The sequence below is a fragment of the Marmota monax genome, unplaced genomic scaffold, assembly GCF_021218885.2.
Source record: "Marmota monax isolate L192 unplaced genomic scaffold, Marmota_monax_Labrador192_F-V1.1 WCK01_AAM20220418_F8-fsc00025, whole genome shotgun sequence".
NCBI classification, from domain to species: Eukaryota; Metazoa; Chordata; class Mammalia; order Rodentia; family Sciuridae; genus Marmota; species Marmota monax.
The window spans coordinates 4,436,688-4,580,866 of record NW_026691950.1 but is presented as its reverse complement, the minus strand read 5'-3'; the positions used below and the strand labels follow the sequence as shown (position 1 = coordinate 4,580,866).

The following is a 144,179-nucleotide window of genomic DNA, read 5'->3' as shown; positions in this document are numbered from 1 at the left end:
AGAGCCTACAAAAATTGTGCAAATTTTTACCACATGCATAACTGATAGAGCACTAATCTCTAGGGTGTATAAAGAACTCAAAAAGCTAAATAACAAAAAAAAACAAATGACCCAATCAATAGATGGGCCAAGGAACTTAACAGACACTTCTCAGAAGATAATATACAATCAGTCAACAAATATATGAAAAATGTTCAAGATCTCTAGCAATTAGAGAAATGCAGATCAAAATTACTCTAAGATTTCATCTCACTCCAGTCAGAATGGAAGTTATTAAGAATATAAACAGCAATAAGTGTTAGCAAGGATATGGGGAAAAGGCACACTCAAACATTGCTGGTGGGACTGCAAATGAGTGCAACCAATCAGGAAAGCAGTATGGATATTCCCTGGAAAACTGGGAATAGAACCACCATTTAACCCAGTTATCCCACTCCTCAGTTTCTACTCAAAGGACTGAAAAACAGCATACTACAGTATTGCAGCCCACATCAGTGTTTATAGCTGCACAATTCACAATAGCTAAATTGTGGAACCAACCTAGATGCCCTTCAGTAAATGAATGGATAAGGAAATTGTGTTATATATACACAATGAAATATTACTCAGCATTAAAAAAGAATAAAGTCATGGCATTTGCAGGTAAATGAATGGAGTTGGAGAATATAATGCTAAGTGAAGTAAGCCAATCCCCCAAAACCAAAAGAAGAATGTTTTCTCTGATATGTGGATGCTTCCCCATAATGGGGGTGGTGGGTGGAAATTGAAAGGAATGTTGGAATTTTAAACAGGGAAAAGGGAAGGGAAGAGAAGGATGGGGGCCTGGGGGTAGGAAAGATGGAAGAATGAGATGGACATTATTAACCTAAGTACATGCATGAAGACATGAATAGTGTGACTCTTCTTTGTGTACAATCAGAGACATAATAGTACACAGTGTGCTCTGTATGTGTACTATAAATTGAAATGCATTCTGCTGTCATGTATAATAAATTGAATAAATAATTTTTTTAAAAAAAGTACCAGATAACTGCATCTGTATGGATTTGTCTCTGACTCTTCTATTCTATTGGTCTTCATGTCTGTTTTTATGCTGGTACCATACAGTTTTTGTTACTATAGCCCTCTATTATAATTTTTAAGTAGGGAATTATTATGCTTCCAGTGTTACTCTTATTGCTCAGAATTTCTTTGGCTATTTTGGGACACTTATTTTATAGTAAACAATTAAAAGCATGAAAAGAGAGACTACAGAAAGGAGGAGAATCTTTGCCACCTACTCTTATGACAGAGTATTAATATCCAGAATACATAAAGAACTCAGAAAACTTACTAAAAAGAAATCAAATAACCCAATCAACAAATAGGCAAATGTACTAAACAGACACTTCCTAAAGAAGAAATACAAATGGCCAGAAAATATGCAAAAAATGTTTAATGTATTTAGTAATCAGGGAAATGCAACAAAAACCTACATAGAGATTTTAATCTCACCCTAGTTAGAATTTTATTTTGTCATAACACAAAAAATAATAATAAATGCTGGTGAGAATTCAGGGGAGAAAGGAACACTTAAACACTTTTGGTACAACCACTATGGATATTAGCGTGAAGGAATAGACACACCATGTGCTAAGTTTTATTATCATGGGGCATAGTATAGTTCAAGCCTACCCTTGAGACTTTGGGAATCTTCACAGATGAGGAGAAAATTAGTGCTTTCAGGTAAGGAGCAACAAACCAGAAAGCAAAAACGCTTCTGCAATATCAGCTCCACACTGTCAAAGAGCTAAACAGACCATTCATAGGTGAAACAAAACAAGGTGAAACTGTTTTCTTACACATAGGGCAGTATGAAGGACATTTTACAGGGCAGAGGGATATTCTGTGACCAAAAGCAAACAAAATCTTAAAGAATGCTATATCAAACAAGGATGAACAATAAGGATTTAAATAAGAAGGCAGAAAATATCTTGCTATTTAAATATCTTTTAAATTTTTTCTATTTTATTGGGAGATAGTAACAAGTAGAAAAATGGATTTGTGTTTACCCCAAGAAGAAATTGTTCTGGTATAATCAGCAGTGGAAACATATGACTTAATGTTAAGCCATAGCTAGTAAAATTAAGTGTTGTTGTTGTTGTGTTTTTTAAGTAACAGGCAAACAGGTCTGTGTATACAGTTTATTAACTGTGCTAGTAAAAAACCAAATACCTAAAGTTTAGTCTCTCATGATATTTTTTCTGGCTTTGGGAAAATCCTTCAGACTTCTGGCTTCAGTTACTTCATCTCTCACGTTAGGGACCTTTCTCATCAAATAATTTTCAAGAGCATCATAATTAATTCACGTTTCATTCATTTGTGGAACAAATATTTATTGATCTCTTGGTAGGCAGAAAGCCTGAAGCTTAATTTTGGAAATTGAGAATTGAAAAGAGAGGGATCTACACTCAATGAGTTAAATCATTAGCAAACGATTACAAGTAAACAAACTATCACAATACAGTCCAGTGAGAACTTCCACATGGGGTAATTGCAGATTCAACTCAACAAATATTTATGAAGCAACTTCCATGAACCAAGCAATATGCTAGATACTGATGAGAATACAAAATAAACTAACACAATTTATGCTCTTTTAAACAGAATATAATCTAGTGGAAACATTCTGGCTTTGTTCATTCATAATTCAAAGTATGTCCTAAGGTACAGAAAGACACCTAGAGATTTAGTTCACAGGTAGTCAGAGGTACTGCCAGCTGCTCTTCAAACATTGCAACTAATGAAAGGTGATCTTCCTTTAGTGTGCACAGAATGAAGGATTTCTGCAATAATTACTACTAATGCCTTTTTAAGACTATTAGAAGACTTGGTATCATGATTGAACACAAATTAATTTAGTTTACTAACATCATCTTAATTACAAAGAAATGTTACTGTTAATAGCTTATGACTCTTAACCAACTTTGGAGACTGCATAAAGTTTGCTTGTTTGTTTTTAGAAAAGATCATCTACATCATGCTTCAGAGCACTAAATGGTAGATATAGTCTGGTCCCTACTAGCAGGCCTTATGAGAGAGGAAGGAAACTCTTTTTAATAGCTTATCCAAGGATTTCTTTATGTCACTTCTGTAGTTGATCATCTTCTTACTTCCTTTCAGTTACAAGGTAACATTAATTTCAGAATTTGAGGCTTAAACAATTTACCCTAACATAATCTTTCTATTTTTTTAAATAGAAAGTAATGATCATAGATCTTTAAACGTGATGATGTATAATGATTTTTATTATTAATGACATGTTGAAGGATTTACGTTTGATATTTTGGTAATTAATTCAAACAATATGATCAAGTGCTAAAGGATGCTGGTAGACATAATCTCTCCTACTGCTCTAAGATCATGATAAAAGTTTTGATAAAATCAATTAAACAGCCTAAGTATATGTAATTATATGTTCACTTCAATTAGAGTAACATTGATCTGCTATTTGTTTGACAAAAGAGTTCTCATGAGTAAGTGGTTGGAAAATCCTAGACTCTTATTAGTTTGCACATGCAAATAGGTAAAAGAAAAACAGGCAAAGATTTAGTCAGTCTATGTACTATGATCAGGTAAATTATAATGACCCACGGGTGACTTCATATTTCTCAAAATTCCACTGTATGTTTCAGATTCAAACATAAGTCTATGTATCATCCTCATATCTGGCAAAATTGGGGTAAAAGTTATTAAATCCATAGCAACAGGCTGACAATACTGACCTTAACATCTGGTATGAGGTAAATATATAAACAAATAATTTTATTTAGTCTTCCTTGGTTTATTCCCAATATAATTATTTTTTGTTAATTAATACATTAAAGAAAAACAAATTTTACACTTAAATATTTGCTAACTTTTGTGTTTTCGATTAGCCACAAATCCCCCAATCTGAGACTATTCAGGAGTTCACAGGATACAACCTGCTCCAGGAGAATTTGTTAAATATTTGCTTATGAGAAGATGTGTATATAGACCTTATTATCTTGGACATCAAAACTCCTGAATCTACTAAACATACAAAAGAAAAGAAATTTGAAGTGTTAAGTTTAGTTAAGGAATTTGCCATTTTCATAAACATATTGAAAAAATGAGAAAATATGACTTGGCTTCTTTTTTGCTTATTAAATGTCATTCTTTGCTTCTGAGAGGGAAGAGCAGAAAAGGTAGCAAGAATCTACAGATCCCAAAAGGAATAAATGAGCCAAAAGCAAAACATGAGAATGGAGAGAGCCAAAGGTGATCACAATCTGCAGCTGAGATACTGACAGAGGTGGCAGGCTTTTGAAAGGTGATGGAAAGGTTATGACCCCTAGACACCATGTTCCAGCTATGATGTGACCATCATGCATTTAGAACCATCAAAATTATACTGTGTAAGGCATAATGGCATTTGGGTTATAAGTCAGAGAAATATTCAGTAGAATCAGAAGCTCTGTTTGACAGTTCTCTATGAAGAGCTGCAGTAAAAAAATAAAATAAAAATAATTGTTGTTTTTGCCCCCTCACATCCCTCTGTCTTCCTATAAGCTGTGCTGTTAATTTCTCATGGAAAGCTACTTTACACTTACTGCATCACCATGCCATAGGAATTCTGGATGTGGCTTTGGCAGACATCTTACAGTAATTAGTGGAGGGAGGAACACATGACTTACTGAGAGCCAATGAAACACAATGGAACATTTGCTAGGAATCCTAGGGGGCGAGATCTCCATCTCTTTCCCTTGGTTTTAAATGTGGTTGAATAGACTGTAGCTCCTACCATTAGTCAGTCCCTCATGAACCGTGAGAATGAATACAATAGTTTCAGAGCAGAGGTGAGCTATGAAATGGGAAAAAATAACATGGAAAAAGGCCATACTTTGAGTTTGGGGCTTGATCAGGCTGCATCTGTATTCTTCAATTATATGAACCAAGAATTACCCCATTTAATTAAGCCAATTTCATACTATTAACTGTTGTGAGGGCCTACATAAAATATGAAGGGGCTCTCTGACATGGTAGAAGAGATTTAGAATCCAATATATCTGGACTGAATCCTTCTGTGAGAAGTGAGTTAACTTCTCTGTGGTCAGTTGTATTATAACATACAAACAGAAAATGATCAATGCTCAATGACAAATCAATGATAATATATCTTCTAAAATATAATATGCCCCACAATAGGCACTCAAAAATTAGCAGTTATGTCTACAGAAAGAATAATGAACCATTCTGAAAGGTTCCCATGGGTATCCACAAAAAAATAAATACAAACTGTAAAAAAAAATAAATTAAATGTCTGAGGATAATTTTTCTGGGTTTGTTAACCAAACCCATATATTCTAATGCCTACCTATTGTGTTACTTTGGAATAGCCATCCACCTCTTATTAATTTAGTTTTTAAATGACTTATTTAGGTGATGAATGTCAATCAATATATTCTAGTTCTAAACCTCTAATTCTATAATTCATGTAACCCAATAGTTGTAAGATTATACCAATTTTTATAGATATATAAACCAACACATTACTTATATATAAGAATGAAAAATTTATAGTTCATTTTTTCTACTGACTAGTTACCTTGAAATAGTAATTTAGAAAAAAGTAATTTAGAAAATTTTTTAAAAATTCTATTTGAGGTAATAAACTCATTAATTATAACTTATGCCACTAGCTTGTTCGCTTTCCTTCTTGAATAATTTATCTATTCGAAGCAGGTAAGCAAGATAGGTGTCAGCCAGGACTGGGTCCAGTGGATTGGCATAAAGTGTTAAAACTAGAATAAAAGAAAATCATGTCTGTGCACTCTTAGGTGGCACTGGAGATTATTAACTGAGCCTAGGCAGGGTGAGGAGAGCACTCCCATAATGGGCAAAGGGGTGGGGACAATCACAATGGGAGATTGGCACCTACCAGGAAAATGAATTCACTAAATGATACATTGAAGATGATGGGGCCTATGTTTCACCAGAGAAGAGAGTTACGAATGTAGAAAAACCAACATGTAGAAAGAACACTTTGTTGCTGAACCAGACTTGAAATAATCAAATGAGCTCAAATACATACAAATAAATAAATACACAAATATGAGATGATATTTTATATGTTCATATATCTCTACATGCACATATATATATATACACACACACACACACACACACACACATATACTTTGAAATTCTATCCATGGAAATGGGTTCTGGAGCAATGACACATCAATAGCAATAAACAAACCTAATACCCAAATATTAGTTTCACAATATCTGTACATAGTAAAAGGTACAGGAATCCTTGATTCCAGGCTGATTTGGGAGCTTATTATCAAAAGCAAAAAAGTGCTCAAAGAATGATGGACATGTTTAAAGAACAAAAAAAAAAAAAAAAAAAAAAAACTACCTTACAGGGACTGTGGCCATATTTTAAAACGATTTGGTTCCTGAATCCATAGTGATATAAATAAACAAATAAATAAGTACAAACAAGAGAAACCATTTTCTTTGGTATAACATCAAATAATAAATTTAGAATGAATGATAGAATCAATAAATTACAATTTGGCAAAGTAATATTAATTTAGCAAAGACATATCAGGGGATGCTAAAATGAGTAGATTAAAATTTTATGAGCAATGGGAATTTATATAGTACCAAAGTACCTCCCTACAAAACATTTATTAATCACAAAAGGGCACATGAGTAATTTTAAAGTGGAAAGGCATAGCAGATGTCACCTTAATCAAGTGCTCAAAGTTAGCATCACCAGTTATGGAACAAATTAAAACTCTGCATTACTTAATAGGATACAATGAAAAGAACACACACCACTTCTCTAATAAACTTGCTCAAAATGCATAATTCATGCCTGTTAAAAATAAAACTTTAGAAATATTAAATTCACCAAAGTTTGTGAAAGGAAGGATTGGCAAATCCAGCAATGCCCAGAAATCAGAATAGGTTCAGAGTGACTCTAGGTCTGCCACAGGGCTAGATAGCATTTATGGACAGAAAACAAAACTGAAATACAAAAACAGTGTGTTGGTTGAAGCTTGGCACTTGCCTTATTTGATACTGGTTTAAATAGTTGGCTGCTCTACTTGACTGAAATTGGGCTATTATGACAACTAAGACTTAACTACTTATAAAAAAAGAGAGAAAGAGAGAGTAGGTCTGTTCACACATTAAGTTAGGTCCCAGTTCACTAGGTAAAGAAAAACATTTAGGTCAAACTTAGAATAAGTAGGGTGGCCACTTTAAGACAAACTTAATTAAATATAACAAATATAATTGTAACAAAATATCAAGTAATCCCTACTGGAGAACATTCTATGAAATAACTTGGAAAAAAAAACTCTAAAGTCATGAAAGGGGAGAGAAGGCTAAGTAATTGTTTCTGATTAAAAGACACTAAAGATATTTCAATACGCAATCCTGGTTTGAACAATTGGAACATCTAATAGAATTCAAATTGGAGTTGTGGATTGGGTGGTGATAATATACCCATGTTCATTTTGATGCATGTATTCTGATTTATTAGAGAAATGTCCTTGCTTATAGGATTAACACTGAAGTATTTAGGCTGATGGCACACCATATCATCAACAAATTCTTAAATGATTAATGGAATACAAATAGATGTAATATTCTCATAACTTTTGTCTAAGTTCGACATTTCAGAATTAAAATTATTGTTAAGTTTTTAAAAAAGTGACAAAAATCAAAAGTTAAAAACAACTGAAATGTCCATAAAAAAGTGAATGGACAAGTTACAGTTTATTCACACAACATTCTACTTGATAAATAAATGGATCAAACTACCTACACATGCTAATATGGATGAATGTCACAGATATCATACTCTAATGAAATAAGGCAGACACACACAAGAAAAATTACTGTGTGATTTTGTGTACAAGAAATCTCAGAACAAGCAAAATTAACCTATAATAAAAGAAATCACATATGTAACTGACCGTGGAGATTAGAGAGGTCAGAGAAAACTGGCAGTAAGCAGACACAAAGGCAAGTTTTTCCTAGGGTGATGGAAATGCATTCTGTAATAAGACACCATTAAGCAGGTGCCCACTAGTGTGAACAGTCACCAAATTATACTTATAAAGCATATAAATTTTATTATATGAGAATCGGACCTTCTAAACTGATTTTAAAATAAAATACTGCTGGTAGTAAAAATATCAACAAAAGGAATAAGCCAGATAATAAAAATATCAATGAAAACACAATTTTTTAAAAGTACAACTATGCTCTATGGTGGTGTATTTAACAAACAGTCATGAACTGTAAATTAACCTGCTCATTTACTGGAACTTAATCAGTAAGCAAATACGATAGTCTAATAAGTATTTAATTTACTTACCTCTCAATTTTAATGTGACACATTTAATAAAATTCTATTATAAAAATAAATTTCTAAACCAAACTATTTCATTATGTGAATTTTTATTTAATGTGTTCCTTATCCTCCTGTCTTAAACTTATTTTAATGATGTTTTGTTAAACAGTGTTATACTCTTTATAGTCAAACAATTCCATTAGCCTAAATATGCAAACAAATGCCTTTCTTGATGTGGCCAAGGAAAGCAACCCTGTGACTTTAATATCCATATATTCTTTAAGGTATTTGAAACATTCAAAAACAAAAGATTTATCATAATCCTTGTTTACCCAAATAGTGTATTCTGTTTTCCTAAAGTTCACAGCAATTTTAATTGCTGAAGTACTATCTTTTAAGAGCAATATACAAACATTCAAAGGAATAGTGGTGCTTCTTTACAAAAGAAATATATGGTGTCGGAAAAAGGAAACTGATTTATGGACCTGAGCCTTGCTGGAAAAGCACACAAGGGTTTTACTCCAGCTTTGCCTTATATTTTAAGTGATTCCTCAAAACCTACCATTTTTGAACTTTTTTTTTTCAAATTCATTATGCTGGAGTAAAAAAGGAAAGTCCTCTAAGATTTAAATATAAAAAAAAAAGTTAGGCACCATCATTTCACCCCAGATTATTCAGTGTCCTTAAGTGCCACATCTAAATTATTTAAAGAAAACTCAGCAATCTAAATTTTTCTGCTGCCTGAATTATTTAGGTCATAAATGTTTCCTGTTGAATGCTTTTGTGGTTACATTTTGCATCTTAGCCTAAGTGAATAAAATTAGCTTTAATGCAATAATACAAAAGCAATGTCCAGAAATAATACAAGAAGTGACTGCCATTTTTTCCTTATGAAACTGATGAAGCAATGTTGGCCACAATGCACATTTTTGTTTTATTCTGTTAGCCTTGCACCAACAATAAATTATTCCACAGAGGTATGTGGCTTTTTTTTTACCATATATGAAAGTCAATTGCAATAAATGTTTAACTTACTCTCTAAATATGCTGTTGCTAGTTCAAGTTTCCATACCTATTCGAATATTTTATATTGGCAATAATATACTTACCAATGTGGCCAATTACCTTGGTGAAGAAGAGTTGGCAATTTGTGATTTTATGTGAAATCCAATGAGTTCTCTCTGGAGTATGCCTTAGATTATATTACTAAAAGATAGTACTGTGCTTCATTTTCCCCATTGGTTTAGAAACAGCCTATTTTGAAGACTTACTAGAACCTCGTTTCTGTCTTTAATTTTAATTACCTCTCATTTAGTGGTGCTTTTAGCAAGTCCAAACCACATGATTTGACTTTCAGATTTTATTTCTGTTCTCTTCTTCTGGCTTATTGGAGAAATAGGGGATTAGAAGAAGAAGACCAATGTTCCAAAATGGCAAGGCCATAAGAAAAATAAGATAATGGAAATGGATATGGGAAATAAGATAATGGAAATGACTAAATGAATCAGAGGAAAAATAAATAATAGTGAAATTATTTTGTTCAAAAGTTATTTTGTTCTATTGAATCAAATTGAGGTACCCTTTGAATTGAATAATATTTTATGTGTAAGGAGAATTATTTTTTAGAGGTTTATGCTTGCAAGTGATGGAAGCCAATTCAGGATAAAGAAAATTGAGGGGAAAAATAATTAGATTAGATGAGCTGTGGAGATGGAATTTTCTATATGGACACAGGGCTATTTTATAGAATCCAAGGGTAACAGTTATGGGTCTCTAGAAGAAACTATAAGAGGATCTCACTACACCTATTAAGCTTGGTTCCCTCTAGGCTTTCTCTTCATCTTGCTTGCTCAGTAGATTGGCTGTCCAGTTAATGCAGCCTACAGAACTTGGCTAACTCGGAATTACCAAGGATAGATCTGGTATCCTTGGGAATCCTGGTCAAGAAAAGCCCAGCCTCACCTTAAATTTCCTGGAGGAAGAATCTTATCATTGTAGCTGGGGCCAAATGCTTTTCCATGGTCCAATAAACTGTAAGCAAGAATTTCAGAAATATTATATGACTTAAGGGACTGCACTCGTCATAAGTTTCCATATCAAAGGAGAACAGATACTCATAACAGGCCCACCACAGAAACCTGTAGATATCCCATTTTGAAGTAAATGGTCCTTTTAGATCAGTTCCCTTAATAACTTGCATTTTTAATTTGCCAGACACCAAGGTGTTATCCTTCTAGAATTCTATGTTTTGTCTACACAGTGTAAAAACTAAACTTCCATCTTATAAAGTGTCATGTACTTTGCAAATTGGGTGTTTTATTTTCTCCCTTCAGTTTCTACTTTGCCAGCATTTTTCATATTTGTATATCTGAAGTAGATTTTCCTGCACTTCCCTGAAGTTGTCTTCAAAACTGAACTGGAGGGTTCATAGTACACCATAACTTCTATCCCCTAATTCAGCATTACAAGAAAGAACTGTAAAAGTAAGGACTAAAATTCCCAAAATTATTTTCCTTGTTCTAGGTAGAGTTTGATGATGATTGGCATTCACATTAAATTTGTAGGATAAAAGAGAAAAAGGAACCATCATTCTCCAGAGACACTTGAAGTCAGATCTGAGACTCAGTGATTCGTAGTGAGCTCACGAACTCCAGTCTCACCTTTGTAGCCTTAATATGTTGAAGGAAGCTTTTTCGAGATGCCTTAGTATTTCAGCAGCTTCCTGGGGACCCACTATTTGATATTTTATGCTGATATCTTTTGTGTCCATTTACTTGACCCCACCTCAACAATGGTATACTTCCTTAATTCATACCTTAAACTCTTATACAGAATACACATATGGCCTCCCATGTTCTTTTTTTTCTTTTTTTTAATATTTTTTTAAAAGAGAGAGAAGAGAGAGAGATTTTTTAATATTTATTTTTCAGTTTTCAGTGGACACAACATCTTTATTTTATCTTATGTGGTGCTGAGGATCGAACCCAGGGCCAGGCGAGCGCGTTACTGCTTGAGTCACATCCCCAGCCCCAACCTCCCATGTTCTTGATAGAAAAATGACTAAAAAAAACTAAACTTATTGAATCATATTTACTTGTTTTTCATGTACTATAAAATGTACCTGTTCTCCTGAATCTATGCTCTTATTTTAATCACTGTGAAATTAAATTGAAGGCATTCAGGTATTTCATTCCATTACAAACATTGCCTCTACTTGAATCATGTGGAGTTTGATCACTTCAACCAAAGTAACCAATCTTTTCAAAAGTATTCAAACAAAAATTCTCACAATTCATTTTTTACATTTCTTTTAGAATGGTTTAATCTCATTATATTTTAACATCTGATAGATGGCAGACAGACATGAGTGGTGGGAACATGAGGTTAAGGGGAAAAATCTATAGACAGGGTCTACTGCCCTGACTCCTACATGTATTTTGTGGAATGGAAACTTTCTGGAAGTCGCTGGCTTGATTCAGTGGAATATACTACATTCCTCAGCAAGCAACCTATTATCTGCAGAAGAAATGTGGACCCCAGGACTCCTCCTTGCCAAAAAGAAGAGAATGGCTACCCTAAAGGGGGACTTTTGGGACCTTTGTACAGAACAAATTCTAGGATTCATGGAGAAGGATAATTAGAATCAAGGCCACAACAATAAAATCTGTAAGAGCAAGTTCCAATGAGAACCAGTCAGTGCAGGCCAATGTGACTCAGAGTTGCTTCGAATTTTTAAAATGTCAGTATAATAGTAAAATCTCCCCTTCCTTGGGTAAATCCATGCACATTTGGGAATTGAAAATTTGATGCAGTTCTGCTGTCAGTCAAAAGTCAAGAAGTAGACCTGGGCAGGGCTCCGGAAACTTCCTCTGAGACTCCCAACAAAATTGGAGGACAGGAGGGGCATGCTGTTCCTGTCCTGAGAGGACCCATTCTCTCCTTTTCTCCCTTGAGAGTGTTCTCTCTATCCCTTTTCCTATCCCTTCTAATACTCATGCCTGCCCCTCTGAGCAATTTGTCTGAAATTCTTCTGGAGTGAAAATAAACACCTGGTGACTGAGGATCTCTGCAGTCACTGCAGCTCCATGGAGGGCCTTCTCTGCAACAATATCCATAATCCTTTGGGAATGAAACTTGACAACGGTTATAAATTTGCCTCCAAGAGGTTATGGGTTTCTCTCAGTTGCAGAGTGCTTGCCTAGGATGCTCACAGCCCTGGTTTTGATCCTCGGCCCTGAAAGAAAAAAATTTAGTCTTTAAGACTAATAGTCTAGTCATTATCAAACAGTTACCTTCAATACAGCTACCTTCCTTCATATTTTCTTCTTTGGATATGACCCAACACAAAAAGCTAACTGTGTCCTCTAAAAGTTTCAGAGGCCAAAACATCTGTACTTTTGGAAATCCTCTGAAACCCTCATTGCCCCCCGTTGATAGCATCATTATAGTATAAAACATGACTCCTCTTTCCATAGCTTCCTCCTATGTTTTACTTTCATTAAATCAAGCTTGGGCTGTTAGATTTTGCCTTGGATATTGAATTTGGATTAAGTTCACATCAGAGCACTGGGAGAAATATGGAAAGTATAAATAAATCAAATCAAATGAATAAAGCATTAGGTGGGCTGTGCAATGGGGCAGAAGCGTCTGCATGTTTGCAGGAATTCAATATGAGATGAATGGCTTTGGAACGCATGTGTACAGCCAGGCAAGGGCTCCCAATGAGCAGGCCAAAGTCCTTATTCACACTTCACTGGCCCATCCATGTTGAATTTGCATGGTCTTTGAAATCCAGCTGTTGAAGCCCCTTTTTTTTCACGTTGAAACCAAAGTCCTCTATTATGAATTTCACACATTAGAATAAGCAAGTGCATTGACACTTTATTATGTTCTTCGCTAGAATTTGTGAAAGTGTTAAAGTTTAAAGTTAATTAGAAGATATCAGTGAGTGTAGACTCATAATTATCGAAATCTTTCTCTCTGAAAATAGTTCTGCAGAACTTTACGCCCCACAACGTTTGTGCTATATTGTTTCAGCCCTTCTGGAGGTTTAAGTGAAAACTTAATTTTCAAGTGGAGTAATTTTATAAACTCATTTTCTTCTTATAGAACAATGTCTATTTTAAACAAAGCAAACTTCTAAGATGTGGCATCTCAAAGTTAAAATAATAGCACATATTTCATAAACTTTTACAACTCTCTTTGAGGCCACACACACACACAAAAAAATGTTCTTTCCCCCAGATCTGCTATGTTGGCAAGAGTTTGAAAAATTTCAGTAAAGTGGGGGGAAAGATTATTGTATTTTTTTTTAGTTACATTTAACTTTCAATGTGTTTAGACTCACTACTTTGAAAAAGAAAGCTATAAAATAAATTATATGTTTTAATTTTAATCTTTTTCCTAGTAACTATGTAGATATTTTAATACAAGTAATTCTAAGAAATTCTCATCAAAAAAATGCAGACATTTTTCAGAAACTATATATATTTTTCACACTACTAGGGAAATCCTTAGTACACTTTCTAAATATCAATAAACAGCACATTTTTAGTAACCACTCTAGTTCATTACTTGAATTCCTTATGACCACAGCTTGAGGATTGAGAGAAAATACTATGAAAAAATTATAAGATTTACGTTCCCAAGTTCTAAACCCAACTTAAAAAAAAAAAAACAAACAAGAACAAACAAATAAGAAACCCCAAGAACAATGGAGAATGATGGCAGGAGGTTATTATCTGATCAGAGAAAAAGTTAAATAAAACTGAGAGCTCTTTATAAAAGAGATTGTGTCATCCTCACAAGCTGTATGCAAACTTTGATCATAAGAAGCAGCAAAACTTTAAAAAGAAAGCCTTTGTCTACATTAGATCTCAGAGAAGGACATCCTACTAAAAACTATCATCCATTTCCTTGGAAAAAACATCTAAGCATGAATTTTGTTCTGAACTCAGATACCAAGTCTTCCAATCTATGTTTAAGTTTATAATCTATGTGACATTCCCCTATCTCCAACCCCACACACCCCTATAAATTCTAGAAGGCTTTGTGTTGTGACTTCCTATGCAAAGGATTGGTAGAATTATTAGGAGCTATATTACACAGTCAGGGAAACTATAATGGAGAATAAATAATATTTACACATGGATATTTCTTCTCCATATTTCTCCATTGGATCATTATGATTGTATAATGAAGCCCATAAAAAATCACTCAATAATTCAGTTTAAAACTTAAAGTTATCTAGTTTCCCAAGATCAGACATCACTACTAATACAATCTACCAAATAATATCTTTTTTTATTGGTTGTTCAAAACATTACAAAGCTCTTGACATATCATATTTCATACATTAGATTCAAGTGGGTTATGAACTCCCATTTTTACCCCAAATACAGATTGCAGAATCACAATTCAATGTTACTTTTCTTTAATAAGCACTAGTGCCGCAGTCTCGCTGGGCACAATTCAGGAGCCACTTGTCAAAAGAAACGAACTTTATTTTTAGAACACACACACCACACCACACAGCTCCTCAGGAAAACCCTCAGAGCCCAGCTGCCACCACAGGCTTCCCACAAGCCTCTCAACCTACCCCACTCCTCCTGCTCTTGAGGCCGATTGGCTGGGTGGTGTGGGCAGAGCCAAAAAAGTCCCCCAGTGAGCAGCTCTGTGGTCTGAAAGGGCGGGGAATCAGCCCAATGAGCATCACCGCAGAGGAGCCAATCAGTTGGCAGCTAGAAGTTTGCTGAGGCCACTGTGAGCCAATCATCAGCTGGCAGCTGGAAGTTGCTGGCAGCTGGAAGTTTGCTGGGGCCCCTTTGGCTGTGGCTCTCAACACACTAGATAATGTATGAAACACAAATAAAGGAATCCCAGTTCTTTTATTCAAGGCTTTCTTTTTTATTTAAATAATGATGAGAATCTTTCATATTATCAGTTCTATCTTTTTAGATATTAAATTTTAAATTCCTGGCATAAGACAAACATCAAAGTGTACTTTGATTGAAAAAACACTAACATCTGATACAGTAATAAACAACAATAATTATTCATATATTCTATTACCCAATTTTACATCTATTATGTTTATAGCACGCTAATTTGGAACACCAGAAGGGGAAAATGGAAGATTTGGGATATTTGTAAGGAGAAAAGTAGTCAAGGACATCATAAATTTCAAAACACATGGTTCCAATTCTACTTACAACATACATACAAACGTCTGGGAGGTAGCTAATTTTTTTTTTTGCTTGTTTGTTTGATTTGTAATCTACAGGTATCTAAGTCTCTTTTATTATTTTTCAATAATCTTCCAAGATGAATATCCCAATAAGCTTCATCCATATGCCTCCTTTTAGTATCTCAGTGGGGTTTAGGATACTCTCTCCATTTCCTTCTATATAAGGGAACAGTTGGCAAAGAGAATTCTCCTTGAGAAACTATAAAAGCTTGGTTATAGACTTATATCTATATATGGAAAATTCTAAGTCATGTCAAAAAACTCTAATATAAAATTTAATTTGGGTTTTTCTTAACTTATAAAAGTATGACATTTTTCAATCTGTGAAGGGAAATTTAAGAATGAATCACTCTCTAGCACTTCTACATATGCACTTTTTAATTCATGTTATTACTTCTGTACTCCGGTCTATAAAATATTTATGTTATCCTAAGGAGGGTAATATATACCAAACATTATTGGCAGGAATTTCAGCACTTCTGAAGTAAAAGGAACATGGAGGTTAGCCAAGTTTTTATCAGCACTAGAAGATTGTACATTTGACCCATGCTGTTTCTTATGGCAAATGCTTCCATGAGTATAGTTTGGGTAGTTAAAAGGTAATGCTTTACTTAACTTGGTAGTGGGTATACAAGAGCATTATCATGACTACAAACCCATCCTAGAAGAAATCTTTGAAAAAGATTCAAACTCAATGTATATTTAACAGTGTTCTTCCTGCCATTGCACTATGGAGGGGTAATAGAATGAGAAGATAGATAAACTCTGCTGACTCAATAAGTGTGGTTAAATTCTATTTTTTCTAAGTCATTAAGCACTGCTTAAAATGGAATTGGGGAAAATAAAAGGGGGGAGTAGGAGCCAGAAATCCCTCAACCTGATAACATATATAGTAATATGCAGAGCTGGGTCACATATCAAGTAACTAACGTCTCCATTTACTCTTTTTTTGCCACTTCCTTATAAGAGAATCTGAATGGCACCAAATGGTAAAAACTGTGAGTTTACAGATTTCAACCAGCTGTCTTCAGAATCAATCCCCTTGGGGCTTCCAGCTTGGTATTTTTCCATACTTAACGGGATTTGGAAGGCAAGAGATGTAAAGATGTGTGGGCATTCAGTCACTTAAAGAAGCTTGGAAATATTGCGTAACTCAAGCATTGTGATAATCATTGATGATGTAAGAATTAAAAGTTTATTATTACAACCAGCAAGAAGATTATATGCTATACAGAAAATTCCATGAGTTTACTAATAAAACAACATTTCCAGAACCCAATGAAATAAATACATATCTAGAAAATTTAATACTTTAGGTTGTTTATATTTTAAAAATTTTAGATAATTTAGGACCAGTAGAGTTCCAAAAAGTGGTCAAAGTAATTTTTTGAATCAACTTTTCAAAAGCAAATTACCTATAAATCACTAAGAAATATAGAAAGTATAATTATTCACCATAGAAACTTTAACTGAAAATAGATGTTGCATAAATGTAATTTTATCATAGTAACAATGACAAACAGACCGAATAATAATAATCTAGAAAAGTAAACTAGAACACAATAACCTTAACAAAACAGTTGAATTACCCACATGAACAAATAAATAAAATTCTACTGAATTATGTAAATAGGCATTTTAATAAACTTATATAGCAAATACTTGCTTAGTTTATACTTTATAATTGTCATGGTTCTGACATCTAGGAATAAGATAGTAAATAAACTCCCTGGGATAATAAACTACTACATATGCACTACAATTCCAGATGCCAACAACTGTTTTGAAGGAAAACAAGGTAAGTAATAATATGATAATAAAGGCTGATCATTTAAATAGGGTAGATAGGGAAGCTGTTTGGGGTTGAGGTGACATTTGAGCCATACTGAAAAAAGAGTTGAAGAAGAGATTCTCCTATTTCTTGATTTGAAGACTAAAAAGTAGTAAGAGAAATATATATATATGCAAATTAATACAGTTTACTTAAACAAACAAAAGTCTTGAAGGAAACAATGTCAAGAGGTACAGTTGTGCTGAGTTCTTTCTTCTTTATTTTACAAAAGAAATCTATAATTATCATGTATTAGTTTAATATTCAGAAATAATTGTCATCAAGAACACTCCTGCTATTCCGATACAGAAAAAAAATATTCTGGTATTAGCTTACTATAGCATTAATTTGATTTTTCCAGTCCTTGCTCAAATCTCTTTTCTTCTTATTAGCAGGTGGTAAATATCTCTCACTTGAAGGTTTCTTCAAGGACTTGCATGTTTCAAAGTCCCAGAGGGACTCTGCTTTCCAAGCCAGTGCCTGATAATGCCTCTGGTGGCATGACCCCCAAGCCACAAGAATTCTTGCTAAAGACATATTCTAATAGTTTGACAACTGATGCTTGGGTTTCTGCTGACTTGCACTTCCTACTGAGTTCTAGAATGCTGTCCAGGCCACAGTAAAGGAACCAAATCTATACTTTTTAGCCCCCCCACTCCCATTGCCAGATATTATTCTTTGAAGCACAACACTATGTCAGTCTAATGTTAAAAAGCATTTCACATCAACTTCATCCTGTGTTGAAGGATGTGCTCCCTCCAAAGCAAGAACCCACAAATTTTAGGATATTACTCCTAGATGACACAAAAATATTATAGATAAACTAGAAAAGGAATGAAGCTGATCCAGAGAGGAAGAGAGAGAAGACAATGGGAGACAACTTTGGGGCTTTGATATGAATTTGAATTCAAACATGGACTCAGTTATAAAGTTAATGATCAACTCCACACTCTCAAATAGTAGAAAAAAGTGGCAGAGGGAATTAAGGGTATGGATCCATACATATAGAGATATAATGGGGAATTACAACACAGGGATAATCACCCTCCTCTGTTTTTCTGCAAAAGATCATGATATCCAGTTTCTTTTTCTAAACTTCCTCACCTTCTTCCATGTTAAGTCTGCCCTCAGTCAACATCTCAGTGCACTGGGTTCCTCTCCTGGTAGGGTAATCCAAATCTTTCTCTCCAAGAGCTTTTACCTTTTGGGTGCCCTGCTTTTATTGCATGACTATAATCTTCCATTAGTCTTCAGCACTGGATGTGACTGAAAAACAGCCTGGGTTTCACACATCCTGTTCCCTGAAGCAACATTATTTTCTTGTTTTTTAAATTGATTTATCTATTCTAATTTGTTATACATGACAGTAGAATGCATTTCAATTCATGGTACACATATGGAGCACAATTTTTCATGTCTCTGGTTGTACACAAAGTAGAGCCATACCATTCATGTCTTCATACCTGTATTTAGAGTAATGTTGTCCATCTCATTCCACTATCTTTCCTACCTCCACACACCCTTCCTTCCCCTCCCTCCCCTTTGCCCTATCTAAATTTCCTCCATTCCTCCCATGCTCCCTCCCACCCCCATTATGGTTCAGCATCCACATACCAGAGAAAACATTCTGCCTTTGGTTTTTTGGGGGATTGGCTTACTACACTTAGCACGATATTCTCCAACTCCATCCATTTACTTGCATCCATATACCTGCCATGATTTTATTTTCTTTTAATGCTGAGTAATATTTCATTGTGTATAAATGCCATAGTTTCTTTATCCATTCATCTATTGAGGGTACCTAGGTTGATTCCACAAATTACATATTGTGAATTGTGCTGCTATAAACATTGATGTGGCTGCATCACTGAAGTATACTATTTTTCAGTTCTTTGGGTATAAACCAAGGAGTGGGATAGCTGGGTCAAATGGTGATTCCATTCCAAGTTTTCCAAGGATTCTCCGTACTGCTTTCTATATTGGTTGCACCAGTTTACAGTCCCACGCGCAATGTATGAGTGTGCCTTTTTCCCCCACATCCCGGCCAACTGTTGTTATTGTTTGTATTCTTAATAGCCACAATTCTGACTGGAGTGAGATGAAATCTTAGAGTATAAAACTCCACTCAAAGTGGATCAAGGACCTAGGAATTAGACCAGAGACCCTGCACCTAATAGAAGAAAAAGTATGCCAAAATCTTCATCATGTTGGTGTAGGCCCCAACTTCCTTGACAAGACACCTCTAGCACAATAAATAAAATCAAGAATCAATAAATGGGTAATGGTGTATTAAGAATTGTAATACAAAAATAAATAAATAAATAAACAAGAATCAATAAATGGGATGGATTTAAACTTCTTCTCAGCAAAAGAGACAATCAGTGAGGTGAGGAGGGAGCCTACATAATGGGAGCAAATTTTTTACGACATGCACGTCAGATAGAATACTAATCTCTAGGATATATAAAGAACTTAATAAACTTCACACACACACACACACACACACGCAAAAAAAATAACCAGTCAATAAATTGGCCAAGGAAATGAACTTCTCGGATGATATATAATTACTCAACAGGTATATGAAAAAAATGTTCAACATCTCTAGCAATTAGAGAAAAAAAGCAACATTATTTTTATTGACAAATATAATCAATAAGTCAACCAAAGAGTAACTTTTTCTCTGAGTTTGATGGTAGCAGAAACTGAGAATAACTTTGTGGGAGTTTCACCTTCTGGTTCAACAGAACCCTTGTTTTGGCCCCTAATGGAAGCTCTCCTCATCTATGTATCAATAGCTCAACATGAAGGATTTGGGAAACAAAAATATTTTGGGTCCCAATATTGATTGATATTTAGAAGGTCCATTCTCACTTCCACTTTTTGGTTCTCATAGTCTTGAAATTCAGTAATTTTTTTGCGTGTCTTCTAAATATCCAAAAATCAGTGCCATATTTTGTCACTGGTTAAAAGCTTATACCGCTCCCAAGATCTCAACTTGTTATTTACTAGCTCCCTTGCTTCTTTTAATGCATAATTATTTTCTTTTTCCAAATTAATGTTTCATAAAATAAATAACTTTACTGTCAATGCCTTCATTGCCTAAGGACAAAACAAACTCCTACAACTTCAAAGATTTTTCACCATTTATCTCAAACCCTACAGCAAGTATTGAAATAGCTACTTTATGCGTATTAACTTAATCATCTCAGCAATCCTATTTGTTAGGCATTAGTATTGTTCTCATATTACAAATAAGAAAATTGAGGCATAGAAGGTAGAGGTAACTTGCCTAAAATCACACAGCTGGTAAATGGTGGAAGTGGAATTCAAAACCAGATAGTTAGAATCCAAAGCTTACCCTCCTAATCACAGTGATCCACCAGCCGTCACTGGAATCACTTGAAGCAGTGATGAGTGTTTGAAAATGCCAGGTACTATGAATATGTTTGCATATTATAAGAATTCTGCTTTACCATCTACTTGATTTCATAGGTGGGCTGTGTTGTTACCCATGCCTTTGCTATAGAAATCCTGGCCATTAAGAAAGATGCTGCTTCAATCTAAGCCCACCAAGAGAGCTCTCATGTTCATGTATTCTGCTCCTTTGAGCATTCTGTATTATTCAGTGTTTCTATGAGACATCTAATAACAAATGATTTTCATGAAATAGTTTGTGTTCTAGTTATCTACAATGTCTTACCCCCTCAATCCTGATAGAGGCAAAACTGTCAAATTTATCTTTGTTCCCTTCAGAATTCTTGGTATATATCCTGTCTTTCATGTGGTTACTTTTGACTCCAGGAACTCAGTGAGATTTCTATAATTATCACTATAATGTTACTAGCAAATTTAAATATTTCATTCAGATCCAAGTACTTCTTCATAAATAGGCTTAAAAGTCTTTCCCGATTCCTACTTTTGCAGACATATAAAATGAGAAGAGGATATGTAAGGAAGAGGAATCCAAGTACTGGTAGCTGTTTTCATATTTATAACAGCACAAGGATTCATAGCAACTACCAAAAATGTACAAAGAACACTTGCACCTTAGGTGTTAGAGTCTGTAAACAAGTCAGGATGGCGCCTGGCAAATGTTAGAGTCTGTAAACAAGTCAGGATGGCGCCTGGCAAATGTTAGAGTCTGTAAACAAGTCAGGATGGCGCCTGGCAAATGTTAGAGTCTGTAAACAAGTCTGGATGGCACCTGGCATTTTGCCAGAGGGAGTGGTTTGTGAAGTAATGCCAGTGAGCCATTAAGTGTGGAGATTCCTTATTGGTTGACTGATGTATCTAGTTTATGCTAATTAAGATAAGCTGTGTGGAATGTATATATACCACTCCGGTCCTGCAATAAAAGGCTCCCACTCCTGCTGTATCAATGTACACAAGTTGCTCGTCATCCCCCGGTTATTTTGCTGCAGCCAGACTGCGGCAGATGGTGGCCCATTACAGGGAGCCCCCAGGACACTCGGGGGTAAGTGACGGAAAAAAAAAAAAGCTGCCCGTCCATAGATAGGACGGGAGCAAATCTGCTTGTCCCTAGGCGGATAGGATGAGAGGAAAAATGACCATTTTGAGAAAATGGAAAAGATTGATACAGTATGTTTGTGTCTTGTTTTGTCTCAGTGTACTGTATTGTCTTTGTGATGAAAATATGGAGGGTGCGTAAATCCGCATGGCTGATGCCACGTGCACGAGCTGGTCATGGCGCAGCAAGGATTTTCCAAGAGGCGGCTGCCACTGGCCCTTCCCCGCCTCCTGGCCAGGCAGCAGGACGCCACTGCCGCCAGCCCAAATCCAAACCTGTGCCCGGAAGCAGTTTGAGTCCGGACTCTCCCCAGGGCCATCTGGGGCTGCCCGGGGCTGCAGGCAGAAGATGGCCGAGTCCCTGAAGTTTGATCATTTCCAAGGCCAGTAACTACAATGGTTCTCCCACACCTGGAGGTTAATGAGTAATAGCACTATTAAGGCTTATTTCAAATGTAAAAAACCTTGAGATAATGTACTAAATCGTTCAGAAGGTTGTTTTCTTAGTGCCTGCTGGAATACTACAGGATTTTCTTTAGCCATCCAGAGTTCCTGCCTTCGTCCCAGTGCCAGTGAAGATGAAGGTGGAAGAATTTCCAGTGTTGCTGAGAACCAGACGAGAATTCAGATCAAGCTAGCTGATTGCAGAACTTACCTGGACTGTGATTTAAGCTAGCTGCCTGCAGAACTTACCTTGACTGTGATTTACCTGGACTGTGAGTTAATCTATTGAGACACTGCTTTACCTGGACTGAGACGACAAACTATAATCTACAACAAATTGTAACTCGGTATCTTTGCTAACCGTGTCATTGCTGGTATAATTTTTCCAAGGGCTTCTTGCATGGAGCCATCAAGTGGCTTGGTATTGTGACATTTTGTATCCTCCCCTTCTGCTTGTAGCAGGTTATTTATGGTGTTTGTGTAAAAACCACTATGGTCGTTATTTAAATTAAACAAAAGGGGGAAATGTTAGAGTCTGTAAACAAGTCTGGATGGCACCTGGCATTTTGCCAGAGGGAGTGGTTTGTGAAGTAATGCCAGTGAGCCATTGAGTGTGGTGATTCCTTATTGGTTGACTGCTGTATCTATTTTATGTTAATTAAGATAAGCTGTGAGGAATGTATATATACCACTCCAGTCCTGCAATAAAGGGCTCCCACTCCTGCTGTATCAATGTACACAAGTTGCTCGTCACCCCCCCCCCCGCCCCCCGGTTATTTTGCTGCAGCCAGACTGCGGCACTTAGGGAAAGAATGTTCTGAAAAAACAGTTATATTCCTCTTTTCTAAGACTAAATTATGCTGTAATATTTCCTAACCATAAAACAAAAATGTGACACAAAAATATATTGACAGCTCTGTCTCCAAGTAAAAATCTACAGCAACATGAAACTCAAAAAAAAAAAAAAAAGATCTGTAATGGAAGCAAATAGTGATCAAAAGCCATGTGGTCATTAAGAAAACAGCTCCTTTGATTTTGTACCACTGATCCTTCTAAGGTCTTAGAACTTCACAACACCTTCATTCATAAAATGCAAAGGCATTGTAGGAAACAAGGAACAAAACAGCAACTTAGAAAAAAATTAAAAGACCCTTCTTTTCTATGAGCCTTAGCATGTCTCATTCATTGCAATGAATTGACAGCAAATCACAGCACCATTGTCTATATGGTGCAAACATTTTGCTTTCTAACTGCTCTGTGTACCATATGTTGAGTATACAGAAGCCATTTATGTTGATATTCTTCTAAAGAAGTGGTGGGAGAGAAAGTAGGAAAATATAGAGGGAAAATGGAAAGAACTTAAGGACACAGAATGCTAATCAGGCATATGCAGTGCCAGGAATCAATATGAATTTTTCTAGATGTTGATTATTATTGAGAGGAGGCTCCAGTTTTACTAGACTTAAACAGTGTTTTTAAGACATCTTACATTCTTCTGTGAAACCTATATGCTTATTCAAAGTTACCTTGCCACCAAATCATGCATTTTGAATTTCTAGTCTGTTCTGTGCTAGGTTTAATGAAACAAGGTTAAAATATAAAGATTTTATCAGAATGGGTGTTCCTTCTTTCCCTAGAAGAGTTGCGCTTTCAGAAGAGGATATTTCCTTGTTGTTGAACATTTTTTCTTTGAATAGAATTTTTCATACATAGCTTGTCCAGGTTTCCTAGAGATACCAATATTCCTCTGCAGAAGAGTGCTTTTTTTTTATTTTGTCCTTTTATTTTTTAAAATTTTTTGGTTGTAAATGTACACAATATCTTTTTATTTTTTTTTTAAATTTTTTATTGTTGGCTGTTCAAAACATTACATAGTTCTTGATATATCATATTTCACACTTTGATTCAAGTGGGTTATGAGCTCCCATTTTTACCCCATGTACAGATTGCAGAATCACATCAGTTACACATCCATTGATTTACATATTGCCATACTAGTGTCTGTTGTGTTCTGCTGCCTTTCCTATCCTCTACTATCCCCCCTCCCCTCCCCTCCCCTCCCCTCCCCTCTTCTCTCTCTGCCCCCTCTACTGACATTCATTTGTCCCCCTTGTATCATTTTTCCCTTTCCCCTCACTTCCTCTTGTATGTACTTTTGTATAACTCTGAGGGTCTCCTTCCATTTCCATGCAGTTTCCCTTCTCTCTCACGGGAAGAGTGCTTTTTTTTGTTTTTGTTTTTGTTTTGGTAGGGGATAGGTAGTAGGGATTGAACTCAGGGGCACTGGACCACTGATCCACATCCCCAGCCCTATTTTGTATTTTATTTAGAGACAGGGTCTCACTGAGCTGCTTAGCACTTCGCTTTTGATGAGGCTGGCTTTGAACTCATAATCCTCCTGCTTCAGCCTCCTGAGCCATGAGATTACAGGCATGTGCCACTGAGCCCAACCAGAAGAGTGCTTCTTGATAGAAACTCATTGCAGTCACTTCTAACAAAGCAGAAGTCTCTGCCGCAGGGTGCATACTGAGACTGTCTCTAAGTGCGGAAGGTTGGAAGTGTTTCATACTTGCAAAGTGTACATGTTTCCCAAAGTAATTGACTCTCCAAACACTGTGTGCATGCTGGTATCTAAGCAATACCAGCAGATGAAGAATAGGAAGACTAGTACTAAAGGCAATGATGAATGACCTTGAGCATGTTATTAATGGGCCCCTCATTAATGTTATGAACACAAAAGTTAACTAATGTTTCTTTCTTAGCCAACTTCAATTTCACATGCTTTCAAGGTTGGCATATGCTCCCCAGTCTCTCTGTAATGCATTCCTTCCAACACCTCCTGCCTGCTGAATGCTTGCAACCAGCAGAAACACTCCTGCCATCCTGCTCACTTCTGCTTCCCTTGGGCAAATATGTATCCCAAGATTCAGGTTAGTTTCTTCCCAAATCTGGTGGCCTTATAATTGTTTACAGTTACATGTATAATTGATAACTATGTGACATAATAAATTATTTTATTTATTAAAATTAGTATAACTAAATATTGCAAAAACTGGTTAAATACAATTAACAGAAAGAATGCTGTTTTTTCTATGAAACCTAAGATTAATGCCTCAGGAATGACTTTATAAAGTCAAGTACTGAGAAAAACGTACTGTCAAAATTAATTGTGGATGAGGAAACTAGAAAAGTTCAGAAGAAATGATCACAAAAATCTAAAACAGTATTACATTCAGATTTCTTGATAAAGAGCCTTTTAATTTTCACTCCATTTTGAAGAAAGCCAGGTTGGCTTCTTTATTATGTGTGAGGTTTGTTTATGAAAGACCAGACAAAACTCTAATCAATAAGCCAATAATTTAGCTTTAAAATAAAAAAGAACTTGGAATGACAAAAATACTGAAAATAAAAATGTTGCTAAATATATCAGGTCATTTTTTAAAGATTCCTCCGTTAATCTTTTCTTTAAATTAATGGTCCAAGTCCAGCCCTGATCTCATTACTGTGTATCCTTTGCCAACAACCAGCATCACCTGACTTCTAAGATCAGGAAGAGGAATGCGTGAGGTTGTTTTTTTTATTTTCATTTATTTTTTTTTTTATTTTTTTGGTGGAGGGGTGTTACCAGGGATTGAACTGTGGGGCACTCAGCCACTGAGCCATATCCCCAGCCCTATTTTTGTATTTTATTTAGAGACAGGGTCTCACTGAGTTGTTTAGCACCTTACCTTTGCTGAGACTGGCTTTAAACTCTCAATCCGCTGAGATTGCAGGCGTGTGCCGCTGCGCCCAACAGGAATGTGTGAGGCTTTAAGAGTTGCTAAGAGGTATGATGGGGTTTAAGAGTCAGGGACACAGGACAGACTTTCTTTTCATTCCAACTCTTTTGCTTTTTAAGTGTTCTTCATTGAGCCAGTTTGTTGTTTGCTCCACTGATTTTCCACTTTGTACAAGAAATAAAGGCAGCTCACATGGACTCTGTAGAAACAGCAAATTAATATAGAAATTAGAAGGTGTTATGTGAATGTTCTTTCCCTTCTCTGGCCAATAAAAAGATACATTGCTAATGCATAATTTTTTTATTTATGAAATAATTCTATGCCTCTGCATTGTCTTTGTTTTAAGTACTTCTTTATATATTTTAATTAACCCTGCACACTGACAATAAAGGGCAGATATACCAGATATAATTTTCTCCTATTTATTTGTTGTAAAACTGAAACAGATGGATGTGAATTGTCTAAATCAAGTTCTCTCAGAATGGTACATAAATTTATGTTTAAACATCACCTACTTTAAGTTCATCCTGATCCTATTACTTTTTTAACTCTTGAAATTCTACCCCATGTCTTGACATTTTTTAGTTAGTCTTTCATAATATTCTCTTTAGAAGTCTATAATAATCAGCAGAAAACATCACATTTAACTATGCCAATACGTGCCAAAAAATAATAAGACGTAAAAAAGGAAATAAATTTCTTATGAGCACAACTGAGAGTCAGTTAGCTTTGTCCTCAGGGTCTGTAGTTCAAGACAGCACCTGAAAATTAGATGCCCTCATGCTAACCCACTTCTCCATCCTGATGACATCTCACACCAGAAGAACACTGAAACTCAGTTGAATTCTCAGACACAGAGTGAGATCCTGAAAAGTAAAAAAAAAAATTCTAGATAAGCCCTACTTAATACTTACTGGAGTCTCACCACATTATGTTGCAAGAGAGATGAAATCTGTTGATACAAAGCACTTCCCTTCTTTTATGATAGAAGAAATCAACTCTCAACTAGCCCCATCTTGTTCCACTTAGTTCTAATTACATTTAATTTCTTCCCCTCCTCCCAACTTGTGGACAATAATTCTACAGATTAATTTCACCTATTCTCTAACTTCACCTAAATTAGTGTAGTATGTGTAGTTCACACCCTTCATGTCTGGCTTAGTTTATTCAATGTAATGTTTTTGAGATTCATCCATGTTATTTCTAGGATCAGTACTTTGTTCCCTTTTATTACCAGGTCCCATGCCTCTGTGTTAACATACCACAAATTTCTTATCAATTGCCCCACTGATGAATTTCTGAGATACTCCTACTTTTTAGCTATTATCAATGTAAATTCTACAAAATTCTTATACACTGTGAAAATATGTTTTCCTTTTTCTAGGGTAAATAACTAGGGGCATTGTTGTTTGGCATCTAATTGGTGTATATTTATTAAAAACTGGTCAATGGTTTTCTACATGGTGTTTCCATTTGGCATTTCCTTTAGCAATGATGAGAATTCCAGGTGCTTTACATCCACACTAACACTTGGTATTTTGGGATGTTTTAACACTATCCATTGTAAATATAATGGTAGTCTTATGTCCTACAATTCCATTTTGACTTTACTTTTCATTCCCCTGATGAATAATAATGTCATATTTTTTAAGGATTTGACCATTCATGTCTTCTTCTGTTGTCTGTCCATTCTCTATTAGATTGTCTTTTTTAATTTTTCAGGATTATTTATATATTCTAGCTTTTAGTTTTGTACAGATATTTATAGTGTACATATTTTCTTTTAGCTCTGGTTTCCATTTACATTTTTACATGCCTTTTTATGAGAGTATTTGAATTCAAATTAACCATAGTTATTATCTTAATAGTTATTGAATTAATGAGCAGATTTGGGGCTCTCTTCTTTTTGATGCCCTTGTTGTTTGGAACTGTCCATTCAATTCCAAACATTGTGGCAGCTCCAGTCTCTAACCTTTAGATCTTTCTTCAACCCATTTACATGGTGCTGTCCTCATGAACTATATTCTATGCAAACTAGAGAGTGCTTTCAGAGGAAAAGCTGAATTAACATTCTTTTTGATTCCCTTTTTTCAGTGCTTGAATGCCCTTCTGTTCCTTTCTGCTCCTAATTGCTTTCCAGGCCTTCAATGGTTGGGTTTATTTTTCATTGTTGTTTGGAGTATACACGTGTTATTATCAGGAGACTCAGGCTGCTAGCATCTTCTTTACTATTAGGAACCTGTCACTCTTTGTATTGAATTTCTCATACAGTTCACACACTTTTTCTCTGAGCACAGGCTCCACGTATGCTATTTCTTCAACTGAAGCACTATTCCTTGCTCTCTGACTAATTAGTTTCCAATTACCCTTGTATCAATTGTTCAACAAGGTCTCTTCTAACCATTTTCTAAATCATATTTGTTGAATTACAAATATTTGTTGATTTACTCCTGTTCTACATTCCCAAAGCCTGATGTGCTGCTTTTGTGATATTTATAAGACTCATCTGCTTATATTTATTTGTTGAATACTTACTTTCTAATTAGAATAAAACTCCATTAAAACAGAAAACTTGGGTTGGGGCTCCAGCTCAGAGGTGGAGTGCTTGCCTAGCACGTGTGAAGCCCTTAGTTTGATCCTCAGCACCACATAAAAATAAATAAATAGAATAAAAGTAGGTGAAAAAAATCTTTAAAAAAAAACCAGAAACCTTGAGCTTGTCACAGAGGTGCTTTTTATTCATAAAAAATAAATCTTCTGTCAGCTTTCATAGCATCACCAACATTTGTGATGTACCTTTATGATCATCCACACCAATGATCTTTCCCCCTGAAGCTATGCATTAATTGTGGCTTTGATTTCACCATGACTTTATAATGTTTATTGTACAATATTTCTACTTCCCACATCTTTGTTCTGCATGATCATGGTGCCTTTCCTCCCACCAACTAAGGAAAAAAAATTGTCAATTAACAAGTGACATGTACAAGGAGTCTGTATGTTTTGTGTACTTCAGATTTGAATTGAAATGGCCAGGCACAGATTTAGTCATCATTTTGTTCATATATTGGCATAAAAATTGGTATTAAATGTTTCATGTAACTGCATCCAAGTTTTTCCACTAGAAACTGGGAACTTTCTGTGTAAAGACTTTCTGATTCTAGGTTTCATAACTCGGAGATTGGACCACTGCTTTCACATGATGTATGTAGTGTCTCATAACTGGAGTTTGCTTCATTTTGTAGTATCGGTACTTGTATGTTTTAAGTGCTATTCTGTCAACAGATGATATATTTGTCCTTTGAAAACACAATACCAGGGCTGGGGTTGTGACTCGGTGGCGGAGCGCCTTCCTAGGTTCGAGCCTCAGCACCACATAAAAACAGATCAACAAATAAATAAAGGTTAAATTATTTTTAAAAAAGAAAGAAAACATAATAAAATTTTTTAAAAACTGCACATCTAAAGAGATCTCTACTACAAGATCATTCTACTTTAAAAAGTCTATGCTTAAATATAATTATGAAAATATTCTCCACTCTCCAGGGCTCTCTTCTTTCCTGCTGCTGAAGCATGCCTACAAATGTGTTGTGCATCTAGGGAGTTACACTAACTCATCCCAGACAATAGGGTCACAATAGGCACCATTAGCTACATTGTGTCTTTTCTTTAGAAAATCAAACACATTTAGCAAACCACACTGGGTATCTTGGAATGGTATTGCATACTCTCTTAATGCCACTTAGAAACTAAGGTCTAGCACAGGGCTTAGCACAAACTAATTATTAAACAAATATTTATTTAACAAATCAACAAAATCAATCACAGAAAAAATTCAAAACAAAGGCAATTGTAATATACAAACTTTATTGATAAATCCAAAAACATGGCTTTCTTTAAAAAAAAAAAAGTATAAATCAAATGATGACTTTCAGTTACTAAAATGAGTCTTTTCCTGGGCAGAAGCTCACACTAAGCAGCACAGTTCTTACAACGCTGAAGACCATTCTCGTTGCAAGCTGTACACTTCAGGGCTTTGAAAGAGTCTGTAAAGCAATTTCGAAATACTGACATCTTGCTCCCATGGCACACGGAGCATGGAAGAAAACCGAAGCCTCCACAGGAGCGACACTCGTGTGGATGCTGCACTCTCTGTGTAGGGGACAAGGGGACAAGAGAGAATAGAAAGTGTGTTAGCATGAACAACGCAATTAGCCTTCCCATCTTTCAGTCCTTTGAGAGTTTGTAAAATGACATTGGCACAATATAACATGGCTGTGAATTTGAAATGACAAGCCATGGGGGGAAATTGGTGGAGTATTCCTTCATTACCCCATTGACAGCATGGCTTATAAAGGCTGGTAAGTTGTAGATTTAACATGTACACCTTCCAGAGTTTCATCCTAGGAATATATATTTTTTTTACACATGATGTAATTGAGGCGCTAGATATTTGCATTAAAAGAAACTACTTTTACTTTTCCAACAAAGAAAATACTTTAACTTTCCCTTTAGTATTTTTTAACAGCTTTATGTCTTTGTTTATAGAATAGTACCTCTAATAGTGAATTTGGAAAATCAGGAAACTATAAGCTAAAATGTGGAGGAGCCTCTAACAATGATATCCATCTTTATATTGCCAGTTTGAACAATGCTTTATTCTTTTCAAAGCACTTTCAAATGCATTATTATGTAGAATCTTCCCCCAATCCATCTTCCACATATATTGTCATCTTCTTCAATAAAAACATAATTCAAGCATCATTATCCTCATTTTATACTTAAGGGACCAGGTTTAGAAATCTTACGTGCATTTATAAAATGTCCCACAGTAGCAATCAGTGTTTCTATCTCAAGCAAACTTCAAGTATCCTAATAGTAGAATGAAAAACCATTAGGCATCACATTGATGATAATATTTTGAAAATCATTCACATACATTTCTCTTTGCTTTTCTGAGCACGTAACCTTTGTCAGAGTCCATTAATGGTCTCTGTCAGGTGGGGGACATTAGGAACCATAACAGGGTGAATAGCAAGAGAAAAGAATGAATGGATGGTCAGTTTCTGACTTGTATAATGGGAATCTGCATTAATATTTAAAAGCTTGGCTTTGTAAAGAAAATAATTACTAAAACAAGGTTGGCAAATGTAGGAATACATACAAAGACACACTCAGAGAAACATGCTAAACACACTTGCACATGCACACAGCTTTTCTTTAGAGGTTAAAAATCTCATATCTTAAAGTCTCCAAAAATCCATCTTAAAAGGAACCTGTCTACCTGTATTTAACCAAACATTTCTCTAACACATACAACTTTTTCCATGGAAATAAATATAACTCTCTCATAATAAGTAGCTTGGGAAACATACTTTGAAAACAAACATTAAGAACATGATTGACTTAAAATTTATATATTTCCAGACTATTTTTCAGATGTACATTTTCTGTATGTGGGAAGATTCAGTTACCATTACAGTTTGGTTTAGCTATCATATTAAGATGGCAAAACTCATGAAATAGCTCGTTTTTAACAGCACAGAATTACTTTCTTGGAAAGTAGTGGTTGCCAATCTGAATGACACAAACAAGGAACTTTGTCAAGATTGTAATGATTTAGAGGTCTTCCAACAAGTTGAATTGAGCGTATGTAGCAATTTGGTTATTTTTTTAATGGGTTTTTGTCATTGCTTGGTATAAGAATTGACACCAAGAAAGGTGCACTGAAGTTATAATTTTTATAATTCTAAAAAGTCTTTAGAAAAATACCTGGAGTAAAAGCAAATCTAGCAATAATAAAAAGAATGTATTTTAAAAGCAAATATAAGATAATCAATAAGTAATGTTGTTCTTGTCCAATTTTAGAGAGATTATGAGATATCCTTGATATAATTAAAGTTAGAAAGAGAGATTACATTAAAAATAGTTATGACTTCTACAACAAAGGCACCACCTACACAGAACAGATGTGGAGCCTACCTAGAACTGTAGCAAGGATGTTAAGGCCCCTGAGTCCAGGATCTCATTTATTACTGCTGAATCATAAATAGTGCCCTAGGAAAATAGGTGGTCCAAATTGCAAATAAAAATACAGAATGCTAAGTTAAATTTGAATTTCAGAAATAATATTTGTATAATTATATATTCTGTTGAACATAAACTATAAAATTATTGATCATTTACCTGAGATTTAAATATAAATAGGCATCCTGTATTTTACCTGGCAACCCTGTAGAAGAGAGGATGTCGGGCAAAGGAGAGTTGTTTGTGCAGCAGCTACTTATCAATCAATAAAAATTATTTCAGTATCTTCAAAACCACTCAAGGCATGCTTCAATTTTTTTTAATAACCAGTATAGCTGTGTGGATGTACACTAACTGAATGTCAACCCTGCTATTTCCCAAGACACATGCAAATGATCAAATTTTTGAATTGCATATGGTTTTCCCACAACTTATATGTGTGATGAAAAGCAAAGAATAGAAAAGCTGAAATAATATGCATTAGGTAGTTTCCTAGGCTCATTCTCTACATACATCATTCACTATAGACACCAGACTATTGGCAAACAGAATTCAAAATGGTAACTCAACAAAATTATTTTTTTTTTTACACCATGGGCCGTCAGTATGACTTACAATGCTTACTTTCAAAAACCACAAATATCAAATGTTAAATCCACTAATACCAAGAGTCTACTGTTTCTTAATGATGTATATTAAGTCATAACAATACCTTTCCTAAAATAAAATTAGCATATCAATACTGAAAGGTCATTTTCATTCTTAAAGGGAATCATAAATATATCAAAGCCATCTTAGAATAGTGTCCTCAAAATTGAAGCAATTCTATGATGCAGTCTGTCCTACTGAAAGGGTTGGTGAGAAGAGTCAGGATTAATTCACATACGATGAATAGAATATTGCCTGGCGCATAGTAGGCATTCAACAAGTTTACTCATTATTAGCAAGTGTTTCATTAATAAATCCTTATTTGAAGGGATATTGATTAACTACTAAATTGCTTATGTTCACAACATAACCACAAGCAATTTTCTTTCATTTAGAGTCATTTTATTAAACACATGTTCTATAATTAACCTTCTGATTTAAGGTCTTGCCACTATAATGAAGGGAGAGCAAATGCGCTTCACTCCAGTGCTAATTATGATGTTTAAGGCAGTGCTGGAAAGATCCAGAGACCATTTCCATTCTCCAGAAAACATGGCTGTTTCAACCATACATGTGGGAGAGAAAAGGGACAGCTTAGCCAGCTCAGGATGAAAGTATGAAAGGTACTTTCAGTATGAATGTACCTTAAACACGCATTGCCTACACGCATTCTCACACCAACCCCATATGATAGATACTGCCATATTACAAAGAAAAAAACAAAGCCTCTTAATGGGGGAAAAAAATTCAGGTCACCACTAGAAAATAAAAACTGGCGTGTTCTCTTCATGAGCAAAATCTGTGGGCTTTCTTCTGTAGTGTGCTAATTTTTATTTATTGATTTGCTTGTTCTGCAGTGCTTGGGATCCATTCCACAGGGCCTCATGCATGCTAGGCAAGGGCTACTACTACTGAGCTGAGCCATTGGCATAATTATTTTTGTTTGTTTGTTGGCTCAAATGATATATACATGAGATCCCCAAGTGTAAAATAATTAGAAGAATAAATATGGTGACTAACACAGAATGTGGAGCAAAAGGAGGGTCTTGAGGGTACCCACTATGACTCTTACTTGCTCTATCAGCCTTCAGGAATCCCATTATTGTTACATCATCCAACACAATCTAAAGCCGTGGTTCTTCTAACAAAAATAAGTAGGTCAGTCATTCCTAGCTACCTCCTTCAAAGAACACTTTTGTAAAACTAAAATTCTCATTCCAATTTAAAGTACTCTCTACAAAGAACTTGCTTAAAATAGATGCTCCTGACTCACCCGAAGTCCAAGACTTCAGATTTTTCTTTACAGAACAATGTTAAAAAAAAAAAAAAAAGCTAGGAAATTTCCAAAGAATGTGGACAATGTTTCAGGTTAAAAGATGGAGAAATGACTGAGGTTAACAATATAGTCATAACTATTAGTAACAAAGCAGACTTCCACTTTCAATGAAGAGGTTAACAACAAAAACTTTGACCTTCTAGCAATTCAGGAATCTAAGGCAGCTCTTCAGTGCCCTAGTTGCCAGCAAAATGAGAAACCATGCAGACCTGGTTGAGAACAGACATCGTTGGAGTTCTCAATCCACAAAATGTTCCTCCACTGAAGAGTGGTTTAGATTGAGGCATGTCTCTTTGTAATGAAATTTTAAGGAAAGGGGAGTAAGAAATAATCTTTCCCCTTTTCCTCTTTTTGTTCATGTATTTTTGGTGAAGGGCATTTTTAAAGAACTCACTAGGTGAGATCTTTTCACTTATTAATTTATTTCACAAATACTTACCTAGTGTCCACTAGCCAGGAACTGCACAGGCATTGGCGATTACAGCAGTGAACTAGAAACTTCCTTGTTCCCCTAAGAGGACCTCTCAGCTCTATCCTTAGATCTTTGAATAGATTCATTCCAGTCATTTAAATTGAAGCTTACAGAAATTTCAGATGTACAGCAAAAAACCCAGGGGACCAGGACTCAAGGGTGGAGTGCATGAATGATTGTCAACTTTGTGGTACAAACTCATATTTGGAGAATACAGAGAGTTGATCCCAGGTCCTCTAATATAGAAATAAGATACAAAAATCAAGAGCCTTTGTGTCATCTTCAAGATCAGGAAATATTAAATATTAATATTAATCAGGTTATAAATATTAAATATAAAATATTAATCAGGTTAAAAAAATATTTATTTTAAAAATATTTTTTTAACCTCAGATCATCCAATCCTATTCTAGTAGAGTATGAAAGTACCTTAAACACCTACCAAAGAGAAGGTTATTTATTTGTGTCCCTGTGACCACAAACCTCATCATCCAGATTGTCTATAAGTAGATCTATTCATGTAACAAATTATCGACAAGCACACACTTGAGATATAATCATCTCTCTCTGTACATAGATATGACAATTTAATTTAGCAAATGCTTTTTAATTGCCTATTAAAACACCTCACTGCTGGACCACGCTGTTAAAAAAAAATTAAACAGAATCTTTCCTAATCAACAGTGTTTCCAGCATTCTTAGTTTAAAGTTGGGGGGGAAAGCCACTGCACAAAATGCAGACACAGGAAATTTGTATATATAATCCTCAATGTTTATACCTGAATATAGGAGCCTAATTCTGTAGCCCAATGGGATGGACTGCTGTAAACCTGCTTAATAGGTTATCAGTTTTCAGTGAGAAGAAGATGATATCACCTGATTGCCTAAGTGAGAAAGTGGGGCTCTGCTGCCATAGCCTCTGAACTTGCTAAGTCTGCTCCCTAAGAGGGACCATCCTCTGCAGGGGAGCTCAGGACAGTCTTTGACAGCTCCAGTGCCTTGTCACACAGCCTCTGCCATTTCCGGCATCTCGCTGTATAGCTGAGAATCAGGTTATAAATATTAAATATAAAATATTTATATTCTATATAAATAATACTTTATATTTAATTAAATTTTATATTTTATATGTAATTAAAATTAAAAACTCTGTTTTTAATGAACAACAAATAACTGGTCACCAACCCCCTGGGGGGAATCAGACTAGGTAACCATTTTAAGCTTTTTTAGAAATTAAGGGCAGAAAATGGATACAATGTTGGCAAGCTCAGCAGAGATGACAATAAAGCTTTTGTTCATATTTTCAAAAATAAAGAAAGAAAGCCAGGCAAAAGCTTACTCAGAGCTGCTTTGCCATCTAAGATCTTGAATCGAGTGTCTGCCAGAATCAGTGGTATGCTAATACATCTCTGAGCTCCCTGGGTTCTCTCTGCATGTCTTGGTTGTCATTTGGACAAATCCTTAGATATCTTTGGCTTCTAACCTATAGCCTTTTTATTAATATAAACAAATTACATAAACATATAAATTAATAAATTCTACTAAAAATACTCTTTTCATCCAAGCATTTTCCTATATAAAATAATAATTTTGATTTTCATCTCTTAACTGCTTTACCTCATTCAAAATCCTTCAATGAAACTGGAATCATTAATTTATTCACTCAACAAATGTTTGAGTGCCCATTATATGCCAATCCCTGTTCTAGGCACCAGCAGGAAAGGAAAGAATAAGAAAGATAAGAGTCTGTATCCACTGGAGCTCATATTCTATTAGAAGGATGACTTGCAAACTGTCACCTCAGGAGCAGAACCCCATTGCTACAAACAGCTGTATGAAACTTGGTCTTCATATTTACGACCTTCTGTTCCACTTGCATCTGCGCCATTTGGCCAGTTCCTCACCTGGGAGGATGCTGCCAACCTGTATCAACAAGTCTTATCCACTCAGCTTCCCATAGAAACTTTCACTGTTTTCCAAAGTATTTTAAGCTGAGAGAGAGAGAGAGAGAATGGTTCTATTGATCTAGCATGGTGGTGTTAAATTGCAGAATTCAAGAATTATGGACTCAAAAGAAGAAAAATAAAGGATATCTAAGTCAGTTATCAAGACCCTAAAAAATCGCTATTAAACAATGGAAATAAAAACAGTATTATATTGGTGTAATAAGAAACAAACAAATCAATTGAATTGACTAGAAAGCTCAAAGACCCAAGTACATGAGGAGATTCATTATAATGTAAAGTGGGCACAACAAAGCAATAAAGAAATAATAGATTATTCAGTAAATGGTGTTAGGAAGCTAGTTCACCATAATTAAAAAAATAGAAGTAGAATATAAATTAAATAATTAAATATAAAAAATAGTACAAAGCTAATAAAAGAAAATAGAGGATGATATCTTTGGAATTCTCAGATGAAGAACTAAATTAAAGTTCAGAGGCACAAAACATAAGGAAAAATGGTAGATTTTATTATCTTATGAGAGAATTTCTTTTGGATAAAGTACACATGAAAGAAACTTTAAAAGGGGAAGGACGTTATGTCAATGACTAAAACAACTAGAAATTAATATCCAGATTAGAAAAGAATATTCTGAAAAATCAAATCCCCCAAAAAAGATAATTCTGTGATTTTAATGGGAAAAGTATAAAAATACAGAATTTACATAAGAAAAAATGTAAAAATCTGACAAACATAAAATGAGATACCCAAACTCAATAGTAATCAGCAATGCATAATTTAAAACAATAAGGTTATATAGTTCTATAACTTCTACTCTGGAAAATTTTTAGAAAATGGTAATATGAAATATTTCCAGGAATGTAGAAACACAAGAAATCTCTTTCTTTATAGGAGGGAGTATTTACTGATGCAACCATTCCAAAAAGCCATCTGGCACCATCTAGAATTAGGCACACACACAAGCAAGGCTTCAGCCATTTCTACTCCTGGGAAACCCATAAAGGAACACATTCACTGTTGTTCCTTGCAGTGCTGTTTGTTTGAAGGAGGGAATGAGAGGACACCTGTGTGTTTATCAGTGGAAAGGTGGGAAGATAGATAAAAATATGTGGGCACTGTGGAGCTACACTGTCTAAAACAAGAACAACTAGCTAGGTGTGAATTTAAATTTAGATTTAGATCAAATCAAATTAAATTAAAATCCAGTTCCTCTGTTATACTAGCCATACCTCAATAGCCACTATCAGCTAGAGACTACTATTTTGGACACTAAAAATGAGAGATATTCCCATCACCAAAGAAACTCTATTGGTTATGGCTGCTATGGAGAAGCATGCAGCAGTTAAAATGAGTAGATTAAAGGCTCACATAGCAATGTAGATGGTTGTTAAATGCATAGGTACCTAGTGAGAATACTTTAAAACCAAATTAGGTATATTATATAATACCATTTATATAAATTTAAAGTATGCAGAGATAATAATAATACAAAATAACCAAGTTAAATGATTGGATACACACTAACTTAATGGTGTCATAGGATTGGAGTTGCATATGAGGACAAATGGAATGGATTTATTTAATCCACATTAATGATTTATTTAATCCATATTAATAATCAGGAGGTACACACCCTCATCTAATAGGTAAAGGAATCAAGATTCTTCTAAATGAAAAAATATGCCCAAAGTCACATAGCTATCAGTGGAGCTGAGGTTAGTTAATATCCTCTGATTTGCAAGTCATACTACTTCACAAGTTATAAATTGTGCAAACCAAGGGAATTTAAACCACTCTTACACAAGGTCAGCTTTCTTTCTGAAAATACCCTATGGTTTTTTTAATTTACTAATCAGATCATGGTACATTGCCTTCCTATATCCAGGGACCTTCCCTCCCAGATATTTTCTCTCTAGCTATCATCTTTATTGAAGCATAGTATCTAAATGCAATGCTATTGTATTATGACATAAATTAATACAAAACTTTTCTAGGTCATTGCTCTATGCAACCAGTTCTTTAACAGGGCATCATTGTGTCCCTTAGCAATATGTCTATAAATAGTAGATACTCAGAATATTTGTTGAATGAATGAATACAGTGTGTTTTCCTTCTGGGAAGATCAAAATATAAATACTTGTTTTGACTGAAATGAAAGGTTTGGCAGAGCATGAGAAGTAAGGATAGAAAAGGATGTTAAGACCAAAAGAGGAGATAATGGCATGGAGATACTGGGTAATCATAGACCAGCCTAGCTCATCCAGGAAAGCAATGTTTCATGTTTGCTGTCCCAGAAAAGGGACATTCATTCTCAAAAGGTCCCAATCTGCATGATAACGAATGTAATCTTTTTACATATAGGAAGAAACAGGATAACACAATAATTTATCAGAGAAGTGAAAAGGGTTCCCTGGTTGAATATTAATCTGATGCATTATGTATTTGAATAGTATTTCTCTGATGTTTTCATTAGAAGTATGGGGGGAAAATTAAAATGCGGTTTGAGAGAAATAACTTTTTTCTTTCATCTTTAGAAATGATGAGCTAGTTCATGGGAAAAATAAAAGTTTTAGCAAAACTTTAAAGTGTGTTTTAACACAAATGCCAGACTTGAAATACCTCATCAATATCTCTGCTACAGAGAATTAGGCTCAAATAAAGCAGACCAAAATTTTCAAGTAATAGTATGAGATTATTCAACCCTAGTACCAAAGTCACTTTAGCTGGAGCAAACCTAATGGCATGTGATATTCAATTAAAATCATCACATGTATCCTGTTACATGTTTGTAACAACATAGGGGGAAATTCAATTAGGAAAACCAAATTACAATCGAATGTGCTTAACATTTTGATTACTAAAAATAAGTTGCTAAAAGCACAATTACCTCAATTTTGGTTAAGAGATCTTGCAGTTCTCCTGATTCATTCATTGACAAAATTTTCTCAGCACCCTATTAACAAGAGAGGGTGGGGGGAAAGAAAATCCATGGTGTTAGTATTTGAGAAAACAAAGTTCTAGCCAGGAAAGTTTAACTCACAAAACAATAAACATGATTCTTCTCTTCAGATCTGAGTAAACTTCAAACCAGAAGGCCAAAAAGAAGTTTTTCTTTATTCTCAAATTTTCGCCCCTCTAGTAAGGCTTACTATATGCAGAAAGAAAGTTGCCAGCAGGGGTTGATCTCAGGGCAGCTGCAAGTGTCACAAGTCCAGAAATGGCAGGATCCTGCACACCCTTTGGGGTGTTCGAGTAGAAGGAATCAACTATGCCATCTGGGAAAGAAAGCCTTCGAACAAACTCCCAACCCTGGGTTGTCTCTGCCCATGATGGTCCCTGGTCTTCAAGATACCCTGGTGTCTACTCCAAGCAGTCTTGGACATGGCCTTCCTTAGACTCATGCATGTAAAAATAACAGCTAATAATGAAAATAATGATAATAACCAATACTAATTATTATTGTGAGCCAGGCACCAAATATCACCTCATTTGATGTAGTAGACTCTATTATTAGTAGAATTTGAGTGTTGGTGAGATTAAATAATAATTCCAAGGTCACCAAAGGAAGACATTTACAGGGAACTTACACACAGCCAGGGACTTGCTCCAGAGCTGCTTTTAATTTCTAAAACTTTGCTATGAAAGTAAAAAAAAAGGGGGGGACAATGCATTCACTTTCCAACAAACTCCTCTGTTCCTTTGAACTACTCCAGTTTCTTTCTTTTCCAATGTCCCATATTCTCCCACTCCATTTCCCAGTATACAACCACAGAGCAGGAATTTCATATTGTGTCCGCATTGCTTAACAATGTAGGTGTCGAATCCATTCTTAATTAATGAACCAGGAAGGGAGGGATACCATCACACTATAAATATGTTCAGATTCCCATTTTTAATCAGCATGGTGGGAAACACAAAGATCCATTTTAAAATGTAAAAAGGATCTTAGATCTTAAGGAAATTATTATATATTTTTATGTAAACATACACAAAAGTAACCCACAATGTAGAATGGAAAATAAATGCCAAATAAAAGATGTAGAAATAAAAATGGCACCCGAGGGATAAGGGTTGGGGAGATCTGCTTGTTGAGGATAAAGAAGGCTTGGCTTGGGCCAGGAAGATTGTGTGAGATTTCTGAGAGTAGGGAATTCTGTAGTGCTACATAAAAGACTCTAGTCCTTGGTTTCATTTAGCTTCAGACTATTTTATATATCTCATGTCATCTTAGTCACCATAAGAAATATCAGGTCAATATATTAAACACACTATAAATGAATATACAGGGCTATAGAGAATATATATAGCTCTTCCAGGCAGATTATATTCTTTCATATGTTGGTAGTCTTAACAGTAATACAAACCTGACACAGCCAAAATAAGAGCAAAGGTAATGAAACACCATGACAAAGCATCAAGGTCTGAAACTTAGTAATAACTGGTAATATTTTAGTTTTGCTTCATTCTACTTCTTTTAAGAATTAGCTAAGCTAAAATGAGGGACTGGCTCTGTGGAATTTGGTACAGGAACTAAGGCAGTAAAAAGAATATATGCCTCATTTTTTGTAAATGAAAAAAAAAAAACACACAGGGATGAATTCAAACAAAATGAATGTGCCAGAACTTCCATGTGCCTGTTTCTACGCCCCCTTCTCCATCAAAACACTCTGCCTTTGTTACTATGTAGACTACAGTGACATGCCAAGAAAAGCATTTGCCCTTAAATATATGAAATTTGCTCTGTTTCAGCAAAATAATTTCAACAGCATTACTAATAAGGAAGTAGATTCCACCTCAAAGGAGAAATGTAAGCTTTGCTCATCTCAAGCAATGTATAAAAAGGCATGATGGTCCTTGGTCTTCAAGATACCCTGGTGTCTACGGGGCATGAAGTACATCAAGTGCTCAAGGCTGGGAAACATTTGCCCAGTAAGAGAAGAGGCAGCTGATAGGAGGAATGACCTATCACATGACCTCTACATCTCTACTGGCCATGTCCTCGGCTCTCTTCCTTGGAACCACTCCTCTGGTCTATGTGCCACATGTGAAGCAGTAACAGTAGGCAAAATCTCCTGTTCCCTACTGGGTCCCATGTCTCTTCCCCCGACTTGACTCCCTATCACTGATGATTCTACATGCAAGATTTCTGGGAATGGTACAAAGAAAATCAGAAGATCCCCTCTCTGATCCTAACAGCAACTCCAGTTAAATGAGGATCTTAGCCTAACTGCAAAAATTATAGATTGCTCCTTTTTCAGTGAACTTTTTTGCCATTGTGACAAAAAGACCTGACAAGAACAATTTCTTAGAGAATGAAAAGTTTACTTGAAATTCACTTTTTGAGAAGTTTCACTCTATAGATGGCAGACTCCACTGCTCTGGGGCTAAGATAAGGCAGAACATCATGATAGAAGGGTGTGGCAGAGGAAATCAGCTCAGGACATGGTATCAGGAAGCAGATAGAGAGAGCTCTACTTTCCAAGGGCAAAATATAAACTCCAAATATGTGTCCCCTGAAACCCACCTATAGCCATACTCTACCTGCTGCAATTACCATCCAGTTAGCCACTTTAATAATCTAACACAAGACAGATTTTTTTCTTAGAATAGTAGTCTAAATGATGCCTTACATACTATTTCAGATAGACTAGCTGATTTAACAGATAATATTCTTGCTTTTTCATTAACCCATAAAAATTTTGTCTCCAAATAAATGCTACAATAGTAATGGCTCTTAAATCCCACCAGTACAGGTTTACATCCCTCCTACTAGCTCTAACCAGATTCTTTTTCCTTCTCACTCCCTCCTGCCATTTATTTATCCCTGTGTTATGGCATACCCCACAGTGCCTGTTAGAGTATCTTCTACTGACTATGGTAAAAACCCAAAAATCTCATTTTGGCCCAAAAATGCCTTCACTATTGATTGCACCAATCTTTGCAACACTGCCTTTAACATCATCAGTGCCTGATACCCTCAATTTTTCTTCTCCTGACACTCCAAGTCACTCCATGAGATTTTATGCCTTTGTACATGCGCCATCCTTCTTTGCCTGAAATTTTGTCAATCCTTTTCCACAGTCTCTTGGAAAACTCCTATATGTCCTTCAATTTCAATTTAAAGGTCACCTTCTCAATAAAGAATCCTTTACTATCCCAGCAAAAATCAATCATATCTTCCTCTGTAAGTATTCTCACATCACATTTGCCTCACTGGACAGCAAACCCAGTGGTGATAATAGGAACTATGACTTTCATTCAGTACATAGTACCTTGTGCACCCTAGACAATCGGTAAGTATTTACTACATTAATGTCTTCAACATTTTTTGTAGCAAATATAGCATTAAATTCTAAGCAGTTACGTCTTCTAATGACTACTGATTCAAAAAAGAAAAACAAGCCAGCAAATATGTCAAAATGCACTTTTGTGATATGCAAGAGACCATGATAATGTGATTTCATAATGGAATGACAGATAACTAGAAGGATGAATACTATGTAAATGATGTCCTCTGCCTATCACTTCTCTCAGCTGGACACTTGATGGGAAACAAAGATCAAACCATTGGAGGTTGTACTCTGGTTGCACTCTCTGATGAGGACCAAGAGACTAGGACTATCTAGTACTAGCTGACAAAGAACCCTTCTGCTGTGTAATCAGGAGAGCAGATGGCAGTTTTGGCATTGAAAGAGCTCAACCAGAAACTAGCATGATGTCTGCCAAAGGATGTGCTCAATAAATGTTTGTTGCAATGTCATTCACACTGGAAATGGGAGATTACATCAGCTCTGCCTGGAAATGGGCCATCTGAGCCCTGCTGAAAAAAAAAAAAAAGAATTTACTTCAGGAATCAGCTCTGGATCTTCTCTAGTGCATGAACAAACTCCATGGAGTCTCTGGAGTTCTATACCAAACACTTAGACCTGGAAACTGTTCAAAGCAAGAGTAGTAATATCCCATCAGTGTCTTTAAAAACACAGTAAAGGCTCCTGTGGATAATCTCATTCTAAAGAGCATGGTTTTCCTATGTCCCTACAGGAAGAATTAACTGCAAAATTAACTAAACTCATGGACTTTTTTGATGCAATTATGTAACACAGGCCTTTGGGTGTCAGAAAATTTCTACCAAAGAGAGGAACTATAGTTTCACATAATTAGTGCTGAGCCACTGTTTAGTGTAGTTGTAAAGAATGATTTCCAATGGAGACCAATTCTGATTTTTATAATAAACTATATCATCAAAATAAATTGTCATGGGGATGCACTATTTGCTTCTTTGTTGGAAAAAAAAAGCCATCCTCTTTAAGTTATTATCAAATTATATGAAAGTGGTATCGAGACTGATTTTTTTAAAAAATGGTCATGTTGGGCATTGGGCTAAAAGAAATCAGAAGACTATTCTATGTAACAGATTTAATATTTTTTTTCACAGTGACCCTAAATCCTCTTTGCAAAAACGAATTTTAGAATGCAATGGTTAAATTCACGTTAAAAAAAAAAAAAGACCCAGGATTAAATTCAAACTCTTCAAATTACAAGTTAACATGGACAAGCAGTTGGAACACTTTAAGACTCAGTCTCCTCATTTGTAAAATGCTCACTATAATGCTTATAGGGTTGTTGTAATAATTACATGAGATGTTATATAAGGGTCTAAATCATCGTAAGATAGGAATAAATATTAGTCATTTATTTTTAATAATAGTAAATTACCTAAGAATCAATGTCTTACATAAATTGAGTCCACAAATATTTCTTATCTACAGACAATCAATAAAGAAAGAATAGTGGAGGCCAAAAAGAGTCTTCCAGGTTCTGGAGATGTTACCATAAATCAAAATAGAATGTAATAAAAAAAGGGGAATGAATGGAGTACTTGGGCTTAATATGTGCTTATTACTCATGCAAGATAGTGAGACGAAAGACAAATTTGTGATTTATTACAAAGAAAAGATGGCATGAAACCTGAATATTTTGCAGGCCATAAAAGTTGTCTGGTAAGTTATAAAATGACTAAGTTTTCTTTAATATGAGATATGTAGGTAGTGTTTATCCAGGGCTCTCTGAAAAGTCCAAAGAGTGAGAAAAGTTAGTGAACAATATTACTGAAGAAGACTGAGTTGATTGTTTTTCTGGGGCAGTGTAGATATTTGGAGGAAGATTCACATTGTGATAGTAATTGAGAAATATAATTAGATGATCAAAATGTCAATTAAAATTCCATTCATTGGAAGGAGTTCCAACTTGAATGGGCTCTTAGCCCAGATGGGATTTAGGGATGTTTGAACATAGATTGGTTACTAAAGATCCATCACTGTAGCTTATTCCATTCCATGACAATTTCTGTACTATTTTACTATTTTTGTAAAACACCAGTTGACTCCTACAAAGAATTGTCTGCAGTGTACTGAAGTTCATGGTCATGAAATGAAACAGGTATCTATTTCTAAAAGGTGATACAACACTAAAGAGTCTTGGATGGTAAAGAATGATTTCCAATGGAAGCCAATTCTGATTTTTATAATAAACTATATCATCAAAATAAATTGTCACGGGATGTATTGTTTGCTTCTTTATTGAAAAAAAAGCCATCCTCTTTAAGTTATTATCAAATTATATGAAAGTGTTATCCAGACTAAGATTTTTTTTAGTCAAACATTTTTTTTTTAACTTACAGTAATAACCCAAGTTAGCTTCAGGATCCTAGCAGGAAACAGGTGGCATTCCCAATTTTATTAAGAAACATTAAAAGAAAGTCCCACCTTCTTTAATGTGAACAAGGTTATGTAAACCTATAGACTTAATCCAAATACCCAGGAGCTGTCAGCAACCGGAAGCTCTTGCCACCCAAGGTCTAGGATTCATGGGAAGATATGATGTTGCAGAAACTTATAAGAGAGGTATCCACAGAAAAGAGGCTAAGAGGAACTCAGCAATGGCAGAGGAAATAAATACCCCAGTTCCCCTGCTTTGCCTGTTTCAGACTTCCTGCTACATTCACCCTCTAACTGGAAGCCAGTCAGAAGTCAAAGGGCAAAGGCACCTGTGTGCAGCAGTCTATAAAGTTTACCTTCCTGGGGTTCAGAGTAGGCCAGGGGAGGGGATTAAATGGATCTTGGAGGGAAAACAGAAAGTAACCAGCATAACCAGCAATAAATCACTTGCTTTTATTCTAATATGGTCATTCCCCATTTGAATTTATTTGTTACATGTTTTCAAAAGACAGAAAAATGATGGAGATGATGATGAGGATGATGATAAGCTTCCCATAATCCTGAGTTGAAGAAAAATAAGTCATTTGTGTAAAAAATGTATATTGGAAAGGCTGAAGCACTGAGATTAGAATTGTGGGCTCAGCCACATTGAAACAGGGCTCAGTCTCTCTTCTTTATTGGCTCATGAGCTTAGACAAGTTGCTTAATTCCTCAAAACTTCCATTTTGATTTAAAACACTGAAAGGAAATGTATCAGATAATGATACAAGTGATTGGAAGTAGCTCCCCACCGCTTACCTTGTTGCCAGATCCCTAGATGGGGCACCTCACAAAGCAGCATGGAAGAGAAAACTATTTCTAACATGTAGGGGTTTTAAAGTACAAATGAACTAGCAGACATTTTCAACACATAGAAATCTTAAGTAACAATAACAATATTGACTTATTCTTGTTGTTTTCAGAATGTTAGTGTTAAGTTATAAGCTTTCTATTGAGCCTCATTCTAAAAAAAAAAAAAAAAAAAAAAACTTTTGGAAAAATTCACTGTAACCATTTTTTTTCTTTTTTAAATAAACTACAGAAATCTTTTTTATTGGAACTTTCTTCCTTCTGTTAATAATGAAGAGCAATTATCCCCAGACCATGACCACCATCCCCTCTTCCTGTTAGAGTCTACTCTGCAATGTATTCGAACATTGCATTTGGAGAAGAACTGCACTGTCCAGACTTTGGTGGGGTTAGGTGTAACCATGAGAGTAAATTCTTGCCAGTGAGAAATGAGCAGATGTAATACATGCATCTTCTAGGCCATACCCTGAAAAGCAAGCTGTTCCTCCTATGCTTCCTTTTTCTAACTTTCAACAATCTGGAAAAAGTGTGATAGGGACAAATCATTTTTACTCATGAAAGTAGAGATTGCCTTAGAGGAAGTTGTGATAAAATAATACAATTACTCATAGAGCAGAGGAATCTCTACCCCTGTACCACTTCGAATTCAGGCTTATTTGGAAAATAAATAAATATATATTTTGTTTGAACCACTAGCCTATGATTCATAGTGTTGATAGGTAGCTATGTAGATGCACAGACTCATAGACAAATACACATCTGTGTGTATGTGTGTGTGCGTGTGTGTCTTTGTGTGTGTTGGGAGAGACAGAGAGATTCCTATAGCCTAAATGTTTGTATACTATCCTCAAAAAGGAAAAAAAAAAACACTTATTGAAATCCTAACCCTTAATGTGATGTTATTAACAGGAAGAGCCTTTGGGTGGTAATTCAGACTTGAAAGCAGAAGTCATCGTGAATGAGATTAGTGCTCTTAATAAAAGAGGCCCCAAAGAGCTGCTTTGCCCTCCCACCATGTGAGGACACAGGGGGAAGATGATTATCTGTGAATCAGGAAGTGGACCCTCACCAGACACCAAATCCCTTGGTGCCTTGATTGATCTTCTACTTCCCAGGCTCTGGTGTCCAGCCTCCAGCCTCCAGAACTATAAGAAATAAATTTCTGTTGTTTATAAGCTACTTGGTTTATGATATGTTATTACAACAGCCCTCATGGGCTCAGACATGCTAGTCTGTGTGTACATATATACATACATATTTAGATACAGGTAGAGATACAGAAAGAGACATGATAGGCAGAGAGAGAGACAGGATGAGTATGACATTAGAGAATTGAAGTCCCACACAAACTCTTGGGTGCAACCCAAAGTCAAACAATTTATTTTATCTACAATGCTTAGGGAAAGAAAGAAAACAACACAGCAATAATAAACTTTTCCAGAAGAAATACTGGTAGATATTTTAGAGCCTTTTCCTCCATTCCTTTAGGGACTGACTCTACCTACCAGAACTGTGTCCTGCTTGAAGAAGAAAATCAAGGAAGTAATTATTCTGGGAAGATGAATAAACCCGGGTCTTTAACTCTAGATTGAGAACAAAGCCTGGTACTCCGTTGTCATTGCCCTCTGTCATGGCCTCTATAGCCTCCAAGGCAAGCAAGTTTGGGATTTTCTCGAAGTTACAGGGCTTCTGTAGTTCATCTCTTGGGGACCTTCCATGTTCAGTGGGGAAGACAAGGCCAGAGGATTTCTTAAAGGTGGAGAAGAGGGAGTTTGAGCAATGGCATGGGAGCAGACCCTCAGGAGAAGTCTAATTGTTTAAGAAGATGTTTTATAAGCATCACTTATTATTCTTAACTGCATCCCCACAAGCTGTGTTTTAAAATCTTCAGTCTTAAAGACAGGAAAACTGAGACACAAAGAGATTATATAAGTTCAAGTGTTACAAAATTTCGTCTTCAAGATCCCATAGCTGACAGTTGGCAGATCAGAATGCAAATGTAGATCCATCTAGCTTCCCATTGCCCTTCTTCATTTAAGTTCACTTTCCTCACTTATAAATATATTTAAAATAATATCTTCCTCTAGCATGATATGAATACATGTTAAACTATAGTCCAATATAGAACATATTAAATGCTTAATAAATAGCATCTGTTACTATTGTTACCATTATTACTATTGCTTTTAGTATTATAATCACACCCTTGCTACTATGATATTGTGAATTTCACCAAATAAACAGTGATGGTAGATGATGCAGAACATGATCTTTAGGTCCTGTCATTTCTTATGCCTCACAGATTCTTTCAGCTTTTCATTTGTGTCACCAGTGAAGTCATAAACCAGTGAAATCTTATGTTGTACTGAATCATGTCTTCTATTTTACTTACCAAAAAACAAATGGATGGAAATACAGGCTATCGCTAAAGGACATAGGCAGGTCTGTGCCAGGGCCATCTGGAGAGTAAATATGCAGTCCCTTTGTTGAGATGGGGGCTAACAAGAATGGTATTGATATAGTGACCACTGGTATTGCCAGACATCTATTAAGGTAAAGCTTGATCATAGATAAAAGACAATATCCTAAATACTAAAAGATTTTCAAAAAATGAAAACAAACTTGAAGAAGTATAAGAAAATATTGAAGAACATATTCCAAGTTTAAAAATATATGTATATATATATAATCAATAAAAACTAAGTATAACTCAGCAAATAAAACCTGAAGAAGAGATATTAATAAAATAAGGTGTTATAACCAAAGCCACAGCAGAGTAAGAAAATCAAGATAAAGAGAGCTCCAGAAACACTTTAAAAATAAATTAAAATGTGCAAAATATTTGAAAATGTAAAATTAACCAGTTAAGATACTAGAAAGTGTCAGAGGAAAAGCCAAGAATTTTATTAGAATGTATAAAAGAGGCAGCCTCTGAGACCCAAAGCATAAATCCTCACATGAAAACAATGTGGAGCATTAAAGCTAAAGCATGTATTTAGTAAACTACAAAGGGAATTACCAAGTACCCACATTCTAGCTCTTGACATTGACTCCTCTCCTTCTTCACCCCGGACTCAATCCATCAGTAAGATCCCCTACAGTTTATTTTCAATGTGTTCTTTTCTCATCTCTGATGCTGACTCCCTATTGCAAGGGTCCACCATCACTCTGCTTTGATTCTTGCTCGCCTCCCATCTTCTCCCCCAGGCCTGAATGATCTTTCACAAACTCGTAAGTGATCACTTCCCTTTCACAAACTCGTAAGTGATCACTTCCCTTGGCATTCTCCCGATTATAAAAACATTGAATACCTTTGTTTTTTATTGATATCAGAAGCTGATCTCCTGACAGTAGTCTACAGGACCCTGTACAGCATGGCCCTGCTTATCTCTAGAGCCCCACCTCACAGCCTGGTATCTGTCTTATGTCCTTGAATTCCTCTCAGGGTTTTCTTTCACTTTCCTTTCAGCTCCTAGAATATGCCCAGCTCCTTCCTTCCTTAGAGCACCAGCTCACGCTTAAGTGTACAAAATCTCTACATAGGGAATGCCCAGCTCCCAGGATCTCTTTATGGTTGCCTCTTAGTATATGTTTCATGTCTCAAAACTTCAAACAAACCTCTGATCACTAAATTAATCCCTTTTCCTAATTGCTCTCAATCCCAGATCCTATTAATTAATCTTATTGCAACTTTCAATCTGGACTTGAGTATAAATTTAGTTACCTGTTCCTCCACTGCCTCCCACCCTGGGAGAAGATACACCCTGGGAAAGCAAAAACATCTATTTAAGTTAACACCGTAAGTAACTGGTGCCCAACATGGGACTAAACTCATCTTACTTTCTCATAAAAATTTGCAGAATGAAAGTCTAAGCTGTAGGCTCTTTACCAAAGCGTTGGCGGCCTTCTATTAACAAGAAGTTTCAAGATCAAGCATCAGGGAACAGCTGTCAGGTAATTGCCCCTTACCTCAACTGATGACCCACTCCCCCACATATCCTGCCTACCTTAGATGGTAATGTGAGAACTCGGTATTCAAACTAGAGAATTCTGTAGCCTGGCTTTTTGGCACCCATAGTCTGCAACCTGGTCACAGTCTCCCCTCCCGCAGTGGCACTTTGTCCTTAAGCAACGTAAGGGTTAACTACATGGCATTGTTCTCATTGTCAAAAATGATAGAGCTTCAGCAATTTGTTATAGTTAAACATAATAAAAATGCATCAGTCCTCAAAAAAGGAGCATAGAATTACAGTTAAAGTCTATGGTACAAAGAACAAAACACATCCCATTGACCTCTCAAAAGCTACCATGACCTGCAGGTGTGTTTTAAAATCAAAGATACTAGAAAACACCTCAGAAACTAAACCATGGCTCAACACAGACCATAAACTTCAGTATCTCCTCTCTCTATGAGACCAAAATAAATAATCATTTCTTTGCCTCAGGGATTTATAAACTGGATGAAAAGATGGGGAAGCACAGCATTATTACATCTAACCCAGTATTCAGGGGAAAAGCAAATGAAACATAAACAGGATGTCACAGACATGTACATATACAAGCAAGCCATTTGGAAACTTCCAGTGAGATAGGTATACTGCTAAGGACTTATATTTTTAAAAAAATGCTAACCAAAAACATTTCTCCTCTAGGAAAATGCCACATAATGCAAATAATTTTTCTCAGAATAATTGCCACTGACTTCTGAGTTCAGCATTTTAAACTGAGTATTTTCCAATAGTCAAAACTCAACTAAGAGAGCTTGGCCAGGTGCAGTGGCACACTCCTGTAATCCCAGTGGCTGGGGAGGTTGAGACAGGAGGATCGCCATGTTCAGAGCCAGCCTCAGCAAAAGCAAGGCGCTAAGCAACTCAGCAAGACCCTCTCTCTAAATAAAATACAAAATAGGGCTGGGGATGTGACTCAGAGGTCAAGTGCCTGAGTTCAACCCCCAGTAGGCACTGAGAGAGAGAGAGAGAGAGAGAGAGAGAGAGAGAGAGAGAAAGCATGTTTAATACATTGCAAAGTCTAGCAATAAGCCCAGTGCCAAGTTACCATTTCTTGAGGTTTGATTGGTTTTAGCTCCTCCTCAAGGTAATTCAATAAGAAGAATGAGACAACTAAGTTTAAGACAAGTAAAAGAAACAAAAGTAGAGGCTTGCTCAAAGTATATTTTAGTGAAAGAATAGCTACCTGACCACCAGGGAAGGAAATTTGGCTCTGGTACAAAGTCATCCAAACATCTCTGATAAAGAAAAGTTATATTGAAAAAACAGCCAAGTGCATACAGTCCAAGTATATGGCTGAAAAAATTATGCCTTGGTGATATAGTGCTCTCCACCTCTCCCCCTGTGATTTGATAATAATAATCAAAGTGGGCTCACGAATCACCAAAGATACAAAAGTCACATTAAGCAGAAGCTAAACTCCAGCAACCATCTGATCACAAACGATTTTAGGAATTTAATAGGATTGTTTTCTGTTTACTGATGCATACAGACAAATGAGCCAACAATATGCTTTGGGATTTTTTTTTAAATCTGTCTACTTTTTAGATCCAAATTGAAGCTATTTTCTTAATTCAGTGTATGACAAATTTTAACAATGACTTTTTAAAAATCCCTACTAGTTTTTCCTATCAAGTTATCTTAAACAGAGCAGGCTGCTTGGGAGGAGGACCCTGATCTTTGGGGTTTCTTGAGGGAAAGAGTGAATCTGACAGTGAGGGAGGCATAAGAACCCAAAGCACGAAGGAGAATTGCTCCACTGCTCTGTAGGAGACCAGGAAAGTCCCTGCTCTGGCTTCCAAAGAAGGGGGAGAGGACAGAAGATACTGGGTAGTGTGTATGGGGTGGGGAATGTGCAGTGATGACGTGGGACAAACCAAGGGCATATGAGAAACCCTGTAGCCAGAAGGACCATGGAGAAGCACACGTTTAACTAGAAGTTGTGGGGACTGAAACAAGTCCCTCCTCTACCTTTCTCACATATCCTCTGACTCTTGAGTAAATTCCACTCACAGGTACTTTGCAGGAATCACATATAGAGAAGAACTGCACAAAGAAACTGTGAAAGACATCATGCTTGAGTTAAAAGTGTCCATAAAAATGCAAGCCCTCTGGCCTCTCATCATTTCACTATCAAGAATTCAGAAACTCTTGGTGAGGATTTTGAATGTGCACCAAGAAGGCAATCTTGTGACTCAGTTTATTGGTACTCAGATCCTGCATGGTCAGGGGACCCATGTGTTATCTGAGTTGTGTGTCAATTAAGTCATTTGTTCCTAAATTCTGCTTATTTAAAATATGTTTTGACAGTTGAGAGGGACTTAATAATGTTGGTAACAAATAACAAATCACCAGCATGAGCTGTATTTCATGGCTGGGAAAGACAAGTCTACTAGTTTATTTTTTTAAGTCAGCTCTGAAAATTTATAAAATTCCAACTAATTGATTATCATCAAGAATGATCCAAAAGGTGAAAAACACTTTTTTTCTGTTTAAATTTACATTTTCCAAGGTGATTGTTTCTTGAAACAAGACTCTCTCTGCCTTATGGAGAAGTCAGGATATATGACATGTCCTGGACCAATGATGCTTTTAGGAGAAATGTCACAAGGGTGAAGTCTAAGCATGACCACTCAAATGCAAATTCCATTGGGTTTTCTTTTTTGTTTTTTATTAAGAGTCATGGAAGAACATTTTTGGCCTTATGAAGCCTGGCCATTTTGATGACTTTTAATACAATCATTGACATCTTTACAATCTGTCACTCAATTGCACTTTGGTGAAATTGTCTTTAGAAATTGTGATTTCCCTATTTTCCAGTTTTCAGGTGTGATGAATTACATGTTCTATTCAATTACATGCACATAGTGCAATTGTTACATAAATAAAGATGTGAAGCTCTTTAGGAATGGAGTAGATATTTCAGTGTGTTTTGTTTTCATATTCTTTTATATTAAAAAAAAAAGAATCTGCCAATAGTTGACAAGAATGAATGGAAACAAAGGGACAAGTTTTCTAGGTTTTGCAGAATTCAGCCTAGTGGTGGCATATTTGAGCTTGAGGGCTGGGTGCAGAAAGTCTTGTTCTAAACTTTTACTCCACCACTTCCTGGCTATCGAACTTTGGGTAGGTTCCTTACCCTCTTACAGTAAGAAAACGTTTAATTGCAAAATGAGGCTACAAAATATTTACCTCATAAAGCTGGTAGGACCTAGTAAGATCCCCTGTGAAAAGCATTTACCACCATGCCTATCACGAAGTACTCAATAAATGTAAGCTTTTAAAAAAAATGTTAATCTGTTCTACTTTAAAATGTAGGTTTAATGGTGATTCATGTGTGGTGATGGCAGCAGATCAGGAGACAGCTGGCCATGGAAAACACTGTTTGTGCTTACAGTTCTGAAGAGGAGGCAGCTCACCACTCCAGGCCAGGGACAAGGGGGTGGAAGTAGCATCAGGGCCTGCCTGGAGGCAGAGGGAGTGAGGGGGGAAAGCAGGTAGGAGCCTTAACTGGCAAGGAAGGGTCAGCTAGCCTAGAATTGGCTGGTTTGGATAATTTCAGTGGGGTTTGGGAAACAGACTGTCCCTATATATCTGATACCAACCCTGGAGTAAGTTAGGGCAGGGGCAGAATGTCCCTAAGTGTGAGAATCCCCTAGAGGAGGTGGTTGTGGGTGTGGGCTCTGATTGATTGGTTTGCATTTCAAAGGCTCCTTCCAAAGTCATTTGTTTGCCACCTCTAGGAATTAGCTCACCCTGGCAGGGGCACTCCACTGTCTGTAAGGGTCCATTTCAAAACATCAAAACACAAGAAAAAAAAATTCAGACATCTCAGCTTCATGATTATTCTCTTCTGCCATAGATTTTAATTAGTGTTTGAATATTAGCTAGACACTGCCTATGTAAATAGACACATTTCTGCTCATTAAAATCACAGTTTGCCAATCTATTTTGTGATCAATAATAACCTACACCAAATACTTGAGGCTTCTCACAGATGGCAAAAGTGGAGACAAGGGGTTACATAAAGTATTCCAAATCTATGACATCATCTACCCCAAATACACCATGCCTGCAGGCCATAACCTCCTATTTTTTATTTTTTAGTTTTAGGTGGACACAATATCTTTATTTTACATTTATGTGGTGCTGAGGATCGAACCCAGTGCCCGCTGCATGCTAGGTGAGCACTCTACCGCTGAGCCACAACTCCAGCCCCATAACCTCCTTTTAATAATCAAACATTTGTACATTCATATATCAATTAAAGTATCAATTACATATGAAAAAATTTACTCAAAAAGTCATCAAAATGGCCACTAACTAAAGATGTTAAGAAACTAAACTGACATAGTTTAAATTAAGGAAAAGAAACAGAAGTAAACAATATTCAGGAGGTAAAATGTAAAGTACTTAGTTACCAGGGTTTGTAACCACACCATTGTGAGGCAAGAGACAGAGAGGAGGATACATTCATCTTCTTGTCTATCTACATTTTATTAATATATTTGTTTTATTAATATACAAAAAAGTTATAGTGTCTATTAGAGTTTATGTTTTATGCAGTCAGTATGCTATTTTATCATCTTTCATAGTAACAATTTTGAGGTACATTACATATACATAATTAAGGATGACAGCTCTGTATAATAAATCTAAATGTTTTATTTCTGGTCTTCCTGTATAAATTCACAATGAAATGAATACTTGACTACAGTTTTTGAAGCAAAAATAAAACTCAATCACAGACAAATCTGTTATTTTACTAGGATTACATAGTGCATCTCAAAACTCATAGATTATTAGTCAAGATTTCTTCATTGTGCAAACCAACAGTCCCATGTATCAAAATATACAAGTTAGAAAAACTGCAGTGATTTATTCTCCAAGTAAGTTAAAGATGACTTATTAGAGTCATAAAATAGCACTGGATGTAGTAAATTTATGTCTTTGCTTTGTCCCCTGTCATTTTATAACCAAAGCTATTTCTACCCTGCCATAATGTATATTTTTAATCAGACAGTATTAGCCACAGCAGAGCAAACCACAAGTCACAAGGACAGATGACTGTAACTCTATTTATGTTAGAGATAGATTTCTACGGCACTATATCTAAAGCAGGATTTATTCACCAAATTAAAATTTCACTCCATTTCCACAGCAATTTTGCTTCTAAAGAAATCATTTTGACCCCTAAATTTTATTTTTAAAACATTCTTAAAAGTATATAATTTTTTCTGCATGCTTCTGGAGTATCATAGTTTAAACAAATAATATCCACTCTTAACTGATTAAATGACTCCTTAGATAAAGCAGCATCATGAAGAAATCAGAAAGCTTGAAGGTGTTTATGTGTGAGGTGTTTTCTGGTAGGACTCGTAGCAGTCAGTAAGGCCTTTGCTTGGCATCAGTCCTGAACACATAAACCATAGTTTTGCTTCAAACACCCTCTAAGCCCTTAGATTCAATAAGACCATATCCTGAGCTGCCTGTAAGGCTCCTGTACCTAGAATCCTGCACACAGTTCTTCCAATTCTTTAAAGATGATACTCTGATTTGTTATGGACAAAATAATCCCTACAAGTGACATGCTATTCCTTACCTCGGAAGGGAAAAACCATCAGAAATTTAAAATGTCATTGTCTTATTTACCCATTAATTTTATTGACCTAAAGACTGGCATACATACATCCCATGTTATCTTTAAGACAGCAGACACATGGGCATTTTAATAAGATTTGCACCACATGTGCCTTTGCTCAATGCCACCAACTCATATGTGTTCACAGGATTGCAGGTATAAACTCCATGCAGCAAGGATGTGGTAAGGTAGTGCCTCCTAGTGGTTGGTATACAAACGTGCAAATATCTATTTCCAGTAAAATAAAAATGGGGAAAACATAATACATGCTTCTTTGTCCTTTAAACAAAGGAGTTATTTTTTTCAAGAAACATTTTTAAATAAATCATTATTAAACCTGCAAAGAAAATACATGTAAGGATAAGCACATTTAAAGCTTTAATAAAATGCATATTGTAAATTGTCCAAAGCAGAATTGATGCCTATTGTTAAAATACAACTAAAACTCAATTATTCCATTTCTGGTATTCTGTCCTAGGAATATAATTCAACAGGTAGGTCTAGTGTTATATATAAAGCATAAAAATCCCTGCATTGGAAATGTTTAATAATTTTAAATGTGTCACATGATGATATAAAGTCAAATCATATTCAATTTTAATTACAAGTACTTGGCAAAAAAAAAAAAAGGTAAATTAGATTTAACCCGCATAGTAAACATGATCCACTTATTATGAATGCCTCATATCAAAGCAGACAATTAACTTGCACAATTTACTGTCCCCACATTGTAGGAGCTGGAGCAGAGCAAGGCAAAGATATGCCCCCTCATTTATTTTGGAAATTTTGATGTTCTTAGAATTGCCTAGCTCTTTATAGTAAAGTTAAACAGAAGTTCTCTTAGTTTCCTCCTGTTAATTCAGCTCTTCCTACACTGTCTTGAATAAGAAACAAGGATAGCTTTGCACTTGGACAGCCCTGTCCTCTGCCCTCCAGCTCATGACTTATGCCCTAACTCGTCCACACTTCTTGATATCCAAAGTGATCAACAGTTGTTGCTAATCTGTAAGAGCAATATTCCCTGTTTCAAGAAACATCTTTGACCACAAATTCCTTAAACTTAGTGAAATTCTGCTGACTTGCGCTGCTACAGCCCTATAAAACATTTTCTCTGCCTGGGGATATGGCTCACATATAGCATGTACAAAGTCCTGAGTTTGATCCCCAGCACTGGGGGGAAAAAAATCTCTTTTAGCAAGAAAAAGGCTCCTTCCAAGCTACCTGTTGACATTATAGAATGAGGACTTTTGCTCATGATGCCCCAATCAATTTTCTTTCACACTTCTATTTATGGAAGAGATGGAGATAGAATGGAAACAGTACCATATGTCTTTTCCACTCTCAGAACACAGCATCCATCCCAATCACTGATGCCTACTTGGATCCTAATAAGAATTTCTTAGTTGAAAATAACTGAACAGCAGATCTTAGGTTCAGAAGCTGATATGAGAGGTTAAAGCTAAAAGTCTAGTTCCTCACTGTACCCCCCCACCCTTTTTTTTTCAACTCAAGGAAGAAATGTTTCAAGGAATTAGTGCCCCTGGATCCAAGAAGAGAAAACAGGAGACAATGAGGAAGATGACAAGAGTGTTTCTGGGATGTTACCAAGGACATGACTCTTATACAGCCAGGAGCACATTTTTAGCTGTTCCTCGATGGAAGGAAGGAGAAAGGAATGAAGAAAAGAAGCAGAGGTATGGTAGGAAGAATCCCACCACGAATTTAAGCTAAAATGATTTGTGCTATGTTGGTGTTTACTAAAAAAAAGGAAATGGGGGGGGGGGGGAATTACCTTCAGGGAAAAAAAAACTTTTTATTAATTTTCTCTCCAAATTGGGAATGACTAAGAAATGTAAGAAATGGAAAAATACTGATTAATCAAAGGTAGCATAAACATTTGGCATCTTTATAAAAATATTGTAAATCATTTTAAGGAACCCATTTTACTTATATTTTGTATTTAAGTAATTATACTACAACCTGTGAATTTTACTGCCACCTACAACAGCCTCAACTTAATATTCTGCATGTACTGACAGCTAAGAACAATGCAAAGTCATTTTCTCAACATGTCATGCACCTGAATCAAGTAAGCATTATGAGCTCCTATATTCCACTGTGGAAACAAAGACACAGGCTCTGAGGTTACCCAAGCAATAGCATGGCCCACTATGAGTGTATTGAGCATAAATCTGATTTAAACTTTTTCCACCCTTGTATTACAGTTCTAAGCAAGGAAATTGTGACAGGAGGGGAAAAAAAGTTAAATTCTCTGGATCATAAAATGTTAGCGATGTTTAAAGGTAGAAAAAAATAGTTGGCATCATTATACATCCTATAGCGTATAAAGCATAAAATCACCTTATCGTCCCTGTTCTAATTATTAAGAAAAATGGCAGAGGAATTGGCATTCTAATAAAATGACTATCCCAAGCTTAACTTGTAGCATTTGCTGAGCTTCATTTCGATGTTATGCTCATGGCTGTATTCTAGAATCTTCTTAGGAAAAACAATATGGATTTCTACATACGGTGGTAACATAAATCCATGAGTCCAACTCCTTTATCCACCACTACCAGATTTTCCATGGGGGGTTGAGGAAGAATTTAAGAGTTGATTTAAAAGGTTACATCTGCATATCAGGTGCTTAAAGGAAATGCTACAAAAGGAAGGGCAGACAGCTTGGAATGTGCTGCAACTCTGCCATACAGAGGAGCCACATGTCTTAGAGGAAAAGGAAAATACCTTCAGAAAGTGTCACCAATAGTTCGTCATTTAGAAGTGAGGAGCAGTAATGAGACCTCTCTGTACTGCATGGATTTTTCAATGAGGACAATATTGTCTCCAAGAAAGTGAAAATTAATTCTGGGGTAAGAATTAACAAAAAAAATTATCTTTTTATATATAGTCACAGATATATAGATCTACATATAGAACATAAATAGGGCTGATAATGAAAAATCATGAGAAATAGGTTGTACAGCACCAACTACAGAGAAAGGCTTCTGACACAAGAAACAGCAATAACAGTGGCATGGACAGTTGGCAAATAGTGCCCCAAGCTACTCCTGACTGCCTCACTGCAGAGGCAGTTGATTATTGTAATTACCTCACCTGCTGTCTCCTTCTTTGTTCCCTTAAACTGCAAAAAAAGATAGTTATAGAAAACATATAAGTAATATTATATTGTTAATATTACATTAATAAATACAACATATATAATAATAAAACAGATATATTATTAAATATATATATATATATATATATATATATATAATGAAAATAAAATGTAGAAAATCTTTTAATAAAATATGGATGGGGCTTGTGGCTCAGTGGCAGAGCACTTGCCTAGCATGTGTGAGGCACTGGGTTCAATTCTCAGAACCACATACAAATAAATAAAATAAAGGTCCATCAACAACTAGAAAAAAATATTTTAAAATATATATATATATATGTATATAATTATATCTTTATTTACAAAAGCCACTTTTAAATTAAATTACCAGGAAGAATAAAGAATGAGTAAATAAATATAAGGCAAACTAAAACAAAATACATCAATAAAATACTGAGATGTAGAATAGGCCAAGGGAGTATAAATAAACCAGAAGGAAGAACTGAAGTCAAAAGCACTAATTGAATGAAGGTGATTATATTACATTAATAAAAGATTAAATCAAAATAAAGAGAGATTAGTCAAAAATATATCTCTGCACATTTAAACATACAAAGCCAAATTGACAAAAATTAAAATATAATAGAAGATTAATAAATCACTACAAGTGTTTGAGGAAACTAGTAGATTAAAATAAGATATTTGAATGATATAACTTTAAAATGTATGGTACTTCTGTACATATATATGTATACATATGCAAAAACAGAGACTACATATTCTTTGCAATAAGCTATGTAAATCTTACAAAGTTTTATCATATGTTAAATTGTAAAGAAAATATCAACAAACTCCAAATAATAAGCATCTCATGGAGCATATTGTCTGATCACAATGCAGTAAAATTATAAATAGTTAAAAATAAAACAAAAATATTCAGTTTCTTGGAAATTAATAAATTCTCCAAAAAACATTTAGGTCAAAGAAGGAAAAATTTAAATTACCACCTACTCTAACTATAATAAAAATTTAAATCAAACTTATACATACAATGTAAATCATTTTATGAGAAAAAATCATATCCATTCATTTTTATTCCCTCAGAAAAATAAATAAATGAACTAATAATTCAAGAAATTGAACAATATAAGTCAAAAGTATCTTAGAAAAGAAAAAAGAGGAAATAAAAAAGACCAAAATCTTATAATAAGTATATACTGTGCTTTCCTGGAAACTATTGAAATTTGCAAGAAATTACTTTCTCTAATTATTAAATCTTGCACAATCTTGAAAATATTCAGGAATCATTACTATAAACATGGAAAATGATACTATATTAATACCTCAGGATTTGTTTTACAAAGGACCCTATATTTAAAAGGAAAAATGACTTGTCAGGTGCTTGCAGATAGACCATACTGACTGAAGACACTGAGATATTTGTGGAACTCTTAGTTCTAAGAGAAAAGAGGAAGCACTTGCTTATTTCTGTAGGGAAAGTGGGAAAATGACAAAGGAAGGTGAATTTAAAGAAGTCATCTATTAAAAGAAAAAGAAAGATTCTATATGGGGCAAAATGTGATCCTTCTGGATCAAATAAAGCCCACACATGCTTGATTAAGTGGACTTATTGTGCAAGATAATGAAGTTCTACTTCCAGACTCCTGTAGGATAAAAGAGGAATAGTCCATAGGGGCCCAACAGCACAGAGGTAGAAGTGTAGGAAATCAAATGGAGTAATTTGCATTATTATAGGTTGTTATGGGCTAAACTGTGCCTCTGCCCCCTTCCAAAATTCTCTGAAGCCCTTACTTTCAATGTGACTCTGATATGAAATGATTTATCCCTGAGAGACTCATCTGCTGGAGGCTTGGTTTGCAGTGTGGTTATGTTGAGGTGATAGAACCTTTAAGAGCAGGACCTAGTGGAAGTATTTAGGTTGTGAGGCTATGACTGCATGGATGGATTAATGCTATGTTTTGGGAGCAAGTCAAGTCTGTCAAAGGCACATTAGTTCCCACAAGATCTGTATCTGCCCACTCTGGTTCCCTCCTGCCTATATTGCCCTGTGATCTTTTCCACATGCATTTCTATCATTGTGATCCCATCCACCATGAATCCTTCACCAAAGCTAAGACAATGCCAATGTCTTGTTCTTGAAGCTTCAGAATTGTGAACCAAATAGACCTCTTTTCTTTAGAAAGTAACCAGCTTCAAATATTTTATTATAGCAACACAAGATGGGCTAAAACTGTATTTCAAGATAGGGCTTTTAAAGAGATAAAGTTAAATAAGTTCATAAAGTTGGGGCCAATTAAGTGGTATATGATCAGAGGAGAAAAGGTGTATGTGAGCTGCCCTTATCAGGAAAAGGCTTCTTGAAGCAGCAGGATTCCACTCTTTCATAATCCATTTCTCCATAGATCTAACTCAGCTTTTCTGACTTGGTGATCTTGGGTGTGTTAGTTAAGTTCACTCTACTTTGGTTTTCCCATTTACAGAAGGGGACAATCAAAGGTTGGGCTCTGTTGCAGGAAGCTCACACTGACCTTTCCTCCTCTGATCTTTGTTTAGTTGACTAAAACAAAATAAAGAAAGGAAAAGAAAACCACAACAACCCTATCTTGCACAGGGGCACTATATTTACCACATCTTGTCAGTCTTAGAAGTTTCTAGTAAGAAAGATTGCACAGTTTTCAGGGCTCCTGAATGCTCAAAAAACCCAGGCAACATATGATAGATTCTTATCCATTTGTTAATTAGAACTTCACAAGTACTAAAATATTCACTGAAAGAAGTTCAGGAAAATGTACCCAGTTTTCCTCTACAAAAGAAAAATGGACCTACTACTGAACATTTAGCTAGATTTTTATTCCAGTTTTCTAATAATTTATCATAGTATATTTTGAAATATGATCTTTTGAATCTAGAGGAAAACATGAAAGACTATTTATTATCAATAATCTCTCTTTAACCTGAACTCTGTCTGCCCTACCCAAAAGAAAAACAATAGACCAAACTTGGCAGTCCTCTGGACAGGGCATATTTTATTTTTTATTGTACCTTTTGCCTGAGAAATGACTGAAATTCTGTGTCATTCTGCATCAGTGTTTTCAGTTAGTGACAGAAGGAATTGATTTATTTCTCATTTTGACTTGAAAAAAAATTTGGAAATGTAGGTCTTGTCCTATTTTCCCCAGCCACAGAACACAGTAGACAGAGCGGAGGATGGATTCTCAGCAAGCACCCAGCTGCAGAAAGCATTCCGTACCCCAGGTCTTCAGGTCACCTTCTTATACCCTCTCTAGAATCATTCAAGAAGAGACTAGAAGACTGAATCCCAGGATCAGTCATTTCAAGCTCCAGAGCACGCAGCACACTCTAGGAAATTTGTGACATCCGAGGAACCATTGAGAACACTAAGGGGCTCTCCTGCCAGTTGTAGGCTCTGACACCGTTTGTCATTTGGCAGCCACAGTGGAAGATAGGCAGCAAGGAAACTGGTTACCATCAGCCATGAGCTAAGCGGTCAGACAAGCCTAATAGAACCTTCTGTCTTTAGACACTGGCACTTTGTAGAAATCTAAATTGATCTGAAACTCCTTCAGGAAAACATTCTTGAGTCTCCAGAGATCTTTGATCTTGCATTTTATCACCTAGACCTTTCCTACAATTGAATTGAATCACAACTCTTCAGAAGGAACCAAAGATTTTTAAAGTCAGGTGTGGCCAAGATTTGTTCTTTTTCAAAGCCTCCTGTTGGTAAAACACTAGGCCTAAAATCAGAGGCACATTTTCACTCCTTTTTAAAACCTTATTCATTTGCAAAGCACAGTTCAAAAGCTACTTTCTTAGAATCAACCCCATTGCCCTAGTTAAAGTATATTTGTCTCTTTTTTTTCCTAAATAAACTTTTTTTTTCCACCATTAATTTAGCACATAGCACAACTAGCAAAGCCTGTGATGAGGTGGTGTGTGTCCATATGGTCCACCCCCACCTTCCCAAACCCTACACAGGCATTCCTTAAGTTTGGAGGCTAGGTAGCAGGAACTGTGTGCTTAAAATCTGTGACTCTCTAGAACACTGTGAAATGCTGTACAGATAGAATTCTTGCTGTTTGCTCCATGACTATATAGCCTGTTCCTTCTGGGATTTTTCAGGGTAAATAATTTCTAAAATACCCTGTAGGCTTTGCAAAAACATATCCACCTGCCTCACCTGATTAGCAATCACTGGTCCCCACCCAGATTAACAGAAGTACCCAAGTGCCAGAGATATACAAAAATAATAATAATATAACATAATTTAAATACTGCAGACATTCATTTTTGTTTTTCCCCAAGTTATTCAAAGGAAAATTTCAGTTTGTTTTATTTTTTAAAACCTTTCAAAGGAAATCATGTAAAATGAATAGAAGAATGTGTAGAGGATACAGTTGGCATTGGGAGAAGAGCCTGAAATCCTTCTCACTTACATTACCCATCAGGTTCGTCCAAAGGAAAGGCTGGGGGAAGCTCAGAGGCACCACCAAGAGCAACTAGAACAGCATAAATTCTGAACCAGCCCCCTTGATGCCTCAGATGGACACATGAATCCGGAAGAGATGCTGGGAGCCAAAACAAGTGGACGAGCACCTGGACGAGCACTAGCCCTTGTTGATATCTTGCAAGGTCACACCCAAAGAGGCAGCACACAGGAGCCCTGTCTCAGCATTGCAGGCTTGCCACTGGACAGATGGTTTGCTTCATTTTATTCATTATATTCATTCTTTGAGTCTAACCCGGAGAATAAACACCATCAGGATCAAACATATGGCCAGGTCTTTAGCTTAATTTTTGTTTATGGAGAGAGAAGTACCTTGGGCAGAGCTCAATCAAACCAGGAGTCCAAGGAGTGATTAAAAACAAAGCCAAACCACAGTGAGTGCATCCTGATCCTACCTGGGCATAAGCATGCCTGCGGCTTGGCTCAGAAGCTTTGCTCTCTCAAATCCCTGTGTGAGATGTTTGCTCAGCTGTAATTATATATAACATCATAGTAACAAACTCGATGTTTAGAGAAAAGGGGTCCTAAGGCCCAAAATCTCTCAGAAAAAAATCCATGTATTTTCCATTTACTATTTTCCAGTCAAAAGATCAATGAAAGTTTTAAATATCTGATTCAAGATTAGGCACAAAATAGTAAAATATTTATTGTATTTCTTTTAAACTTTTGAATTATCAATTTAAAATTGCTCCTCTTAATTCTTAATTTTCTTAAAGGAAATCTGGATTTGAAACTTTGCATGTAATCTACATGGTTAAGACATGTAATTTTAATTGGGCTCTACAAAAGATATATCACAAATGATTTCTTCTATTTCCATGTGTTTTCTTACACATTTAATGTATTTTCTTATATTGTGAGAGCCCTCTGGTGGCTGAGAAGACACTAAATCTCTAGGCTCATAAGAATATAAACAGAGTTCATTACCAACCAAAGCTTTTCTTTATGAAGATACTGATTTTAAATTCTATTAAAAATGGATGCTTTTTAAAATTTCTATTGCAGGGCCAAGTGGTGCAAACCTGTAATCCCAGCAATTCAGAAAGCTAAAGCAGAATGATTGCAAGTTCAAGGCCTGTCTCAGCAACTTAGCAATGCCCTAAGCAACTTAGTGAGACCTCTCTCAAAATAAAATGGCTGGGGATATAACTCAGTGGTAAAATACCCCTGAGTTCAATCCCTGGTACACACAAAAAAATCTATGAACTTCCATTTACTTTATTTTTATTCATTAATTTATTTTTTATTCATTTTCTAGGATTAAAAAAGGACATTTTCAAATATTTACAGAATATTTAAATCCAAATAAGAAAACATTAAGTATACACAAATACATTTTCTCCTCAATCAGATTGAGAATGATTAATGACTTAGTAAGTTGAGATACAGGTAAATTGTAGGTAATTAAATTTGTGGTCAAGTTGCAATAGACACAACTGCTTTATACTTTTCTTAGTGTTTAGGTCCAGAGGACCAACTATAAGACTTAAATTTTGACTTATTATACAAATTTTAAAATAATGAACCTACTAGACAATTTACAAGTATCTGGCAGGTGAAACTAAGAATGGCAAGTCTTGATCTAATATGATAAAAGATTTAAACCTTTGAAATGATATAGACATAATATAGACTCTTTTGCATTAGTTTGTAATACAAACTATGTGGAGGAAACTATTCCTTGGAATATTTAGTGTCTGCACGCCTCAAAAGTTCTCTCTCTTTAATTGACTCTGAGTTTCAGGAGTGAAAATTGAATTGTACATAAAGAAGTTACTGCTATTGACTTTTCATGTCATTGAATTAACAGCAGCTTCCAAAATATGAGATAAGGAAATTGTAGCCATAGTATTTCTGCATTTCTTCTATGAGCCTTAAGACTCGAGGGAAAAGATGACAAGTAAATCTGTGACACTGCAGGTAAAGATATGATCAATGGACCCAAGGTATCACAAAATACTGTTTTTTATGCTGGAAAATTACTAAAGGAACAAGATGATGGTGTGCTGTTAGTGGAAATTTGAAGGGGAAAACTGGGCTTTCAATGCCAAACTGTCCCACAAACATTTCATGGGCTGATGAGGTATTAAAGCATTTAACTGACTTTGGTCAATCAAAAATATACAATCCTCCAAAATGAAAAGGCTTCAGATCTGTGAGCTCCCATTTAACATAGGCAAAAACCAGGATTAGATAATATCAAAATCCTGCACTTTATTAGATCGTTACAGGAATTGTATGAGCACCCCTATGGCTTGATGTTAGTGTGCCTCTCATCAACACATGGGGTCTATTTCCATCTTGAATCTGGACTTCACTATGTGACCTGCTCTAATCAATGGGGAAAAGCAAATATGATACAAGCATCGTCTTGAAATGTGCTTGAGCATTGTGGTTTGCCTCTTTCAAACCCCTTAACCACCATTTAACATGTCCCAGACATTCTGCTCAAGAAGAGACTTAGAGAAAAACCTAAGGTGTCAATCTCAAGATATGTAACTGAAGTCATAATATGTCATTCAGCTCTGGCCAAGCCACCAGGAGACTACAGAGAGCAGCCAAATTCCACCAACATTGCAACCTATTGAAACAACTGTTTTCAGCCACTAAGATTTGAGTAGTTTGTTATATAACAAAAACTAACAAATACCGCTAAATCTTAAACCTTAACCATGGTTTGTTCAAGTCTATGCTACTTTTCTTTGGTGATGAAGTTTGAGACATTTGATTAGTCATTAGCTTCCTGATCTAAGAAATGATACCAGCACCAGAAAGAAACTTGATCCTTGAGGCCTTAATCACTGCACAGTAACAACACACACATGAGGGAAAAAAAACTTGGAAAAAGTGTAGTAAAATATATCCCAAAACCGTGAAGATATGGAATCTATCTTGAAAAACAATTCATGTGAAAGTTACATGAAAATTTTGACTTGTCCCAGATTCATTTGATCAAATGTATGGCATAGCTATTTAAAGTCAATCTGGGCTCCTTTATAGGAGGGATGGAAACCATTTTCAGGGAGATTGGCTCTGGATGCTATTAAAGACGATAGTAGAGAATAATTAAGATGTGGAGGTTCAAAACACCATGGAGTTAGAGTTTAGGGAACCACGTAGAAAACATGTCAATATTCTTGTAAAAAAAAAAAAAGTTAGTTATTAGAACAAAGAAACACTTTCTATTTATATTGCTCCAGGAAAAAGAATCGGGACCAATTCACAAGATTCACAACATGTGACATCCATTCAAAATGACCAAGAGGCTGTTGTGATTTGAGTGTAATCTGAATTCCCCTAAACATCCAAATGTAAATTTTGTTTCCTATGGTGATGGTACCAGGAGGTGCTGTGGATCTTTAAGAGGTGGAGCCTAGACCTTAGGTAATGTGGGTGTGCCTTCAAAGGGGATTATAGAACTGCAGTGTCTCCCAGACTCTCTCTGTCCAGGTTCAAGGTATGACTGCTCCACTTCCACATGCAGTCTTGCCATGATGTGCCTCCATCTGCCACAATCACCAGAATTAAGCTGATGCTGATGCCATATATTCAAGCCTTCAAAAGTATGAGCTAAATAAATCTTTCTTTTTAGAAGTTAGTGCCTCAGGCATTTCATCCTAGTTATGTGAAGCTAATTAATACAAGGAATAGAAGTAGAAGAATGTGACTTATAATGAGGAAAAGTATCAATCAATTAAATCATACTAGAATTAGCACAGATATTAGAATTACTAGACAAGGGAGTATGTTTCTGATCCCCAGCCCTTTCTCTTGCTCTCTCTCTCTCTCTCTCTGCTTCCTGGCTGCATGAGGTGAGCATCTCAATACCACAACATCCTCTCCACCATGATATTCTGTCTCACCACCAGCTGAAAGCAATGGAATGAGCCGACTGTGAACTGAAATCTCCGAAACTATGAGCCTAAATAAACTTTTCTTCCTTTGAGCTGTTATTCCCAGATATTTTGTCATAATGATGAAAATCAAGCCAACACAGTACTCCTTGGTATTTACCCAAAAGAGTTGAAAATTTATGTTTATAATAACCTTTACATTCATTTTCTATTTACTAGAGATTTATTCATTATTACCAAATTGTAGAAGCAACCAAGATGCCCTTCAGTTGGCAAATGCACAAATAAACTTTGGCACTTCTAGACAATAAAATATTTCTCAGCATTAAAAAGAAATGAGCTATCCAGCCATGAAAAGACATGGAGGAAACTAAAATGCACATTACTGAATTTCAAAAAGCTAATCTAGAATCTATGTACTGTTTATTTCAACTTATACACCATTCTGGAAAAGGCAAAACTATGGAGATAGTAAAAAGATCAGTAGTTTCTTATAGTGGAAGCATGATTTTTTAGATAGTACATGATTTTTTTAGTATAGTACCCTGAATGGTACTATAATGGTAGACATGTTATTATAAGTTTTTAATGGCATATGCAATTTTTTTTGCAGTGTTGGGGATCAAATCCAGGACCTTTTGCATGTTAGGTAGGTGTTCTACCCCCAAGCTGTGCTCACAATCCTTATCACTATAAGTTTATCCAAATTCTTAGAATGTACAATGTCAAAAGTAAACCATCAGGTAAATTATGGTCTTTGGGTAATAATGATGAGTCAATGTAGGTTCATCAGTTTAATGGATGTATCATTTGTTGGGGGGTGTGGATGATGGAGGAAGCTATACATGTGATCCAAGTTACATGAGAAATCTCTATAACTTCTGCTCAATTTTGCTATGAACTTAAAATTACTTCTTAAAAAATTGAGTCTATTTTTAAAAATCGAACTTATAAAGATAAAATTACCATGTCTGAGATAAAAAATAATATACTGCTGGGATTAACAGAATATTAGACGTTATAGAAGATAAGATCAGGGACTGAGGAGATATAATAATAGAAACTACACAGAATGAAATGAATTGTGCTATGGAACAAACTCCAGCAGCCTATCCTCACATAAATGGAGCCCTTGAGGAAGAAGAGAAAAAGGAGGAGATGAGATGTTTGAAAAAAATAATAGCTGAAAAGTTTCCAAATTTGACCAAAAAAAAAAAAGGAAAAAAACACAAAGATAATATTCAAGAATCCTGTGAAATTTAGGCACACCAAAACAAAATTATTTTAAAACATATGATAATCAAGTAGGTCTGTTTACACCAGCATCACCAAAATGAGGTAGGGAGTATGTTATACCACAATGTTATGAGATCACCATGTGATAGAACATTTTTAGCTTCCTTATAACCTTATAGGACCATCATGGTATATGTGGTCTGTCGTTAAACATCATTAAGTGGCACATGACTGTACATTCTGAATGAAGTAGTAGGTTCATGAGTATACACATTTGTCAAAACTTGTTGAATTATATACTTTTTGTTGTTGGAGACAGGGTCTCACTATATTTCCCAGGCTGGTCTCAAACTCCTCTGCTCAGGTGATCCTCCTGCCTTAGCTCCAGTGTGAGGACTATAGGTGTTGCCACTAGACAAGACTGGATTGTGTCCTTGAATGGGTACAAGTCTAAACCCAATAAAGTTGCTTTTAAAATAATAAATGAAAACAGCATATCTGGCAGATGCTGTGATTTGGCTCACTCAGTAATCAATCCAGTTTTGTTCCAGAAGTTCTTATTGTACTTCAGAGGCTAGAAAACCAAAAAGCATATTTTCCAGATTCTCTCATGTTAAGCGTGGGGCTTATTTAGTAAACTTACTTATATTTAGGAATAGAGTTGAGTATTGGGAAGGGCAGAGAACAAATAGCCCTTTCTGCTGGTGTGAGTCACAGCCAAGGCAGTGAGTCTCTGGAGCTGGTCGATGCTTCTTGATGCAGGCAGGAGCTGCCTTGGGGATCCATCTCAGCTGAAAAGTTTTGTGAGTAGTCCTTAGAAATGGGCTAGACTCTATTTCTAGTCCATAAATTAGTTATGCTCAATAATAATTACCTTCTTTCTTCAATGGAACAATACAGTACTTTAAATAGATGGGGAAATATCACAGTCACAATATCAGCTAGTATAAGACACTTATCAATGGTCCTTCTATGACTCACTGATACCAGACACTCCACTTAAGTACTTTCTGTTTATAGCTCCATCCAATGAAGTTTTCATGGATTTCCACTGTAGACTTCTGTGGTTGGTCCAGACACATCATCATTTCTGACCTATTTCCTAATACAATTTCTAAGAACTTTTGTCTAAACTATTGGATCTTTTTGTGGAAATATTTTCCGATGCCAAAACAACAGAACAGTGGATCTAAGCCCATTCCAACCTGAATTCCTCTCTCCCCACATTGCAGCATTGCAAGGCAGTGTTGATTTGTCTTCTAAAGCAATTCCTTTCCTTTGACTGTTCCCATCTTTAGTTTTAAGTTTGGTGGAGGACGGGAGTCAGGAAAACGAGCTTCGCTTCCTTGTCAGTTCTTCTGTTCTTTCTCATTAAACTCCTTGTCTTCACTTGGAGGAAGATAACTGGCTTCCTCCAGCGCCAGACTCCTGGGGTGAGTAGCAAGAACAGTAGGAGGTGCAAAATGTTCTCCTGCTGTCCCAATCCCCTCCAGGTGTCCCTTGCCTCTGCTTCCAGGTGCCGCTCATTCTGTTTCTATCTATTCACTTCATTTTCTAAAGAAAACTATTGTCTAGATGATTCACACATCTCGAATTTTCTCACCCATCTAAATGTAAACTCAATCAAATAGCTTCATGTGACTGTTGAAAACATCACAAATGTTAGGGAAATTACCAACATCACTTTAGTTTCCTAAAAGCCATGTTTCACCACATGCCAAAACCCAGCAGAGGGCATCCTTCCATTTCAGATGCATGAGCAGCAGGAAAAAGGCTCCACAATGCCAGCACTGGATTCCTTGACAACTGAACACTGGGATTTCAATAATGGGGCTGTTGTAGTTGAAGGGGAGGTATGTTTTATAAGTCATTTTTTATTATATCTTAAGTTATCATTTGCCATTTTGAATTGTAGGTTTAGCAGTAACACAAAACTAAAAGGAGAACAAAAAAACATCTGTTTCTGGACTCTTTCCAGGTTTGGAGCATTGGATTCAAATTGCATTATCAGGGAGGTTGCACCTGCATGACACTTTCACCCTAAGTTTACTAAGTGTGCAAATAAAGTGATCACAGAGAAAAGGCAATTGAGAGGGGAACATGTGCCCGACCTCATTGGTCCACTGCAGTGTCCTTCCATCTCCCCAGCTGAAAGAGCAGGACAGGCATTACAGCCTGTTACAGTGTCTCAGAAGAAGGAAGGAAGGAAGTCTGAGGGTTCTGGATGGGAACAGGCATGGTCAAGAGCAGTCTATAGGGTGGGGTCAACCTGTGTGTGAGGTTTCCTACAAATCCAATGAGAAATATCTTATCCTGTCAGAATTTTTCCTGAGTTGAAAGATGAATGCCTATAGCCCTGGTAAGTTATATTCTCCCTGATGTAATTGAGTTTATCAGATCCTTTCTTTATGAATGAGTCAGGAGGGGAAGGAAAGAACATGAGAAAGCAATGCAGCATAATTCACCCATCCTGTCAACACAGCCTTATTTGGGCACCCAATTAGTGCCTAGCCTACTGGGAGCATTAAGACAGAATCATCAAAGAGTCAAAAACCCTTTTCCTCCAGATGATGTTCCAGAAAGCAGGGGTTTGGAATGTCAAATCTAACATTGTGTCATGGCCCTGCCTCTTGGCCAGCTTTGTCACTTGAAGCAGAGAAATTAATTTTTTCTTTTGCAAAACAAGGATTATCATTAGTATTTCTTGAAAACACAATTTGTTAAACAAGCATAGAAACTAAGTACTTATATGTACTATCTCATAAAATCCTTACCCATCAGCCTGTGAGATAAGCTCTATTATTATTCTCATTTTGTAAATGAGGAAACCAACAAGCAGTCACAAGTTAAATATCAGAACAGGAATTTTAATAAGGCTGCCTACCCAATACCAGTGTTCCCCTCTTAACCAGTATGCTGTCCAAGTTATCCTGAGGATTAGATAAGATAACTGGTGGAAACACAAGGGTACAGAATAGTGTTATTATTATTATTATTATCATTAGTTTTTATCACTATTATTATGGTTTCCTGTAGCCTAAGGGTATATATTGAAATACACTAAAAACAGGATCAATACTTCAAATCAAAATTACTGTACTCCAAAATGTAGCTGATGCCCTTTGGTTAAAATAAGAGTGCTTAATGTCCTCACTATGGAATCACAGCTGCTTGGCATTTATCTTTCCATAAGATGAAGGGCTGCCTCTAACAGGTATGGCTGTAGATGAGATATGAGAACACACATTCCCTGAAACAAAACACAATCCTCTCCTGCTCTGGATTTCTCCATCTCCTCTGGAAAGCTAAAGGTTAAAGTCAGAAGCTAGACAAAACCAAGGTGCAAGTACCCTTCACAGTCTCCGTTCTATGATAAAGGATCATGTCATCTGATGCAGCTCTCAGTGGGTGCTGGTGTCCCTTGGTGCTGTCTCCTTTTCCAGACCGCACTTCCCCAAGCCCTTGCCTTGGGCTTCTTACCCAAGCATGCTCACAGATCCATGGGGTTAATTACACTTAACAGTATTATTCAAAGAGAAATGAGTTGGACATATTTTGTTGCCTGCTCTGAGAGTTCTCTCTGCTTACTGCAAGCCTGAATTTATGTTTCACACTGCACTACAAAAACCAAGAATAATTTTAATGATTTATTATTTCAATAATAATTTATTTTTAAAAAATTATTATTTTGATAATAAACAAGCAGATAAAATTCAAATCCCAGGCTCCATTTCCTATCTATCTCATTTCAAGATTGTCATCTCAGGTTCATTGGGAAAGAAACTGGGTGTTTGATAATAGGGTATTAAGAGAACACAAATGCATAAGCCTCTCATTTTTCTTATTTGTAATGAAAGAAAAGGTAGTTTTATACCACATCAATCTTCACATTGCAAAATTCAAGTAACCTGAACATTTAAAAAATGTATTCAAAAATGCAATTTCATGCTGATTTTATGTCACTGTGCTTTTGTAAGGCTGAGCACGGTAGCAGCACATCATTTGGGACAGAAATAAATGCTTCAATCCCTTTGGTTAGAGCTTCAAAAAATATCAAGTGTCCCGGTAGTTATGTTGCAAGTCATCTTGTTAGATAAGCTTACATATTTCTCTCAGCACTGTTTGGGGTCTATGACAAAGGATCTCTTCCTTGGCTGAGTACTTACCCCGAGATAATTGCCATCAATGAACACCACAGGGAGGGACGGAGCTTCCGAAACTCGCCGGCACCTTTCATCTAACTCTTTTCCATATTCACCATTCAGAGCTATGTTTTTCTCTTCAAATTTTACTCGATGGTTTTGGAAGATCTTTCTAACCAGTTCACATCTCTCGAAGGTTGTCCTCACCACTCGAAGACAAGTGGTATAAATCACTACGCGGTCAAATTCTAGGTCAGTTGATGGTTGCTGAAGGGGAAAAAATTGCAGTGTAAACACATTTCTTTTACTTTCCCACATCTTATTATCATCAGACAATTAGCAAGTGTATTATACAAACAACATGCAATAAAAGTTAAATGGGTACCTTATTTATAAAGACTTGTTTTTTTTTTAAGTTGGAACATTTGTAATTGAGATAGGACTACTATCATTTAAATGACACAATATAATTTCTTTCCTTTCAAGTAATGTCCTATCTGAAGATTGGCAAAGTCTCAAACAAGATGCAACATGGTGAAATAAGGAATGGCTGAATTATTTCTGATGTTTTCTAGCAATTTCTATATCTGTGCCTTAAATGCAAAGTATACTGAATAGGAAAGTTTAGAAGTTTTAACCAGTTGGAAATTCTTTTGCATATCAACTTAGTGAATTTTCATTGTCTTTTGAGCCAGGCTTTCCTGAGAATAATAAGAGCTCCCTCATAAGGTAAGGTAGCACAGTACAGGTAAATGTGCTCTATTGAGTGTCGGGGCTGCAAGGTGCAGTCTCTGCCTCAAGGAATGGACCAGAAAGGGAGTGCACAGAAGCCAACAGAAGTGAGCCCAGAGTTGCAGCCAGGTACCTAAACAAAACAAACAAAAAAGAATTCAGACATCAAGAAAGTGGAGGAAAGCAACATTCAAAACTAAGGCAAATAGTGCCTTATGGAAGAATCTCTGTTTCCTGCTGAATCAGGAATCAGTTTCTGCTGGCCTGGGAAACTCCACAGCACTGCTAGAGTGAGCTATGGGGCCATACTGGGGCAATGCCAGCAGGAAAGCTCCTGTTTGTCCTTATCACGGGCTTACTGAAAGAGACTGAATAGGATATAACTATACCCTGAGGCCAAGAAATACTTGAGAATCCACAGTGCTGTGGTTGTTAAAAATGTAGCCTTATAGTGTGTCGTGTAACTATGTTGTATATCAAAGTAATTTTTTAAAGTTTCCATCCTAAACCTCAAATCATGTAATTAAAAATTTGCCTGTTTGTGACCTAATTGTGATTATTTTATTAATAAAAGGTAATAGGAAAAGACCCTTTATTAGGCTGATGGCCAGACCTACATTTAATTTTCCTGCATTCTATGAGAAGTATTAAAATACCAGAGTATTAAAAGATATGAGGTATTTTATTGATAAATCTATCCTTCAAAAGGAATGCACTTTAGGATATCATCATTTTGATGTGAATCGTGTAAATGTTGATAATATGCTGTTTATTATACATTTAGTGTTTCAAGATATCCACTGAATTGCCTTTTTGCCCATGTGTATTATGTAGTCTATTTGGAATTTTATTTTAAATAATGACATTAAAAGAGTAGTTTAGGTAGAGAAATACTAGTGAATGTTAATTGTCTCTCCAGCTGTATTTATGGGTGTTAGTTCAACTGCTTTGCTGGTTGCAAAGTTGTATTATCAAAGTAAAGTGCATTTGTAAACTGTATGGAACTAAAAATTAGTAATAAAACCATTTTCTTAAAAAAATAAGAAAAATATAGCCATATAATTTGCGATATCCCCATGAAGTCAAAACCTTGATCAGAAATCATTTCACACAGCTAAATACCAAACCAGCCACATTAACCATCACTACTTTGTATTTAAAGAAATCATATCATCTGCTAAGATAGATACAAATGCACGGAACTAAGAACATCTAATGTTATGAAGATGTCAATACAATGATCTCTACTTTGTGGAGAAAAAAGAACAGGTTTTTTTTTTTCTCTAACAATAAAATCTATTCAAGATGTAAGAATCATTTCTTCCCTCAACAGAATATAGATGTTAAGTTAAAAACCCAGAGACCTGTAGGGGCTAAACAGGTGTCACAAATACAAAAGCAGGTCAGGACTAATAGAGAAATTAGGGACAGACAGGAAAATGGCATCCATAAGAGACAAACATTATACAGCTTCAGGCAATTGTTGGCTTGCATACATGTGACCCCCATGTGGTTAGACATGATTTATTTTATATAGAAATTAAAATCTAGATTTCTGTAGGAAATGTTCTGATTTCTGAATGGTTATACCTAATTAAAAATGTTTTAAAAGACCAATTGGACCAATAAATGTCCTCTTTTCCATTACTATAACAAAATACTTGAGATAATCAACTTATGAAAGAGAAAAGGCTTATTTTGGCTAACAATTTTGGAGGTTTCAGTTCATGATTGTATGGCCCCATTTATTTGAGTATGTGGCAAAGCAGCAGATCATGGCAGAAGTATGTAGTGGAAGAAAACTCACTTCTTGGCCAAGAAGCAAAAGACAGCAAGAAGGACATGCTCCCAATGACCTCAAGACCTCTTATCAGGCCCTACTTTTAAAGATTTTACCACCTCTCTCTACTGCCCCCTTGGAGAATGAAACATTAACACATGGGCCTTTGGATTACATTCTGGATCCAAACTATAGCATGGCATAAACTGCCAATCTATTTCCACTAGAGAGCATGGGCTTGAAAATCAGATAAACCTAGGCTCCGTCCCCAGCCATCTGTTCTTCTAAAGAAGAAGCACAGGGGGCTGGGGATGTGGCTCAAGCGGTAGCGCGCTCTCCTGGCATGCGTGCGGCCCGGGTTCGATCCTCAGCACCACATACAAAGATGTTGTGTCCGACGAAAACTGAAAAATAAATATTAAAAAGTTACCTCTCTCTCTCTTTCTAAAAAAAGAAGAAGAAGAAGAAGAAGCACAGGAACTAAAGGAAGCACATGAACTCCTCATTTGAAAATGTGATAATAACAAAAGCAACCTAACAGGGTTTCTGAGAAGATTAAGTAAGAGAGACTATGAAAACAGCCATTGTAGGGGCTTGAAAGATGGTGGTGCTCAATACAGAAAAATACTAAACTTCACACCATGAGATTTTGCAGTTCAAACTTGAACAAAAATAAGTCTGTGGAAAAGACCAAGATAACTGATGACACAAAGATGGATTCTTACTCTGCTTAGATTAAGAAGCACTAATTTTAAGAGGAAGCAACCAAACACCCTCAGCGTCCCTGGCTCTTCTCCATGCTCACAGTCACAAGTAAGTGAAGCACCGGGCTCAATGGGGACCTGGCAGTTTGTGGAAGAGCATGGGTGTTCTCCTTCATCTGATCCTGTTGAGATCGTTTTACTTCTTCTTCCTCTACAATTTACTTCTCCTTCACCTTCTTTTTTTATTCTTACTTAAATGCTCTAGCTAGGACTTCCAGAAATGCTTGAGTAGAAATGGTGAGACTAGACAATCTTGCCATGTACAGATCTTACCTATCAGGAGGCTAGCTGTGAGCTTTTCATGAGTGGCCTTTGTTAATGGTGAAGAATTTTCTTTCTTAATTCTATTTTATTGAGATTCTTGTATCATGAAAGGACATTGAACTAGATGCATTACATTTTGAAGAACTATGTTATGATTACATAGCTTGAAAGACAAAGTGGATTTATGTCCATTTAAAATAATGCCTATGGGCTAGGGTTGTGGCTCAGCAGTAGAGCGCTCACCTAGCACATGCGAGATGCTGGGTTTGATCCTCAGCACCACATAAAAATAAATAAATAAAATAAAGGTATTGTGTCCAACTACAACTAAAAACAATACTTAAGAAAACAAAATAAAATAATGCCTAGTCATTCATTCAGCAAATTTATTTGCCAAACACAGTGCTGGGCAATAGGTATATAATAATGTGCAAATAATATAGTTCCTTATCAACATGAAGCTCAGAGTATAAAATAATAATAAACTGAACAATTACATAAGTATGGAATTATAAACTGTTAAGTACCATAAAAGAAATGTATAATTAGAACATTTTGCAGCAGTGCTGTCTCTTCTTATCTTAGAAGACAAGAAAGGGTTTTTTGAGTTCAGATTGGAAGCACAGGAAAGAGTCACAGAAATTAACTAGAGACCATGGGAAGAAGGTAGCTTCTCTGAAATTCTTCAAAGGTCATTTCCTGAAACAGAGAGGAAAAAAAATAGAAAAAAAATGTACTAAATTAGCCTAGACAGATATGCAGGGTCAATATCATGTTGTATGTGATCGAGACTTTAAAGATCTAGAACAACGGGAAATTCCTAAAGGTTTCTATGGAGGATGACAGAGGCTGCACTGAATGAGGTTTACATTTCAAAAAAGATGAATGGAGAAGGGCCAGCATATGTAGTTGCACACAATGTGCACTGCAAAGCCCTAGATAGTGCTGGAAGAATCACAGTCTAAATAAATGATTTGCCCAGAGTTGTGAGTCCACATTTTTGTGCAATCATACTCAGTCTCATCGCTCACCCCCTTGCCTAAGAACCATATTGAATGTGGGGCAAAGGTAGCATAGAAAGTATGGCTGTGTATTAAATGGGGTATCCAATATAATGTCCTAAAAAATATCTTATTGTACATTTTTTATATGGTGTGAAGTAGGTTTTCCTAGAGGTAGAGGTAGATCAGATGATTCCTCTAGATCTTTTCCAGTTTTATAATATGAATTTTAAAAGATATTGTCTTCTTGGGAGGAAAAAAAAATCCTCTTCTACATTTGTTCCATTTTCTTTCCCTCAACAGATTTGTCAAAGCATCTGGCCAGAAATCTAAAAATAGCTTCTGGATGGCTCGCCTTTCCTCTTCTGGCTTCCTGGGGGTTACCATGGGAATAGTGTAATGAGGGGTGGAAGCAGGTGAGCAGCCAGAGAACTGGGATTGCAGCCTGCTGCTTCTCAGAGAGCCACCGAGAGGGTGATAAAGGCAGACCATTTCCTCTTCTCGGTTGATTAAAAAGATGAATCAGGGAGGCCTGGAAGCCTCACAACAACCTGCAGCAAACACACATGGATTAGGATGGAAATTGCTAAAAATGAGAATAAAGGTACCAAAAGCTGACCTATGTCCTCAGTCTGCCTTCACCCTGCAATGATGGCCCCTGTGAAACAGTAAGTCCTTCCGTCACCCAATCATCTAAGACAATTTTGAAGGCTTTGCCCTTACTGGAACTGCCCCTGGAATTCAGGCCAAGAATTAGTCCCCACAAGTCCCTCACAGAGGAGCAGAGCAGAGCAGGTTCAGCAAACCCAGTGGGTTATTCCCACTTCAGCCTGGCCCAGTTCTCCGGAAGAGGTCTCTGAGATTTGCCCATGCATATCCTTAAATCAAGGACTTAGAAATTCCCAGACATCTCCAGGAACTCTAATCTCAAGGGGAAAAAAATTTAATAAAAATTTTTTGAAGTTTTTGAATATCAGTGGAAGACATAATGTTAATCCCTTTGCATTCATTTAATCCTCGCAATAACTTACATGATGTTCCTGTCTTCATTAATAGATCTAAAAACCTGGGCTCAGAAATGAACCTTAACAAGGTGACAGTTAAATAAAGTAAGGCCAAGTTATTGAACCCAGAAGCACACCCTCCCAAAGTCTGTGAGCTCCAAGCTGAGCCTCTGAACCCCTGTTGTTTAGCTGTCAGCTCCCCACAACAAAGTCGTTTCTAATTTACACACTGCAGGAGGTGGAATCCATTGCCACAAGATAGAGATAAGGGCTATGATTATAGAGGTTTGCGTTTTACTGAATTATGCTACCACATTTAACAGTAAGATACAACACACAAGGGGCACATTAAACAATTTGTTGAGTTTCAAAAAACTCCTTTGAGATAGATAAGGTGTAGGGATCTTTTCTGGTCCTCCTGAAGGCCAAAGAGGCAAAGTGATTGACTCAGAGTCTGACTCAGAATCATGTCAGGAAGCAATTGGGACCAGACCCAGATTTCCTGATTGCCAAGCAACAGGCCAACCTGGCTCCAGGGTACAATTTTAAGAACCAGGCCCACGCCAGTGGATGCAGGGCTGTGGGCCCTTGCAAGGGTGGGCAAGGAATTTTTATATCTGTTGCTCTCTCTCCTTCTCTGTGCTATTCTGAACCCTGTAGCTAAATGTGTATCCTGAGTGCTTCTTGATGTTCAATAGCTAAATAAACCTCTGCCCACCTTGCTCTCAAATCACTTTGAATTCTCATTCTTGAATGTAACATGATTTGAAAGCCCACTTCACTACACAGGTTCCTTTCTTAGCTTATTTCCATTGCAACCGTTTTTGTTGTTGTTGTTGTTGTTGTTGTTGTTGTTTTCATTCAGTCCTAAATGAGAGCCATGATCTTCTATGCTGCATGCCCTTCCCACACTTGGAATGCAAAACATGTTTTATGTTTTAGGGTGGAAGTGTGAAGCTTTGGAGGGAACTTCACCATGTCTCCCCATAAGAAAGAAGTTTTAAAAATAGTTACAATATCATTTATTGCATGATGACTGCATGTTCTAGATGCAGTTCTAGAGACTTCAAATTGGGATTCACATGTTTTTTTCTTTATTCCCATAAGCAATGAGTATTATGATACAGATTTTACAGATGAAAAAATGATGGTGCAGAAATAAACTTAGGGAACTTAGGGAAAAGCAACAGAGCCAGAATCCGAGCCTCAGTCTGCCTCCCTAGTCCTTGCTCTTTTCCCATGAAGATGCTCCATCACCCTATTATTGTAAATTACCACAGCCCACTGTTCTAGAACTGTGTGGCAAATTATATCATGAAAGGGCTGTCACAGGAACAATCCTAGATGCCCCATTGCTTTGTCCCTTTACTTCTCTCCAATCTCTGGTTAAATGTCACCATTCAGAAAAATTTTCCCAGAGATCCTATGGAAAACATCACCTCTGTACTCTTACCTAATTCCTTCCTTTAATGTACTCAGTGTTGTGGAACATTATATGGTGTTTGCTTATTGCTTCACTATCTATTCCTACTAATAAAATATAACCCCATTTAATCAGCAACTTAGTTTTGTTCCCTAGAACTAAAAAAGCAGAATATAACATGGTACATAGTAGATGCTCAAGAAGTACCTTTTGGCCTCTTTTTCAGCTTTCAATTAGAACTTGGTTCGAATTTCCCTCTTTGTAACTAAATAATCTTGAATTAATTACTAAAATTCTTTAAGTCCAATTTTTCTTATCTTTAAAACAGGGATAATAATGTGTACTCCGTGGAGACTGTGAAGATTAAATAATACAATAAATGAGGGTGAAAATCTTAACATGAACACTTATGCATAATAAATACTTGGAAAATTGTGTGTCATTGTTTTGTAAAATGTGACTGACACCTATCAGCACCAATACCATTATTTCTATAAACAAAAAGTTGAAATCTACAGACGTCATTCTCATAACCTTAGCAGCAAATTTAACCTCACAATTACACAGTGATCAAAAAATAAATGTTTTGAGGTTAACTGTCATTTATTTTTGTCTGGAATATGCCACCAATTCTAAGAATAAAAGTGATGGAGAGGAATATATTTAAAAATGTTATGAAGATCTCTCCATATCTCTCCTTTTCCGAGCTCACTGACCTTTCTGACATGGAAGGAATGCAAGAGCATAATCTTTGCAAGCAAAGGTTTCCGTAGAGAGTTCTTTCTGTTTTGTTAACTTTCTAAAATCTTGCAAATAAACAAATTTTGATTACATCCTTAGGAACTGTCTATTTGTCCAAAGCAATTACTGAATTATCCCAAACACTAATTGAAAAGTCAATGAACCTAATGAATCCTCCACCTCTTCTCCAAAAAAGCAGTGTGTGTGTGTGTGTGTGTGTGTGTGTGTTTCAGACAGTTAAACCAAAACAATGCTGCTTTTGTAGTTCATCTAAGTTCATGAAAATGAAGATAGCCCCTTCACCCACCACATAGAAGGGGGTCACAGGTCTACCAAGTCAGCATTAATCAGGCACAGAAAGGTTTCCAATAAAATCTGGATTTTCATCTTTTGAAAACACAAAATATCTGATGAAACAAAAATGTAGTTTTTATACATTCCTGCACAGAAGCAATAGCTGGAGTTTGGCATCAGCTACTCCCTTTAGATGACACATGTCCTTTAGTGCTGAATTTCATGTCACTTTCCTCTATCTGGACAATTTCATTCACTGACTTTGCATCACCCCTTCAGATTTGAACTTACAATTTGGAATCTGGGCTGGTTTGTTCACACAGAACCTTATATGGAAAGAAACTGAGACCCACACAGTTTAATTACTTGAATCAACTCTTTCTTTAGGAAGCAATATTTTGCACAAAAACAAACAAACAAACAACAACAACAACAAAAAAAAAAAAAACAGCCATCAATCCATTGGCACTTACTGACACTACAACTGTGATAGTTAATTTTATAATTTTATGTGTCAACTCTACTGGACCAGAGGATGCCCAGATATCTGACTAAGCATTATTTCTGAGTTTGTCTCTGAGGGTGTTTCTGGAAGAGTTTAGCATTTGGATTGAAATTAGCACTTGAAAATAGATGGCTCCCCCCCAATATAGGTGGGCACCATGTAATAATCTGTAGAGGGCCTGAAGAAACAGGAAGGCAGAGGTTAGTTTTTGTCTTTTCTTTTTACCTAACTGCTTGAGCTAAGTCACTGGTCTTCAGACCTAAGTGCTTATTGTTCTTGGGTCTGCAGACCCAGACTTGAATCGATACCATTAGCTCTCTGGCTATCAGGCCTTCCAACTATACCACTGGGTTCCTTGGGGCAACTTGTAATCTGAGGAGCATTGTACTTCTCAGGTTCCATAATCCCATGAGTTAATACAATGTAATAAATCTCTTCCTAGATCTAGATATCTCTACTGGTATGTATAGATATAGATGTAGCTATGGACATACTTTGCATATTGGCTATGTTTTCCCAGAGAAATTTAAGCAATATAGCTGCTATATGAATTTGGGGAACCTAGTTTACTTCTCTGGGATTTGGTTTTCTCTTAGCTAATATGCGAATAGCTATAATCTAGCTGTTATGGTTTGGATATGAGTTGTTACCCCTACTCTCATATTAATGCAGAAATGTTCAGAGGGAAAATTATTGGATTATGAAGCTATACCCTAAGCAGTCCACCCTAGTTTGAGTGGACTAACTCTGTGATAACAATAGGCAGGTGGAGTATAGCTAACCGGTCACTAGGGATATTCCCTGGAAGGATTCATCTTCCCTGTGACCCTTTCCACCCCCCCCCCACCATCTTTCTGCTTTCTGACTCCACTATGAACAGTTTCTCTTTCACTGAACCCTCAAACCATGATACTTCACCACACCTTGGCGCACAGCAATGGAATCTGCAGAGATAAAACCCTGAAACCATGAGCCAAAATAAAATTTTCCTCCCCTTAGTTGCTCTTGTCAGGTATTTTGGTCACAGAGACAAAAAGCTAACTAAAGCACTAGCCCATGATGTTGTTGTAGAATCACATATAAAATGCCCTTGAAAACACATTGTTAATTATAAAATGTTGCAAGCTCACCAATGTCATTATTACTCAAAGTTCATGTATGGGAAAAGAGTGACTAGATCTAATTTAGAAATCTCTCCTAGAAACTATGCTCCTACAAAAAATGTTTCTCTTATAACAAGAATACTTTGACTTCTATAGAAATTGTAACAAACGTTATCTACTGGGATTTTAGATTTGCTCACCTCTGCAGACAAAGGTCAAGATCAAGATGAATGCCAAAACTACCATATTCAAGAGCATCCAATCCCAACATGATAGGCTTACAACATTAAAAAGCCAGGCAGCAAATGAATCAAGAACATTCTACAAATGAAAATCTTTAAAAATATACTTTTAATCTCATCCTTTGAAATATTAAAATTGAAAATCCAAAAGAAAAAGGACTAAAACATCGGACAATGAGTGGCCTCCGAATAAGTGGTTAGATAAGCACCATGCTGTCATCTGATAATGCCCTTCATCTTCTTTACAAAAACCCTCATGCTCTTTCTAAACAGGAAAGGTGTCCTTCTTTTCCATCTTCTCAAATGCATGCATATCATGAATAAATATCAAACAATAAAACCTTAAAATGTCCTCAATTTTCTACACCAAGGAAAATGTTTGAATTATCAGTTAAATATAGTCAATCCCTTTCAGTGGATTTGGATGCAATAAGAATTTACCTTAGAGACTGAATTACCTATACCAAATTTCAGCTTGAAGCTTTCATAAGTTCCAGAGTGACAGAGCGAAGTGATCTCAAGTCTCTGAGGAATTCCCATAATAGACTGAGAACTAAGAGCGGCAAAGACAGAAAACTCAGAAGTTGAGAAAATTGGACCCAGCCTCAGGCACACTTCTCATCCCTGTCGCCTCCTGTTTTCCTATTCTGAGGTTAATCTGTCCCTCTGACTACCCTGTTGGTCAGGGTTCCAGTCTCATCTAACTCCTAATGCTGCACTTGGGCCATGGAGTGGGGGTAACTACTGGAGAACTCTGATGAGGAAATTAGAGGTTGATGTAAGAAGCTAAGATACGCTTTATGAGTTATGAGTCCTTTACCTCTATAAGTAAGGTAAGTTCTATTATTATGTTAACTGTACAAATAAAAAACTGAGGCCCAGAGGAATATGTTTCTGGCCTAAAGTCAGATGACTAGCAAATTATAAAGCTGGTATTTGATCCACATAAATCATAGAACTCTTGACTCCATCTATACCTCATGTCTTTTGGCAAATAAGAATTTAGAGCGACTGAGGGAGAATCTATGAATCCTAAACTTTTATAAATAGTATAATCACTCCCTATTGCTTTAATTTCAAACTCCTATTTTAACAAATTACCACAAACTCAGTGACTTAAAACAACAAACACATATTATCTTAGAATTCTGGAGGTCAGAAGTCCCAGCTAGGTTTCAGGAGGCAGAAGGTGTCAGCAGGGCTACAGTCTCTTCTAAGATTCAGGGGAGAAGCCATTACCTTGCCTTCCCAGCTTCCAGAGGCTACAGTATCCTTGGATCAAGTTCCCTTCCTCCATCTTCAAGGCTCTTGAAGATGAAGCACTACCTCCAGTCTCCCCTTCCTCTCTGCCTCTGAACTTCCCTGCCTCCCTTTTGTAAGAGATGTGTCCTGAAAGGATTCATCTTCCCTGAGACCCTTCTCTCCCTCCCCTCTCTCTGCTTTCTGATTCTGCCGTGAACTAAGCAGATTTTCCTCCATTGGGCCTTCCGGCTATGATGCTACATATACGTTGAGCTCATCCAATAATCCAGGATAATTTTCCCATCTCAATGTTTCTAGCTTATTTATATCTTCAAGTCCTTTTTACCGTGAGATATCATATTTATGAGTCTGGGGATTAGGAGACAGATATTGCAGGAAGGTAGGTAGCTATTTTTCAGTGGCCTACCACAAATAGGTAAATAAAGTATCAGATTCTAGCTACAGGAATGAAAGTTCTTCAAATTACATAAGCTTGAAACAGAAAGGAGACTTGAAAATTATCTAGTGCAACTCAAGCAAATGTATGACCATATCAAGAACACTCTCAAACTTCTGGTTATTTGCCTAGATCTTCCTCCTTGTAATTTTCAAATTGCTTTGGAAACAGAACTGGAAGGTAATTCTAGTAAGGTGAGCATGAAACACATTGTTCTTTGAAAATCCTTGATAGAATCACTTGTGAATAGGATTTTTCTTTAAGTTGCTACTTAAAGAGTATTTAAAAATAGAAACAAGTGGATTAAAGTGAGGGAGATGGTTTGCTTATTCTTTATCGATCTCGTGTATCCATCTATCTTCTGTACTCTTTTGTATCTCTTACTTAGCAAAATGCTTTTCCTTCAATTGGTCAAATAAGCCTTAGAAATTGCTATGAAAGCCAGATTCTAAGCATGACCAAATGAGGGAGGTGCTTTGTGTTACATGAAAAGGAAAACACAAGTGAAAATATTTGAAAATTCTGCATAAAGCCAGAGGTTTAAATAGTCTGTGAGTTCTACAAAGGAATCTAGGTAATTTCTTAGCTCAACTTCAAAGAGAACAAATAACTCTAAGATTTCAAAAGCAAGAAAATATTGCCTTTCCACTTCTTCTGAAATGTCCCCAAATTGGGTTGCTTTAATAAAAGCACCTAAATTGTGAGAAACATAAAATTACACAACAGATGTGCAGAATAATGCTCAAAACATTAAAAGTCATGTCTTTTCAAGTATACACTATATCATTTGGAATGACCTATGCAATTCTGAAAAGGAAGTTTAATGCTTATTATTCATTGTAAATTCAAATTAGAAATGAATGCAGGTGTTTTTAAACAAGATTGATCACAGAATCATTATCAGAAGAAAGAAAAGAGTTATTTCTGGGAATGTCTTTCATCCAAATCTGCTTGGTTTGTTACCAGAGCTCCATACTGGAGCTGATTATTAGGTTTTGGAGATTCAGCCAGTAGGAAAGAGATCTAAGTGAATTATTGAATAAAATAGTAAGTCTCATTAAGTGGTAGATTTTATGTGAATAATTTTATCAATAACCCAGTTAAAACTGGAAAAATAAAAATTATTTATTGAGTGAATTCCAGGAATTATGTCTACTGAATGTATTTATTCTTGTTATAACCATACAACATATTATGTAATTGATGCTTTTATTTTTTTTCATTGACAATAAAAATGAGTCACAAGGAGATTTATAACTTTCTCAAGGTCACAAAATCTTGAAATTTTTCATATATATATGTGAATATATATGAATATGAATATATATATATATGTATATATATATATATATATATATATATATATATATATATATTCTCCCCCTTTTCTAGGTTTTCTCCTACAAATCTGGCTATTCCTTCTCCATGTTCCACGATGGTCACACTTTATCATAAGCATTCTGTTTCCCAGGAGCTCTCAGCTGGGTGTACTGGCTACCTCCTTCTCGCTAATGATCTTTTTAAATTTTCACCAGCTAATTCAAGGCTAATGAAACTCCACATGTATATCTTCATCTCAGACTGTTTTCCTACAATACGGATCTGAATTCCAGCTGTGTAGCTAGCATCTGCACTTGCATATAATTACCATAGGTTGAAGTCAGATTGTCAGAAGCTCACATCATCATTGCCACTAAGCCTACTCAACCAATTGCCTGAAGTCTAGGTATCATTTGGACATCTTCTGAGCTAACACTAACCAAACCCATGTTCTACAATCAACTAGTCATGTCACTGAAAAAACGTTTAGACGTGAAATGACTGGCGTATGAAAGCCATTACTTAATCAGTGCATTAATCCCCTGATTGGAATCAACTGTGTTGTAACTGTAAGCAGGCAGGACTTTGGCCTATACATTTTGCCCATATTCAGGAACACTCTCTCTGCTTCCTGGTTGTCATGTCCTGAGCTGCTTTATTCCACTGCACCCTTCCGCCATGATGTTCTGCCTCACCTTGTGCCCAGAGCAATGGAATCAGTCATCTATGGACTGAGACCTCTGAAACTGTGAACCCAAATAAACTTTACTTTCTCTAAAATTGTTTTTGTCAGGCCTTGTGGTCACAACAGTGAAAACACTGCCTAAAATAATAATAAAATAATCATTTCCTATTGCTTTAAAGATAAAAGTCAAAATATCCAGAAAAACCCTGTTTGTTGTGGCTTCTGCCTTTTGCCCTAGTCCTGTTTCTTCTAACACTCCCTTTGGTGTGTTTAATATTTCACTAATATTTATCAAGTTCTGTGATTTAATATTTACCATGTTCTATGTGCAAAATTCTCCAGACACAAAACTCCTACTCTTTTCCAAAACATATCGTGTCCTTTGGTGTCCCTTTCTTTCCTCGTGTGGTTTTTAAGCCTGGAACATACTTTTCTCCACAGTTCACTTAACATCATCTTCCTCAGTGGATAACTTCAAGTCATGCAGCAGCACCTCTGGGGAACCTCCCAGTCCTCTCTCTTCAGTGGGATATGAATTGTCCATCTTCTGGGCTCCCTGCACTGACTCTTTCCCTCTATGAATTTCCCAAGATGAAAAGTTTGTGTTACTTAATTTTATATACTGTAGAGTTAATAGAGTTTGGCACATGGTCATATACACTGCTGTGACCTGGATGTTGCTGTCCCCCCAAAATTCATATTTTGAAACCTAATTCCCAATGCTATAGTATTAAGAGGTCAGCCTTTGAGAGGTAATTAGGTCTTAAGGACAGAGACTTCATGAATGGGATTGTCGTCCTTCTAAAAGAGGCCAGAGGGAGCTGGTTTGAACCTTCTACCATGCAGCTACCACAATAGTCACCATCCTTGAACTAAGCCTCACCAGACCCTGAATCTGTTAAAGTTTATATATATAAAACATATATATATTGTGTCCAACTACAACTAAATATAGTTGGACACAATACCTTTATTTTATTTATTTACTTTTATGTGGTGCTAAGGATCAAACCCAGTGTCTTGCATGTGCTAAGTGAGCACTCCACTGTTGAGTCACACCCCAGCCCCTAATGTTTTGATCACATAATTTCAAGCCTCCAGAACTGTGAGGAATAAATGTCTATTATATATAAGTTACAGATCTAAGGTGTTATGTGATAGCAGCCCAAATGCATCAAAACAGATACCATGAATTTTTGTTGAATAGAGAACAACCAAAATTTAAGGCTGTCTGATGCTAAATTTTATATGTGTATGTTATATTTTAATAAAATAGCACAATCTAGCATTGTGTATGGGGATAATGAAGAAAAAAAGAAATATAACAAAAGTGTTCTAATCCAAAATAAGTAAATCAACACTGATCCAATAATTGTCACTCAAGTAAGCATTTTTCTCTATCTCTTTAAAAAATTTTATACAATTTTGCTCTTATCAGTAGCTGAGGCAGAAATGCAGGTTGTTGGTGTGTCTGAGCTTTCCAAGTGGGTGTGTATCATTCTGAACAGGATAATTTTACAGCACTTGCCTCTGATTAAATTGAAACCACATTGCCAGGCCAGAAGCTGCAGGCTAACTTCACAATGGCCAACCTCTTACCCTGAACACCATGACGCATGTAAACATGTTGCCAAAAGTCTCTCACTGCCTCATTTTATCATTTTTAATAGCAGGTTGAAGAAGAAAAAGACCAAAAGACTTTTGCTTACAATTAAAATGAAATAATGTTGTACAGTCATTAAAGCCAACGATTTCAGAAACATTGAAGACTGTGAAGTGGTGCTCAAAACTATGTGTTTTTGAGAGAGGGAAGAGGGGATTAAAAACAGGCTAACCACGCCTGAAAAAGAACAGAGAATCATTATTGGCCATTGATATATTGTGCAGATGTCCACCAGGCCCAAGAAAACCCTAGTCTGCTGCCCTTTATCATCACCCACTGTTCACCCGTTAGCACCTGTTGAAATTTACAGTCCAGATCTATAGGACATAGCCACTTCTTCAGCCAGACCTGTAAAGGAGAAAGCATCTTTGTCTCTGGTTCCAAAGCAATGAAAGTGTAAGCATAGAAGATGCCAGACCTAGTGCTCTTACCCCCTACACACTGTCAGAGAAGGGATCTGACAGCATTTCCATGTTCGTTGTTCATCTTCATTCCTGCCATGGCCATGGTTTATTTACATGAGTCAATAAATTAATTCCCCTTTGTGTTTTGGGGGTAGTTTGGGGGTGTGTGTGTCTGTTTAATTCTTCATGTTTCCATGTTTCTGTCATGAGCAATGTGTCTTTGTCCTTTTGAGATGCCATCACAAAATACCATAGACTTAGAAACAACAGAAATTCATTTCTCAGAGTTCTGGAGGCAGGGAAGCCCAAGATCAGTAACCCAAGCAACAGATTATGTGTCTGGGGGAAGGCCCATTCCTCATAGGCAGTGACTTCTTGCTGTGTCCTATCAAGGTGGAAGGGCATATGAGCTGCCTCTGGCCTTTTTTTATAAAGGCACTAACCTCATTCATGAGAGTGAAGTGGAGTGGCCTCCTCACCCCCCAAGGGTGCTAACTCTTATATCACCTTGGCGGTTAGGTATCAATTAATAAGTTTCAAAGGGACACAAATATTCAGATCATATCACAAACCAAGACACTGACTGATGCAATAGCCAGGATTTCAGCAGATCCAGTGAACTTTTCAGATTGTTTTGCTCTTTATAAATCAAAAACTTTCCAGAAACAGTATTTTTGAAAGAAAGGTAGTAACAGTTTCCACACACTGGGGACGTAAGCCCACCTCCACACTCACATATCACCTTGGCTATTCAGAATGAGCAAGACCTTAGGAGTGCACAAATAATTTCCTTCCTCTTGACTCCTGGTGCTCATAACATTGAAAATTCTGAATTCAGAGGTAGGAAACCTCAACTGTGAAACCCATCTTTGATATTTTGTAGTAAGATGACCTATAGCCAATTGGTTCCCATATTCATAAAACAGGTAAAATGTACCTACCCACTCATGTCACCCAGCCCTGATGAGGATTAAATAAAACAGGTGGCATGATTGGACTTTGTACAAAGATGCATAAGTGACTGCTAATCACTGGCCTTCCTCAAGGCTTGGTGCTGAACCTTGATATCTTTTCTATAAATCCTTGTCTTGAAAGACTCATCTCTCTGATTTCCTGAAACTATAACTTCCCTTCTTCTTCTCCCAGGTTAATATTTATTTTCTTTTCCTCTCATTTGTGGGACAGTTTAATGGGCTTTCCATTTTTAGAATCCCGACATAATTTCAAACTTGGCTAGTCTACATGTTGAACTTTCCCCCAGTTTCCTTTTCTCTCTGCTCCCTCTCTAGCTTTGGTCTGCTTATTTTCTCTTGGACCATGGAGCCACCTTCTACCCAATCCTCCTATTGATCATACCAAATCATAGGCCAATTTTTCCTGGGAAGTGTCCTTAAGGTATTTTCTCTATTATCTCTATTGCTTTCTTCTTATCATTTTAAGCAACTCTCAAATCTCATCACTTTTTGCCTAGATTATTACATCCTTTCTGCTTCATCAATTTTTTCTCCCTAGTACACTACTTCCTCTACCCATTCAGAATAATCTCTCAAACCTTCCATCTAAAATATTTAGTGGCTCTGATTCCCTGCCACATAAAATCCAAACTTCTTATTTTGGCTTATATACTTCTTTATACTCTGTCCCATACTTTCTAATTTTCCCTTACCTTTTATCACTCTCAATTATGTTCCCATTAAAAGAATATACATTTCATTAGGGCATGGAGCTTAGCTATCTTCCTTACCAACACAGAGAGTAGGTTTTTCAACCTTACTACTGTTGACATTTTGCAGTAGATGATTATTGGATGGGAAATGGTTAACTGTCTTATCCACTATCAGATGTTTAACAGCATCCACCGCCTCGACCCAGCAGATGCCAATGGCAACCTCCAAACTGTGAAAAACAAATATCTCCAGACATTGACAAATGACCTCTAGAAGGCAAATTTATGCCAGTGACCCAGAGCAATATCTGGCACATACAAATTTAAACCACTGACCCAGAGCAATATCTGGCACATACAAGATGCTGAAAAAAAATATCTCCTAAAGGAATAAATGAAAGTACCTAAACCTTAGGGAGTCCCACTTCTCATTCTCCATAAATCTTTTTTCTGTGTTTCCATTTGAATGGCTTTGGCCTGGTTGCTTCCTGAATCTAAGATGCTCTCTGACTAGTACCTAACCTAAAAGCCACATGGATATTTATTGATCTAGGTGTCTAGGCTTTTGTCCTGGAGATTCTGACTTATAAACTCTGGCACTGGGCCCAGAGATCTTTTTTTCTGTATCAAATAGTTCTGGTGATTTGTATGATCTTATAAGTTTGAACTCTGAACTGGAAGTCAAAACTTCAGAGATACTTTCTGAATACCAGCATACTTAAACTAGAGTGATCTGATGGAATACAACTACTGAGGTTTCGCTTTCAGCATATTTCCTCTTTATTTCTACAGCCAACTCTTCTTTAAAGGATAACAAAAATAGCAACTCATGGAGCAACTACTCTCTGCCAGTCGTAGAATTAAATAATTTGTGTGTGTGTGTTACAACTCTATAGTGTGCTTTTATTTTTTAGAAAGATGTAGACACTGAGACTCAGAGACATAAAATAGTTTTCCCTAGAATGGATAGCTGAAGTACAGAAAAATAGAATTAAGCTTTGTTACCTCTATCTCTCAACTAAATAATGCAGTGTTTTCTATGAACATATCACATCTCAATCCTTTCATTGAGAATTTTGCAATTTCCTCTTGCTCTCAAATATCCTCCTTTTCTCCCCTTACTCTTCAACCTATGCCAATCTTACGTTGTTTTGTTTGTTTGTTCCTTCGTTTGCGTGTTTTGCTGGGGATTGAACCAGGGCCTTGCACATGCTAGGCAAGTGCTCTACCAGTTAGCTACATTCCCAACCCCTATGCCATTTATTAATGGCATGTGTTTACCAAGCAGATTGTGAGTACTTTGATGGCAAGATTTAAGTCTTCAAAGTACTTCAAATTATATTATTATCTATTTTGTCTTATTTTCTGTCCCTAAAATAAAGCTAAAAATAGGAGGTGGCAGGTAGAGATTAAATCCTCTAGAATTCCTATAAGAGACAAATGTATCGTCATGCCTTCTCAAAGTAATTCTGTAGGTCACTGGCTTCAGCTGTCTTGGGATGCAGGTCCTAGGCCCCAACCTCACTAATGATGGTGCAGTAATCCACTACTGCAATAAGAGCCCCATGTTTCTGGTGCACATGACAAATTGTAAATCACCAACCTGAAATCTCTCTTCTTGTCACAAGAATGAATTTTTAAATAACATATTCTATTTGTGCCCCAATTTTTAAATAGCATATTCTACTTACACCCTATGGAGAGTAAACAAACATTCTACAGGAAATTTTCTCAGTCCTATGACTGTTGAGGGATGAGACTGTCAACTTTTTTTCTTATTTTCTCATTCTTACTGAAGGAGAGGCCTAATCCAAACCTCCCACTAGGTTGACAGTGATTCATGTTCAAGTACCTATCCTGTCTTATTTCCTTTCTTGATTTCAAGAGAAAAATATGATGGAAAAAGTAAAATCTTGCACCAAAACTCAATTCACTTTTAAAACAGGCATCTCATTTTAAATAAATCACAACCCATCCACCTTTCCTAGTTGTATAGGCTTCACGTTGCATACCAGATCTAGAGTGCTAAAATTAATTACCTCATTCTGCTTCCTTTTATATTTTGTAGAAACGATTTCATTGTTGTTACCATGCCTACCACCAGAATAGTTTCCTATTACAACACTTTAGTCCCACACAAATAATTTTAGCTTTACTCCCTCTTTACAGACAGCAGGAGGAGCAGCTGTGTTTGTTGAGCTCCTCACATAGAAATTTAAAAGTGATGTGCTTGAGTTGCTGCCCTAGGTTCGGATATGTGCCATATTTATAAAGGAAGAACTTCTCAAATATACCCCTCACCTGACCCACCCATATCATTAAAAGTGGGCAAGGACAGTGTGAACATTGCCACACACATTCCTATGTTTCCTGTTTTGTTTTGTGTCATTTTGGGGGAATTCCCAATAGGGAGGATTATTTTATCCCCAAGAATTCATACTCTCCCCACTGATGTGTACGGAAATGTGACTCTTTGATAAGCCCTGCAGTCTATTGTTATTACATGGGGACTTGATCTAAGCAATTCCAATTAAAGCAGACACCAGGGAGTATGGGGATAGCATTGGGCTAGGAAACTCAAGTCTCTTATCTTATTTGCAGCATGGTCACAACTTTGGGGCTTTTGTATGGAAGACATTTGCCTCTGTATTAAATGAGAGCAACAGCTTTAATCAGGGGCCATAAATTAAAGGTTTTTCAGGAACTAAGCAGGTAACCAAATGTTGGAGGCAAATGACAAATGGAATTTGACAGAGATTAATGGAGATTCTGAGGAGCTAAGTTGAATGCTCCCTCATGATGAGGGCCACAACCAGGTTAAGATGGCGCCTGGCAGTATGCTAGGAGGAGTGGTTTCTGAGTAACGCCAGCGAGCCATTAAGATGATGGAGATTCCTTAATGACTGACTGCTGTATCTAGTTTATGTTAATTCAGTTAAGCTGTGTGTAATTAGTTGGGTATATATACTTCTCTGTCCCGTAATAAAGCGGCTCCCGCTGTATCAACCTTCACAAGTTGCTTGTCACCCCCCAGTTAGTTTGCCCAGCCAGACTGCGGCACCCTCAAAAGGCATTCAGATTAAAAATAATTTTTAAAATAGTTATACAACAAAACTCTTGAAAATCAAATTCAGTCAGGTCATGATTCCTGGACAAGATGGCTTTTCAAGTACCTTCCAGCTTTAAACACACACAGTGTTATTCTAAGTAATGGTCATTGAAACCACCAAAGATACTAATGATAGCCAACATTCATTTAGTGCTTACCATATGTGGGCTCTAAACTAGAGATCTCACTTACAATAACTCATTTTAATCCTCAACAACAAAATGAGGTAATATTATGGTTATAATTTCTCTTTCCAGGGGAAGAAATTGAGGCATAAAGAGTTTAAATAATTTGCCCAAATTAATCCACTTACATTTCTGTATGTATACTAATTGTCATGGAACCACAAAATAGAGCAAATATACTTCATAATTGACTAAATATTAACATTATAAACCTTAATAAAGATACTTAATGGGCCAGGCACTATGGCACATGAATGTAATCCCAGCAGCTCCAGAGGTTGAGACAGGAGGATCAGGAGTTCAAAGCCAGTCTTAGCAAATTAGTGAGGCCCTAAGCAACTTAGATACCCTGTCTCTAAATAAAATTTTAAAAAAGGGCTTGGGATTGGCTCAGTGATTAAGCAACACAGGGTTCAATCCCTGGTACCAAAAAAAAAAGAGAGAGAGAGAGGCAGAGTGAGAGACAGAGAGACTTAATGAGGGATAAAAGTAATATTTGAAAGAAGTTAGGAAATATTTTATGTGGAAACAATAGTCATTGTTCTACTCCATTAAAATTAATGAGAAATCTGAATTATTTTGACATCTCTATATTAATAAAATACCAGTATATGCTTAGAAGATTAATTTTTATTATAAGATAGAAATTAAGGATAGGGCTAATAATGTTTTTTAAAAAGTGAATTGTCTAAAGTGTAGATAATTTTTTTTTGGTACTGAAGATTGAACTCAGGAGCACTCAACCATTGAGCCACATTCCTAGCTCTATTTTGCATTTTATTTAGAGACAGGGTCTCACTGAGTTGCTCAGTGCCTTGCTTTTACTGAAGCTGGCTTTGAACTCGTGATCTTCCTGCCTCAGCCTCCCGAGCTGCTGGGATTACAGGTGTGCACCACCATGCCTGGCCTAAAGTGTTGGTGATTTTTAAAGTTAAAGAAAAAAGGTTGTTATTGATGTTATTGGAAAGTAATATGGTTATATAATTAAGATGGAAAAACTAAGAGGCTCCTAAAAGCCAATTAGTATCATTCCTTGACCCATTTATTACAATATATTACAGCTGAAATCTGATCATAGAAATAAACCACTTGTTTTCTTTCAGAATACCAAATGACACCATCATTATTAAAACCAAATAGTTTGGGTTTTCCAGTTTCAGCTCCAACATGAAGAGCTTGATGGTTGTTGATCCCTTCCTTACAATAAGAAAAAGCTGGATGAAAGTGAAAGGTAATGATTTTCCTTGGGTCCATGAAAGAACTGGGGTTGCAGGTTGCAGAGCAAATTGTCACCCTGATATTTTAAGAGACAGATGCATTCAGACAGATGTAACTGAGATATACTCACCTGGAGCACAAGCTAAAAATGCCATAGCTGGTAAGAATACTTAAATGGTAATTATTCCTCATCTATTCTTTTTTTCTACTTTTGTAAATTTTTTAATTCACGCATAATAATTATACATTTTTATGGGGTACAGTGTAGTTATTCCATACGTATATAAAATCAGTAATGATCAAATCAGAGTAATGGGCATTTCCCTTTCCCTAAACATGAATCATTCTCTTTGTTTTGAGAGTCTCTGAACCCTTCTTTTCTAGTTCTATACAAAATGCATGGTAAATTGTTGTGAACTCTAGTCACCCTAACATACTATAGAGCATTAGCACTTATTCATTTCACCTAAGTATCCAACCCCCTCCATCCTCTTTTCCCAGTCTTCCTACCCTCCAGCAACACTACACAACTCTCTTGTTCTACGAGACCAATTTTTTAAGTTTTCACATATGAGTGAGAATATCAGTCTTTCTGGTTTTTTTCCTTTAACATAATGCTTTCCATGTGCATCCATGTTGCCACAAATAAAAGAATTTCGTTTCTTTTATGCCTGAACAATATTCCATTTTGCATGAATACTACATTTTCTTTATCCTTTCATCTGATAATGGGCACATCAATTGATTTCATATCAAATGGAATATGAGAGATAATTTTAATAAACTACTGGTGACCAAAGATAGACTGCTATAAAAGAAAGAAAGCCCAGATGGCCATTGTCTTACAGGTTACCCCAAAATTTAATGGATTTTACTTCCAACAACCCCAATATATGAGACAGGAAAGAAGAATTAGGAATACTACAATAGATATTCTATTAGGGTACTTACATTACACGTGAAACTATATAATTATATTTGAATATGAATATAGATTATTTAAAATATATATTGTAACATTCATACATATACACTGAAATTTAACAATTAAGTAAATGAATGATAGATGATGGGACTCATGTTTTTCACTATTAAAAATGGAAGTTTAGAAATAAGCAAGGTCGGGGGAAGACTACAATAATCCGTGTGATAATATCCATGTTGTAGGCACTGGTATGAATTTATGTTTAGTTTAATTTATGTGGTGACACATAGAAATATTTACAGATAAGGGTTACACACAGGTTAGTATACACACATATATTTTAACATTCTGACAAATGAGAAGACCTGAAGCAATGAGCACACTCAGCACCCTTAGCACCCAGATATTTTTTAATACCCTTTATCCACTAAAATGAACTCAAGCTTCTTGGAGAAATTGACAATTCTAAGACTAGAGCTGAAATTGTACTAGATATAAAAACATGGTCATATCAAAACAAAAACCTCAATAATGTGGGTATCTCAAAGGGTCAAAATAGGCATCTGGGATTTCAATGATCAAAGCTAGAAAAATTTGAGTAGCAAAATAAATAAGGTACTTTTAATGTTTTGGATGTGGTTTATTTCTCCCAAAGTTTCATGTGTTTGAAGCTTGGTCAATGCTGGCAAGTGGTGGAAGTGGAAAAAATGAGGCCTAGTGGGAGGTCATTAGGTCATCAGAGACACTGCCTTCAAAAGGGATTAATGCTGCTCTTGTCAAATGAGTTAGTTCTTGAGACAATGAGTTGTTATAAAAAGAGAAATACTAGCTTTTCCCTTCTTTCTGGTTTCCTGTCTTACCGTGTGACCTCTATTTCCACACATGTGCTCCTACCATGATGTCATCTACCATGTCATAATGCAGTAAAGATGGGCCCTTACCAAAGCCAAACATGTGCTAATTCTCCAAATGCTCTTGAATCTTCGAAACTGTGAACTAAATAAATCTCAACCTCAGACATTTCATTACAGCAGCAGAAAGCAGAATAATACAGTAGTATTTGTGTCTCAGTCCATTTTCTGCTGCTATAAACAAAATACTACAAGCTGGATAAATTGTTAACAATGGAAGTTTATTTCACTCAGTTTGGGAGGCTAAGAAGTTCAAGATCAAGAGAGCACATATTGTGAAAATCATCTCATAGCAGAAGGGCAAGCAAGCATGACACAGAGAAAAAATTAGGCAAAACTCATTCTTTTTATCAGGAACTCTTACTCCTGTGATAACTAACCCACTCTCATATTAACAGTATTCATTGAATCTTGAAGGCTCTACCCATCATGACCAAACACTCCCAAAAGGCCCTACATCCTAAAACCATTATATTGATGGGGGGTATGTTTTAACATGTGAATTTAGGAGGGAAGATATTAAAACACAAATATCTCACTTTACTCAGTATTTGCTTGATGGCGCATGAGAGTTGTTCTTGTTAGATGAGAGACAGATAGGTGTGAATGCAGACTCTCAAAGACTCACTTTGTTTTGGAAGTCTTTATAAGGTATGACAGCCTCTTCCAATTGATCCCCACCTCGCGGATTCAGGCAACATCATTCTGGTTTATGATTCAGTTTTTCCCCATTTCCCCAATTTTTCCTCTTTTGCCCAGGAAGACTGTAGCTTCCTATATCATTGTCCTCAATAACCAGGAATAGGGGTGGGAGGGTATCTACTTAAGCTGAGAACTATGCATGGGATATGTCTTAGCTTTCTCTCTTAGTAACGTCTCACCAAGCCATCAATCCCTAATTCTCTTTTCCTACATTTTAATAATATATTGGAAAGTTAGGTTTTCCATGGAGCCCATGTCTAATTATCGAGTAAAGCTGTAGTCTCTCCTTATTCGTGGGTCCCTAAAATCATAGATGCCTCTAATTATGCCCACACTGACCCCTTCCCTTCCTTAGCTTAGGAAAGAGGAAACATCAGATCTCCTTATTCCTTCTCCACCTTCAGGAGTTCAGGACTAGGATTGTGGTCAGTAGAGAAGAACATTTTCCCAATAAACTTTCTGGGATGTTGGCAAGTCCAAGTGCCACCAGCTCTATCAAACTCAGAGGCATCCAACTCCTTTTGTGCTTGGTCTGAGTCTTGGTTGTAATTCATGGCCAAAGGAAGTATATTTTCACTCAACAAATAAACTATAAACACCATGGGAACAGGGATATTTCACATTCCTTTTTGGCATAGCACAGTGCCTTATGTAGACTGGCATTCAAAAACTTATAGTTATTCACTTATTCTACAGCTGCCTATGACTGATCCTTCATAATGCAGCATAGTCCTTTACATTGTGAGAATTCTCACCTGGTGATGACAATGAACTTCTCCATAGGCTTTATAGATCAGAGAGAGAGAGAGAGAGAGATTGATTTTTGATCCATATTTAAATTTGTTTTGTGCATTTTGTCATATCCTTTAACCCCATTTCAAGATTCTATGAGTGATACTGAATCAGCAAGGACATTAGTCACCACTCTTTCATCTTTTGTGCTAACTTTCCAAAACAAAATAGAGAATTAAAAGAATGAGCTGGAACCCTATCTTGATATCCCAGCACAGCAGTCTTCCTAGTTTATAGAAGCATTCCCCAACTCAGAGAAGTCACTTTATTAGTCAACTGTTTTTCTGCTGTGAATAAAGGACTGAACTAGAACATCTGTGGAGGAGGAAAGTTTATTTGGGGGCTCACAGTTTCAGAGGTATCAAAGGGCCCAAAGGAGATATCACCGATAAAACTCACAAAAGTATAGCATAAAGGATATTCTCTAGAATAGATAGTGTGGCACATGAACCAGCAACAAGAATATCACCCACAAGCTTGTTAGAAATGCACAATCCCAGGACAGCTGGGGCGTGGCTCAGCGGTAGAGCACTTGCCTCCCATGTGTGAGGCATTGGGTTCGATCCTCAGTTACCACATAGAAGTAAATAAACAAAATAAAGATACTGTGTCCATGTATAACTAAAGACTATTTTAAAAAAGAAAGAAAGAAATGCACAGTCCCAGGACAGAAGACAGACTTATTGAATTAGATCTTGCACATTAACATCATCTCCAAGTGATCCACATGCAGAGTAGGTGCTAGAAGAATCAAGCTACTTTATCACTAACCTCACTAACCTGAACTACATGAAAAGGTTGAAGACACAAAAGAAAAAGAGAAAGAATTTTCTTGGATGTATTGTTGGAGGGCTGTGGCATTTTTCTATCCTTTACCTAGTTGGGATTAGGAGAGAGTTTAAAAAATAAAACACTCAGAGACAGTTTGACTTGACCTATTTCCCTTATGATTTACAGAAAGGTCTACAGGCAAGAGGCTGGCTGTGAGGCCATGACTGCATAATAAAGACGCAGCATTGGAGAGCAGACTGCACTTAAACCAACTCTGAAGGGTTAATGTTTTTTCTCCTTGTAGACTACTTGTGGGCCATGAAGCAAGGAGCAGCCTGCAGCTGTTGTGAATGTTGCCCAATAATACTGCTGTGGAGAGACACATTCAAGTGATGAGAAATGAATAGCCAGATGACAAAGAAGGAGTCTATGCAGGGGGGTGGTACTGCATGATATATCCAGAGGAGGGCAGTTGAAATGTTGGTTAGACAAACGTTTCATTTATAGGAAGAATAAATTCAAGAGATCTATTGCCAACATGATGACTATGGTTAGTAACAAAGTACTGCATTCTTAAAAATTGCTAAGAAGATAGTCTTCACTATAAAAAACAATAAGAATGAGGTGGCACATATGTTAATTACTTAGTCATTTTAGAATGCACACATATCTCAAAATATGTTGTACACCATAAATATATACAAACATTTTATTTATCAGTTAAAAAATAATTCCTTTTTTTAAAATAAAGACAAGAGTTGAAAGGGCCCAAAGGAGGTATCAATGATAAACTCAAAAAAGTATAGCATGAGAGGAAAAATCAGCTTGCAAAGGCAAAATTCCCAGAAGATAGCATGACAGGTTACATTTGATCATGAAAGACTTGTGCTCCGTCCATCAACCAAAGACCCTACAGAGGACAGGGAAAGGTATAGAGGTGTACCATGAGAAGAACAAGTTAGGGAACTAGAGAAGAAACCCCTGTTTCTCACTCCCCACTGTCAGCCTTTCAGACTTGAGAGACCCCAGTTGGAGGATAATAGAAATAAACTTTGAATGAAGTTCAAAGTTTTACTTATTACCCTAGATTATATATTTACTTATATAAATGGGTCTGTGACTAAGCCAAAAGGCCTTCCACTTTCTGTGTTAGTCAATTACAATATAACAAAAAATCTCACATAACCAATTTATAACCAGGAGAGTTTGACTTCGACTCATAGTTTTAATGGTTCCATTCCATGATTGACTGGCATTCCCCAATGTCCTTTGAAGGCCCACTCCCCAATGTTCTAACGACCTCCCACTGAAGCCACCTTTTACAAGTTCCACCTGGATACCAAGGCTTTTACCATAAAGGCCTTTCTGGAGGTCTGAGTATGGGGAGGACATTCAAGATCCAAATCATAACACTTTCTAAAAGGACATACAACTACCTACCTGAATGCAACCTACCTGATATTTCCCCAATACTTTATGAAGAATTATCCATAAACGTGAAAAATGGTAGAGAAAAGGTGTATAAACTTGGGGCTCAAACACAATAAAAGAGAATAAACCGCCATCTTCTCATTCTGACTTTTGCTGAGCTGCTATCTTCAAAACTTAGCATTGTCTAGAGACTGCAAAGCAGGATAAATTAACAGAAGGAAATTGCTCTGATGCCTTCCTTCCTGTCAAGTATCCATTATGGATGCAGCTTTCTAAACCGAGTTGCATTTCCCAAACCCAAAACACTGCCTGCTAATTGATGATATTGTTAAAGTCTCCAGAAACATACTGAAATATCTTCAGCCAGATCCATATTTATACCTTTTTTGTCATTTCTATTTCACAGTCTATTAGATTCTAAAACATTCTCAAGAGTTCATGATACTGGGGGGAAACCAGGTGAAGAGCTTTCCCACCTTAGAAAACCTACCTCACACCTCAAAATTTTCTCTTTTATGGAGATGCTCTGAGCACATGCATATATTGCTTTATAAGGAAAACATGAACTTTGACCAAATTGCAGAAAACACTTGGTTTTCTTTCTTTATTTCTTTTCAAGTATTCATTAGAGTTTTCAAAGAGTTACATAAGAACATTGGTATTGGGGTTCTATTTGGAAAATGGGTCTGAGACTTTGTTCATCTTTCAAGGAGATTGGTTTAAATATGTAATATTATTGTTGCATATATTCCATTTATTAATTCAAATATAACATTTGTCTCTGAACCTGTCAGATTTTGCGTTAGATTTTACACCTGACATAAATCACTTCTTACACCCTTATGAAAATTTAGTGGCTTGATTATCCTCTATTTATTGTAGCAGGAGAAAAAACAAAGAATGGAGAGAAGGAATTAACATTACTGAGTTGGTTTTTTTTTTTTTTTTTTAATGTGCCAGGGACTGTTCTATTCTACAGGCATTAGCTGAATTTTGAAAGCTTATATTGGGTCATACTAGCTCCATGGTCCATTTATTTTTTTTTAATTTATTGTACATCTGCTGTGTGCCAGGAACTGTTCCATGCACTGGAAACAACAGCAGTGAATAGGCAAAAAGTAATTTATGCCTTTTATGGAATTAACATTCTAGTGGACACTTGGAACATTTTCACCCATATATTCATTCAAAGTTGAGCTCAAAGGAACCGAAATGAAGAAAGCACCAAAATAAGTTTAACTCTGTTCTAGAACTCTCTGATCCCAGTTGGCGTTGTCTGAGTTTATAAAAATCTATAATAGAACTGCCCTGCTGAATCTCTGCTTTCTCCCTAACAGCAAGGAAGAAAATACATCCATTGAGCATTTTCAAGTAGAAAGAATCGGACAGAAAAAAAATGTTTTCTCTTGGGGAGATTGGAAATGTTCAATCAAAGCAATTTATTTCTTGGCAGCATTTAATGGAGTTATATGAACGTCTCCCATCATAAGTTCCACATTGAAGTTCTCAGCTTCAGAGTCTGACCTTTGGAGGTGTTGAAATTGGTTGGGGGAATTAACTGAATCACCTGTCATAGTACCACGCCTGCCTCTCCTCTTACACTTGCTAACAAAGCAAGGACTTTCTCCATCTCGCTCTCACTTTCCAACTCATTAAGTTCACTGCAAAGAAGAGGGAAGGGCATGAGTCCAAGTTATTCCATTTCATTTCCAACTGTGAAGAAGGAAATGGACTGTAAAGTCTCTACATGCATGGATTCTGCATATTTTTAAAGTTAGTTATATCTGAGAACATCATTCAGAGAAAATCATTAAGGAAAATGTTGAAATAAATTACAATGGTAATTGAATTGTTGGAAAAATATAACAGACTATTGAAATTAGCAAAATTTGGTTAATTGGTCTTCTGCAATTTATTCTTAAATTTATTCTTGAACACTAATTCAGGGCCCTAATGTACTTCGTGAAATGCCTCACATCTTATTTTCCCCTAGATCCAAGTTTATTATATTCCTAAGTAAAACAAAATTGAGGTTTCTTTTGTTTTAGATTGGTAGGTTTCACATTCTGCTTCCATTAGCAATTTACCCTTACCACTCTCCTCGCGAAATCTTGACTGATATAATTTTTCACTCTTCAATCTAGTTTTCTTTTTTTTCCAAAACACAAAATCTTGATCCTGGTCAAAGAGGTATTCACCTAAACACAGGATATGAGCCTGCTTGCGATATAACTTAAAACACTCTTTAGATACACTAAGACATTTCTCATGCTTTTAGGAACAGATTGCAAACTTTAGTCTTTTATAGAGATGCTCTGAGCACATGCATATATTGCTATATAAGGAAAACATGAGCTTAGAACAAATCACAGAAAACAGTTATGGTTTTCTTTCTTTTTTCCTTTATAATATGGGGGATTGAACCTAGAGCCTTATGCATGCTAAGTAAGTGTTCTACCACTGAGCTACATCCCCAGGCTTTTTTTAAATATATATATTGAGTCTGGGATGGGCTCAAACTTGCAATCTTCCTCTCTCAAGTAGCCAACCAAGAGTTTCTACTAACAAGTGCCCATTGTTTACAGAGAAATAGTGGAACTTACAGACTTCAATAAAATTGCCAGTGCGTTGGGAAGCACATCAATTTTTAGACTTCCTGCCCCCCATTTCTAGAATAGCATCTGGTTCCTATTCCCAACTGTTACTGCTATCCTTCATTTTCATCTCCTTACATTGTGGATATATCCTTCGTGGTGTATATTTCTATCTGATGGGATATACCTAGTTATTTGCTGATTACTTAGCAGTCTAAATAAAAAATAAACTCCAGGAGATGTAAACTGTATTGTTCCTGCAGTATACACAGCACCTAGAAACATAGTTGGCACATAATTTTTCTCCATATATTTTTGTTAAATAAAGGAAATAACTAAAGAAGAAATCAGAGAGAGGAGGAGATAGTTTTTAGGAACATTGGTTCTGGAGTTGGCAGGTCCTGGGCTGCAATATGACTTCATTACTTCTTAAATGTATAAAGTTGGGCAAATTAAGTAAATTCTTTGAAGCTCTGTTTCCTTATCTAGAAATAGAATTAACCTGACTTTTCCCACAGAGTTAAGTATGATAATATAAGTAAAATCATCATTCCTGTGTGTATGTTATACACACATCCACATACATGTAAACACACAGGAGTTTATTTTAGCATTCTCATATGGTTCACATAGATATCTCTAAAACATAACTATGTAAAAGTACCCTAGTAGTCAATGAGTGTTTGGTGAAATTGAAACTGGATTATAGGACCTTGTTGTGTCCCTAGGACTCACCATAATTTAGGGTCTCTCTCAAGAATCATTCAGAAGTCAAATTCTCCACTTCATTATAACATCCTACTCTATATTTACTTTTCTACTTTAGGACCTCCATGGAATTGCTTGACAACTGTAGTGTCACAATCCCTTGTGCAATTTGTAGCAGCAACTTATTACCAAGAATAGCAATAATGGTTGTGAGTGGCTTTACTTTTAATATAAACTGGAGAGAATTCAAAGTTATCCCCATAATCACTCTGTTGTTCATTAGCATCCCTAAATGTTCCTCTTGACTAAGAGAGAAGGGGGTGAAGGCAGCACACCAGGCTTAGAACATCAACTTTAGGGTTGCCCATGAAATGATGCTTGGGATGTGAGCAATACCTATCATGAATGTCTCTGAAGAAGAGGAGAGGGGAGGAAAGGAGCAAAGAACACATATCGCAAACTCTTTGGAGATTTTTTGAGATTTGGTGTTTGTGGGAATATTCTGTGTACACTTCTTGCATGGTGACAGATGGAGCATAGAAATATGGAGTGAGGCAAGAAAGACAAGGGATTAATTTGGTAACTTGCATATGGCTCAGAACACATTTTAAGCCAATTACAACTATGCTATTTGTATAACTGTGAAATAAAAGAAATTTTCTATATATAAAAGGCAAAGATCAAAGTAAATATTTGGCTAAATAGTCAATTTTTTTTAATTGGCAGCAATGTTACCTTCTCTCATAGGATATTTTGTTTGCATGTTTATTAGGATATTGTCAGCTTTTCCTGTTAGCCCTGGATGGAATACTGTGACTGTAGCTGAGAATACGAGAGTATAAATTGCCTTATAATTGTGAGCAAACAGCCCTTCCTGGGCTAATTAAGAAACAAGTAAATAAACTCAGCTATCTTTCAGCTACCTGCTATCCCATTGCCATTTCCTACCTTGCATCAGCAGAAGACAAATGGGAATAGAGGACCATTGAAGTAGGCAATTATGAGTCTAGAAGGAGAGAATTATTGCTTATTCACTCCTCTCCCTCCTCATGGAGAAATAATGAATGTGACTTCTCCACTAAGAAAGCCAACAAAAGTCCAAGAGAATCATTTATCACGATTAACAGATTCCTATGAAAAGGCAGATCAGCAACTGATTTAAGGTTGGGTGTCCATTTATGCAACAATTTTGCAGATCTGTAATCAGGACAAGAGGAAAACAAGTGGAGAGAACTAGCAGGATGAGGGAAAGACAGACTGAAGCAATCTAATTTCCTATTATTTAACTCTATATAGCTGTAGGACTATCCCTCAGGTGAAGTGGGTACCATGGAGACATCTTGCAGGTACCACATCCAAGAACATTAGTCTCCAGGTGAGAGAATTCCAGTAGCAAGAGGCTATAGAGAATTATCTCCAGCATTAAGGCTAAGTGAAAAAAAACGATAGGAAGGAGAAATGGATTTTCCATATTTTGGGGTCATTTAGTGAAAGACCTCAGAATTCCTTTGTGCCTCCAAAACGGCCTCTCACAAATGGGTAAGAGGGGCTGCTACCCCTAATCTGCTCTTTACAGGACCCTTTCTTGTCCTCCTACAGTCATTCTTATCCCTACAAGGACAAGGATACATGTCTGTAGGAAACTTGCAACCTCTTCTAGATTATGATCTGAGTACTGAGTACTCCAGAATTCTGTCTCCAAATGGCCTCAACCCTGCTACCAGAGTCTACACGAACTTCTTTCCTGTGTTCATTATCCTGAGGAAAAAAACTCCAGGCCCAAGGAATAGCCAAGAAGAAGCTGTTTGCAGCAGATAGTAAGAAGTAAAATAAAGCTTGAACGTGTTGACTGAGATGACTGCACACAGATGGAGTAGGCTGCTATCAGTGCAAGACAGATTCAGGACAAGAAAGATTCATGTATGTGTGTGTATAATTACAGTATCTGCCTATATACAGGTTGCTCCCTGCCTCCACCACTGAATTCTAACTAGAAAATTATCCACTGTCTGTCCTCCATTGTTATATTTCCTGCCATGGGATCTTACCAGAAGGATGATATATTTCTGAATTCTCAAATTTGGAAAATCCTAAGAGAAAAAAGGAAAATCTAAAAATGGATAAAAAGTGGACATGTGGGAACAAATAGAGCCTGGGTGTAAAGCTCATTGGCACTTGTTTTCTGTGCTGCAGATTAAAAGGAAATTATTGCAAAGCCACATTTTCTCCAATGTATGTTTATGCTGCCTTTGTCTAGGATGCAAACCTGAACAATAGATAATCCCATGGCAAAGTAGACTTAGAATAATTTATTCTTCTCTATGTACTAAAGAAGATCAAAGAAGGAAAAACAGAGAAACAACTACAAAGGGCACTAATAAGAATTTATTCAGGATTACAATAATGACTTAGTACAGAAAATAAGAGAAAAATGAAACAGATTTCATTTCCCAAAAATGCATTTAAGAAATTTTGAAAGGAAAATTAAAAAAAATAAAAGGAACAAAGGAGAGAAAGAATAAAAAGGAGAGAGGGAGGGACAGAGGAAGAGAAAAAGGAAGAGAGGAAGGGAAATTTAGATGCTGCCAGATTTACCCGGTTTGCTGAGGGGAGAACCATGTGGCTTGTGCCACACAGAGCTGGGATCTTCAGTGGAACCTCTCAACTCTCTGAATGGGTTCTCTGCTTACCCGATGTTGACACATTCTCTGTTTCTGGCTCCTCTCAGCATGTTTGCCACACACTACAGCGCTATCTGCTATTTCTACGTGACACGCTGTACCAACATATATATCATAATTTTATGCTTGGCTTCAAATGTCATTCTTCCCTATGTGTGCATTAAGTGTGATGGCAGCAGTAACAAATTAATTCTCACATTGGTTCATCATAAGCTGTGAAATGAAAGACTTCTTGGCTGACTGAACAAGCATATCATTAGACATATTGAAAATTTCTCCTTAGTTGAGGTAATTGCTTGCTGGTATAATCTCACACTCTGTGCTCCATGTTTGTCTCCCTCCTCTCCCCTCCCACCTTGCCAATCGCTCACTCCAAGTAAGGCAGCCAGTCCTAGAGGTTGTCACCAGGGTGTCCATTGCCCTATAATAAACTCTCAGCTAGTGATGCTGAAGAAACATTTCATGGGAAAGCTCTACCTCCTGCCTGGCCTCAGACACCAGCAAGACTTGTTACTCCCCTCTTGGATGTCCAGGGCCACAAAGAGCATGATGCTTTTCACAGGCATACAAAGAATATATAGGATAATTCTACACATTCTACATTTCTTAACAAACCACATGTCTCGGACCTTGGAGAGATATAGAGGTTAATTGATAGATTTCCAAATTAATAATAAAAAACAGAATAACCATTATAGAATTTAACATCTTAGAAATTAAAAATTCAGGTCTCCATATATAAAACAAAGCATGAGTTCCAAGAGTTGATTTTTCCCCTAGGGTGTGATATGTTCTTAAGAAATGGCCTGCTGCCCACTGTGTGTTCTAAAGCATCCGGTCAGAGTAACTAAGAAAACATGGCGAGTGTTTGTATCATCCAAAAACTGGTGAGATTTTGTATCATCCAAATATCTTCCTTCCACATTCTGTTGTGTTGTCACCTCTGAAGGCAATGATCTGAAAAGTCCCAAACTTTTTACGTTTAGAATCACAACACCCTGCGCTTACCCTGGAAAGGGCTTAAGTGTTATAGCATGCCTTTATAAAAGCATAAGCATAAGCCCTTAAACCATCTGGACCATGGCTTCAAATCCAATGCCCACAGGAAATAAGTATGCAACATAAATACAAGGGACAGAGGCCAGATCTAAGAAAATAGAGTAGACATGAGGATAGACACTGAGAACCTTTGGACTTGGAGTTAGGTAAGTGATAAAAAGCAGTAGGAGCAGTGCAGCCCTGTCTCTCTAACCAACATCTACACAGCTTCAGCTGAATGGCTTCCTTCTGTCTCACATGAAGAAAGCCAATCCAGTTTTTCCATGTCACCAAATTTTGTTAAGAGCTGCTATCAATTCAGATTCTGTGTAAAAAAGCTCCTGGTTTTAAAATATTAGTAATTAATACAACTTATTTTTAACCCCAAGTATTACACTAGCTATTACTAAAATGGCAGCTAGATGAGATCCCAACTTGAGCCTAAAATAGCTTCACCTTAGAAAGATATAGAAGATATAGATATGTATGTATAGAAGACTGTTGTGGTTCAGATAATAAGATGTCTCCCAAAAGTTCATGTGTGAGAGAATACTAGAACATCCAGGGGTGAAATGATTGGGCTACGAGAGCCTTAACCTAATCAGAGCACCAGTCCACTGATAGAGTTTCACTAGGTGGTAACTGTAAGTAGGTAGGGTATGGCTAGGGGAGGTAAGCCACTGGGGGTTGCTGTTGGACTATATATTTTGTCCCTGGTGAAGAAAACTCTCTGCTTCCTGATGGCCACATTGTGGGCTGCTTTCCTCATCCATACCTCTCTGCCATGATGTTCTGCCTCACCCTGTTCCAAGAGCGATGCAGTCGGCCATCTATGGACTAAGACCTCTAAAACCATGAACCCTAAATAAACTTTTCCTGCTCTAAAATTGTTCTTGTCAGGTCTTTTAGGCACAATGGCAAAAAGCTGACTAAAGGAAGAACCAATAGACAAGAGTCTGATAGAACTTTCTTGATGTATAAACTGCGAAATATACTTGTAAAGAACTCAAGTACTGAAAAAGAGATGATCAAAACAAGAAGTTGTTGCAAAAATAATGGGAGGCAGCAGAGATGGAACAAATATCCTTGGTGTCATAGTTCACTCCTTCAATGTCAAGCACAGATAGCCTCAGCACAAACCTCCTGTGCCTGCAGGGACAGCACTCACGTTAAGGAGAAGCAGTGGGTGTTGACAGGATAGGCATCAGCCACAACGGGAGGGAAAATAGAGCTGGAATATGGAGAAAAAGAGGGAACACCAGGAAGTCCAATACTATGATTTTGTCTCCTACAAGACTCCTGAGTTGGCAACCTAATCCTCAATGCAACAGTGTTGGGAGGTGGGGCCTAAGGGGAGGTATTTAGATCATGAGGGTTCTTCCTTCCTGAATGAATTAATGCCACAATAGATAAGCCTTACAAGAATGGCTTTGTCCCCTTCTGATTTTCTGTCATGTGAGGAATAGTGTTCCTCCCCTGAGAAGAATACAGCATTCAGGGCACAATATTGGAGGTAGAAATGGCCCTCACCAGACACCAAACCTGCCAGCACCTTCACCTTTTACCTCTGTGCCACCATAAACTGTGAGAAATAAATTCCTATTCATTATAAACTACTCAGTCTTGGGTACTTTGTTATAGCAGCACGAAATATCAAAATATATTGACATCTATGGAGAGGTTTTATCCTCTTGAGCAGTGCTTCTCAAACTTTAATTTACAAAGATCTCACCTGGGTATCTCATTGTAACTTACACTCTGATTAACTTTGACTGTAGACCAAAAAAAAAATTATGTTCTAAAAAATTTTCAGGTGATGTAGATATTACTGGTCCTCTGTTAACTGGTTAAGGAATATCCTGTGTTTTCTGGGGATTTTAGTGCTTCCAGAGGAAAAATAATTAAAACTATGTTAGAACCAGAATTGCTACACAGACATTTAAAACAAGACTTGGGAACTATATGAATGTGATCCTAGTTTCAACCATTCATGAAGGTGAGAGGCTGGTGTAGCAAAGAAAGCACTCAACGGGGTAAATTTTGGACAAACATAATGTACATATAAAGCTGTATCCAAACAACTTTAAACTCAGATAAAATTAGGTCCTGGCCATTCTGGAATCCAAAAATGCCTGTCACTGATTAATTTCCTTATCAGATCTCATTACATTGAAAAACTAAATATTAAGATCTTCTGGTTTGGATGGAGGTCCCTCCAAAATTTTAAGTGTTAATGCAAGAATATTCAGAGGCAAAATGATTAGATTATGAGAGCTGTAACCTGATTAGTGAATTAATCCATTTAAGATAGATCCACTGATTAGGAATTAATAGGATTAATCCCTATTACAGGACGGTGGCTTATGCCCAATTATCCCAACTGATTCCCTTCCACCCAAAAACACTAAGCTAATCTTTCTGAAGGAAAGCTTCTTTCACAGTGAAATCCATTCCCCCTAAAATCTCTGACCTAAGGAGCCCTTTGTATCTCCATCGTGATGGCCACCTATTTATGACATTATTTAATTAACACATGTATCCATGGTTCTATTTATCACTCTTCTTATACAAGTCACAAGGCACTGCCAGGAAAGCCCTCACTGGTGAGTTTCAGCTGAGCTGCAAATGCACAGCATTTTCCAGCCCTTCATTTGGGATTAATTACTTTGCAGGAATCATATGCTTAGGGCGACAAAACAATTTTCATTCATCAGCTGCAAGTGTGAGATTAATGAAAGCTACAATCTTATTGGAATGAAACACTAAGCTCTCGTTTGTGCTATCAATACTGGAGAAAATGGGACATTTTTTTTTCTCTTCCAGCATATTTCTGCTTTCAGCAATAAAATCAGACTAAACTTTCATAAATTCCAAGAATTGCACTTCTAGATATTGTGTATGTGGGTGCATATATGTATATATAACGTCAAATATATTGGGAAAACATCAGTAGTCTCTGGAGGCAACGATTAAAAGCAAATTACAAAAGCTATCTTCCTATCGTGTTCTTTTTAAAGGGACAAAACTTGGTTTCATTTCCTCAAATTTCCTTCTTTGATCCTCAAGCAACCACACACTATTAGAGTGAAATATTATTGGAAGAGAGAAGACAAATTTTTATTATCAAACTTATAATCAGCATGTACACTAATTCATCTCCATTTAAATTTTAATTTTCCTGGAGACAGAGACACCACTGGAATCTCAGAGGTGCTGCTCAGAAGTTCTGGTCAGCATGATGGATTTCTGAATAGACTCACAGGATCCATCTTCCCAAATAAACATAACATCAACAAGGAGCAAACATAAAATCATTCATGTCCCATGTTTTCTGTATTATTAGGAGTGAGAAAATAGCATGAGCTTCAAATTAATTAAAGTGAAAAATTCCAACACAGTTCCCTCCAACATTATCATCAGTTTTGTCCACTTAAAGGACAGATGACAACGATGTACCAGCAGCAATGAGAAAACCTACCACTCATATTTTAAAGGGACAAATCTTGGTCTCTTAATACCATTCTACATATTTTGGTCTCTTAATACCATTCTATATCAACAAGACATTGCTGATTTCTAAACAGGGCAGGAAAGGGACAAGGTAAGCCTGTAACATCTTGTGTTCAAAAGTAGGGAAGGGCTCAGAAAAATTGACAGGGGTATGTCAAAAAGGCACCAGCCAAAACTGAAGCACTTAGAGCACAAAAATAAATAAGGACAATGACAGATTATAACCCAGTAAAAAAGCATCCATTAGTCTACATATATTGATAATAATGGATGGATAAATAAAGTCATAAACAAAGAAGAATAAAAAGGTCTCCCTTACAGAAGTATGGACTAATATCTATATTTAAAAATCATAATTTTGCAAATATAATTCTAAAAGTTGATTCAGGCAAAAATCATTAATGGAGACTTAATCGTGATTGTTGAAGTTTAATGAGGAACAATATATTTACATATCCTTCAAGTGTCTCTTAATAAATTATTTATTGATTACAATGGCGAAAATGAATACATAGTAGAGAAATTAAATAACACAACAACATTAAGGTGATCAAAATTAACATCACTAATAGAGAGAAACTAGACATCATGTGTGTTCAGTTGGGATAATTCCAGAAGGATACAACATTGTTTATGTAATATTCTAGGCAAAAAAGGCATAACCTGAACCTAACCATGATAAAACTTTGTAGGAACCCAAACTGAGGGATATTCTATAAAATAATTGTGTTCTTCAAAATGTTAATAGTATGGAAGAAAAAATTGGGGGTAGGGAACTACCACCTCAAGAAAATGACAAATATTCATTTGCTTTGTATTTGAACCATGGCTTTGCTCTTGGCCTGTGTAGTTTCACCTGGTATTTGTAATTTTCCTTGATGAATATGCATGGGTGTCTCGGGTAGTCCTCTTTGTGCCTGAAGACTTCCCTCTCCCTGCCATTTAGCTTATAAATCCAACTTGGGCCAACTATTCTCTGGGTTTACTGAATACTTTCATCCCAATGTCTCTATAGCTCTCCAGAGTTGGACCAGTGTTTCTTGAATTCCAAATCTTTCCCCTGCTTTGTAACTCTCTGCCTTGCAAAAATTCATGCTTGGGTCATCTCCCCCCCCAAAAAAAAATGCTGCAAGAAAGGTAAAATCACTTAAGTCTTAGCACATATGGAAAACATTCATTCTATGCTTAATCAGTAATTTGTGCAGAAATAGAATTATCTATTCAAAATCTTTTTTTTTCCTGAGAGATGTCCAGTTGAGATGGTTTAGAGGTGTCCCAAAGCATTGTTCCAAATACACAGCACTGAGAGATAAAATGAAAACAGTAAATCTTTTAAAAAACCAAAACATGATATCATGTCAAGGACCAGAAATGAAAAAGAAACAAAGTAATGAGCAGGACTGAAGCCACAGGGCTTCCTCAGCAGTGAGCTGAAGCCAGACTCACTGTCTGAAATGGAACTAGGCTAGGGCTCAACAGATCATGACAGGTAAAAGAAAATAAGTCCATTGGATGCCTAGAAACACAGCTTATAAGAGATGTGTTGAGACACCAACAGAAGCTAGCAAACAGTCCTGAGCCACATCACACCCCTTGTTTGGTAACCGGATCTGAAACATACCTGTATCACCACAGAACAAAAGTCTTGAGCTTCAATCGTGTACAATGAATCAAAATGAGTTCTGCTGTCATATATACCTAATTAGAATAAATTAATTCATCAACTTAAAAAAATTTTTTTAAAGTCTTACATCACCATTTAAGAAGTGTTTGCAGACTGGCTGGAGGCAACAATAACTACTAAAGAGGGAGGTGGAGGGAGAGAAAGAAAAAATACCCTCCAGTCAAGTCAACCCTGCACTCCCTAATTATAAATGTATGAAGAAAAGGTACTGGAAGCAAGACAGTCAGTACAGGTGACATGAAAATGCTGGCCACAATCTGATGGTCTCAAGTCAGAAACCACTACAGACCATTTCAGATCCTCCGGGACTCACATCTCTCAGACTCCATTCTCTGCTGTGGTGACCAGCTCTGCATGGGTTCTGACCAGCTTTCACCGGGTAAAATGGAATAAGGTTGATAATGAGCCTGCACTGCACCTCTTACTGCTGCCCAGAGAGTGGACTCAGGTCCACTCAACATAGCATGAGATTCACTTTTCTGAGCACAGCTAATGATTTTTTATCTTACCTCATTAAAATGATCTCACTAGTATCAACAATTTAATTTCCCAATATCCCAATCATAATAATTCCAATAAGGTTATAAATATAAAGTACAGAAGAGTGTTGAGATCATGGCACAAACACTGCTGTCCAAACTAAACTATGAACTAACGAATAAAACTGGGAACCCAGCATATGAAAACAGTTTAGGGCTGTCATTCTAATATGAAGCAAGAGACCTCCCATCTACATGAGCTGTCTTACTTCATTGGCAATGAGTTTTGACTTCTTCCTATGTTTTTGTTTTACCACAAAGGGTTCAGATTCACTTACTTCTTTGAAGATTTCAAAACACATGAAAAGCAAATCACAATGTACCAATATGCAAAATGTAAAAAGCCTCCTACCAGATTATCTCCAGATCCTTTTCAGCACTGTTCTTATTACACTATGGAAACAAGTATGATTTTAGAATAAATATGCAGACTTTCCTCCCAACCTACAAACTGTTCTCCAATGTATCTTACATATTTGTGCTAGATAATATTCCTAAATCTCCATGATTCTTACTTACATACCCCTGTTTTAGACATCTTTAATCTAACAAGACACTAATATGGGAGCTCTAATAATTATACTAAGACAATTATTAAACCATAATATCCAGGAAAAATTAAGACATACAATTATCCTATCTTTTTTGTTTCCATTACTAGTTGTATCCAAATTTTTCGATCCTCACTAAGATTCCAAACAGCTTTCCCATTTTATCTATCTCCATTTCCCCAACACAAAACCTCTGCTACAAATAAACTAATCCCTTCACTGCCTTCCAAACATAACTTACATCCCTGCTAAAAGACTAACTTCCCCCTTGTTTAAGGTAAGCTATATTAAATGTAATACAAGTGTTATATGTGAAACATTATTCTAATCTCTATAGATATATTAATTAATTTTATCCTTAACCACATGAATTAGGTATAATCACTAACTCCAATTTATAGATGAGGTAAAATTTGCTCAAGATTACACAGCCAAAGGGTAGTGTGTGATGTAGAAATTTGAACCTAAGTGCTCTTTTCCAAAGCCACTGTTGTAAATCAGTATGCATAATGCCAAATTCAACTCCTAGAAACCTCCTTGTCCTTCTGTCTCCCGAAAGAAAATCTTAGAATCCTCAGTTATGGCAAATCTGTTTCTAGCTACTCATTTCCTGCTTGCCCATACTACCTTATAAATAGTTCATATCTCTTTGTATTTCCCCTTTGTTACTCATCATTTTATGTGTTTGCATCTTGTCTAATTCTTGAAAGCAGGAATTCCATATTCATTATATTGACTTACTACTTGATTTCCTACAAAATCAAGTGACATTGTTGATTCTATGCATCAGAGGTATATTTGGACACATAGTATTCTTTCAAAATGTACCTATGCTTCAATTGCTTTGGGAAGGCTTTAATAGAATCTGGGTTTTCTTTTTTTTTTTTTTTTTTTTTTTGGTAATCCACTGGTTTAGCTATCCAATACACTACCAAAATGTACTCATTCATTTAGTCCACAAGTATTTAAGGAACATTTATTATATAACCAAGTATATGGCTATTCAGGATATAGAAACTTAAAAAATGCAGTCCCTCACAGACTGAAGCTAGGTAACAAATTTCTGTGTTAGAGTTACACATGTTGTAATAAGGTCTTCAGTGGAGCTATAGGTCAAGGAATGTACAAGCACTTAACACTAACTGAAGGAAAACACGAAAGCATCCAGCAAAAAGTCACAGCTGAGGTCAGTTTAAAAGATTGAATTAACTAACAGAAGAAAGTGGCAGCCTCTCTAGAAGAGAGATGTATCAAAAAACAAAACTAATCTGGCTATATAAAATGGCTCTGTGGAGTTCGGACACCTGCATTGGTATGGGCAGGCTGTAAGGGTGAGCTTGTCCAAGGATGAGACTGGAGGAGTTGGAATAGGAAATCCCAGGAGCTTTCTATGCTGGGTGTATCAGCTGCCTCTTTTAGTCCATCTCACTTCCTCTAGGCCTCAGGTTAGACTCCACAGCCACAGCTTCCATGAAAAGCTACATAGAAGCTTCAAATCACTTTGTACTGATAAAAACTCTCCAAGAACTCAAGTTACACATCATTGACTTTCTGCCCTGGGCTGCTTCTGACTGCACAAAGGGGGGCTTTTGTAGAAGCCCGCTTGGCATATAGGTTTGTAGTGCATAAGTGTGGGAAGCTTGAGATCTCTTGGGGCAACAATCAAAAAAATAAAAGAGGGAATCTATCAGTGTTTCACTCGGTAGTTACTGGGCAGTGTGGAGTATGAAAGGCATTCTAGACAATTCTCAGAATGCCCCAGAGGATCCAGAATCAAACCCTTCCTGTCCATGGCAGTAGTCAAGGCACTTCATATGGCCTTTTCCTCCTTACCTCTTCCACATCCCTCCATCCCTCCTTTCTGCCTTGTAATTACTTCCTCAATAAGCCTAAAGCGACTGAATGGAAGTCCTTATTTCACACCTTTTATTTTGTCAGAGAAACTAGGGTCACTAAAGCAAACTGAGAAACTTGATTTAAATGTAAATGCTGCAGAGAACCCTTGGTTTGTTTTTAACAAAGGAGGAACATGATCAGATTCTTAAAACTGGAGGCTGCAAAAGGAAATACATAAAGTTTCTTCCCATCTAATGCAACATGACATGAAGCTACTAATCAAACCTAGGAGGTAGATGGATTTTTTTTAATGAGGAAATAACAATAATGAACCTAAAAACTGACTAACCAGATGGCACTTTCTGATTGCACTTTAGGAAAACGAAAATGTGCAGGGAGTTGTTCTGACTCCAGGATAAATTATTAAGGATGTAGAGTTTGGGTGGCAGTGGTGTTGTTTGTGGGGAAGAGAGTGTCTCTTGCTTTTCATCTTTTCCTGTTTTGACATTCATTTGAAAAGTATTTGATATCCTCATTCCTGGATATGTTGCTAGTAAACTACTTTCACAGGAAAAACATCCCTAATTTGAAGAATTTTCTGATTTCTGGGATATAAAACTGCCACCATGCCTAATTGAAAGTGTCAAGGGTCTGACAACTGATTTTCTGAATTTCCTAATGTTTAACAATTCTCTCCAAGCACACTGCTACCACTCCCCACAGAAATGGGCTCTGGCTACACAGAACTCCTGGCAACCAACCCTCCCCCTTCTCTTTTCTCTCAAGATGCATCTGCCTTTCACTGCTTTTCAGTAGAGTGTGTCAATGAGGGATCCCAGAATCCTGAGTTTTGATCCTTCTCCACTCACCACACTCCTCCCTTGTCTCCAGAGAATGCAGTTTTATGTTAATAACATGTACTAGATGATTTGGTTTCTGTCCCTCGCCTCTTCCCATAACCAGGTGGATGAACCATCCCCATCAGTTTTGAATGTTGACTATGAAATGTGCTCAGCTGCTCCTTCCTCTAAACAGAGAAATGCTCCTTCAGATAAATGGGTCTCTTCATCCAGGAAGCTGTAGAGTGAAGGGAATTGATGGGAATTGATGATCCCCAGAACCTCACACTGGTCCTCTAATATTAATGACACCATCTTATTAAGACCTGATGAGCAAGAAATATTTAGTATCTGGATGCTTTGATAAATAAAACATATTTGCTCCAAATCATAGGAGATAAGCCCTACAAAGATGCTAACACAGATCCAAAAACTTACAACTCTTAGAGCATTATTTTGGAGTCTGTGTGTCTGGGGAAAGCTGCAATCATCCCTTGAAAGGAAAGAAAAAGTTACTGTACCTTCTCCTTGCTTTCTTGCTTTGGTGGTACTGAGGTTTGAATCCAGGGACACTCTACCACAGGAATACATCTCCAACCATTCTTATTTTTTACTTGGAGGTAAGGTTTCACTAAACTGCTGAGGCTGGCCTTGAAATTGCTATTCTCCTGTATCAAACTCCAGAATAGCTGGGATTATAGGCATGTGTTACTATGCCCAGCTATAGTTTCTACTTCTAAGAAAGAATAACAGTGCTTGGTGGCTTCTTCAAGTTTTCGAATTCATTTATCAAGCGGCGTAGATGGTTGCTCATTTTGAGTAGGACCCACAAAAAGAAGGGCTTGGCAACAGCTCCAGGCTGAAATAGAAGGAGACTGGAGCTTGGATCAACAACCCAGCAGATCTCATGTTCCTAGCTTTATCTGTAGTAGAGGAGGGCACCATGTGGAGTCTCTGTCCAGACTTAATAGGAAGGTCATAGAAGAAATGCCCAGGGTGCTGGATCAAGACCTTGCCATAAATAGGAGAAAACTTCACAGCATGTGAAAAGCAGCTTCTGGCAGGCCATGGGCTATGGAAGAAACTGAGTATCTGCCCTAGCAAGTCATCAGAACTACCTATCAGTACCCATCCGTAAATGTATACTGTCACACTCACAAAGTCACAAGTCAGGCAGGCACAGCAGCAATTCATCATCAAATGAAAAAGGTTTGTCTAAAATTGGGTTCAGGTGGATCAAAGACTCGAGTAAGCTACACAAACAAGAAGGAGTACAGCCCGGCCATGCACCATGCCATCTTGTCCTGCCATCCGAGAGCATGTTAGAAGAGCACTGTGAAGGTGCAGTTGATGCATTTTCTTGGAAGGTGACACTCTGGGGGAAGATGGCATCATTCTTTAAGATGCTACTTATATCTAAACCAGTAGTTATCACAAGGTGCTATATTGCCAATAGCTAGAATTCGTGATCCAATGGAAAGATGTAGGAATGCTCCTATTCTCCATCACCCCCAGGTCACCTCCCTGAGGAATTGTGCTTTATATCCTTGCAACATCAGACATTTTTAGTGTAAGTCCTTGAATCCAGAAGGGAGCTCTTTTTTTTCCAAATAACACAGTGAGTTCCACTAAACTTCCACTAAGCTACAGTTGACATCTGGATACTTGAAGTTCATACAACATTTAACTGCTGGCATAAAAAGAAGTTCTATACTGGCAAAAGTAACTGACCCTGATTGTCATGAGGAGGCAGAACTACTGCTCTAGATAAGGTTCAGGCAGATATATGCTTGGCCTGTCTTGGAACTTGCATGGGTTTAGATGCAAATGGACAATTTCAGCCCCCACTACCTGATTAGGGCATAGTGACCAGAGCTCATTCTGTAGGGACTGATAAGATGGGTCACCGAAACATTTAAGCCACTGTAGTGAGTAGATGTGCTAACTGAAAGCAAGAGTCTAAAATGGATAGTAAAAGAAGGAGAAAATAAATACTGGTTATCACTTCAAGACCAATAGAAGCTTAGGAGCTATAATCTATCCCACTGACTCTCCCACTAACTCTTGCAAAGCTGTGTCTGGTTGTATTTATTTAATGAATGGAAGCAAAGAAGTCTGATAGTTCGAGAGGCAGACAGTAGTGGATGCCCCCAGACTCTTTTACACTGCTGGCCAAGCCACTCTTTAGCTACTGTGAACATTGGCTACTAAAAGCTCACAGCCAGAGGCTAATGACAGACTGACACAGGTATGTAGAATGGCATCCCAAGCCTGAAAGTGGGACCAATCAATACAGCAGATTATATTCCCGAACTTGTGGACTGAAGCTGGTCCCTAGCCAAAAATCACTAACTTGCCTAACTCTCTTCCCTACCCTAACCTGCTTCCCTTGCTCCCTCTCTTCTGAGATTGCTGTCTTAAGAAATCACTTTTCACATACATTGAATCTTAGGTTCTACTTCTAAGAAACTCAAAACAAAGGAGAGTTCTGGCATAAGGAAACAGAAATATAACAGATATATTTTCAGATCAAAATGAAGGTCAAAATATTGGAGAATAGATGTCTTTTCATTGTCCTTTAAATTATCTGGACATGTTGTCAGTCTACATCATGTAAGATGAGCTCATCTGCATCTTGCAAATTTGCTATGAGGATTAAAGAAACAATGCTAAAAAAGAGGAACCTGAGATCATTTCTGTGACATGTAGGTTAGTAGTCAAAAAACCTTGCTTTTATACTAACAATCTTTTTTATGAATTGTAATGCATTCTTCTGTCGTATATAACAAATTAAATTTTTTAAGGAAAAATAAATAAATAATTCAAAAATAAAAACCAGCTTGTTTATGACTAGGAGGATCAGGGAAACTGAAATGCCATTGCTTCGAAGGCTTTCTGAGCACAGGTCTGTCCTGCTCTGCAGGCAGAGAGCTTTCTACCACTGTTGTCAAATGTGAAATGGGTTCCAAGCCACTAGCTACGGAGCTCCTTAGGTGACTGGCTTCTGAGGCAAGAAGAAAAAGGAGGAATTCAGGGATGAGCACTGTGACCATGTAGTTGTCATGCTTTGTATTTTTTAAAAATTTAATGTAGGTAAGCAGGTGGAAAAATATAGATGTGCACAATTTAGGGGGAGTTCCTTTCTGTTTTAGGTTGCTCTAGTTAGAGCAAATGTAGCATGCACCTTTTAAAAATTACCCAACTAAACTAGATAGAACAGAGGACTATAGATAACTATAGACAAACAGATACCTAATGTACTAACACTTTAATGTTGTTCGTTAACAGAACATTATTTACCTGTCTTAATGTCATTTGAAGTTTCTGCACTTGTACTGTTATAGTTAAAGCTTCATCCCAGGGTTTCATAAACTGACTTCCAGACCACTCACGTATAATCGAATCAAGCCTTTATTGAAGCACACCGGTGGCAGCTGACCAGAACATAAAGCTGTTCCCCTGATCAGCCCTGAACAATTGCAAGGGCACTCCTTATAAGCCTGAAAACCGCAAAAGGGATGTTCAGGGGGTCTAGCCAATGCAAGCAACCCAGGTTACAGAAGCGGGACAGTGCAGTCAAGCAGAGGGAAGCCTAACCAATCACAGTTAGCCCAGTCACCCCAGTTACAGAAACAGAGCCCCGTTACCCTAGTTACAGAAACAATACCCCATTAGGTAGTTTTGTGTTCTTAAAGGTTTCTATAGCAAAAGGAAAAGAACATCTTGCCCCAGTCATGACTCTTCTACTTGGCATGGTTGTTTTACAGGATGGAGTCATAAAACAAAATGGAGTCACATTTGCTCCTACTATCACAGTACTATTAAAATCATTAAACTGGTCTGGTAAAAACAAAAAACAAAAACTTTGTCCTTGGGAAAATATCGATGGTAAGTAGATATCAAAAGAAATGTGTACTGAGATTATTTTTTAAGAAATTAAAAGGTAAAAAAAGGAAGTGCAGGCAAAAAACATGTACACAGATTGTAAAATAAGGTTATTATTGAAAGACTTCTGTAATTCAAGCAGTATGAGCCAAAGTAAGCTACATAAACTAAAAGAAAAATTCAGTCAGTTTCAAGTTCTTGAATAAGACTGTGACTGAGACTATTTCTTGTTTACTCAAAAGTTGTTTCCAACCCATGCTCCCATGCTATCTTCTACTACAGAGATAGTCCAGAAAACTCACCTTCCTAACCTCCTACTATGAAAACAATATATATATTTTCATATATATATATATATATATATATATATATATATATTTATTTATTTATTTATTTATTTCCCCCTCCCCATTTGTAAGGTCAGGAAACAAAGAGCACCCTGCCACCCTGATGTCCCCAGGGATCCACCTCTTCCAGTCATGCCCCACCTCCCTACAGTTACCACCCATTCGAATTAGGATAGACTGCGTATGTAACAGCTCTTGAAATCTAATCATTTCATCTCTGAATATCCCTGCATTAATATAGGAGCTTTTGGGGGGGGGATACCTCATATTCAAACCATAGTACTTCGAATACACTAATTAAAATAATAATAGTAATAATAGAAAGGAAATCAGTAGAGAAAATGCATCAGGGGGTGGAGGAGGAATGGGAAAGGACAGGTACTAGGGAAAGAGTTTGATCAAACTATGTTATATGTATGCATGAATAAGGCATAATGATTTCCACTATTATGTAAAATTATAATACATCATCTTAAAAATTAAAAGAAAACGTGAAAAGAATGGCCATGTGAAATGTAAGCTATACAATGTAAATGAATGCATCTGGGAAGTTTCTGAAATTTTGTTTGCCTTTCAGACATAAAGATTACATTTACAATGACTATTCACTTTTGCCACCTCTCTCTTTCGATTTTTGACTCTGGGCTGGCTCTAAGTTGTTGCAGCTATTTGAATTCCCAAAAGGTATCACGAACAAGCCAAGGATGATGGAGCAGAACAGCAGGAAAAGCCTGTTCTTGATAAGCTGTTCTTTATCAGCTTATCAAGCCACCAAATAACCTCAGCATCTGCCTCTATTGAATGCCTTCATACATAATATAAGGCATCCCTGTGTATTTTAAGCCATCTCTAGCAATACCCTCTGTGGTTTGTAGCAGAACACATCCCACAGAATACAATTAACTCCCTGGATTGTTATGAAAAGGCATTAAAAACCAACCCAGGTTATCACTGACAAAGAGACTGAGTCAGCCTCTACCCCAAGGGTGATTCGTGTTCCAGAGGAATACTCAGACACAAGGCACGTGGGCGTCTGGCTGAGCTCACAGATATGAAGCCAAGTGTAGCACAGCCAGGCTGGCACACATTTGGCCAAGTAGACATGGGAGGTGAAAACTCAGTAATACAAGACAAAGACCCAGGTAGGGGCCAGAGCCAAGACAGGATCTCAAACAGAGGAAATTGGCCACACAAAAGAGGTTTGTGTGGCAGGAGCTCTGCCAAGATTAGAGGCAACAGCAGAGATTTACCAAAGGGAAGTGAGTTCTGCCAAGAAAGCCTTCAGTACCATAAAGCCTTTTAAGGAGTGCCCAGACTTCTCACACAGCCTTATATCCATCAGCTGCTATAAGAGGGCAACAAGATCTCTGTAAGAGTCACAGAATTGGGTCAGATGTCCTGCCTCTATCCCCCAATAAGTTCCTGAGTACTTTTCATATTTTACATTAACTACGTGTTTGTGTATTTCATAAGAACAACTTAGATTCCCTGAGGACAGAGATCATGCTTTATTCATCTTTGCATCCTCATGGTCCAGCAGAGGGCTTAGTAGTACCTGATTCACAATGTGTGTGGGAGACAGATAATAAAAATAATAGGAATTATTGAGTACATAGAATGTGCCAATCATTCAGCAAAATGCTTAGCACATGATAGCTCATTTATTTGATAGGAAATAGTCACTATCATTATCTACCCTTTACCAATGAAGAAACTGAAGTTCACAGACGTATGTTTTCCTGGAAGAGACACTAGGAAAGAGTAGGCTCCATCTGAAACCAGGTCATCTCCATCCAGAGAAGAGTGTTCTTACTCATTAATGGAGGGAAAGTGAGCACATTAATCATTTAAGATACCACTAGAGAATAGTGATATTTTATTTTATTTCAAAGCAGAGCTTTGATTCCTAAAACCTTGGGTTTTATCTTGTTCCTGGGAATTATTGATAGTTTTCAAAAGCCTGGACATAAAGGCAATGAAGCTGGGAGTTCAAGAGTTGGAAGAATCAAGAGTTGGGCATCCTGGGAGAAGGCCCTGAAAGCTTTCTGAAGCCTGAGTGCAGCATTATGTGGCTTAGGGGCAGTGCCACAGGTGGATCCCAGGACCATCGCTAATTTCTCTGATCCTATATAAGTTTGCATATATTGCTGTTTCACTGTGAGTGAGGAAAAGATTGCCAATGATAACTAATAAAGAATTTGTGGTTCAACTCTCAAAAATAGGAGCCAACAACCACTTTAAATCTTTAAATTTTAATAGAAAGAAGGGGAAAGGAAAGGACTTTTATCAAGTAGGCAGCTACCTGATCTCCAGCACAGCTTTCAAGGAGTCTGTTTCAGTTCTCAAGAGCTTCCAATCATTTCTTTGAGAGTATAATTTCCTCCCCAAAATTCCTTCATAGAAATATATACACACACTCCTGATGACATCAACTTGTAACTGAGTAACTGAGGCATTAAAGCACTGGCCTTAAAGTATGCTGATGGAAGCACTAACTCAGAAGAAGAAAAATGTAAAAATACACACACACACACACACACATACACACAAACACATGTATATTCCAAATGCATGCATATATTCATATATTCCAAATTAGAGAAAGAGACCTGAAACTTGAAAATTAATCAAGGAAATCTATAATGTTGTGTCCCAAATTTATATTATTTAGTTTAATTAGAAATGCATTATCCTCAATAAAGGAAGATTGGTTTGTATATGATATCCTTGCAATAGATGTTCCAATACTTCTTTGATTTTAAAAATATGCACTTCTATATTACTACACCTGTTAATAAGTACTCATGTAGTACTACTTTAGCCCAAATTCTTCTACTTCTTTCTTTGTATTACAAACAAAACTCCATGATTCTAGAACCCACAACCACCACCATTTGAGTATTGATTCAAATGACTCAACCTTGTTCTTACCATGAGAACAAGTTGTGTGTTCCCTAGAAATAATAGTTATCACCCTCAGATTATAGAAATTAGGATAGTCTTAGTCTGAATTCTATAGCTATAACAGAATACCTAAGACAGGATAGTTTACAATGACAATAAATTTATTTAGGTTCATAGTTCTAGAGGCCAAGAAGTTCGGGAGTGGACAGCTAAATTTGATGAGAGCTTCATGATGTTTCATAACATGGTAGAAGTTAGAAGGAGAGAGAGGGCATATAAGCACAAGAAAATCAAGGTAATCAGACTCCTGGGATAGATAACTCTTCCCAAGAGAAAGACATTAATCCATTCATGAGGGCTACAACCCCATCATGAAAATTCCTCCCACTAGGATGCATGTGCCCAGACACCCACATTGAGGAATTAAGATTTTAACACATAAACTTTTGGATGATATGCTAACCAAAGCATTGCTCCCCTGAACCCCCAAGCTCTTGTCTTTCTTACACTGCACAAAACATTCATTCCATTTCAATAATCCTAAATTCCTAACTCATTCCAGCATCAATTCAAAAGTCCAAAGTCTCATCTGAGACTCAGGCAAATTCCTTCCAGCTGCAAACCTACAAAATCAAGTCAAATTGTCTACTTCCAAGATACAACTGTGGAACAGATAGAAGACTGACACTCCAGTTCTGAAAAGGGGTGACAAGTATAAAAGAGTAACAGACCCGATTAAGTCCAAAACCCAAGGGCAAACCTTAAGTCTTACAGCTGGAGCTTAATCTTTTGTTCCATGTGATGCTTCCTGGGAACATGGGGGCAGTCACATACCTGGGCTTTGACTGGGCTCAGTTCCTGCCTCCACTCTTCTAGATTAGCATATCTATAGCATTCCAAGGTGGGAATTGAACCATGCCTGTATCTTTAGTTCTAGAGTCTTAAGGAAGGACCCCACTCCAATGGTTCTACTAGGCATTTCCCTGGTAGAAATCTCTATGGCAGCTAGGCCTACAGTTATTATATAATATCCTTAGAAATTTACAGGGAGGAAATTATGTCTCTCTAGCTTTTGCATTCTGTACGTCTGCAGAATCAGTACCACATGGATACTGCCAAAACTTCAGTTTGCACCCTCCAGAGTGACAGCCCAAGCCACATCTGTGGCTGCTTGAGCCATGGCTGGGACCAACCACTGCTACATCTAGATTCAGGGAACAGAATCCTGAGGTCCCTGAGCAGTAGTGACTAAATGGAGAGTACTCTGAAAGTACTCTACCCTGCAAGAGCACTGGGGATATAATGGGAGGGGCAGCCTGGAAGATCTCTGAATACCTTCTGGGCCATTTCCCATTGTCTTGATGGTTATCACCTACTTCTATTCATGTTTCTCTCTTTAGTGACATTATTTTCAGCCTTAGACTTGTTTTGTTCTCTTGAATACTATTTTCATTCTTCATATGGACAGGCTGTGAATTTTCCAAATTTTACTTTCTGCTTCCCTTTTAATTATAAATCATGCCTTAAAATAATTCATTTACTCTCTTATCTCACTGTATGGAGTAAAAAGGAACCACACAGTTCTTTAAGGACTTTGCTAATTAGAAATTATTCCGCCAAGTGTCCTACTTTATCACTCTTAAGCTCTGCTTCCCATGAAGCCCTCAGGCAAGGGCGCAGGTCACATAAGCTCTTTGAAACTTTACATGGATGAACTTTATGCCAGTTCCAATAACATATATTTCATTTCCATCTAAGACCTTATCAAAATGGCCTTAACTGTTCATATTTCATCTGTTTTCTGATTATGACCAATTAAGTGGTTCCAGACTTTTTTAGTCTTTTTCCTTCTTCAGAGCCCTCACCAGAATTGCTGTTAAAAGTTTCATTCATGACTTTCTAGGCTTTTTTTAGCATTCACTTAAAAACTCTTCCATCCTTTACCCATTACCCAGTTCCAAAATCACTTTTCCATTTTCAGATGTTTGTTTATATAGCAATAGCCCCTTTTCGTAGTATCTTTTTCTTTTTTATCTTATTCCATTGTCTGTTGCTATAACAGAATACTTGAAAATGGGTACTTCATAAAGGAAATGAGTTTATTTAATCATATGGTTCTGGAGACTGAATAGTCCAAGATTAGGTGGCCATATGGCTGTATCATGTGAGGTCTTTGCTCTGCTTCATTACATGGTGGAAGATGTAAGGGAAAAGAATTCACATGCATGTAAGAGGAAAGCAGGCTGAATCCTGTAATTGCTAACCCATCCCATGAGAAAGGAATTAGTCCATTCAGGAGAGCTCCGTCCCCATGATTCAAAAACACTGATTAGGCCACATCTCCTAACACTGCCATGTAAGGGATTAGGTATTCAGTATAAGAACTGCAGGGGACACATTCAAATCATAGCAAGGGTGCATGAGCCTTTAGGACAAATGATTCCCATTCTGAACAAAGTTTCTGGCATGGTATGTGTATGTAATGTACAAGAGGCATACTTAAAGAAAAGGGGAAATCAGCAGAGTCCTCTAAGGCTGATACAGTGTGTCACAACGATTTTCACATCAATCATCTTTCTTCTCTTTACCTAAAACAATTAGTTTAAATTTGTGGATTTCTAGTAGTTACTAAAAATCATTTGTCTCTTCATTAAAAATTTTAATTTTCTTTAATTTATTTTTACTCACCTAGTATTTATTTTTCCACATTAGTAATTTGCCATGATAAAAACTGTGTTCCATTGACTCAATAATGTACTAAGACACAGGTATGCACAAGATGGGAATCCCAAAAGATTGAAACAACCTGGATTACACAATAAAATTAATTTTGTCCCAAAGTAGAGTCCTATACATAAATAGAGAAAATAAAATGACAAAACAATTATATGAAATAAAAAATAGGTTTTTTATGTAAGTTTTGACTCATGAACCATATCACCAAGAAAAGATATTCAAATAAGTTACAAACCAACATCGCTTTAGCATGAGGTAGTCACCAAAAATATTAATTTAATCTTAAACTATATTAATAGATATGGATAACAAATGGTCTTTATGCTGGTATGATCAGTTCCAGTACATTCACTATCCAGAAGACAGTGAGAAGACTTAATTTTTTCCTGTCCAATCTTTTGCCTTGAGAAATCCCCACCAAAGCCTAGGTAAGACCTTGACAGAGACATTGAAGAAAAGATTTAGGCATACGATGAATGAGTGGACCAACCTCTGAAGTCAAATACACCAATAATTATCATTAAAGTATGTTTTGTGCTCTTGCTATCTACATAACTTGGAGCAAGCTATTCAGTATCTTGGAGTGTGCAGTTAGTTTGCTTCTGCTACTTAGCAAACTACCCAAACTGAACGAAATAAAACATTAAGCATTTATTGCTCACTCATGAGTCTGAAGATAGGTTAGCAGTTGGCTGACCTGTGCTGAGCTCTGTGAGACTTAGCTTCAAACTGTCATTTGGATACAGGTCTATTCTTTGTCTTTCATGCTTCTGGAATGAGTCGGCCTCCCATGGCATATCTTTTTCCTGCTAATGAAGGAGTAAAAGGGGGCATGTCTAACCATGCATGCTCACTTCAAGCCTCTGTTTGTGCCATATCTATTATCATCTAATCATCCAAAGGAAGTTATGAAGCCAAGACTATGTCAAAGGTTGTAGAAGTACATTATGTTCACAGATGATCTTAGCAAAGGTGTGTCAATGTATAAAACCACAAGAGAGGAATCAAGAAAATCATTTATCAGCAATTGTGTGAGATAATGAATTATAAAAAAATAAAATTGACAAAAGAGTTCTCAAACCTTAGTTGAGTATGTTTGTGCATGTAAATAGAATTCCTTTAAAAATTTACACATGACATTTTATTCAGTTCAAGATTTTATAAATCCCTTTTAGGCAATAATGATTGAGGAACTGATATATTTATATAGTATATTCATTTATAAACTATGAAATGCCTATATTAATTTTATGCAAAATTAAAATACTGAGTTTCAGAGAAAATATCAAACTCTGTCAGCATGCACAAGCTACTGAAAGGAGGTTTGTCTTGTCCTGCTGTTAAGTTTGTTTTGTTGTTTTTTTTTTTTTTAAAGTTTGGAAACAAACGTAGAGTCTTCAAGTTCATTGATTCTTTCTTCAGCTTTATTAAGTCTGCTGTTGAAACCTGCTGTTGAATTTGTCAGTTCAGTTATTGTATTCCTTATCTCTAGGATTTTTATTTGGAATTTTCTAATTTCTATTTCTTTGTCAAATGTCTCATGCCGTGCACGAATTGTTTCCCAAAATTCATTTAATTTTCTATCTGTAATTTCTTGTAATTCTCTGAACTTCTTTAGGAGGATTATTCTGAATTCTTTGTCTGTCATTTCATAAATCTCCTTTTCTTCTGGGTCCATCTCTGGAGCTTCATTAGATTCTTTTGGTGGTATCATGTTCCTCTGAGTTTTCATGATTCTTGTGTCCTTATGTTGATGCCTGCACATTTGATGAGATGCTGACCCCGTCCAGCATTTGCAGGTGTTCTTTGGTGGTGACAGACCTTTACTAGTTAGTCTAGCCTGGGATTCTGGATGGGCCGGCTGGTTGCAACCCCAAACATGTGAAAGTATCCAATCAGAAGGGAAAAAGAAAAAAAAAGAATAAAAAGGAATGAAGAAAGATCATGGGATTCATGGGATAGCATCCAAAGAGCAAACATACAAGTCATTAGAATTCAAAAAAGAATAGAGAAGAAGAAGAAGGAAGCTTAGTTAAAGAAATAATAACAGAAACTTTCCAAACCTAGAGAAAATACAAAACCCAGGTGCAGGAAAATAAAAAGACACCAATAATAACTAGTCCACCAGAAATCTTATCATAATCAAACTGCCAAAGATCAAGAGCTGGTAGTGAAAGCAGCAAGAGAAAAGAGGCAGGGCTGGGGTTGTGGCTCAGCAGTAGAGCACTCGCCTAGCACGTGCAAGGCCCTGGGTTCGATCCTCAGCACCACATATAAATAAATAAATAAATAAATAAATAAATAAATAAATAAAGGTATTGTGTTCAACTACAACTAAAAAATAAAATATTTTTAAAAAGAAGAAAATAAAAGAGGCAAATAATATATGAGAAAATTCAATATGCCTAGCCAGCAGATTTCTCAGCAGAAACCTTACGGGTCAAGAGGGAGCAAAAGAATATAATCAAAGTGCTGAAGGAAAAAACAAAAATATATCAACTAAGAATATTATACCTGGAAAAGCTGTCATGCAGAATTAAATGAAAGATAAAGACTTTGTCAGAAAAACAAAAACTGAGGGAGTTCTTCACCACCAGCCCTAGCTCATAAAAATATCTATATGGAGTTTCTCAAGCTGAAAGAAAAGTTGGTGATGGGTAACTTGAAATCACCCATAAGTGTAAAACCCACCAATTAAAGTAAGTGCTCAAACTTCAGAGTCCTATAATATTGTAATAGTGGTATGTAAATCACTTATAATCTATTTTCAGAGTCCTATGATATTGTAATAGTGGTATGTAAAACACTTATAATCTATTCTGAAGGTTAAAAGGAAAAACTACTGAAAATAATAAAAATAATCATTTGTTAAAGGATATACAATATTAAAAGTTGTAAATTATGACATTAGAATTCAAAATGTGTAGGAAGCAGTGCAATAAAAGCATGTTGATTCTTTTTTTTTAATCAAAGTTGTTATTGGCTTAAAATACCCAGCTTGTAAGCCTCATAATAACCACAAACCAAAATCCTATAATAGATACACTAAAAAGAAATAGATAATGAATGAAAACATGCTGCTAGGGAAAAATCACTTAATCACAAAGAGAGTAAGAAAGAGATCATACAAACAGCCAGAAAACAATGAACAAAAAGTTGTTATCTGACAATAATTCCCTTAAATATAAGTGGATTAAATTCTCCATTCAAAAGACAAAGAGTGGCTAAATAGATTAAAATACAAGACCTAACCTCCTACTGTGTACCTGTAAGGACATACATAGACTGGAAGTAAAGGAATGGAAAAAGATATTCCATGCAAATGGAAACCAAAAGATAGCAGCAATAGCTATACTTGTATCAGATAAATATGGGCTTAAAGACAAAAACTGTAAAAAGAGACAAAGAAGATCAATATAACTATAAAGGGGTCAATTCAAACAGAGGCTCTGACCACTGTAAAAATATATATGAATACAATATTTGAGCACCTAATAATATAAAATGAATGTTCACAGATTAAGGAAGATACACATTGTAATATAATAGTGGTAGAAGACTTCATCACACTATTTTCAGAAATGAACAGATCATTCAGACAGAAATTCAACAAGAAAACATAAGAGTTAATCTACACTGTACACCAAATGAAACTTCCAGACAATACAGAACTTTTCACCCAATGGGTACAGGTACACATTCTTCTCAACTAATGCATATAGGACATTCTCCAGGCAGGGAGATATCTACATTACTATGTTTATTACAATACTATTCATAATAACCAGAACATGGACTCAACCTAAGTTTCTATCAGTGGATGAATGGATAAAGAAAATGTGGGATCTGTGCACAATGGAATACTATTCAGCCAAATGAAGAAATAAATCTTGTCATTCACAATGACATAGATGAACCTGAAGAATATTAAGTGAAATTTTAAAAAGCAGGGAAAGACAAATACCACATGACACCATTCCTATGTGAAATATAAATAATTGATCTCCTAGAAGGAGAGAGTAGAACACAGTTATGAGAACACATGAGTAATTAGCAGGGATGGGAGGATAGAGAAATATTGATAAATGAATATATAATTATAGTTATATAGGGAGATTATCTTTTAAATGGCCAAAATAGGCAAATAAATGGAGACAGAAAGTACATAAGTGATTGTGTCAGACCTGGGGGAGTTTGTAAGAAGAGGATAAGAGGGGAGAAGGAAGACATGGGAAATGACTAGAAATGGTTATGGAGTTTCTTTGTTGAATGATTAAAATGTTCTCAAATTGATTGTGATGAGGGTTACATAATTCTATAAAGATTAAAAACCACTGGATTTTATACTTTAAATGGAAAAATTGAAATGATATATGAAGTATGTCTTAATAAAGCTGTTCTTTAATTAAATAAAGTTTGAAAATACCAGGTGTTAATTTCCTAATTATGTGGTAACCACAGGCTGCCCATAAGATTTCATTAGGTGGTTGCAAGTCAGCTGGTGGAATCCATGGGTTTGTTCAGCATGTCATTCTGAAGTTAGAGTTCAGTTTCATAAGCTTAAACTCCAGCAATTAAAACCAAGGTTGCACAAATTAAAATACCATGATGATACCGAACTCTGATATATAAGGAAGAATGAAAGATATCCAATTTAGATATTCATTGAGCTAAAGAGAAAAGGTTTTCATAGAACTTGAGCAAGTCAGTGCTCAGAGTAAATCGCTGTTTTAGACTTCTAGAGACTGATAGGATCAAGATAAGAGTCATTAATACTACAGATTTCCCTTCAGTTCCTGATGTTTGAGATAGAACTAAGTTAGGAAAAAAGCAAGAGAAAGCTTAAGAAAAAATTCAATTAAATGATGGACTAAGAAAAGAAAAAACTACAAGAGAAAATTTAAAACAGTGGAGAAATAAAGAATGAGTAGCAGAGTCTGTTACATCAACAAGAAAACAGATGGAAAAACAAAGTCAAGATGGAAAGCAAAGTCAAGTTCATATCTAAATTCTTTTCAGAAGTTGATTTCTACAGCCATTTACAACACACTCCTGAATATTTCTGCAAAAGGCAGAAATGGAATTTATTTCTCACATTACCTAACAGTGTCTGCTCCATAGTAGAGATGCAATAAATGATTGTTTAAAAAATGATTGAAGAAACACTGAGGAATGGAATGGAGCCAGATGGCAACAATTCACCATGAAAACTCTAGCCCTTCCCCATATAGGAATCTCTAAATGCAAAAGGAATAGAACAAAGGGAAATAACCACTAGGCAAATTTCACTAAGTTCACTAACAACAACAACAAAGACATTTGCTTATATCCTACTCAGCATCCATGATTAATGCTGTGACCCAGAGTTGCAAAAGGCTGGTGTATGGAAGAGGATAACAGGACTGTTAAGGTCTGTCAGTTTATAATTCTTTTTTGGTATAAATAATTTATTAGTAGTGTTAACATGTCTTTGGCATTCTTTCTTTCCTAATTTTTGGATAACAAGTCACCTGATTTCTTAGTGTGACTTTTTGGGCCATTTCTAATTGTACCAAAAATTTTAGAGTTTCTGAAAGCTCAAAAGACAATATTTTCATTTTGACAAAAAAAATCATCTAAGAATTTCTCTGGTAAATGATATTTGAAATTCTACAATTTAATATTTACACAGAGAAGAAGTTCTAATTATAAATAATTTATTAATAATAATACTACCTCTTGGTTGCTGTGAGGAATAAATGAGTCAATGCACATAATAATGTGAACAGTGCCTGGCATCCAGGAAGTACCTAGTTGAGGCTTAATATTATTGTTGTTGTTTTTATAGAGTGATCCAAAGAGTCACCTTCTTCTCACTGGAATATTATTCAATTACCAGAGCTAGCTTTGGTGAATCAGAGATGGATAATAAATACTGCCAGAAACTTCTGTTAATATCATCTATGCTGAGTCAGTGGACAAGGCTGAGCAACAGTACTGCTTTAAGTAGCCAACTCATCCTCTTCCAGTGCCAACTAACCTCATGATGATCTAACAAAATGATGAAGAGAAATAATGGCTTCTGATAAATTTTTAAAAATACTATTTAAAAACTTGTATATCTTCTGAAAAAACTTTGCCAGATGAAGATCAAATGTGAAACAAATGATATATTTTAAAACATGCCAACCAAATGTTGAAGTTTAAGAATACCAGATTTTATCATAACATGATGTAGTCAGATAAATATTCATATTTGTCATGATAACTTTTAAAACAGCAAATGTGAGACATTTTGCATTTGATATGTTTTTTAAACTGTCAAAGTATCCAAAATTAGAGTTCTTGAATTAGTAGCTTTTATTTCTGATAGTTATCAAAAAATGGGCATTATAATAATTTTGCTATTTATTTCACAAAATTTTGGACACAATTAGGTAAAATAATGTATGTGAAAGCCCATGCAAAATGCAAATTGTTTGGCAAACATGTTATTACTTTATTTATCTTGAAAGAATGTTTATACATGCAACTACACTAGCCAGACATATGTATGTATACACACAGACAGAAGATGTATGTCTAAGTTCTAGAAAGGACCTGCCAAAAATATAGTATGTGTTATAATTATTTTCCTTCTTTGGATTTATTTATCTCTAATACAGTAATTTTAAATTTGGAAGTGAGAAAATTAAAATTGTGGAAATTACAGTAGAAGATTCTAACAGACTACCCATATAGTTTAATAATAAGGTCAAGAAAAGATTACTATTCAAAATTTAATCCTATAAAAATAATATAACAAAAATAAATGACCTTAATTATCTGCATCATGGAGCCACCCTAAGAAATATTAGGAATCTAAGAGCAAGGTGCATCTCACATTCAATCATGCAAACTGGGTAATGAGATCTTTTTGAACTGTACAATGGTTTTCTAATTTGTTTTGCATGAGGTAACAAGAGACTGATTTTAAGGACAAAATAACCTTTTTTCTAAAATTTTCTGGTAATCAAGTGTAAAAATCTATCCAGATAGAAACATCCTAAGAGTAAAATTTCTTCAAAAGTACTAATACACAGAACTTATATTGGAGTCTATTGGTAAAATTTCTGGACCTGTTCCCAAATCAACTAATTGATAAAATAGGATATTAATAGGAAACATGACTGTCATCTTTGGCTCAGAAAAGGTTCTTCTAGTGATCTAACCTTATCCAAAGAACAAATCAGATCAATACATATTTTCTTCATTTTCCTTATTAAAAATTAAAGACATAAGGAATATTTAGAAATTTTTGTTTTACTCTAGAAAACTGGTTGGATTTTCCTTTTATGCTTTAGATCAATAATTTTCAAACTGTAGTATATGTAAGAACAACCTAAAAAGTCTCTAATAAATGCATATTTCCAGATCACAAATAGATTCTAGGTTTTCATATTTCCAAATTAGCCTTTCCTGGGCTTTGTATTCATGATATACCTGGAAGAAATGGAAAATTCAACCACATCTGAAGAGTTATAATCGAGACAAGCTGGAAGCCCTGAGTGACTCACCAACAAACTGCCCTCCACAAATTTCACTTGAGCAGTCAGGTGACCATTATGTTTGCCTCCTGGTTCCATTGCTACCCTTAATGACCTCAACTAATATTGTGCATCCTCACTTACTCAAGATTCTGTAGAGTAAATTAACTGACAAAACAGAAACTAGCTCTGATATCCTTTTTATATACAGTTTTATAATTAAGTATGCTGAAAAGTAAAAACACTTTAAAACAAATCATTTTGATGATTATTGTCTGCACAGTTGAATTTTTTTGCAAGGCACATGCCAGTATTTTATGAAATAGGAATTACAGAGTGGGAAACTAACAACAAGGAAGAAAAGTGATTTTCAGGGTCTTTGAAAGATTTTATTTATGTTGTTTCCTCTCAAGTTTCTAGTGGAGTGCTTTAAGACATTATACCTTAAAAACGGAAGAAAAGTCTGACTCTTTTGTCAATCACAGTTCCTTTTCAATAAAATTAGCCATCCATTGAATCCCTAACCAGACATCCAAGATACCAACTGCTCACATTTTCTTCCTGGAAGGAAACTGTTAAGTTACAGTTACATGAGGTCAAGTTTGGTGCTTATTTTGCAAGGGATATGGAAAATATAAAGAGATCCAAAGAAAGAGTTGTAACTGGTAGTGTGTATGGGAATAACTGAATGGTAGCTTCAGCTATTACTGCTGCATAATAAGATGTCTGTGGAAAACTACTCAGTCATCCTAAGACAAATGCCTAGGACAAGGATTAGCCCCTTATTACATGTACATCCCTTAGCAAGTGGCAAACATTCAAATTGGCTCTCTACATAATTGTGTAGGTTATATCGTACAAGTCAAAACATGCTGTTCACACAGACAATTGTCTGAATAGAGCCCTTCGAATAATGCCACTGGCAACCCCAATTAATTTATTTTTTGTCCTAGAGAGATCAGAGAACATTCACTTGATGATGGTGGTGGTAGTGGTAGTGGTGGGTGATGAAAGTAAAGACAATAACCAAAATCTGTGATTACCTATAACATGCTGGCTGATTTACCCACATTATTAAGAAAGAAGGATCACATATAAGAAAAAAAAAACTGATCAAATATCAAAGACTTTGAGGGACCTCTGCATGTAACCATTGCTACCCTTTTAAGCCATAGGTAAGTGGAATTATGTTAAATTGTTAGAAAAAGTTTCATTGGATTTGTTCTCATAAAATGGTGACAGAATTATGAATAGAAAATGTGTAATACTCTAATCTAATCTAATATTAGAATTTTGACTTTAAAATTTCCTTCATTTCTTATTTGTTAATTTATAGCACTATCGAGGTAAATGCATAGGGAGAAGATTAGGGTTTTTTTCTCTTGCAGGTTTTGAAGACTTAAGATGTTTATTCACAAATCATAATTTGTGGGGAGAGTTGAATACACAAATTCAAATTAAAACACTAAAAGTGGTAAAACAGTTTTATAAACAACCCTCCAAATCATAAAGCAACTAAAATAATAAAGAACTAAATTAATTGCAATGAATGCAAACATTTTAAAACTCAATTGTACAAAGATTCTTAGTTTACACATTGACAGTAACAATTTTTACTTTAGGTGAAGCTCATTCCACTGAGATTCTCTTAACAATCACATGTCTAGAAGTCTCTATAAGATCATCCCCAACCTAATAAAAGAGTCATCAGTATCTGATTGTTGTCCCCATACCTACCACTTCTATAAAATCCTTTATGGGTAAATTTTATTTAAAAAAAAAAAAACCTTTAGTCTTAACTGCTTTTTTCCTTTCATTAAAACTTAAATTTGCTTTTAAATCTTGATGGTTTGATCTTTTCAAATACTTCCTTTGAAATAAAACATATATGAGTATCTTTTATTGAAATTCTTTCCCCCAACCACTCCTGATCTCTATAATGTAGAGGCATTGAATAATTTATCACAAGAGATTGTTTCATTCGAATACTGAGAATCATATAATACAGAATTGCAATGAAGATTATTGGTTTGCTACCTTAATGTTAGTGATTATAAATTCCATTGCTGAAGTAATTATGTCTGTTATTAAGAAAAAAATATTTTTCCAATGCTCCTAGGCAGGTTAAAGCACTTATCATTAGATCATTTTCAATGACGTTAGGATCTTAATGATACATCCCTGTGTTAGTTGGAGGGGGTGGACCACATTTTAAGGACCATTTTTTTGGCTATAAAGTCAGAATTTTAGTCCATACACTCATAGAGGAATAGAATTTTCAAATTCTGCTCCAGAGTTATGATAGGCAAATAACAAAGAAATGGACCTCAGATAAAACCTGCAATTTCCTCTGGAATGGGAAGAAGTCACAGCCTTTGCATCTTTGTGACATTCCCACTGAATCCAATCCCACTGAATGCAAGCAGTCAACATTTACATCACAGCTGATGGCAAATGGTACCCTGATGATTTAAGAATCATAAACCAGGAAGAAACCAATTTCTAAGCTTTATGAAATGTTTTGAACTCTAGAGTCTGTCTCCTTTCTTGCCTGCGAAGTAGAGATGCAGTTTTAGTCCTTACACTGGAAGAAAAGCTCATATACATGTTAGAAACATGGCTTTGAGAAGTCAGTCTGGTTTGCCAAGAATAATGACCCTGTTTTTAATCAGTGGCTGTTGAGACAATGTCTTACATGGGAAGTGTCTTGTGAAGTAAGGAGGAGTCATGAATAAGAGAGGCTTGCTTTAAACTGCAGAGCTGAGAGGTGTTCAGAGGGCCAGTTAAGAACAAAGCTCAGGAGGAGGAAAGTGTCATGACTTACCTGTAATACTTTGGTCAAATTGTTAAATAGAGCTTGGCCAGCACTCACTTTGTATTTGACGCCTCTCACTGTGCCATTTTTGCTTAAAATGTTGACTCTTCTTGTACCAAAACCCTTCTCACTGGCAGCCTTTGCCAGCACCAGCAAGTTATCCTGATCATTCTCTTGCTCGTCGCCTTCAGATCCAATGTGGCCATTTTGCTGTCCATCAGAATCACTTAGTCCATCTATCCCACAAATACTGGCACATTCAGAATCCAGAGAGCCAGATGGTTGCCCATCATCATAAACCTCCTTCAGAACTCGTCCACTGTGAGATGATGCGATCCGAAATCGGACTCTCCGTGGCCTGTCACTTTCTGGCTTCATCTCCCTTTTCAGCATGGTCGCCTCCACCCACATGAACAGTTTACATCATTTTGAACCCATTGTTAATGCACTAGTTCATTGCCACAGCAATGTCAGAGCTGAAACCTAGTGACAGCAGCACTCCTACAAAACTAACACTGAAAGGAAAGAAGAGTCCCAAGAACATACAGGGCATCTCTGCTCTTAATAATAAATGTGTGTGTGTGTGTGTGCTATGGTTACCTTTAAACTAAAACCTGCAAAATGATCCTTGCCTTTAAATATTAAATGACCGTGGTGGACTCCTTAACAGGACAAGTGCAAGGAAGTGGCATGCAATAAAACAGAAAGTAAATTTAAGGAAAGGAAATGAAGGACAAACTTTGAAGCCCATGGTAACTGTTGAAAAAAAAAATCTTAGCTGCAGAAAAAATTCTAAAGTTTAATGTCCAAAGAGTAAAAGTCAGAGATAAAAAGTGGAATCCAAGGTGGGGAATAGGAAGTGTCATCATCTTCTCCCAATGCTAATTTCTTTTTTCACTTTCAGCAGGTGATCTTTGAGAAGGGCAGTGAATCTGTACCATGATTGCATAGAGCTAGCGATATTAATGCTTGTTAAATAACCAGTGACTTCATCTACACTGTATAAGATGAATTTTCAAACTATATTTCCATGTTGCTCAAGAAATCTTTATAATAGGCTGTGAAAAGAGATAAATTGGGGTTAGTCATGCTTCTACTTCTGCTAGTTGAAAATGTTGTTCTCTGCTAGAGGGAAGCTTTTGGAAAAAAAACATGGAGCAGTAAGGGAAGAATGGAAAATCCCTCAAGCCAGCCAGATCAGCCAAAGCAATCCAAGTGATCGGCAATGATAGATACTATCTCCAAACCATCCATGCATAGAGAAGAGAAGGGGCCTCCAGGTCAGGCTCAGTGTATGTTCTTATCACTTTGTTGAATCTCTTAAGTTATAAAGGCACATTGAAATGTGTTACACAGTGAGGGCACCAAGCCATCTGCACCTGGTATGAAAGGATCAGCAACCAACAAGCCCATAGCACTGCCAATTTTAATATTTGTAGTTTTTATCTAATTGTGAATTTCATATTCTTAGAAAATACTCTATAGCACAAAGTTGAAAATGAAAATCATGAATACCTCACTAGAGATATTGATAATTTTGTGTATTTTCTTCCAGTGTGAGTGACAGACATGCTCCTGATGCTTACAGAACTGCATTGCTCAGCCTCTTGCATTTAAGGAGAGGGAACCAGTGCCTAGCTTTTGTCTATGAGATATGAACAAAAGTGAAGTGTCATTTATAGACCAAAGCATTTAAGATAGGGAGAGTCCTACTGGTGCTGTTTCTCTTCCTTTCCCATATTTTCGTCCTATGACCTCAGAGAACCGTTGAAACCACATACTGAGCTTGTCAGAGTCACAGAGAAACTCATAAACACTACCACTCTGCATGTGATTATGTCTTGAGCAAAAAAAAAAAAAAAAAAAAGAAAATCAGCCTTTATTGTGTTAAGCAATGGAGATTGAAATTTAGGGTGTGTCTGTTAGAGCAGTGATCACAATTGAATCTGATTAAAATGCTCTCATATATACAATCTACATTTATTTAATATCTGGCTTTATCATTCAACATTATATATTGAGACCTTTCCTATATGCTATTTCTGAAAGCATGAATTTAATTTAATTAGATTGATATGCATGCTTTTCCCAACCCCTACAGTATCTTCTGAGAAATCTGAACATTTGGAAATAAAATTGCATTATTTTTTCCTTGTCACAATAGGAAATAGTTATCTTGCATATACCCACTGTATTACAACAAGTACTAATTCTCTTGTATATACTCATTGTGGTACAAGAAAAAAATAAAGCCATTTTATGTCCACATCTCCAGATCTTTCAGAATACACAGTAACAATTGGGGAGGGCATGCCTATTAGCCTAACCAAGAAAAAAAAATCAAAATTCTGTGTTTCAATTAAGTTTTTCCCAAGCTCTCCCTTTAATCTTCTGAGCTTTTTATTCTTAGTGCTTTGAATTGGAGACAGTGTGTGATAGCATGAGTAATGTTTTGGACTCAAAGGAACTTAGGTTCAAATGCCTTCTTGGGAATTTTCACGTGGAAAGATAGCAACATCTACCTCAGAAAGTTGCTTGCAAAATATCTGGAATATATCATCACTCAATTATAGTCACTCAATGTGTCTGTGATATTGTGCACATAACTATGTGTACTCCAACTGAAAATAACTCTTTTTAGCCTGATTAGAGCCAAACAAAGACTATATAAGATCTTAGTCTAAAGACATATTTGCAGGATAGAAAGAATTTGTTAGAGTCATTAGAAATTTAGGATATTTTAAAAATATATGTGAAAAGTCTATGTGTGTGTGTGTGTGTGTATATATATGTGTGTGTGTGTGTGTGCATGTGTGTATATGATTACATATTTTAAATGATGATACTCCTTTGAGTTATTTCCTTTCTAAGAATAAACTGAAAGTCCAGTAGACTGAAAAATACCCTGCCACAAGTACAAGGAAACATTAGCTAAAAACTACATGCCTGATACATAACATACCCTTAATGATTATAATTCACACACTTATCTTAAGCTAAAATAAAATTAAGCTGTTCTCCTTGGTGGAAAATTTTTGCAATTTTTCATTCATTCAAGCAATGAGTATTCCACAAATATCTACTGATCATCACTCAAGGATAAAACATAACAAGACAGTACAGTAAATATAATAAAATTACAGCCCACACTTTCCATTGGTGATATGATGCTTAAGCAAAATAGCTTTAGTTAACTTGTTATATTTCAAATGCATATAGACTTCTTTAGAATATTATAAATTCATGAAATAAACAAATTGCTCATCACATCCAATATATGACATCAGGACTATTCTCAACACTCTCCATCCTTGTTCTGTTTAAAATGTGTTCCCAGTCACTCAGTGTCATAGTTGCTTTTCGCTACTGGTTTTGTCACCTTTTCACAGCATCGATGTTCTTTACATTTCAATCCCTTTGCCAGCTTTGTTTACTCCCATCACTAAGAATTTCCCTTTCTTCCTTCAGGTGGATTCTTGCATTTACTCATTTAAAAATATTGTCAAACACCTACTAAATGTCAAACAGTTGCCAAGTCTAGTCTATGTAGGTGAATACAATAGACACGATCCTTGCTTTACAGGTAGATAGAAAACATACAGTACAGAAATAAAGATGCAATAAGAATTGTTACAAGAATTGCAAAAATCAAGTGTAGAAATCAATGAGAAATTATAAAAGAAGGGAACCTACTTTAGACCAAATAGACATAGTAGACCTCTCTAAAGAGGAGATATTATACTGGGATCTACCAAAATTAGAAGACATTGAACATGAATATTTAAGAGGTGGGCAGGAGTACTTTGGGATAGTTCCTTATCTGCAGTAGTATATGCAAAGGTCCTAAGGCAGAAAGCCAATAGATTTTCTCAAAGAACTAAAAAGCAGCAGCAGATGAAGACAAATATGATTTCTGTTTTACAAAGTTGTTTTCCAAAGAAGACAATACCAGCAAGACTTTTCCTTCCTAACCTAAACTTTAGTTAATGTAATGCTTTGAAATATGAAACAAAAAACCTGTAAGTCATATTACCAACCCAGAAATATTTCAAGAATTCATAAGTTTGATATCAATGGCCATCTATTTGTTTACAATAACAAATTATAGACTCCAGAAGCTCTAGAGAGGATAGAATGTGTATTAATCAGACTAGGAAAACTTTTTAAAATACTATTAATCATAAAAACCCCTTCTTCAAATACCAGTAGGAACAGAAACCGATAGCAGTTAAAACTTAGGCCTAAGGATTTCTGGTTTGTGTCAGTTTTTTTTTTTTTTAATTTTTCATTAGAATATCTATTTCCTTTTTACAGGGAAGGTATAGCATAAAATTTCTTTTTTACTTATGCTGTCTCCAAAATATTGCTCCCATCACCATATTCTGTGTGTGATCACCTCTGTAAGACTACCATGGTAAGAAATAATTTTAACCATGTTCCTAGTTTTGGAGCCTAATTTTAAAATCCCCAGTCAATTTATGCAGCATAGCTTCATTTTACACTACCTTTTAGCCATGACATTGACTCTTTTGGTTTTTTGCTCTTGAAAACACTAGCAATCGATCACTGAAGTGAAGCAGAAGTTCTGCCAGTAGCAAAGTAATTATCTTCTCCAGCAACACTTGTCACTGAAGAGCAAAAGCCCTGACTCACTCCTTCGTGGCTGTTCTCAGAATTTCTGTTTGGATAGAGGGAGGCTATCAATTTTCATTTTCTAATGGCATTGGTGATTAAAGGAGGAACATGGATTTGCAAACCATCAATGTAATTAGGGGGAAAAAAAACTATCCCTGAGACTTTTCTGCTTTTTGAAGGTTGGATCTTTCTTAACCCAAACAAATCCATACATCAGAATTCACAGTTCAAGGGTTAAAGTGCAGAGACCTTCTAATCAGAAAAGAAGCTGAGTGTATTCAAGAAAGTATTGTTTGGAAAAAGGACTGTGTTCTTACATAAAAAGAAATAATGATGTCTTAGTTTTGGATTAGTGGTTAAGAATGGAGGCTGTGCACACACAATACTTGGTCTGAATCTTGCATCTGCTGTTCTCTAAATAATCTTGGAAAATTGCTTAACCTCTCTGAGCCTCAGTTTCCTTTTCTGTCACATGGTAATTCTCACTTCACAGAGCATTTGGAAGGATTGAATAGAAGGTTTACATGAAGTAGTGGGTGTGATGCACAACAGAAGAGAGTTAGAATTCTTATCAAGGGTCTAACCTGGCTAAACATCCATACGGTTTGGAGGATAGTGAGAAGAATGGATCCAAGAAAGTGTGACTATCACTGATAGGAAATTGAGGCAATCCTGTTACATTTCTGGTAGGATTCCAGGACTTCAAGCTTGAACCAATCTGTCATCTCTTCGATCCTGGGGAAGGACTCCCAACTGCAGCAGCCTCCATGACTCCATATTTCTTAGTGTTTACTATAGGTGACGTGTTGCACTGGGGCTCAGGGTTTCCGGGTTAGCTTATGCATGTCACTGCAGATCCTGAGAGGCGTGGGCTCAGACTCCCGGGACTGCTCACTGGTATGCTCAGTACGCACCCAGCATTTCTTTTAAATAATTATGTTAATTCTCTAAAAATTAACACAACCAAAGATGAAGGAGGATCAATAAAGAGTCCCCTGAGCAACAACTTCCCAAAATAGTGTTTTACAGATCAATATTTATCTTTGAATCCCACGCTGTATCTTGTAGGGTGTTTTGCATATAAACTGAGCTCAGAGAAATGTTTGCTGAATTAGAATGAGCTGAATTAGACTTCAATATCAGAACCAAACCGACTTCACATTCAGGAGGGAGAGAAATAATTACATCCATCTCCTTCTGTCCTGCTTCCTGCCCAGTCCGTATACTAGATGGTGAATAATGTTTACTTCCTGGGAAGGCAAAGAGATCTTAGTCATAAAATTCTATCATCTCATTAGAGATGCCACCTATACTACAACAGAAACTGTCAAATGCTGGAAAGCAAATAGTGCACACTGCCTACAGAATCCAAGTCCTAGGAGAAATCAAAGAGCAAGAACCAAGTTAACTGTGTATATGTTGAACACCTGACTTGACACCCTTCAACTTAGAAAAAACAAGCAGTTCAAACATCCAGTCTTGTGGCACCACCACATAGCTTCAAACCCAAGCACAAGTTTCTTTTTTCTTTCTTTCTTTCTTTCTTTCTTTCTTTCTTTCTTTCTTTCTTTCTTTCTTTCTTTCTTTCTTTCTTCCTTCCTTCCTTTCTTTCTTTCTATCTTTCTTTCTTTCTTTTTTAAGAGGCAGTGCCTCACTATCACTAAGTTGCTGATCCTGGCCTTGAGCTGGTGATCCTCCTGCCTCAGCCTCCAGAGCCACTGAGATTACAAGCATGCACCACCACACCCAGCTCCAAGCATAATTTTCTAACATGAAAAAACTACTTTGGTATTTCACATTAAACAGGGAGTTTCTCATGTATTGTGTGGCTAAAATCCTTTAAGCTGAAAAGAGGAAAAAAAGATCACTTTTAGGTCCTTCTTCAGTCAGATCATCACTGTGGAGAATAGTTATTAATGCATCTATGATAAAAATATTTTTAAACAACTGTATTATTACTATAGGATATTAGCATATGAATTTTACATCCTTTAATTTCTTATAAAGAGATAATCAGTGAATGAACTATGCATATTTTTAATCCAACATTTGGGAAGTTTGCTGCTCAAAAGTGTAGCTGGACCATACCAAAAGCAAATCCAGTGGCATAGGGTGGGGTAAAGGTTGGACAGGATGAATGAACAAGGCATTCAGGAATTAACTACTGAGACAGGTGTCCTGCTACACATCTTAACAACCAGAGTGGCTCCCCCAAATTTTGCCAGAAGCAGTATAGAAACAATAGAACAAAGAAGTATATTTGCAGTATTAGAAATGTAAATGTAGGGGTTGGATCTATAGCTCTGTGGTAGAATACTTGCCTAGTTTGTGTGGTACCCAAATACTGTCTCTAGCATCACAAAAAAAGAAAATTAAAAATAAGGAGGAAGGAAGGAAGGAAGGAAGGAAGGAAGGAAGGAAGGAAGGAAAGAAGGGAGGAAGGAAGGAAGGAAAGAAGGGAGGAAGGGAGGTAGGGAGGGAGGAAGGGAGGTAGGGAGGGAGGAAGGGAGGCAGGGAGGGAGGGAGGGAGGGAAAGGAAAAAAGAAATGTTAGCCTAGGAAAACTGCTGTAATTTGGATCTCAAAGGTTCACATGTTACAGGCTTGGTCCAGATGTTAGAGCGGTGCTGTTGGAAGATAATGGAAGATGATGGGTCCTACTGAGGGGACTTGTCTTCAGGGGCATGCCTTGGAGGGGAGAAGGGGACCCTGGTCTCTTTACTTCTTTCACTTTTTCCCTCCAATGTGCGCGTCCACCATGATATGCTGACCAGCCACAGACCCAAAATTAATAGAGCCAATTGATCATGGACTGAAACCATAAAAAAGTCTGATTCAAAATAAGGTTTTTCTCTTTATCTCGGGTATTTATTATAATAATGGAGAGCTAACACAGCAAATAAAAAATAGTTTTCCAAAACAGTGGCAGGTTTCAAGAGAATGACAATGCTGAATATAGCCATTTGGGAGTACAAGTCCCAGGACTTGCAATTGTCAGCTTCTTTTTCTATAGTTAGAATACACTTTTAGACAGTGTGAACATCCTGAAGAATTTTCAAGTCTTTGAGATCAAATGGAAATACTTTCAGAAAGTACCCTGCAAAAATTTTTTCTCGGTCATTAATTTTAAATTGATGAAAATGAATGCCAAGGAAAACATGTAAAGCTCACTGAAAAATACAGAATAGAATAATCCCTAACCTCATACAGGCTTCTTATCTTATAGCTGTGGCTGAATGTTTTTTTTTTTAAGATGACTGAAATTTTAACATAC

General features: G+C 36.4%; 1 protein-coding gene across 2 annotated transcripts; it reads right to left on the bottom strand.

Moving 5' to 3' along the window:
* Window positions 1-30,138: 30,138 nt before the first annotated feature.
* Grxcr1 (glutaredoxin and cysteine rich domain containing 1) lies at window positions 30,139-136,664 on the bottom strand. Of its 2 annotated transcripts, XM_046445462.2 has the most exons (4): window positions 136,281-136,664; window positions 72,790-73,032; window positions 39,543-39,608; window positions 30,139-30,359 (listed from the first exon to the last, which is right to left on the bottom strand). In XM_046445462.2, exons 1-4 carry the CDS (start codon window positions 136,662-136,664, stop codon window positions 30,180-30,182), a joined length of 873 nt encoding a protein of 290 aa, XP_046301418.1. In that variant the 3' UTR covers window positions 30,139-30,179. The 2 variants fall into 2 exon arrangements, 1 of the variants encoding a protein (XP_046301418.1); XR_009226674.1 differs by lacking the exons at window positions 30,139-30,359; window positions 39,543-39,608; window positions 136,281-136,664 and adding an exon at window positions 100,124-100,263 and having other exon boundaries at window positions 72,925-73,032.
* Window positions 136,665-144,179: the final 7,515 nt, after the last annotated feature.

Bases quoted from the DNA above. Each gene is read 5' to 3' on its own strand.
- Grxcr1 (XM_046445462.2), bottom strand. From the start codon at position 136,664: ATGCTGAAAAGGGAGATGAAGCCAGAAAGTGACAGGCCACGGAGAGTC. The intron at 73,033-136,280 runs GTAAGTCATGAC...TTTCCCCTTCAG, and splicing joins ATTTGACCAAAGTATTACAG to CAACCATCAACTGACCTAGA. The intron at 30,360-39,542 runs GTAATTGTGCTT...TCCCCTACACAG, and splicing joins ATCTCTTAACCAAAATTGAG to AGAGTGCAGCATCCACACGA.